The following is a 144179-nucleotide window of genomic DNA, read 5'->3' as shown; positions in this document are numbered from 1 at the left end:
CAGGTCTTCAAATAAGAAGGAGAGTAATAAAGTGAGCAGAACGTGCTGGAGGCAGATATAAAGGGAAACTATTCCTTTCATGCCCTGCTTGTAAGTTTCCAGAGACATCTGATTTACTACTTTTGGAAATAAAATGGTGGACCAGTTGGGTCTCTTTCTAATTCAGCAAGTCTTGTGGGCATAAACATTTTAAAGAAGTCTCAGTGTCAACTCCAGCCCACTTTCAGGGGCCCCTGAGCAAGTACTGATCAGTCATTCTCCTCTTTCAGTGTCAGCTGCCTGTCACTGGGAGCCTTCCTCATGCCCACCACTTTGAGCTCTTGTCAGATAAAAAGGAATCAGTGAGCAGTTAGGTGGTAGCAGCTGCTTCTTTTCCAACTACTGCTGTCGTTCACCTGCTGCTCACCTCTTCTGGACCAGAGGAAAGGGGAAAGTGAGCAAGCAGGTGGCAGTGGTGAGGATGGTAAGGAGTGGGAATGCAGTTGCAGGGCACTCTTCATGGTGGCCCCTCTGCTGGGACATAGGCAGGTGCTGACCCCCAACGCCAGTCCTCTGTAATGTAACAGGGGAAAGCAAAGGCATTTGAAAACTTCTGGACAGAAAAATACTGCATCTGCAATGCCACCTGCTACTTATGCAGTCAAATAATACACCGGAGTAGCTAAGGAAAAATGACTGTGGAGATCAAGAAAGCAGTAGCTGAGAAACAAAGACTAGCTCAGATTATAGTGAGCTGATGGAGATCACATGATAATGTGAGGGGGAAAGTTCATGCACCTACCTCCACATGATAAATTGAACCTGAGCAGAGGGTTCACTCTGAGCAAGATCAAGGTTCAATAGGAATATTTTCCCCAGTCCTACTAGCACTATAGATCTTCAAAGAACACAGCATCAATATTGATGAGTTCCCACCACAGCGCTTCAAAACTTTTCTCCTTTCTATTTTATTTCAGAGACTAAAAAGAAAGGCAAACCTAACTATAATATCAACACGCCAAGAACTACTCCACCTACTAAGAAAAAGGTGTGATTGCCATGGGGAGGGATGTTATTGCTCAATTGCACTAAGGTTTACAAGGTGGCTTTTGAAGGGCACGAGTGATAATGTATTACATTTCTATCCTGCCTTTCTTCCAAAGAGCACAAAGCAGTGTGCATGGTTTTCCTCAATTTTATTCTTGCAACAACCCTATGAGCTGGGTTAGACATAAAGATAACTAGCCCAAGGTCTCCAGGTAAGCTTTGCCGGGAAACTAATGTAGGGGTTTGAGCCTATGCCTTCCCAATCCTAGTCCAACACTCTTAACCACTTCTTCTTGCTGGCTCTTGCATTAGACATACCTTAGGGTGCTTTCATAGAATCTTGAAGAATAGGATCCTGTTGACTCTGCCCACTAGCCAATAATGAAAACACTGGAATCACCACTTAAAGCATTCTTCCCTGGCACATCGAACCTCAAAGCCTTATGCTACTTGTATCTCAAGCACAGTACCTGAACTATTTCCAAGGTGACCTAAAATCTGGAAATTCAGATGTATCGAACTATATGCCAGGTTAGCACTATTTTGGGTGGAGTTCAGTCATATAATGGTTCTGAAAGTGCAACTGATTTGGTTTTCTTGTGTTACATTCTACTCATATAAAAACACGCTGATTCCCGGACCGTCCACGGGCCAGATTTAAAAGACGATTGGGCCAGATCCAGCTCCCGGGCCTTAGTTTGCCTACCCATGGTTCAATCATCTACCTCCCCATATAAAAAACCTGAACAAATGATCAGTAAGTAGACATCATCACCTAACCCCCTTGCCCACAATTGAGTCAAGCATTCAATTTAAGATGGAAACCAGATAATGCAACCCTAAACCCAAGAGTATATATATTTTAATGAAGACATCACTCATTATCTGTTAAGCCTTCCCCTTATATATAGATCCAGGAGATTGCTTTCTGAAACCTTTGTTTGCACAAGCAAGCAGGTACAACTTGGCAGAAATTGTTGTTTCTTTTGAGAGACAATAATAGCTTTGTAAAACACAGAGTGACCCTCTAGGCACTGGCTGAAAAAAAACAAACCACACAGGAAAAATGAGTTAAATAAATTCACTGCAAATTGTTTTGGTGATTCAGAGGTTTAATCTGAAATCAAGCTGGATTTGAGCTTATTTGTGTATCTGGGGTATGACTGGTGCCTAGCAGGTATTATCTGTCACTATTTATATCGATGATAAAGTTTTAAATAGGTTTATGATTAACGTGTTGTTTTATTTTGTTAGTCACCATGTGCTCCTTTTTGAGAGGGAGAGAAGGAAAGATATAAACAATGACAAATAAGTAAACATAAATAATCTTTTGCTTGAAGTCAACCTTGCCCACACACTTTTTCTTCACTTTTCCTTGCTGTGAGCCGATGTTCATGCTTGTGCACACTGTAAGACCATATTTTCAACCCTGGCTTGAAAAGATGCCTAAATCAGCAGTGCTTCATTGATACCAGTTAAGAGCTTTAGGATACTAACCAGCAGAGTCCAGATCTGCTGAATGGAAAAGGTTAGAATGAGGTGGAAATGTCACCCCACTGGGAAGAGTGCCACATCCACCATGGATCTTATAATTTATATACATTTTGTTACTTGTAAATGTTTACTCGAAACCTGCTAATGTGTTCATTTCTTTGCATTGCTTCTGTAGATAAGCCGAAAATGGTTTCCAATCTTCTTTAAAGGACTTTTTGTCCTTATTTCATAGTCTATCAGATAGTTTTGCCATGTTGGCATATTCTGTAAGTTTTTCTTGTCATTCTTCTTTAGCTGGTATTTTATTGCTTTTCTGTCTTTGTGCCAATAACATCCTTCCCACAGTTGTATCGTACATAAAGAGTCTATGTTTTTCCTTTGGCAAATCTTGCCCTAAATTTCCTAACGAAAAAGCTTCTGGGGTTTTAACAAAAGTTATCTTAAACATTTTTTTTCATTTCATTATATATCATTTCCCAATAATTTTTAACTATTTTACAATTCCACCATAGATGATAAAAAGTGCTTTCCTTCTCTTTACACTTCCAACACTTCTTGGAGCTTAATCTATAGATTTTGGCCATTTTCATTGGTGTGATGTACCAACAAAAAAAAGACAAAAAAGAGGAACGTATTGACCCTCCACACCTCTTGCTCTGGCTGGTGCAAGAAGACAAGGGCTTCAGAAGTTGTGGCACAGGCTCCTTATGCAATGGCTGGGTGTGATGTGATTGGCTACATAATATTAAGTGCAGGGGGTAGACTTCGGTCTTTCAAATTTCAGCCGCGCTCTGTGAAGGGCTAAAATTCGGTGTGCACCCACCTCTCACCTTCCATTGTGCTGAATTTACTCTTTCATAGCAGTGATGCCCTGTGATACCCCCTAGGCTCGGCACCCAGTGCAGAGGAACCAATCATACCGCCCTAAATCTGCCTCTGCTAAGTGCTTCAATGTGTGACTGTCCCTGGCCACACATGATCTGTCATTATTCCTATCATTTCCCCCTTGGTGGGGCTCAAACCTGCCCTGCTTGTTTCCCAGTCCACTAGTGTGGCTGGTGAACAACATTTAAGAGTCATTCTAAGAGTGCAATTGTTGCTCATCCCTTTCCCTCCCTGGCAAAGACTTATCCCACCCATATGGGTATTGTTCTCCCAGAAAGATATTAAACCCTTTCCCCAGCAAACCTCCAGTGTGGTGTAGTGGTTAAGAGCAGTAGACTCATAATCTGGTGAACTGGGTTCACATCTCCGCTCCTCCACATGCAGCTGCTGGGTGACCTTGGGCTACTCACACTTCTTTGAAGTCTCTCAGACCCACTCAACTCACAGAGTGTTTGTTGTGGGGGAGGGAGGGAAAGGAGATTGTTAGCCACTTTGAGACTCCTTCGGGTAGTGATAAAGCGGGATATCAAATCCAAATCCAAACTCCTCTTCTTTCTTGGTATGTCCTGGTGATGGCAGCTCTTTACTCCAGAGAGCTCTACCAGTTAATGGATGCAATTACACACCACACACCACACACACACACCCCAACATTGTCTTCCCTCTCCTTAGCTGCAAAATGACTCCACATGTTGACGAAGCCACTTGTACAGTGAGGGCTACAAAAAGGACCTCTGTAGAAGATAGAGAAATCAGTGGTCATCAGCATTCTGGACTTCTGGAAGTGCTGTTGCTGCCACCTTCACTTCCTTTTTGCTCCCCCCCCCCAAGTCACCAAAATGACTGCTCAGTTTTAGCCTAAAAACGGTGGGTGTGGTGTTGAAATCGGGAGATTTTCTTTTTCTTTTTCTCAGCCCTGTTACAGGCACCACAATCAGCTGCTCGTAGGGGGGAAAGTGCCACTCTTTCCAGTGGACCACTCTTAAGCTGAAATACCTCTTTGGATCCCAGCTACCATTTGTAATTAAAAGGAACATTTCCCCCTTCTTTGCAGAGATGTAGCCCCAGCGATGAGACATCTTGAAATATCTTCATTTGAATGTAAGAGGAGGAGGCTTCATCATTCAACTATAAGAGACTTTTGTCTCCATCTGATCAGGAGCATTAATAATCCAGAGCCTCTAATCAAAGTCAGTGTGAGAAGAAACTGTTTCTTTTCATTTAACAGCATGCCTATTCCTGCAGATTTGTCACATTCATGCCTTTTCATTACAGCTGCATAAAGACCTAGCATCAAGCTATAATAATGGGCACTGCCTATGACAGAGGAATAAAGCAAAAGGAAGATCTATGTGATTTCTCTGAAACCTGAAGTGTCTGTTCGGTTAGAATGTCAAGAAATGTGGCCCAAACGATCTGAGAGCCATTTCATCTCGCACTCTGTTGTCTTCCATCCTGCTACAAGCCATGGTTTCCATAGAAGCACCAGCCCTTATTTGACATGGTTATTCAGAGTCAATTAAAGGAGAAGCACTGGAATATTTATACCTTGGATTCCAAGCCATATAGGTTAGCTAAAGGTGCAGGAGCCCCACTTTGAGAGCAGATTCCCCTGCAGCTCTTGTGATGCTAATCTGAAAACAAGAATAATCTGGTTGGCTGGCTCTGCTTTTCCCTGGATGCCATCACTTTCACGGTCAAGCTAGGTGTGCCGTTTGCTCTGCATGGATACACAGGAACATAGAAAGCTGCCTTATACTAAGTCTGACCATTGCCAATGTAGCTCAGTTTGATTGGCAGCTACACCCCAGGGCTTCAGGCAAGAGTCTCTCTCAACCTTACCTGGGACCTTCTGCAAGCAAAGAAAATTATCTCCCACTGAGCTATGGCCCCATTCTCAGTCCTTACTAAATTTGGAGTTATGAAGGTGGGGTAAGAGTCATAGAGTCATAGGATCATAGAGTTGGAAGAGACCAAAAGGGCCATCCAGTCCAACCCCCTGCCAAGCAGGAAACACCATCAAAGCATTCCTGACAGATGGCTGTCAAGCCTCTGCTTAAAGACCTCCAAAGAAGGAGACTCCACCACACTCCTTAGCAGCAAATTCCACTGTCAAACAGCTCTTACTGTCAGGAAGTTCTTCCTAATGTTTAGGTGGAATCTTCTTTCTTGTAGTTTGAGTAGAGTACTTGAGTAGTCCATGCCCACAGCCATAGCACATTCAAATTGACTGAGAGGCAACAGAAAGACAGTGGGACCACCACAGAAGATAGCCTGTACATAACCCTGGATAAAAAGTTTTTCCTAGAAAAAGAAGGCCACTTTGCAGGTGTTTTCTCCTTTAATACTCTCAAACTTTTTTGTGGAGGCCACCATTATTCACCCTCCCACACCCAATGCCCAGGAAGGTCTGGGGCATTCTGGAGGATGGAAAACAGTGTTTGGACTGCCAACATAGAAAAAATAGGGGGGGGGCAGAAGGCTGTGCAAGTGGTAAGCCTCTTATGCACTGCTCTAGTGGGGATACAATACCTTGTTACAGGTCTAATTTTATGTATCATCATTTAAGTATTTCACACAAGGTGCAAAAATGCCTTGGGCAACCTTGGCATAAATCTCCCCAAAGAACCAGCCAGTATTTCATTTAAAGCCCCTTGTTCTTCATCCAGTGCTTATTTATAACTTGGGGGGTGGCTGTTATCATAATGCCCAGAGCCTGTGCACAGACAATTTCCACAGAGAACTGTTATCCACTGAACCAATCTGTGTGTTGTCTCGCAACTGCTTCATCTATTTAAAAGCATCAAACTACATTTTATCAGCCTTATTAGATGTGCTCCTGGCATCACTTATGTTTGGACACTGAGGCATTTGAATTCTTGAGCACAGTTGTTTCAGAGGGTGCCTTTTAACATTTTCAGTTTTATGGATGAATGGTCACTGTATATTAAGGTTTTGAGCCTGTTATTCATCCATGATTAGATTGGCACAAACTCCCCACAAGTAAAATGGAATCACTTGAAAATGAGAATTCCCTTCAGGGCAGACAAGGATGCAGTGAAACGGCAGGATATCCAGGCATTGCATTATTTCCCTGCAGGGTTTTTGATGTTGTTGTTCATACCGCAAGGTGCCCACACTGCTTTCTAAAACAACATGCTCAGCTGTGGCCAGTGCAATTAACTTAGCAATAGCTTCCATAAGGATTTCTGCTCTTTCATTTACAACCAGAAAAGAATGGTGTGCTTTCATTGAATCTTTGTTGTTTTTACTATTATTATTCCATACCAATGAAGCAGTAGAATATAAGGTGCTACATGAAAATATTTCTTAACTACTTAAGAAGATTAAATTTGAGTTTCGCTGTGGGTAGATTGTATGACTGATTGGAATGTTTTGATTTCAATTAATAGGAGTTCTCACACAAATCATTATTGTGCCTTAAGGCTGTTTGTATCTGTGTATGTCTCTATTTGCAGGAAAAAAACTTAATTATGCTATGGAATCCCAAGCAATTCAGTATGAATGTGCATGTAACCACCCCTACTGCTTTAGAACTGTAAGTTACTTATCAGAGCTGTCTGGCATCTAATTGTGGATTCCCACATCCATGTTGCTTTTACAGTTCATCTTCCTAGTGAATATTTCATGTGTTAAATTTAAAGCAAAACAATTTATTCAATATATATCACACAGTGTCTGGAATGATTGCTCAGTCCTGACCCTACATTAAGCAAGAGGCATCTCTTTTCAGACCCCACAGTATCAGGTCTGGACACAAGCACTTTGCTATTTGACACAGGCAGGCAAAATAATTAACAAGGACTGATAGCATTAATTAGTGTGATTAATGTTTAGGAGCTTTCTTCTGAAAAGGAGAGCCGTGAGGAAAATCTGGCTATGTAAAGAAAAAGGCCACCAACCCGAGAAGAGGCAGAGAACATACCATCAGAGGGATCAGATCACAATACATTTAGAGGCCTCAGGGTTGATGGGATACATGGACTGTATTTGACACCAAGCAAGAGATCCTTCCCTGAGGCTATACCCTTGACCCCTGATGATTCACCCTACTCTGGGAACACATTTCAGTACAGTCATACCTTGATTGTCAAATGCCCTGAAACTCATACGTTTTGGCTCCCGAATGCCGCAAACATGGAAGTTTGCGAACGTTCTTTGGGAACCCGAATGTCCAACAGGGCTTCTGTTGCTTCTGATTGGCTGCAGGAGCTTCCTGCAGCCAATCAGAAGCCACAGCTTGGTTTTTGAATGTTCTGGAAGTCGAACAGACTTCCGGAACGGATTCCATTTGACTTCCAAGGTATGACTGTATAGTGCCCCCAACTCATTCTCCACTATCCTAGATAACAATCTACTGCATGCCTGGCATGCCTACCTCAGATAAGGCCAAAACAAAGCCCTACTACAGCAAAGTTCAAACATGTTTTTATTACATTTATGTAATAAAATGTATCTATCCCATTATATAACCTCTTTTATATAATAGGGACATAACCATTTTAAAATCCAGCTTAAACCTTCAATCAGGATTTAAGTAACCTCTGATCAGTTGATTAAGTTTTAGATAGTGTGATACCTTTAAGAAGACCTATAAATATGAAGCTTTTGGTAGTATTATTCTCAGAAATAGTCACCAATCCCATATTATCGCTCCAAGAAAGTTTATGTGAGGGTAAGGCTCCTGGAAGAAACGGGATGGAAGAAACAAGGAGAAATAGATTAGGAACAAAAGGTTTCTTTCAGAAAGAAAGTCGGACAGAAGAGGCTGGAAGGCTAACCAAGATGGAAGAGTTTTGTACTAAAGTTTAATAAAGTGTTGCTTCTTACACCAACAATTGCTTGCAATCCTAAACACATTTAGGGAGCAATCCTGTGCACAAGAAGATAGTATAAGGCACACTGATGTAAGTTAAACTGGCGTAAAGTTATACCAGATCCAAACCCCATTCAGCAGTGGGACAGCAGCTACTCTGCCTAACCCTGGCAGAGGAAAAACAGGCCTTTAAAATAGTGTTCTATGCCCGGTTGCCAGGTCACATGACCAAGCTGAATGAATGGAAAATTCAGCCCAAGTCCTTGCTTTCTGGTCCCAGCCCTACCATGCCCAGTACACAGGATGAGCCCATTTTGGCACCTGAGGCAAACCACAGAATGCCCCTACCTATCACAAAAGAAGAGGGGAGTGAAGAGCTACATCAGAAAAAGGGGGGAAATGAAGATCAATATCAGGTACAGGGGTTAGGAGGAGGCAACATCGGGGGGGGGGGGTGTCTGCCGAGGAGGACGCAGACCCAGCCTCCAAAGAGGAGGCAGAAACTGCTGTGGGCACCACACAGCAGGCGATACATTCCTTGGAGGCTGGATCAGCCGCACCTGTGTATCCTGCCAACCGAGGCAGTCGTCTCACCTTGTCTCTTCTTGAGTGTGCTGGCCCCGCCTGAACACCCAGATCAGCATGGATTGAACCTGGCTGAGTCAGGAATCAGCTACTTATCCTGGTGGATCTTGGCATAGGATTTCCCTCTTAGAAAGAAATAAACACCTTTGAACACAGGAGGAAGGACTTTCAGAGGACATTTGAGGGATTCCTCTTCTTGAAAGTCCAAGTCCAATTTTAAGATAAAAGAACCATAAAAAAGGGAGAGCAAAGGACTTGAAATTTCCCATCAATGGCACCAAGAAAAGTACACTGAGAAAGCAGTGCCACACAGCTCACCTGATCACAATCTTCCCCACTAAAGTGAGATGCACTGTATTTCTATCTATTAACATATACATTTATTTATTTTTGCATATCTATGCTCTTTTGTCGAGGGGGGGACACAAGAGCCATCCTAACTTGCTTTCAAACCTAGGATTGCATTGCCTAGCATGCTTTTTCAAATTAGTAGAAATAATGGTGGTTCAAAACATGAAAGCCCAACCTTCATCACCCTTCTATTTTAATGGACATATAAGAAAAATAATTATGAATTCAGCTTTGTGATTTGTTTTGTTTTTTGTTTTGTTTTATTTTGGGGTGTGCGTGTGTGTTAAACAATCTTGGAATCAATCCAGGTATATCCCTTCTCCGGTCCCCCAAACTGCTCATTTCTTTATAAATGGGAGTGCCATTTTATGACACGTTACATTGCAATGGACAGAGTCATTGTGAACATCTCAAAACAAGGTCACTGTGCTACTGGCTTCGCAATGCTATTTAGATAATGGATGAGACACATGTCAAAACAGCTTCTGGTTCATTTAATATTATCTGAATTCTTGCTCTGAGCTAGCACCGGCGAACGATGTTTAGAAGTCTTTACCAACACTCCAAAGCAAACAGGAGGACATATTGTTTATCTGGTTGGTTAGCACTTGTTCTGCATATATGCCATCAATTATATTATGTCATAAAGAAGGCAGAGCATTAGAACCATGCCAGGCAGCACATTGCTGCGAGCTTGGTGCTAAAGTGTCCATTCAGCAAAGAAGGAAAGAATCAGTTGCCTGCTGTCTAATTTCAAGCTACTGATGGGAGCAGCGAATCCAGATTTTGAAGTGAGGAGGAAAATCCATTTCGGTGTTCATGTCATATTCTCTAAATTTCCTTTTTATAAGCTGCTGAGTAATTCTCTTGATTCATCTTGATTTCAGTTATGGGGCCTTGAAGCTTTTGGCAAAAACTAGCCATTAGCAATGAGGCAGAGGCTGGAATTGCATTACTTCCCCAAAGCTAGTTGTGCTCTGAACTTTCCCAATGTGTCCATTATTGTCCAGAAGCTTTTATAAGCATCATTACCCAGGGCCCTTTTAAAACTGTCTAATGCAAGGTTAAATTCAGTCTCGCTGCTGTATTCAATCTCATTTAAGCAGCCTTATTGTTATTACACTTGCCTCACTGCTATACTAGCCCCATTTGTCCAACTACAATTAAACCTGAGCTGCAGTTGCCTTGGCAGATCCTACAGTGAATATATTTATAACGGGCCAGAAGGGTGTTTGTTTTTCTGTTCTCCCCTCCCCTGAAATTAATATCTGATGAATTATGTCAGACTTAATTAGTCTGTGCAAAGAAAAGAAGAAGAAACAGGGTTTTTTTTCTTGTGTGAATGTGATAAACTATCTCTTACACATACATACACAAACTTCTCTGTCTCTTCATCTTCCTTGTTATGTGTGCAACTCAGCTGTGTCTACAACCATGAGATGTAAATGAGATATAGTCAAACAAATCAATGATGGGGGCACATCCAGAACAGGGAGAGTTCAAGAGCATAAATTCCTGTCTGGGAATGGGAAGTATCATTTCCTCTGTTTCCCCATTAAATTTGAGCAGCAGAGGAAACTACAAATCCCATGGTCCTCCTTCCTGTTTCAGCACTACAGTTCCCCAGTTGAGAAGTTAGCAAGCTTTCTCCTGTCTTTAATACACTGTTCTCACTGCTAGATTAGCAACTTACCCAGGCTCATGGCTCTGCCAACCCATATTTCATATTTTGGCTTGGGAAGTGAGGACTGCAGGCATGAAAGGCATGCTTTGGCCATCTGTGATCACTCAACTTTCTGAGCAAAAATAGATAGGAAGTACGTTTCAGTGTTGGGGCTTTTCCCGTTTTGTTTTCCAGGAAATCATGGGCTCTTGAATAAATTCTGAGATGTGAGACAGGGAGTTTGTATGCACCAAGAAAAAGACAAAACACTTTGAAAATCAGGTTGGGGCTGTGAAAATTAGATTTCAGGGTAGGAAATGTCTTCAATTTGGAAAAAAGACTGCAATATAGTCGGGTTTTAGAGCATACCATTTAGTTTCAGGAAGTGAAATACCCCCATCTCCCCTTGTAAATTGTGTATGCGCTAGCTATTTATTTATTTATTTAAGATTGTGTTTGGAAACGCCAGTGCTTCAATGCAAAGGAGAAATGTGCATGCTAACAGAGGGCTGTAAATGTGTTCTCCTAGGCCTGATTGCAGAGCTGTGGAATTAAGCACATTCATCACTCCATTGATGTGAGACAACCATTAAACATTACATGTTTACATGCCATCTGAAATACAATGGTTGCAAATGTACAGAGTCTGTACGTTCTGTAGATATTCAGAGCAATCAGCCATGACTGGTATGTTACTGAGTGGCACGCAGTGGTATAGAGAAGGAAGGAAATGACGAGGGGGGAAGGTTTGAGGGCTCCTGCACCCAGCTTGTAACCACATTCCTTCAAACTAGTAAAACCATTCACCTAAGGCTAAGCTGATTATGATGAAAGATACATCCACACCATATATTTAAAACATTCTTATACCACTTTAACAGTCATTGAGAATCCTGGGAACTGTAATTGATTAAGGGTGCTGGAAACTAGCTATGTGATGTCAGCACTCTTACTCAACTACAGTTCCTAGGATTATTTAAGGGAAGCCAGGATCCTTTGGGGGAAATTGTGAGTGTTTCAAATGTATAGCATAGATGTGACCAATACTTAAAAAAAAAAAATACTGAAAGATGAGTGGAAGTAATCTCTCCATCTGCCTATAATACATTCACTCAAAATATTATCTAATATTCGGAGGGTCTCTTGTGCAGTTAAGGAAGCAGTACGCGCCTAGTATGCTAACTGAAAAATCTAGCCAATTGATACAAAATACTGACAGAAATCCTGTTTCAGACTAATCAGTTCAGACAGCCCAACTAAACGGGAATGCCTAGTCACCCGACAGTTACATGATTCATTTACCAGGCAATTGCTATGACCACTTTCCCTTCATTAACTTTTCTCCGCCTGATGGTCCAGTGCACAGCCAACTGATGAAAGAGCATTGGGCTGGAAATTGGGCTCAACCATTAGCAGCAAAGGGCCATGTTGAAAAGCACACATCATAGGTACTGCAAGCTTGTAAAACAGAAGTGTGTGTTTAACTTAAGCCATAGGTCTAATCTGAGAATGACTAAGTCACATAGAGAAAGAGTGATGTTAAACACAAGTGACAAAACCTTTTGAGGTGGAAGTTGCACTCTTGCCTTCTTCACATGATCCATGTGTGTGTGGTGTGAACATGCATAGGGGCCCCAAATGTATGCAGAAAGCTTGACATGCACAATATGGTTTCTTATTTTTACAGGGTCTCTGACCACATGGACATTTTGTACACATGGACATACTGCAGGTATATAAATAATAAGCACCATTTGCATAGAATATGGTTCATAGAATCATAAGAGTTGGAAGGGACCACGGGGGTCATCTAGTCGAACCCCCTGCAATGCAGTAATCTTTTGCCCAACATGGGACTCGAACCCATGACACTGAGATTAAGAGTCTCATGCTCTACCGACTGAGCTACATAACTATTTTTTCTTTATGCCCACCTTGTTTTCCAGGGATACTACTATCACTAACTAGTAGTCGTAGCTGCAATAATAGTGGTAGTGATTATTTATGACGGTGATGGTACAGCAATGAATAATGAACTGGAGGAAAGTACATCTGAAAGTATCAGAGAAGAATCCTATTTCTTTTCCTTAAGCAGTTAGTATTGCTTTAGTACATCACTTTTGCAATTGTGACTATTTTGTATTGTATTTTTTAACGTATCTGCTAGGATTTTTTGTGTGTTCTTAACTGTCTCAGCTGTTTTTTTATTGCACATCACATTGAGATGCTTGTGTAGAAAGTTTTAATAAATGAATAATAACCACCACAATGAAAGCAACCTTCACTGTGTAATTTGTAGTCTTGAACCTGAATTGTTCTGAAACTATGAAATGCAGGCAGCATTGGGAATATACTCACAGCTGAATAAATTGAAAACATCCTTGAAAATTACCTCAGCTACTGTGACAGACACATTGAAGGAGTTTCAAGTCAAGGTGATAACCCCTCGGCACAGAGATTTGAGACAATGGAGTTGTCATCATTCTGACTTGATACAGATAGAGAACAAAGCTGCCAAATCAGGTCAAATTCTAGAAAGACAAACTGGATTCCAAAAAGACAGGTTTTTTAAAAAAGTGACCAACAGAAAATAGCAAGTCAAACTTTGGCATCCTCCTATAACACTAGATAAGATTTGGTGGACTGTGGAAGTGTGTAGTACCTCAGCTAACATCATTTAGCTTGTGACAGTATAGAAATCATGAATATGCAGTGTGACAAGTCAATGTCCTGGCTCACTATGGGAGAGAGGCACCTCAGAGCACACAGTTATGGTCTGACAACAAGGCTTGACCTCTCCAAATCTCAACACTTTTCCATTAAGTGACATGGAAGGGGCCCATCTCATTACCACTGCTTGTGGTATGACTCTCAAAGTCTTTTTCATGTCTTGGGCTTCATTCAAACGGCAGTTTATTCCATTTTTCTGGTGTTTCCTTGCCTGATAATTTGCTTTGCCTTAAACTGAAGTGTAAATGCCACTTCTGGAGGTCTAGGAGAATACAATAGAATTTTAGCACTCGTTTCTGTGTTAATTGCTTCCAGGAAAGAAACCCATTTGCAACTCTTATTAACCCATGAGATCACTGGGGGTGAAATTTGGGGCAGGATACAGGCATACAGTTCTTACCCACTGTTTTCATGGGTGAATCCTGGGGGCCACAAAAGTGTGCATGCATGGAAATGGTGGGCGAGTAGTGACAAGTCCAACAATGTGGTGTCACACCACACCTACTGGTGTGAATGAAATTTAGCATGACTAGCTAAAGTCACAGTTCCATAATGCTCCTACCAACCACAGTACCTCCTCTTTGCACAAGATTGCATCGTGAAAGGTCAGGCTGATTACAAAAGGCTGTTTACTTTTGTGTCACAGACCTGAGTCAGGCCACAGACCATTCAGATATGGTGCTTTTATCCGTCTGGGGAAAGTGTGAAGGGTAGGTTGTCTCTTGAACCAGTCAGGGCCATTCACCGAACACAGCGATGTCTCTCCATTGCAATATTACTATATCAAATCTAATATGCACCTCAGTTTTCAGAACCTTGAAACCAAAAAAAGTATTTGCTGGCAAATGTAAATGTGCCATCAGATCTAAGGTGCACCTTAATTTCTGCAGCATAATTTGGCCAAAAAAGGTTAGCATTGGATTCAAGTAAATATGGTATTAGACCAACCACATTAGTAAAAGTGATCATGATTAAGACTTTAATTTCTGCTGTGCCCTATTCATTCTCTACCCATCGCTATAACTTCACACATGAAGAAAACACCTCCTGCATATTGAATTCTTTTTTAGTCAGTCCCCATCCTTTGCCTTAAAGTCTTACTGCATGTTCACTCTTATTAATCATCTCACAGGTTTGGCTTGAAGTTGGCTCCCAGAGCTACACAGAGGTTGCCCTAATGTTCAGAAGGAGTTTCTCTGCTGGCTTGGCCAATGCCTGGCTGATCTCTGAGCTGTCATTAAAGTGTTCTGGTTGCGAAGCTCTGTCAAGGGCAGACATCCAGCTCTCTCAGCAAAGGTCATTCTGCTGTAGGGATTGTGAAGTATTAAAGAGCTTAAAAGGAGGAAAAGATAATGACAAAATCCAGTGTTTTAACCCCCACCTTCACCCTCCACATCCCCACAAATCCGAGTAATGAACTTTACATGTTCTCATGCTGTTATTTTTTTAAAGCAATAAAGCACTGTAAGCACACTGTGAAAATGAACAATAATATCACCACCTATTTATGTAATTGTCAGGGTATGCCAGATTTTTGAACATATATTGATCTTCAAAACAAAATAGCAGGTATGGTCTTGGTAATAGAGGAGGCTATCTTATATTCAGGGCTTTTTTCATCCAGAACTCAGTTCCAGCTCCTCTCAGGTGGGCACCATTGCCATTTTAAGAGAATGAGGGAGTAGCTCACAGTGAGTTCTGGCACCTCTTTTTCTAGAAAAACAGCACCGCTTATGCTGAGTCAGCCCACTTGTCTATCTCACTCAGTATTATCTACACTGACTGGCAGCATTTCTCCAGGGGTTACAGACAGGAGACATTCCCAGCCCCAGGAAAAACATGCAGAGGAATGAACCTGGGATCTTCTGCCTGCAAAGCAGATGCTCGACCACTCCGCTACAACCCTTCCCCATCAAAATAATCAGCCAGACATCCAGTTCACAGAAAGCTTCTTGATATCCTTAGCAACATTTCTGTCAGCTCACCCCCTGTCCTTGAGCACTTGCAACATGAACAAACACTGTAGAATATGAGCCAACTCTTAGGGGCAGAGGTTCCTTCAGCCGCCCCAATAAAATATTTGAGGGGGGGGCAAAGTTGATGGGCATTGGCATTCAAATGGTGTTCATGTCATGTGATCAGTTATGCAGGGTAGGGCTTACTCCCCCCCCCCCAATATTTTATACAAGATGGCACCCCTGCACTGTAGCAATACCAACTGACCTGTGCTAGGCACACAGGTGGACACATCCAATATGCAAACTGGGTCACAGCATTTTCCAACATTGCATTTGTCATGGAACTGCTGATTATATCTGCAAATTCCAGGTTTGTACATTTGCCCACATGAGCAATAGTCCAGGAACAGTCAGAATCGCTCATGTGGACACACACAAAATATTCTACAAACCAACCCATAAAACTATGTCACCATTACTAACAAGGCTTAACTCGTTTGCTCTGGACAAGACTTAATGATACGAGTTGCCATGCACTGTCACAAAGGAGAATTTGCATCACAAAAAGATAAAAGACAACATCAATTTACATAACATTTGCCTATGATATTGTATATGTATAGGTGCAAATTTAGAAATTATTATTGTAGTTTTGATAGAAATACACATCTTGCTATATAGGGGGGGAATACACCAGGCAACTTGGGTGCCTGCTCAGTCCACAGACCAGGTGCTGCTAACCATCAACAGGCAATTTCAAGGCTCCTTTTTATGGTTCCTTATCGTTAAACCAGACTTGCATTGGACAGCCCTCAAACAGAGGACACCTTCAAATAGAGGGCAGTCCTCTGTAAAGGAGGACACATGGCCACCCTGCTTAATGGCATTTCTTGGAATGATCAGGAATACAGACGTTGTTGATAGCAGCATATATACTGAAGGGCAAGTGTGAGCATAACTGAAGTGGATCATTCAGATTCCAGATGGAATACTTTGGAGCCGAAAGCCACAATCTTCAAAGCGCCCTGGCTGGGGGAATGCCCTAATGAGGTCAAACCATCTGAGATTCACTGCAGCTGTAGCGGGTAACTGATAAAATGCTTGCATCGCTAGCAAATCAAACACTGTTTGCCAACTGCCACGATCACTTGCAAATTGCAGGGCATGTTTCCAAGCTCCATAAGGAATTAGTCCCAGGGTATTAAAAACATGACTTTCAGTGTCACTGACAATTAATTGCTGTATATGGCAGACTAGATACCAGGGGGTTGTATAGAGCTGTAGCTGGAAAATTGCGTTGTGGGGATTCTCCGTTGTACCTCCCACTTCCCAAAGAACAAGTTACTGGACGAATTGAGTTAAGATAAGAATAATAAGGGTCAAATGAAGAGGGTGTGAAGTTGAGGCCTTGGCCTTCGCAGTTCCAGATGGTAAGCAGTACTGCCAGCTCAGCTTTTAATAATAATATTTTTTTAAACAAACAAAAAAAGCCCTACCATCCTGACAATTCAGAACTGCAGATATCAAGGCTTTAACCTCCATTACCAGTCTGCCTGCCCTCCCCTGCTGATTTAGCAAGCAAAAAAGAAGATTGATACATTTTTGAGCAAGGCAGATTCAGCAAAAACTAGATTACATGACAGCTCCGTAGCTCATTCAAATGCCCAAATACCTGTACACTTTTTTTCGCAGAAATTTGCCTGCTGTTGAGCATTTGGGGTTCATATTTTCTTCTGCGTATTCAGTAAGCTGGTTAGGCTAGAAATCCCCTCTTGATTTGAGAGTTTGCTCTGATCTTTTCAGCTCATAAAACTAAAACTTTGGTTTAGCTTGCAAGGTTGAAGGTTTACATTTCATAGAATCATAGAGTTGGAAGAGACCACAAGGGCCATCCAGTCCAACCCCCTGCCAAGCAGGAAACACCATCAAAGCATTCCTGACAGATGGCTGTCAAGTCTCTGCTTAAAGACCTCCAAAGAAGGAGACTCCACCACATTCCTTGACAGCAAATTCCACTGCCAAACAGCTCTTACTGTCAGGAAGTTCTTCCTAATGTTTAGGTGGAATCTTCTTTCTTGTAGTTTGAATCCATTGCCCCGTGGATTTCTGCTGGAGCAGCAGAAAACCACCTTTCTCAATTAACCTATTTTATTCAGAAAATATCTTCCCCTACTATTTGTTTTGTTAATATTTTGGACCCCCCCCACACACACACACAATAGAGCATTTTCTAAAATCAACACAATACAAAAATGCTCTTGTGAGGTATAATATGGAATTGTGGAATTATTTACCCTTTGGAGGCTCAGCAAAGCTTGAACAAATCTGGAAAGAAGTGGATAAAAAGTGTCTGCACTTAGGACACAACCAAAGCATGGGGGGGTGAGGTGAGGAACAGAATAGTTCACCTGGCATTTAGCCCTCACCTATTTCCCACTGTTGAAGGAGAGAAAAGGGGTTTGCTTGCCCACCCACCCACTCTATCAAATTCCTGACAGACCTGTGAATTGGAGCTGAACATCTCAGCTGACCCTACTCACAGAAGCCCCCCATACGAACCCTATTCACATGAGGAGCCTCTAGAAGCAGAGGTAGCTCACCACATCCTATTTTCATCCACAATGCATAGAGGGTGCTGAAACGAGGCCATTGGGAATGAGACTTGAGGGGAGAGGAGTTGGCAACACACCTCTTATTTCAAAATTGGATTTGTTTACTATCTTACAATCTTACTGTCTTCTGTTTAGTACAATAGCTATTTTTATATTAGCGAGTCACCAAAGTGAGTGCGCGCGCACGCACACACACACACACCGATTTTCCTCTCTCCCTCTTTACCTTTTGTTTTTGCAAGATTAAATTTGTGCACATCACCCATTCCGTCAAACCAAGAAGACATCTGTTGTTCCCAGGATCAGCTCTGTGTTGAAATATTTTCTGGTGGCAAACAGAGAAAGGGAAAAACTACTCCCACAAACATCTAATCATTGAAAAGAAGGTGATGAACTGCTATGTAGTTTGCTCCGCTTCTTCCTGGCCCTTGCACACTGCGGTCAGGCCTAGCACTAGCAGCTCCAAGTTTATGTCAGTCTTTGGACAATAGTTCTTTAGCAGGCCACTATGGTCCTAGACATGTGGGAAAAGTATATACCAGGCAATCTCAAAACACCTGAAATGAAGACAATAAGCTTCTAGGGCCACTACTTCCACTCCTTTCTAAAAAGGCCTTCCTCCTCATCCATTCGCGACAGCCAAACCATTCCAGATCCTGACAGGGTCCAAGACGCCATGGCACCCACCTCCCCTTTCTCCTCACAGCAAAGCGAGACAAGGTAGGATAAGAGTGAATCACTAGCTCCAGCTCACCTCAGTCACCTACATGGCTGAGCAGAAATCTGAACTTTTCTGGTCTTAGTCAGACATCCTACTAACCAGTACCCCATACTGTCTATTCTTAGCTTAGGTGTGTTACATCATAACCTAAACTTCAGTTTTCTGCTTTATTGGACTGTTGATCTTTACCAGCTTTGCAGTCCAGAACCAACCTACAGTACATAATCAGTGACACTTTTCTGGTGACTGCTTGCCATATACAGAAGACTGTAAGCTGGGGACGTCCTATAAATATTAATTTTAAGTGCATAAGCAAACTACCCTGCACACATTGCTGATCATTCACATTCATGAAAAATTAAGAGGTTTGCCTTAGTGTGGATTTTTTAAGAACAGCAGGAGGCTTTTGCTTCAATATTTGCCTAAACGTAGGTGTGTGTATATGTGTTTGTGTTAATTAAAAAGAATTGGGATGTACAGTGGGCAGGCTGCAAGGGAATTGTGCTAAAAAGTGCAAAGATTTGAAGAAGGAGAATGGGAAGCAAAGGGAAGAAAAAAACCTGAAGTACACTCAAGGTTATATTTTTTAAAAAAAATCTATAAGGGGGCACTTTAATGGTTTTGTAGAAACCTTAACTATTTTCAGTATGTTTGTTGGCACTAAGCTTTTCTCTTGTCCACACCCAAACTAGTTCATTTTGTCATTCTTGATGCGTGTGTTTTTTAAATACTTTTTAAAAAGTATTTTAAAAGGGGTTTTTTTGGGGGGGACCCTTCACATTGCTAGACAGAAATTACTAAACCTAGTAAGGTATGGAATTCATGTGATGTTACATCTTACTTGTGATTGGATCCAGTGTTCAAGAACACAGAGTTTGGCTTTTCTTTCAACTAAGGACTAAACTAGACATGACAGGAGAGATCTGCCTTTGAATTTTTCCTATAATTTCTTCCATTGTTTAAAAAACAGTTAAACTTTGGGAACAAGCTATTTGTTCCCAAACTGAAGGATGGAGCTTTAGCCCTTTCCTCGCATAGAGAAAAGGAAAAACAGAAAATTCATATGATTATTTTAACTGTCACTACATGCCATGTGTCTTTTTATCAGTGTTTTTGTGGGAAGCCATCAAATTACCACCATATTCTGGAAAATTATTAAATAATGCTACCATTCTGAGAGGAGCTAACCATCTGTGATCCAGTTGCTCCATTTAATTAATTAATCTGATGGAAGGACTCTGTGTATTAAATTAGAAGACATACAATTTAATGTTATGAAAGACTTCCTTTTGTGTCACGTTTCTAGGCACGGGTCTGAAATGCAAAGCTACATATCCAAGTGCCTTTCACACACACACACACACACACACACACACACACACACAAAATCTGCTCTTTACCACTAAAAACAATTCCACAGAAAACCTGAATTGTTGTTTGTTCTGCTTCAGTATTAAAGAGTAAGTTTTCCTGGGTAAAGCAGCAGGGCAAGCGTGGACCTGTGCCTGGAAACGTTGGGGCCAAAGGTATGTCTGAATGAGCCCTAAACTATTTCACTGGATTATCAATGGGACTCAGTCACAAGTAACAAGCTAGATCAGAACCTTAAAATGGACAGCTAACATGCACAGAAGAAGGGTTAGCTTTGTGTTTTCTGATCTCCATGGAAATGAATGTGTTGAAAGTACAGTGGTACCTCGCTAGATGAATGCCTCGCTAGACGAAAAACTCACTAGACGAAAGGCATTCGCTAGTGAAAGGCTGTCTCGCAAGACGAATTTTCCTATGGGCTTGCCTCGCAAGACGAAAAATTCCCGCGATTTTTTTTTTTGGTCAAACCGCTCTTCCCCCGTTGGTGCTTCGCAAGACGAAATTTTCGCTAGACAGCAGCACTCGCAGAACGAATTAATTTCGTCTTGCGAGGCACCACTGTAATTACATACTGAATTCATCCTCTGCACTTTAAACCAGGTAAGCAACTGCATCTTTTCTTATCCTTGTTTTTTATAAAATCAATTGCTTTTCACACTGCAGCTTGGTCATCATCCCCTTATTCAGCCCACAAAGGACTCTTGCAATTGCCTATTCACTCCGCTATATAAGAAAACCAATAAATTCAAGCAAACAAACATTCCTTCTGGTAAACCATCTCAATCTCACAGCTGCCAAGCTTTAGGCAGGTCATTTTTGGCTCAAAATAAATTATGCAGACATTTTAAACTGGGATTTAATGGAAGGACAGGAGTTTATATTGACTGTCTGATTGCATTCTCCACACAACTGCCGAACAGCAACACAGCCCAATCCCCATACGAATCTACCGCTATTTAAATATATCAATGCCATTTGCTAAACAGGCAAGCAGGCATCGGAAAAAAGGAAGATTACAGGGATCAAAATGGCTTCAGTAGGACTTACACATGGTGGCATAGAATATTTAGTTTAATCCTGCTGATAGGTTACCCATGGGAATAATTTTATAAAGAAAAGCAATCTAAATTGGAATTATCAGCAGAAAACAAAACAAGAATCACAGTTCCATTGGCTGGCTCCATTGCTAATACTACTGAAACGTTATGTATATTTATATCTTATGTAAGGCTATACACTTTTGAGCTACAAATCATATGAAATTGTAGGCACCTAAGGCCATAGGCGTGCCAAGCTGCTTGGCTGCCAGGGGCGGCAAGCCAAGCGGCACCCCCTGGGGGCGGGGCCTCACTCCGTAGCGTATGCGTCATGACGCATGCACTACAGAGCGCAGCCCGGGCGGACTGCACATGTCTGCAGCAGCCTGGGCAGACTGCGCATGTCCGCACATGCGCAGTCCACCCGGACTTCCATACCACCGCCCGGCACCCCTTCTGTGCGGCAGCTGCTCGTGCGGAAGTACTTGGCTTGGGAGTCGCACTCGCGGGGGTGGTGGTGCAGAGTGTCACCCTCCCTAAGCTGGAACCTGGGGCGCACCAATGCCCTGCCCTCACTACGCCTAAGGCAAGTATCCAATGACGCACACCCATCAGCACAATGGAAAACTGCTTGTACAATGGGACTCTCTTCTCCCTCCTGCAACCCCCCATGTTTTCCCATAATCTGCCCCAAAAAGTCCCCCAACCCTCCAGAGCAGATTTAGGGGGGCAGGAAAAGGAGGAGGAGCCCTACTGCATGAGCTGAGGACATTGACACTATGATTAATCTCACCCAATGAAGGGGATTTAAAGCATCTGACTAATCAAGTTTCCCTGCCAAAGTTGCCAACCCAAGTTCCACTCCCAGCACCACTTCAAAAGTAGCCTGTAGTTCACATAGTTGTGACTGACCTGAAAATGCAAAATCCAGATACAATCATAGCCTCCATATATGGCATAACATTTTTTTGGCACAGCATGGTGTTTTTTGACACAGCACCAGTGCTTTTTTCCAGGGTACTCAAGAGTACATTTTTTCCCAATGTTAAAAGTGTGGCACTTAGTGTAACAACTTCTTAGTGAATACCAGCACCATTTTTTCTTTTTTTTAAAAGCATTGCACAGCACACATTTATTTAGTTTCTGCAGCTTCCAAAAACTTTATCTTTTTCAACTGTCTATTGGAGAAAGAGTCCCAAAGGCAGTGATTGCAAACAATGCATGACTTTTAAAAGACAGTTCCAAGGAGCATGCTACAATTTATGAACACTGATTATATCAAATAATACTCATGCTAACCCCTGCCCAGGGCCTTCCTAAATTATAAACCACAGCCAGCTAACCCACTACCTTAATCACATGAAAATCTTTCCACCTTTATATCAATACTCAGGATCTCTCCTCACCAAAAGAATTTCTTAAAAGTACAGGAATTATCTGGATGTTTCCCTTTTACAGTGCTCTAATTTATTCCTGACATCAGAAAAACACTTGTAAAAAGATTGTGTGTAGGCATTTTGCAGTGTTAATTTGGACCAAAAATAACTCAGAGGCATATGCACAAAAGAAGACTTTTCATTTCCATTTGAAATAGAAAATTAGCTGAAGCCAGGAAAGGGGAGGAAAAGGGAGAGATATGTTTATGTGTCTGATCAATTATAACCTCTTGAGTTTTGAGGAGGGGGTGGGAACCTCAAGAAATTAAAGCAGCAGACAGGTTCTTCTGCAGACAAATGTATTCTGTAATTATACAGGGTGTGCTTTTCAATTTGACCGACAGCCAGAACCCTCAGTATATATCTCTCTTTTATTTATGAACCTTTAGCAACTATACAAGCATTTAAGTTGCCTTGCATCAGCACCGCAGTGAAAGTCAACTCTGCTGGCTTCTGAAAAATATCCTTTATAACCTTGAAAAGGATTGATGTCTTCATGCAATGATGTATGGGGATAAGCATTCAGTAGTTATGAGCAATCGCTGCCGCTTGCGAGTGGTGGGAATTGCAGGAGATCTATGTGGCTTGTGTGAGAGAACCAGCTAATCACTGCAGAGCATGGGTAGGTTAACAGAAGTTATATAGGGAAAGCCAAGTCCTCTTTTATTGTTCGGAGAAACTGTATCGCAACTGTGCCAAATTTCATATTTCAAAAGATTCCCAGAAGAAGCTCAAACTAGGGTGTAGTTATGGAGGTTTTTTATAAAAAAGAAAGAAAAAACATGATCTCCAGCAGGCAGACTGCCAGCACCTCACCTCCTGCGTCGTTGGCACTTTGATTCCTTAGCAAACCAGGCTGACTGACCTTCAGGCTTCTGTTCCGAATTCTGTCAGCTGACCTGTGCAGGCCAATCCAGTTCCACAAGGGCCTATGAAACCTTGACATCAGCCAGGTTCTGCATCTGAGCAGCCCATCATTGGGAAATGCACCTCATGTCTTGCATCTATGTGCTCCGAAACATGACCACCAATCCAATTTAGACCACAACATCTGATTGTTGCTTTGCAAGTGGGAATCAGTTGCACTAGGGAATTGTCCTATAGGTAATGTGAATCCAACACTTTTCCTTTTGTTGATGTGAGTTTTGGGGGTGGGGGGGAACGTGATTGGGTTCACTCTTAATGGTGGACCCACTCAATTTGCACTTTCTGTAACATGCAAACTGAAACACAGCCATCCTTTGACATTCACTCTTCTCCAAATTTTGCAACACAATCCTCCCTTTGGAAACATCATTTCCCAAGTTTCCTGCAGGGAGAGAATAGCTATGGTTGCTGTTTAGTTGTGTACAGAAGGTGTGCTTGAAATGTCCAACTAGCTGCTAAAACCCCTGAAAAGTTGCTCAAGTTAATCCCCATCTGTAGTGCCAATATGGTATAGTGGTTATAATGCTGAACTAGGAGTTGGGAGACCAGGGTTCAAATCCCCATTTGGCCATGAAGCTCACCAAGTGCCTTGAGACCAATCACCAAAGCTACAGTTTTTGTGTGTGTGAATTTTTTGCGGGGGAGAACCATGTATATTCTGCCTTGGAAGAAGGGCAGGATATACACAAAATAAAGAAATACTAATAAATATTAGGGCTGAGAAATGCATTTGATTGCCACTGAAATGTGAGGCCTTATCGCACAAAGCCCAGAGGTTAAGAAATATGAAGGGAACTTGCTGAAAAATCGATCTGCTCCTCTGTTTAAATATTTCAGACTAAATCTAGATCTACAATAAACAGAAATCAACAGTTTAGGACAGGAATGTGGCGTATAACCTCAGGGAACTGATTAATAAATTTTCAATCAATTTATTAATTTTCTCAATTAAGGTTCATGTTTTTTCCCTACTGTGCAAGGGGCTCCATGGATTTTAGGACAAGTTTATACTTACAGCCCTTCAACTAATTTTTATTATGAAATCTCTGTAGGATGCTTGACACCACACACATAATATTTAGAGATGAATGGCCTAATAGATCTTTCTCCAGTTCATCTGCCCTTCTAATGTAAATGCTCTCTCTCCAGTCCAATTTGCCCACAGAAATTTGTGTGTCAGGTTTATTTTTTATAGCATTTTTCATCTTGTTTTATGTGGATTTTTCAAAAGCAGCCTATCAAGCTCTATCCTTGACTGGTGTCACCTTTGTGCAATACATTTAAATCACTCACAAATAAACAAATGAGAAAGAAATGTGTCCTGTTTTTCTCTCATTGAAAAATGCCCTTGTGTTATAAGGAAGCAAAATGTAGATCAATGTCTATGCTGCACATGGAGATCTCTTAGTCTTCTTCAATGTTGGCTCTAGGGCCTTGGGCATTGCATCCTCACTGAGGCCCCCTGAACTGAAACAGACAAGACATGCAAACAGAGATTGCTCTACAGCAGAATTTGATCTTCATTGAGATTCTATGCAATGTGGAAATGACAGCACTGGCCCTCTACTGGTCTTGATCCCCCTGGCAAACACCTAAACTTGCCACACTCTGACCCCAGTCTTCTTATCCAGGTCTAACAGCCTATGCAAAGGATTATGAAGTACCGTAGTCTCTCTGCAGGTGCATATTTGTTTACCATTTTTATACCACTTAATAAAAATATCTAAGCTATTTATTTTACAAAATTTACAATAGTATTCAATAAAGATTCTAGAAAAAAACAGATCAAAGCTAACTGTATCATAAATAATACTAAGCACTCTGAGGCCAGAGCTTGGGAAAGCACAAGTTTAAAGGCCATTTACTGTCTCTGCCTCATTAATCACCAGATGAAAGACATGATGAGTTATCCAAAGGCTGGGGCTATCACTGAGAAGGCTGCTTCCACATTGTCACCAAGTGACAATCTGCTGGCTGCTGAATGACCAGCAGGGTTTCCTCAGAAGATTGTCAAAGATTGGCTTGGTCTGTACTCGGAGAGGCAGCCTGCCAGGTATTTTGGTCCCAAATTGTTTGGGGCAGGGGTTCCCAATTAGCTAAGTACTGTGGACCTTGTTTTTCAAAAGCCAAGCCATTATTTATGAAAATTTTGGTATCTCACATCCCTGCACAGTCCCAAGGCAATGCTAGAGAGTAGTCAGTCAGTCAAATACCAGTCTAGGCCTAATACCACAAGGAAATTCCAAAGTCAAACCAAAAGGCCAAGTTCCTATCTCTGCAGATCCTGGGGTCAGTCCCAAAGTCACAGTGGAGCTCCTGGAGCAGCCAAGCCATGATCCATCTTTTATCCCCCCCATTCTTGATGGACACATCTGGGCAGCTGTGTTTCTCCACTTGATGAGGCATATGACCCTCACCTGCCCTGAGCCTAATCCAGCTGAGGCACCAGAACATCCTCCTGGAGCTAACAAGCCCCATCATCTCCACCTGGTCAGTTAGTAAGCTGGGCTGTGTTCTCTTGTTTGCCTCAGTCTCCTAGAGTGCATCTCCTACTATTCCCAAATGCCTCAGAGCCTGCCATGTCCATGGAGATGGGAGCACCCCTTGTTCTAGTGACGTGTCCACTTCACCTGGCTCCCATGAACCGTCAGCTGCCCCTTTGGCATCTTCTGGTGTCCCATGAGTACCTCCTAAGTCTCAATCACTGCCTCCCCCTTTTTCAGCTTGCCCCAGTGTGTACCAGTTGTGACTACACCCCTCGCCGGTATGCTCTTTCCCCTTCCTTGGTGTCCTACCAGTTTATGGCACCCATTTTCATTGGATGGCAGGATTGGAACCCACCCACCCTCCTGTTCTGAACAGAGGAGAGGTGAAAAGAGTTTCTCTGTGATTTTGTGGCTATTGTGGGTGCCTTTCCCCCAATGATTAGAGTGGCTGGTGGGTAGGCATGCCCACTCCATCTCGTGGTTCTATCTCCTCTGCTCTTTCAGATATGGCAGCTATTCCGTGTTATGCCACACACCCAACAGCAGCCATTTGTTACTGGCATTCCAAATGTGTTCACAGGACCAAAAAGCATGGCAGCCCCCATTCCAACAACGTTGGAAGCTTACCTTGAGAATGCTATTTTGGGAGCACCCAAAAGAGAAATGAAAAGTTATGTTCTCAGTCAGTACTCACCATGGAGAAAATATTGCTGAGAATCACGGGCTATTTTACCCTGTCTCCTTCAAGGATGCCTAAACAATTCAGGTACTTACATCTGTATTACTATTTCAGCAGTGCTTTTTTAATAATAAAATTCAGGGCCCTTTCAGTATGAATGGATGTATTATCAGTGAATTTGTTGGGGAATGGAAGCATACTAAAGAACTCAGCAGAACAGATAGCACCAATTTAATTTATATTTCAGGAACAATCTTCTAAAACCAGGGGGACACATACAATTTGTTCTACCTACACTGAAGGCTTTATTATAATATACATGTTTCATTTTATGGCCTCTATATATTCACTCTGTGAGAAGATAAAGCTCCTGGTGAAACAGCAGAGAAGTATCACAAGAGTTGTTCACACACACACAAAATCTATTTTTGCCTTACTTACGGATGGTAGAAAAATATTGCCTTTGAAATTGCTGTAAGCCACAAAAATATTAGTACCTAAAACTTCAATCCATCCTAAGTAAATAAATAAACATTGCCTAACTGGAAATTTGTTGTGCATACAAAAAAGACTATTGATTGTGTGGTCCATGGGCTGGGTTGAAAATCAATGTAAAAAAAAAAAAAAAAAAGTTGGCTACTTGAGTCCGAACAGGCAAAACTGGTTAAAGACAAATGTCCACTTTTTAGCAGCAAGGAAGAACTACCATCAATCTTTTAAACAACTCCCCTTATTGGCCAGTAAAAATTAGACTAATGTCTATAGTTGTCATGCTGCATGTAAGTTCATAAAGCAATCTCTCGTCACAATTTCTTATCTAAATAGATGGTTCCAATAAATGATGAGGATCACCCAGTATCTTTATGGCATGATGGTTTCCAGAAAGAACAAAGTATTGCTCTGTTATGAAAGCTATGGAGCTTTAGTCTTGGATGTGGGATACAGATGTATGGCTTGAACTGGCCTGAAATATATGGGCAGGGTTGAGTATAAAAAAGCAAGAAGCATTTTCAAAACTATCATCCACATTGGTGTCTGCATACTGAAAAAAAGAATGCCAGAGACAGAAACAAACATAGTACAAAATATTCATGGAGGATAAGCCTATCAAAGCTCCCTAGCCATGATGTGGCTCCGACAGACTCACAGTCCATGAGACACTACAGCTTATCTGATCTGACACTATGTGCAATTATGCAGTAACACAGGTCCAGGTTTTACTATTGAAGGCTTGCAGTGCATACGAACAGACATGGGGGTTTCAACCATGGCCGTTTCACCCATTAAGTCTCCAGTCCACTGGTAGGCATGGAACGTTCTTGGCAAGAGAGTGTAAGTCTGACAGGCCCCTGGAGGACACCCCCCCCCCCCAAGACAGCTTAGTCCTCCAAGGCCCGGGCAAGTGTACCTGGCTACCCCCTCCCCTCTACACAGGCCTGTCTGCACCACAGGAATGGCACCGACTGTACAGTGGTCCATGCTTCACATTCATTGCTCCAACTTGGCCTTCCAGCTGAAAAGGGGTTTCCCAGCCCTGGCCTAAAAGACGGATTTAATCAGCACAGCAGCACTCAAATCTGCCCCACACTATTGCGAATCAAATAGCCGCATTATATGAGAAGTGCATCAGACAATATTTCCTTTGTACTAAGATTACAAAGAAAGAAGACGTTTCAAGTAAATGAGAGAGGGTGGGGGAGGAAGGCGGCTAGAGAGAAAACTACTGAATTGTCTTTCAGTTGTGGTCAAGATTTTGCCTTTTAATTCTTATTCGTGAATATTGGTCTTCCTCTTCCCACCGCCTCCTCTTCTCTTTGTGAGCTTTCGGGCTTTGAAACCGCGTGGTTGTCATGATGGAGGAATGACTCATTCGCTGCAGTGCAGCTGAGTCACAGATCACACTGAATATGCTTGCTTACCTTGATGAACCATCATGTTCAATAGGTCTTATTTTTGTCATTCCCCCCCTTCCTGTCTATTTAGCTAGTCACAGACACAGTACACAGATCTGCTTCGATTGTGAGCCTAAACTCCTCTCCTTCCTATTGCCAGGAAACACTAATACAAATACATCACATGTAAGTCCTATAAAAAAAGCATAAAGAACACTGAAGAATGAATCTCTTAGCAGATTCACATAGAAAAGGGGGGCGTTGAGGGAAGAGAAGATTTGAAACACAAACTGTACTTCATTGCATATTCTAGTTCATGTAGGAGCATCGAAGGTACTTATCCTTGCTTCCCTGCTCACAGTTTGATCATCCTTGACACAGATGCCCAACTGGAAATGCTGCTTGCTCACAATAATTCAGTGGAGTCAGGTCTACAGTCTATATCCTTCTTCCCCATTTGCAACCCTGACAAATGGTTGCCTTATTGGCTGGTGACTTGAGTGATTTTCCCCAATACAATGTCACTGAAGGTATGAAGGTCAAAAATAGAGACACGGAGGTCATATGTAAAATAACGAGGGGCTTCCTCCCAACAATCTGAGGTGTTTCACCATGTGGACCAGGGTCGGGAATCTCCAGCCCATAAACTTAATTACTTTGGCCTGCTAATGCCTGTGGCGACCACCCAAACTTAGGAATGGCATAGAAGGAGTTAAAAGGATTAACCAGTAAGAACCTTAAGGGGGCGGAGTTAAGTGGGCTATATAAACCCCTCCCCGTGAAGGAAGAGGGTCTTGGTCTTTGTCTTTTGTCTTTGAGGGGGACTTGGGGCTTGTTGTGGGTATTGAGAGGTTGGAAGGAGGGCGGCAAGGGAAGGAGTAGGTACAAGGGCAGGAGAAATCGTTAGGCACTGTTGTTAACAAGAACACAACCAAGAAAGAACTGTTTATTCAGAAACCACATGCTTATGTACTAAACTTCAATAAAAACAGTTTGTTCCAATATTCTCCTTGACTGAACTGAGTGAAGTAAATACCAGACAAACTGGTTGGTGGCAGTGGTTAATTAACACAGTGGTGAGCGCAGGTATCAACGGACCGTTAAATGTCTGGGGGACCTGTGCAGGTTGAGCGAACCGCCACAATGCCATTTCAGCCAAGCCACATCCACTTGTTCTTGTGGGTTAATTGTCAGATTTGTAGAAACCTTTCAAAACACTAGGGACTTTGAAAGGGACTTCTGAATACATCTGCAGGGGAAAAGGTCATCTGACATCATTATGACATCAGGTGATTGACACCATGGGCGTAGCCAGGATTTATTTTAGGGGGTAGGCTTTACGTTGAGGGCCAGAACTGAGATTTCTGTGATGTAAATTGGTCAGTTAAATAGAAACTATTTACTTGAATTGGGGGGCAGCTGCACCCCTGCACCCCCTGGCTACACTCATGATTGACACCCACCTGTTAAATTTGGTCCACAAGGGACAGGAGAGATAACAATCTGACTCTCTCAGCTGAAAAGGTTTCCCACCCCTGATGTAGACTGACAAGGCTGGCACAAAACATTTATACCTGAAGGAGTGTCTCCACCCCCATCGTTCTACCCGGACACTGAGGTCTAGCGCTGAGGGCCTTCTGGCGGTTCCCTCACTGCGAGAAGCCAAGTTACAGGGAACCAGGCAGAGGGCCTTATTAGTAGTGGCACCCGCCCTGTGGAACACCCTCCCACCAGATGTCAAAGAGAACAACAACTACCAGACTTTTAGAAGACATATGAAGGCAGCCCTGTTTAGGGAAGCTTTTAATGTTTGATTGATTATTGTATTTTAATATTTTGTTGGAAGCCACCCAGAGTGGCTGGGGAAGCCCAGCCAGATGGGTGGGGTATAAATAATAAATTTATTATTATTATTGCCTCAGACAGGAGAACAAATTTCTCCCCACTGTCAGATCAAAGTGCATAGTGTTGTCATGACCCTGGAGTCCAACAATGATGAGGAAACCAAGTCCACTGGTTAAGGAGTTAGATCAGGTTCTTTGCTTTGGGCCAGTTGCTGATTACTAAACCCAAGACCGGACAGCAGGAGCCCACTGAATTAGATGCCACAGCACCAGGATCTGTAGAAGCAAAGACACTCATGGACACCTTCTTCAATGCCTGAGGAAATGAGTGCTTCCTACAGTACCTTACTAGTCCAACAGCATAGGGAGCATACCTGGCAGGAAGTCATGGAATAAAGAAGTGCCCATCTTCAGGCCAGAGAGTTGGAGCTTTAAGACACTCTAGTTCTCCCAAAGGGAACAGAACCTAAGTAAACTTGATTAGAGAGTTGGAGACTCAAAGGGCCTGGATTCACTTCCAAAGTTTGTCAAAGAAAGGTGCTTACTAGGAGCTCTCCATGGTGCTGCAAGAACTGGCTTGCCATGTCCCGTGGGGTTCTCCATAGGAAAAGAATGGGAGAAGTACCCGATGGCCAAGTGTTTCCTTTCCAAGAGTAGAAAGACAACAATAAATCAAATGACAATTTGCTAACTCACTGTACCTAAGGGTAGGGCTGGCCCTGTCAAATTACTACTGTGGCAGTCTCAATGAAATATAATTAATCCCACCAGACAGCATCAGTCTGCAATGGGGAGAAGCTAGCTGACTGATGGACTTTAAAGTTTAAACTATAATTATTATGTGTATGCTTCCTTTCTCAGTAATTCACAGTAAATGCCACAGTGTCAGAATCAACCACTTGTGTTTATTACAAGTGGTGAGACACAACATAACCAGACACCGAAAAGACCTTTCTGCACAATGATAGATAATTTGTACAAAACAGTTTGGGAAACAGGCCTCCTTGAGAGATTAACAAATAAACTACAGCTGGCACATGGATGAATCAAGAAAGATGGCTTCACCCTGGTGTGGTTTAATTTCATAACATATGCCAGTATTTCAGACAATGAACAATACCCCGCACCCATCAGTATTTGGCTAAATCTGTTTGATCTAAATTTAAATTTAAACATAAATTATTATCTTCACTTTGAACACCCCTCCAACATTCATCAATAGACCAACACTTTATATCGTTTCACTGGTAACATAAGAGGAAAAATGACTATTACTCATACTTAATCACAAACAGAACCACAAGGCTCATGATCAAGCATTTAGCTACGTGATGTTCAATGTTATCATTTAACTCTATTCTAGCCTATTTCCCCTTTGTTTTTGTTTAAACCAAGAACATATACATTGACCACTAATAATGAACCATATGTTGTAGGTATTACTACAAATTTATTATGCTATTTTTGTAATATACAAATGACAAGAGAAGAAAAGGGGGGAAGAATGTGTGTGAATGTGTTAAAAGAGTCATCTGCTCAAACAGAAGTTAATAAATAGAATGGACAATAGATTTCCACTTCTTTATTTCACCATGCTTACTTTTTGCCCTCCAGAGAACTAGTAGATAAACATTTGGCTAAATTAATTTGGCTTTATCAAATTATTTATATATAGAAAGAGGATGCTAAGCCTGGCTGGAAAACAACCAAGGTAATTAAGAAAAGATATATTCCTTTTGGCTGGATTTTGCAACACCATTTTGTCCAATTATCCTCGACATTTCACCTATCATCCTGAGAATATTTTTAACAGGGGGGAAAAACAGCATCTCTCACCGACACAATAAAAATGGAAAATGCATACAATAAATTTGTGGGCAACTCCTACTAGGCAACTCCTGTAGGAGGTAATTACCATTCTGATATTTTTTGCTTCTTCTCAGACATATTTGACTTTACTTCTTTACTATTCATTTCCTCAGCACGTATTTGTAGTTGGAAGTTTGGACAATTGTGTGAGACCTGATGTACATGGATGCAGATTGATTGCTGGCAACTTGATATTTTGGGAGCTCACTTTATGGGTTCTTTGGGCAGTAGTTCTCCAGCCCTATGAGTGAGCTGGGCTGGGCTAGAGATGTTAAAGTCACCAGGGACAATCGATTCTCTCAGAGTCCTAACTTTATTCAATACCTTGCAAGCCTGATTAGCTAGGGACCTTTATATAGATAAGGAGTGTGTGTCTAGTAAGGATGTTTGAGGAATTCGATTTCTGTGGATTCCTGTGTGAACTCACCTATCTGTACCTCCCAAAGAAATGCACAGAGCAGAGCAGGAATGATTCTCCTGATTTTGCTCTTCTCTGAATTTTGCAATACAGTCCTTGGCTCAAAAAAGGACTAAGATGCCTCTTTTTGGATGAAATACATTTATAAATGAGCACATGTGAAATAGACATGGAGACAGACTAATCCACCTAGCCCTAGTATCCAGCTGGTATCAGACCTTCCTCGTACTTCTTGCATCAATTCTGATTATTCATTCCTCTTCCCAATTTTCTCCATTTCTTCACTGAGACAAACTTCTGTTGCTACTGAAGTTTTGCTCCGTAAGGAGAAGCATCTACACAATCAGAATCTTCTCACCCAACTGTAGCTTTTAACTAAGTGCACCCAGCAGATTCAGTATCAGTATCAAACTTTATTTCGGTCACAGACCAGCATAAGATGTGAAGGAGCACAGGTCATGCATTTTGGGCCTTAAGTTTAGGCCTAGTTTGTGGCGCAAACCATCCTTCGACAAATAATCCATCATGGCGGCGCAAATTGAACCAAGCGCAGATTGAACCAAGAATACAAACACCAAGACATGCAGTTGCCATTGCCACTTTTGAAAACTCTGGCCTTGTGACTGGCTTTTGAATTGAATTTGAAGTGCTACAAGAGCCAGGAAGAAGTTTTCTCTAACTGTCTGGCTCCTATTAAATCATACTGACACCTATGTTTTATTTACTGATTCCTTGGTGGAGCTATACTGCTTTAGCCATCATCAGGCAGGCAGGCAGGCAAAAAAGAGTGGGTTTTGTGGTAACTAGACGTGGGTACAAGGTATCATTACATCAGATCTTTGACTCTGTGTTTATATCATTTGTCTTCTCCAAATTCTTTTTATAAATTTATTTGAGGAGTTTTTTTCAGTTAAGTACAATAGCATAAACATAACAAAAAATATAAACATTCATTTTTTAGGTGGTGGTGAGAAAACAAAGGAGAAAGATGCCATCAGGAGAAGGGTTACATCATAAAAAGGTAGGTGCAAAATATATGTATTAGTTAGACAAGCCATAGATTTTGAAATACCATAGGTACAGATTGACCTATTTCTTCTTGATTTGTAAAGGTTATAAAGCTCCACCAATCTGCAGCAAAGGAGTCTTTTTGCTTCCTGCCTCTTGCTAGACAGAAGTGTTCCGTTAGCTTTTCAAGTAAAACTATTTCCCAGACTTTACTGTACCAGCGATCCAAAGCTGGTCCTTTTTGACAGCTTTCCAATGCTGAGCTAGTAATGTCTGGGCTGCCACTAGAAGGTAGCTAATTAGTTTTTTGTTAGTAATATATTAGCTCATCCCCACATAGAAATTCAACAGCACTAATTCAGATGCTGTTACTATTGTTGAACCTGCTATTTTTTAATTTCTGTGAAAATGGTGTCCTAGAAAGGTTTTGCTTTTTTACAGTTTTACATGTAAGAAAAAGATGCCACTTCTTCAATACTTAAATATGTGTGACCTTAGCGGGTGTCAAATACAATTTTCAAATTATTTTCGGGGCTGTTTCCCTATCTTTAGTGGGAGCTGACTTGCATGGGAATTTATCCCACCTTGTGGTCCATTGCTCTTCATCTATGACTCGTTCCCAGTTTATTTCCCATATGCATTCAGATTGTTTTGGGGGACCATATTTTACTAGCAAGTTATATAATTTGGATACTAGATCTTTTTTCTGAATTGAGGCTGTTAAGCATTAATTTTCTGATAGATTATTAATTTTCTCAGTCGGTACCAGTCCAAGTATCCAATCCTTGTATTTTTAATTTTGTCCCCCATGAATTCTAAATTTTGGTTGGACCATAGTTTTGTTGTACAATTGGTTTTCAATGAAACTTAAAATTGGAGGGAGGTCTGTCAAAATAAATCCCCAACATTTGGGAAGCGGGGGGAGGACTTCTTTGTGAGATGGAAGCAAAATTAGCCATGCATATATGCTTTTACTACATACTATGATTGCCTAATTGGAAGATTCTATCCAAGGAAACAAGCAAAAGCTCTCAAAAACCCAGAGTATCAGAGAAAGACCCACTCGCAATAAATAGTCCTTTCACTGTGGTAGATGACTGCATGAAACCATCCTAAGATTAATGATATTAATACCGTTTGCACAGTATTGTGTAGCTCAAACTAAAGGTTAGGGGGCTACTGGACCATTGCCCCTCTCCGTGGCTTTCTGTAATATACAGGTCAAAGATTTCTCTGCCTGCATTTCTCCACCCACCCAAACCTATAAGCAGAGTGGGAGCAGGGAATCTAGTAAAGCAAGGATCTCTCATTATTTGCCACCTACATGTTATCAAGGAGAAGCAGCTCAGGACATCCATGTGTTACTCTGTAACATGCAGTCTGAGCCTTAAATAGGATGGTAACAAAGTCATCTGACACTCTCCACCCAAAACCACAGTTGGACTCAAGACCAAGGGTGGAGATCTTCAAGTCCAGGAGCCAGATAATACACCCTCTCCTCAGGTTGCACCCCTCACTGGTCTTACTTCACACCCCCATTAAATATTTTTGCCTGGCTGGAACGGGTCATTGAACTCCAATCATGTATTCTGTTTGCCTTGATGGGGGATAGAAATGGGTATCTGAGAGATTGTAGAAACTAACCTGCTGCATAAAGGTAAAAATTACATTATTATTCTGCAGCTTTTTGCCCCTGGCCCCACCCACCACTTCCATGTGGCCCTCAGAAGGGAATGATTAAGAAGTCAGATTAAGGATGTTATCAACAGTTGACCACTGAGGTGATCCCTCCCCCACACCCAATGATGCTGGTTCTCAGAAGCTCAAAATTTCATTTGTGCCTTTTGTTGTGACTTCACCAGCTCCACTGGACATTGAAAGCACAAGGTATATTTTTGCTATTCATGAAAACTTTCAGATTATAAGGTGGGGGGGGGGGTTTCCCCAGCCCCACTATATAAATGCAACACTCTCAGTTGTTTAGATAAGCATCCCAAATGTTGGCTGTTTTAATGGAATTTCTGTGGTTCATTGCTCCCAGGACAAAGCCACTATAAGTCGCAGTCATGGCTATTTCGCAGGCTTACAAAGAAAATGAACGCAAGCATGACAAGATTCTTCATGTGGCACGAGAATCAGTACTGCTACATTCTTTTCAAAGCTCTTCAACATTAAGAGAGTCCCGTGGACTCATCAGTATGTGAGCACTGAAACCAATACTCAATCTATTTGACTCTGAACTTCTTGGTTATTGGAATGAAAACACAGTGGTAAAATGTCTGCTGCATGTAAGATCAGGAGTATGGGTCATATTATTGTATTTTTTTAAAGCATTTTTACTCCGCTCTTCAGCCAAAAAGGCCCCCAGATCGGCTAACTTCAGATCAATAACAAAAAACAGAGTCCCTGCATGCAGGCTTACACTCCAAAAGACGCAGCACAAATTTAAAAAAAGGGGGAGGGATATGGGAGAGAATATGAATAATAGCAAATGTAGGCACCAGTTCTTAAAGTTACCAAGTTCTTTTAAGGACCACTTTGAATGAAAAGTTTAGGGAAAGGAGGAATCACATGGAGCTGAAATATACATATGGCTTTTCTAGCGTACCAATGGCACCCAAGGGCAGCAAACTAGCTTAGAGGATCTGGGGAGGCGTGTGGTACACAACGCTCTGATTTCTGAAAGAAGTCCAAGAGACATGGCTGTCATTACTACCTGTATGTGCCCACACACAGCATCTGTCACCAGAGGTTGCCTCATTCTGCCTACTGGTAGGGCCAGCACTGGCAGCAGGCAGGCAGGCAGGCGCACACGCACACGCACACAAGGAGAGAGAGATCTTTTTGATTAAAAAATGAAGTGCAGGTACTCATAAATTGATAAAAATGCCATGGGTGAATCCAAGCATAAAATAGCTGCTATGAGAAGCAAATAAAAAAGAGGTGCTGGTATGTATATTTACACACACACACACACACCTTTTTATTATGTTTAAGGAATTCAAGGCATATTTTGGGAATCATTTATCTTTGTTTCTATTCCTGTTCTACGGCGATTTTGTAGATCACATGTGAACTCACAGAGAAAAAAATAAAATAAACACAAAGAATAACTTGCCATCCACGGGGTGAATTTCCCTGGCAGTAATCATTTTGTAATGTCAGGGGAAGTCACACCACTGTCATGAAAACAGTAACAATATGTTCTTTGTGAGCTAACCTACAACAGTAGGGTGTGATTTAAAACATATATACAATATACCCTAGGACACGTACTGCATAATAGAGGACTGCCTGCTGAAATAATTGTGGATGCTTAATCAAACGGGAGACGATTGCACAGAGATCCCAAGGCTGTGACAAAACAAAATTACACCCAGGGGCCAGTTAACACTGAGTGATTTAATAAAGGCCCAGAGGCAGAGAATCCTACCAATTCCTCCATGCTTTACATGGCATTCCAAAATAATAATTATTGCAAAGGCTTTCTCTTAAGAATTCTCATATCCCTGTGAGGCAAGTTCAATATGCGAACCAAATGTAAATAAAGCAAGAATGAAGCTTTGCAATGGTTATGTAACAAAATCTGCATCAGTGTTGCATAGACAATCATATGGCCAATTTCAACAGAATGTAAGCTTGGGTTTAACAGGCTGCAGGGTAATAAATAGCCTAACACTACATTTTACTTCTCATATTTGTGTACCATTACCACTTTTCCTTCAGGAACTCAGATCAGCATACATGCCAACTATTCTGTGTGTTTTTTATTATTATTCTCAGTCCATTGAACTAGGTTGGCCTAAGACATAGTGACTGGCCTGAGTGCGCTCAGTGGACTTCATACTTTAGTGGAGATTTGAATTCGGGTCTCATTGAATTACACTCTATCCCCTATACTAAAGTGGCTCTTACTGTGACCTGTTCCTCACCACTGGCTGCTGGTGTCCATTGAGACTGTTGGAACAAAAAGCCCAATAGTAGGTGGAGCCAGAGCCAATGACAGACAGAGTCAGTTACCTCTAGTTTTTTACCCCATCCTTCTCCCTGTTGCATTCTACAAAGGCAACACTGAGACTAAGGAGAAGGAAGGTCATAGCCTGGATTGGCACCCACTGGACTGGGTATAAGTAGAAATGCAGGCAGGTAGGGTCTGCCTAGGGGTTAGTTATTTACCAAGTTACTCACTGCATTTATATGCCACCTTTTCTTCTGAGGAGCTCAAGGTGGCATGTCCTCCTCCCCATTTCATCCTCACAACTACCCTGTGAGGTAGGTTAGGCTGAGTGATTGTAATTGGTCGAAGGTCACCCTCTGAGCTTGAAGACTGAGTGGAAATTCAAACCCTGGTCTCCCATGTCATAGACCAGCACTCTAACCATTATACCACACAGTGCCATTTTTGCCTTAATGGAGAAACCATCACTGTTTCTCACTGAGATGGCACAACAGTGTCTGAGCTGTTTCATTAATTGAATGTTTTACACACAAACAAACTTGATGTTTGGGAGAACAGTTGTCACCTAGCCATCTCTGACATGCCCATTTTCTATTTAGAGATATAATGTATTCATGACTTGGGGATCTTGCAGAGCACAGCAGAGTACATTGATGAGAACAAGGATCAGGCTACTTCCTCAGGCAGAGAACTGCATGTACCTTATTCGGGATCCACCTTGTGAGAGAACATAGCCCCTGCCACTAGAGAGACTCAGAGAAAGAGTGATCCAAACTATCACTTTGCCCTCAGCCATGCAGAAGCTGCAAAATGAAGCCAGCTTCTCCAGTGAAGACACTCCAGGTCTGGTGAGCCTACATACTGAGACAACTTCTGTATGTAGCTGCAGCAGAAGATGAATACAGTACTGTACTTTAAACTAGCAGGGCTCCCTTGGGAACTGTCCAGGGTCCTGATCTTGTCAACTTTCTGCTTTGACTGGACACTGCCTGCTTCCCATCAAGCTCCCATAGCACTGGATGTATAGCGGAAAACATTTAGTTATGTGAGCTTCTACCTGCCTTCTAAAGTGGTACATCCCAGGTATAACAACATTATGAGAACTAGGCCTATAGCACAGAACCAAATACCTCCTCAAACCCAAAGCTAAGGCAAAAGGTGCTCTGGAATCTTGGACCAATATAGATCCTGTCTTCAGTTGGTCCTGTAGTATACTACAGCTTTATAGGTATGTATATTCAATGACAATCATTGCGTTATCTGGTGTCACCTGGATATGCAAAAAAAGGTTGATACTTCCTGAACCCTTTTAATTACTTAGATACTTTAAAAAACCTATCACTTACAGTGCAATCATGTCCTCAAGTTGCATAAGGATAATATTGCTACTAAGTTTCCTTATGGAACCACAGCTGGAACTTGGTTCTCATAACTTTTACAGTTTAATACGCTGAACAGATGTATAAACAGAATTTTCAGAACTGTAGCTGTATCTGGAGGTACAAGTCACCCCACACATAGGTGAAGAAAAAAGGGGGGACCCATCAGAAGGAGCCTCACATAATTCAACATAAAATTGTATTTTTTATAGGAGTGGGGACACAAGTCAGAAAACAATCTGAGTTGTTTTAAAGATCTATGTTAGCGGATGCTAGAATGACAAATCTCACATGTTCCATCTGCTTTTGTTGCATTATTATTATTATTATTATTATTATTATTATTATCATCATCATTATTATTATTAGAATTTATATACTGCCCTATACCCAGAGGTCTCACGGTGGTTCACATAAAAAGATCACAGTATATAAGATAAAAATAAAAGCAATAACCCAATAATACCCCCACAAAAAGAGCCACATTTTAAAAGGGTATGGGATGCATGACATTTTAAAATCCCCAAACGCACAAAATTGCAAACCAGAGCATGGATGAGAGGAAGATTTCACCCTTCTTTCCCATCGAGTTTCATCGGAAACAATGGCAACTCTGAAAAAGTGGAAATACTATCTCTAAACCTGAGCAATTAATCATTTTAATAGCTCAGCCTGCTGTGCAATTCTGATAGAATGCTGTACACAAAGGCAAGAAGGACTGTGGTTTCCCTGGCTTGGTATCCTTCTCACTTTAAAAGGGAGTGAGTTTAGAAGCAAGTTTGGAAGCAATACATCATCAAAGTCTCTACAAATCCATGGCATAAACTCTAATGTATGATGGATAATCTGCTCCTTAGGAGGAAGAAGCTAGGAAGTGGCAGTCCTATAGGGTTGTAGGCTAATCTATCATCAAACAATCATTTCCTCACCACACATATACAATTTTTGTTCTCTCCCTCTCACTCCTGATGTTAGCCAAATGGTCAGTAAATAGGACATATTAAAGAAAATCAGGAAGATATGACCACAGGATAGCATTGCATGCTAAATGGGAGCTGCCCATTCCATATGAAGACAGACATTGTAGAAGTGCCCACTGACTTAAAGCAACTGCTGAGTAGACATTACAAGCCACAAATAATAAAATTGCTTGCCTGGAACAGAATTGCTATTCTGAGTAGAGTTACTGATAGATCAGTGTTGCTGTAGTTATGATGGGAATAAATAATTGTTCGTGGACCCTTCATTCCATGCAGACATTTTTTTATTTCAGACTGAATGACCACCATCACATACAATGTTAACAGCACTTAAAATCCGAAGGGGGAGGGCCACAGCTCAGTGGCAGATCACATGTTCTGCATGCAGAAGGTCCCAGGTTCAATCCCTGGCATGTCAAGGAAGGGCTTCTACCTGGCACCCTGGAGAGACACTGCCAGTTAGTGTATACCAAGGCTTGCCAATGAGCCCCCTGGCACAAGAGAGTCCTGTCCCTTTGCTAGTATCCCTGAAATGAGGCCTGAAAGAAGCATTCTACTGTAGCCAACAGAATAGGCTGCGGGATGGGCTTGGTTGTGGTGGGGGCAGGAGTGCTGGCCACTGTCAGAAACATTACTCTGAATCACAGTGACAGAACTCATGGCCATATGAGTGCCTGCCAGCCAAAGATCCTGACTGACAGCTGGTGAAAACTCTGCATCAAACACAACTAATAATTCTCACATTGCCTCCAGTTTGTAAATGTATCCACAGACCCAAAAGGTCCGGCAATCCCTGGTACAGTATAGACAATGCTGAGCAATAGCTGATGGATGTGGAGCTAGAGGAAATGGTGGTCAGATTCAACAGACCATCATACCTTATTGACTTGTACTTGAAGGTAGCCAGTGGGTACCAGTGGGTGTACCTGCTGTGACAATCCTTCACCACAAACACGAGACCACCAGTGTGTGCAATGCATTGTTTTCACACAGCTCACTGCAGATGCCCCAACAATATGTGTGCGTTCACAGATGATTTCATGATTGATGTTCATTGGTGTCTGGGGGGCTACAGAAGTGAAACCAAGATTTGAGTGATATGATTTGGCTGCCTAAAATGCAAGGTACCACAAGAGGTTTTCATTTTTACTTTTTAAGGGCTACTGTAATAAGTGATGGCATGCCAAGGACTGCTGAGGAAGTGATTATTTCACTCTTATTACTTACTTAGCACCAGCTATTATTCCACTGCTAATTACCTAATTAGAAGAGCTGTACAGTGCATTGACCTCTTGTGGAGAGCTCAGGAGGGTCTCAAATTTGAGGACAGGCTCCATGCTGTTGGCTCCCTTTGAAGCAGCCAAGAGGAGTACAGTTGTTGCTTTATAGAATATCATTTACATATATAATTTCATTTTCACATGTGCTACTGAAGTAGACCATGCCACTACTAAATTTAACATTTTAAAATGACCCATACTTTTAGTTAGCCTGTAAAAGGTAGGAGGGTGCAGTAATGAGGGAGGGGGTTCATTTTCATTAAAAGGGGGGAATAGAATCATTTAAAATACCTGGAGGCAAAAGTACTACAAGATCTCTTGCTCATGCAGTGAGGTTTGCTTTGCTCGTTTATTTTAGGCATATCAACAATGAAAAACTCATCTGGAAAACTCATTTTCTCTAATTTGACCCATTCCAAATGATGTGGGTAAGGGCTAGCAATATTTTGGCCCTACAATGTTGTTGGACTCCAACTCCCATCAGCTGCAGCCAGCATGGCTAATGGTCAAGGATGGTGGATTACTATCTGATTGAAGTGAAGTAATTTTGCACTGCACAGAATAGGGTTAATGGTGGACCCAATAATGGGATTTCCCAATAAAAGGAAATAGTTATTGCCCAATAAATAGTGGTTGATCCAATAAAAGGAACTGTCCAGAAATGCACTATGGAGCAGGGTGTTATGAGCCAATGTATTTTATTCCACATGGACATGGGACTTTATCCTCTAAGGGGAAATTCCTTCCTACAGTGCTAGGTAAAGCCGTCAAATTTGGCTCCTTTGATTGTATTAAAACTGCCTAGTTTCTGTTTATTTCTGTGCGTTTTGCCTTAGGATAGAGTCATACTTAAGGAACAGCTGTCTTTCCTGGTTGCAAAAATGTGGAATTGACCACTGGGAAATAGACAAATAATTATATTCAAACCTGGAAATGGTGGGAGAGGGCTAGAGAGTCCTCATGGTTCACAAGGAGACCTCCCCAGAAGCCAAAGAAGATGTAAGTGAGAGCGGAGGATGTCCCAAAGAGACCAGAGGTGCAACAGGGATTTGTTTAGGCTGCTCCGCCTCCCCACCTAACAGCTGATGCACTTGGTAGCGCAGCAGCAGCAGCATTTTCCACATATCCGCCAGCTTCCAGCTAGCCCCAGAGCTTCAATTCCAGTTGTGGATATTTTTGGATATAGTATTTTTGGTCTGGGTTGGAGAGGGAGTGGCAAAGGGGGCATATAAAGGGTGTTTAGAGGGTGTTCCCCACTTACCCAATTTTTGCTTATGCATGCAGGGATCCGGAACATAATCCCCATATAGGTGGGGGGGCACACCTGTATGTCACATACATTGTAGGAAAATACACTTGGGTCATTTCCGTAAGTTATGTTTGCAAATGTATGTGTCAAAAACATAGTGTATGGTTCATCCTTTAGCCCGACTGCTATGTACCCTGAACCCAAGTATTCAAATGCAGGCATGCAGATGCCTACCAAAACAGGCAACAAACAGTAGGTAATGCATCATTCCAGCATTGCCTATTCCAGTGTTTTTCAACCTTTTTTGGGCAAAGGCACACTTGTTTCATGAAAAAAATCACGAGGCACACCACCATTAGAAAATGTTAAAAAATTTAACTCTGTGCCTATATTGACTATATATAAAGTAATTCTCTTGAATAGGAATCAAATAAACACAAAGAAAGTATTTTATAATTCTTGGACTTAAGAGCAGGGGTCCCCAAACTAAGACCCGGGGGCCGGATGTGGCCCAATCACCTTCTAACTGCTGCCTGCGGATGGTCCAGGAATCAGCGTGTTTTTACAGAATTGGAACCTGTCCTTTTATTTAAAATGCATCTCTGGGTTATTTGTGGGGCATAGGAATTTGTTCATATTTTTTTCAAAATATAGTCCAGCCCCAAGTAAGGTCTGAGGGACTCTAGTCTTGTACCTGAGTGACTTTTTGTGACAAAGACATGAGTGGAGAAGCTCCTGAGACATCCTGACATGATATAATTAACTGCCATGCCACACTTGAGAGCCCAGCCAATGTGGTGTTTCCCTTTTTTGTGATGATCTTGTGCTTTGGGAAGTTCAAAGAGGTTGAACCAGCAAGTGCGAAAAAAATGCAAAAGGAAACCTACACATCCTAATTATTCATCATTTATTAGCAAAGTGCTCTCACCCAGCTGAAAGGAGCCAGGCTTCTTATTTCCTCCAAACAGCAAAAGAATTCTTAATTAATTTATGTAGGTTGGAGATTACTGCACTTTGGGAAACATTTCCCTTGAGAGGTTATAGATGCGGTTTTGCATCCGATTTGGTACTGAATCCTCTCTCTCTCCCCCCCCCCTCCCCGGCCTCCGCCTCGCGCGCGCTATTTCCAAGCCCCCACCCACGTCCACCGCCGGCTCCCTCCTCCTCATCTCCAGCCCGCTCTTTCCACCCCCCCTCCCGCTTCTAAGATGCGCGCGCCTACATTGGCCTCGGAACCCCACTCGCGACAAAGCGCGCACGGCGCGCAGGATCCCTTCAGGGCCACGGCGACGGCCGAGGAGGCGGGGAACTCCGGCAGGCCGGAGGGCGCTGACGATTGGCCGGCAGGAGGGCAAAGGAGGGAGGGAGGCGCTTTTGAGGCGGCTGGCCCGGCTGCCGCATCCAGGGCCGTGCAATGCAGTGCAGTGTAGCCTCGGCGCTGCTGGGGCAAGGCGGGTGTCTCTTTTCGGCTCTGTGTACAAACGCGCGGGCTGACCCTGATTGGCTGAAGGAAGGCAACAACAACGGCCGGGACGTTTTGCCCACGGCACACCAGGCAACATCTCGCGGCACACTAGTGTGCCGCGGAACAGTGGTTGAAAAACACTGGCCTATTCCATGTAGTGCTGGCCACCGTCAGAAACACAGCAGTGTGGACAGAACGGTCCATTGCTCTGAATCACAGTGACAGATCTTATGGCCATATGAGTGCCTGCCAACAAAAGATAGGTGGAGATGGTTGCAGCTCTGCATAAAACACAACAAATGACTCTTATGTTGCCTCCAGTTGCTCTGCACAGTGAGAGAAAGAGAAAACTCTGGAACCAAAAACATCTGAGCTTGGGTAGGGGAGAAACTATTTATTAGCTCTCAAACAAAAGTTTGGAAAAGCTACTCAATAAAGCTCTGGAGGATTCAGCTACCAGTAATAGAGTGGTGCATCCACTATACTAAAAGGGGAGGATTTTCCTGTGTTCTGCTTCAGAAAAGGAAACCACAATCAGTTCAAATGAGATGGTGTTTGCAGGCAAAGAGGGTTCTCAGCTAATTAAGCATAAGGCATCTGAAGGAAACAAGAGTTCATCCATATATTGCTAGCATAGGTGCCAACTCCCTGGGGCCTTGGGTGCCCGAGCACCCACAAAATTCCCCATGATGGGGCCAGGCACCCACAAATTTTGGTGCCAGGACCATGCATGCTGCATGGCAGCCACAACCCCAGGCACCCACAGTCACGGGGTCAAGCTGGCACTCCTGATTGCTTGAAAATCTTACCAATCTGCATAAAGGTTTATTCGGTCAGACACTGAGGCATATTCAAAAGTATATTAGAGCAAAATCATGACCAGTAGAGGAGTTGGTGTTAGAATCAGCCTTGGCTATCTAATTCAAACCATTATGCTTTTTCTCCAGCATTTAATAGCTGTCATTTCAAAAGCATCCATAAGAATGGTATTAAACTATCTCACTTGCGAAAGCATTCAGTGGCATGAAAGAAAACAGAAAGAACGACAGATAACATCAGAAAAGAGACGGATGACACTGAGACTACGGAAGGCAATGGAATTAAGAGGATGATCAAGATCCTGATTGTCTGAAGCAAGGGAAGTCTTAAAAAAACTCAATAATTCGGCAATTTATTTGGATTTATTTGGACTAATTGGGTTATATGGATTAATTGATATTTATAAATATATGATGTGGGAGGGGGAAAGAATGGTATTAAACAATAGTTACTGTGATCATGTCAAAAGGAAGTGGTGGTTTTGTACTGCCTACATAGGTTTTACAGTATTCAATGTTTGTTCAAAATGAGGGTTCAAACTTGTGCATTAATTAGTTTCAAACTTGTTCATTAATTAGTTTACGATTTAGCTTATTAATTAGTTCAGGGCAATTTGAATCTGTAAGAGCAAATTTTACTTGGTGGGGCTAATGATTAAAAAGGTAGAGACTTCTTTGGTTCTAGTGTGTTATTAAAATAGGAAATTTTGGGTCTAACTAGACTTGCAAAGCAACTTGGGATGGGGAGAGAAGGCTTAGATTCCCTTGTCTGGTGCCATAACCCTGATCCAAATCCCTTCCCTTCCATAGCTGCTTTTAGTTTAATTCATGAGAATTAGCTACCCATTTCCTGTATCACTTCTTTGCTCATGTTTGCCAAATGCAACCTGAATTTACTAGTACTGTATTTTATATTCCAGATGAAATACCGGTGAAAATAGCAGGCCTGTCTTTCCAAAATTGAGGATTGGATTTGTTTATTAAATTGTTATGTTTTCATGCTTAAAAGAATTACATCCTTCCTCAAAGGGGCTTCTGCATTGCAACTTTGGGGAACAAGCAAATTTATGTTTAGTTGATTAAGCAGCTAACAGCCCTTAATCAGTATACAGCCCTGCTAATTAGAGCTTCCTTTGACTGAATTGAATAATTTGTTTTGCACATCCCAAAGCCTATCACAACAGAGAACTTCAAAGGAAAATGTCATGTGTGGAATTCCTTCACATCTAACAGCGCTGAATGCATCTTCAGCATTGTGGAGTTGCAGTTATAGGTCTTTTCTTCTTTAATTTTTGACAGTCTTCAAATTAATCAACACACTATGATAGATATTCCCACATATGTAAACATAATTTATATTTCAACTTGGGGGGGGGGGGGACTGATTACTCAGATTTAAAATCCACAAGAAATCCCAAACTGAATCCCATGTCCCTTGTATCAGAACTGAGATCCATAATCCATTGGGCAGTGACAAAGGGTTTTTTTAATTTTAATTTTCCACTTGCAACAGAAAGTGAGTGGTTATAAACCTAGCATTTTCCATAGGCTCACATATTAGTGAAATGCAGTCAGTTGCCTAATTTATGGGTTTATCTGATATCGTTCTGACCCAGACAGACATGCAGCTGAAGTGATATTTCACTTAAATCCTCTGTCTGATCAAGACATTTGCCTCAACAGTGAAAAGTAATTTCCTCAGCCACAAACACACACACAGTCCTAAATTGATTTGATCGTTCATTTCAAAGTCCCTATCAAGTGCTGGAATAATTTTACAAATTCCACCATCTACTGGCAAGTCTTTGTAATTGCTTCAGTGGATTCAGCACAAAGCCCCTTGACAATCTGCCACGAGCATCACAATATTGCTTATAGCTGATAAGTTAACCTGTAGAGCTCATACTTCTGCGGGTCACAGAAGCGCAAAGTGGCAGAGGAACTGCCCTGAGCAACAAAGGTATGGAAAGCTGCAAATCAATCCAAAAGGAAGCACACATCAATAGCTGTTGCCATGGTAACAGGGATGCACAAGCAGAATATTATTTCTATTCATTTACAACCCGGCTCATCATTCCTAGAAAGAGATAGCAACAAGCATGAAACATGCCAATTTGCTAATGCCACTCCAGACATTGTTTATTCAATGCCTAAGATAAATCATTATAGTTATGCAAAGGAAGACAGTAAGAATACTGCCCTGGCAATATCATTGATGCTCAGGATACCTAGTGCAGCAAGTTGTCATTGTACCTCTAATTTGGGGGAGCTTTTTGAAAAGCCAACCAGAGTGGTCGGGTGTTTGGGCTTGGGTTCAAATCATGACTCAAGCCTCAACTTACAGGTTTATTCTGGGCAAGCTTCTGTGAAATGGTAATGAGTGATTTATCCTCATGGTCATCATGCAAAGGTTAACTGGAGGAGAACTGAGATGCATTTTTCTTCACAAAAGAGCTGGCAGTGGTTGAAACTCAAAGAGCTATGAGAGGCATGCTGAAAGGGGTTGATTAAACCCAAGGGTGTTTTTTAATGTCCCTTTGAACAGCAAACTCATCACCTAGTCACACCATCACCTCAAGTTTCAACAGTGACTCGCCACATAGCCCAGGGCAGGGGGTTGCTGTTTCAGAAACATAAATCCCCTTGGACACAGGAAATTAAGCTCATGATTCTTTGGATCAAGGTCAGATTGTTGTTTTCCCCCCCTGCTTGATATGAAAATGGAGGGGTGCGGAAGGCAGCGGTCCCAAGGGATGATGCAGGATATTCTCAAAAAGATGCGAGCTTCATAGATGCTGTGCAGGCACTATAAAATTTCAATCTTTTCTAAATATTTGGGGTGTTTCTTACTATCCAAAACTTTATAGTCAACTCTCATGGAGCTGGTTGTCATTTCTCCCAAAAAGTTCTGCTTAACCAGGTAGCTATCCTACCTAGATAAATGCTACATAAACATTTACATATTCACACTTAAGAAATGCTCAAGTATCACTCTAGCAATGTTGACATTCTTCGCTTTTCCGGGTCAACAGAGCACCTTGTTGTGCACACATACACAAAGGTAACCTTCCAACAACCCTTAATGTAGCTTGCTTTAGTGATTTAGTGGTGGGAATCCATTTTGGCACTAGTTACAATACTGGATATGTGGAAGCATCAAGGCTACTCCTCCCATTAGCAAGCATGCCCTGCCATCTGCTTTTGAAAACACACTTTGTAGAGAAGACTTCCTGACAGTGCCGAGTGAGGCAAGCAATCAGGGTGGAGAAACATGCAGCTTCCAAACCTTAAGGCTGAGGTGGAAGAACTTGAGCAACCTTCCAAGGGCTGCCTGCCAGATGTGGGTGGAGCAACAGATGCGATTCCTAACCTTCATACAGTAGGCAACTTTCCAGCCATACAAAAGACAGAAGTTCTAGGCACATACCTCTATCCAGGCAAACAAGAGACACCAGCACAGCACACTCCAAGGACCCCACCAGGCAAAGCACTTGAGGAAGCTTTGGAGCCGGAGTGGAGCTTTCTTTCTAGAAAAATAGGTGCCGGAGCTCACCATGAAGTTGTTACAGTAAGTGCCACACTTTTTAACAACAACAAAAAGAGGTGCCAGTACTATGTACCCTTGCTATGTACCCTGAAAAAGCACTGATTCTCAGGATGTCTTCCACCTCTGATTCTATGATTCTACAACCTCTGTCTTAAAGGCAAGATTATAAGAGAGAACAACATAGAGAAATGTTATGAAGATGGGGGCAATGAAAGCAGGAGAAACAAGAGCAGCAGTAAGGGAAGCCAGCAGCAGACAAGTGTAGAAAATCCACATCCACTTGTTTATCAATGAGTGGGAAGAATAATTTCCCTTAGGACTTGAACCTGTCGGAAACCAGCATAGCTATCAATTACAAGCCAATGCTTCAAAGCTCAGAAGTACTTTTTAAAAAACTTAAGCATTTTTCCTTGTGCTCCCCCTCCTGTACCAAAATGGCACAAGTCTAGCTTGATTGTCATCTCTTGTGAGAGAAATGTTTGAACAGGCCTGTGAGGAGTTCCGCCTGTTTCTCTCAATAGCTCTGAATGGGCCTCCTCTTCCCGGTACCCTTACACTGACACAACAAATAGTGGGTGAGTAAGTCATGAGGGACACGCACTGGTCTTCCACGAGGACCATATTCCTAGGCTGCACATCAGAGCAAAGCCAATGTACCGACCAAGCTTCATCAATCGCATGGGGAGATTTCACTTCCGCGAAAAAGCAATGCATGGGCAACTCCCACAAAAGCACTGGAGGAAGCACATCCTCATTTATATTCAAGAGTAGCAGTGTACATTTGTTATACTTATGTAAAGAGAACAGCTTATGTTCTGCAAAGATTCATTAAAAATAGATCACTGCAGACAATTAAAAACAACACTTCATGTGGCCTTTTCTTTGCCTCCAGCAAGGCTTTGCAATCTATTTATAGGACAGGAAATGTTAATTAGGTATCATTTAGTGAAGTCCCATGGATGCAGCAGTCATTTTTTATGGAGATGAACTGCATGCTTCCCCTTCCCCCTTCCTCTTTTAAAAAACATTTCCTTGATATCAATACAAAGCAGTTCAACCTAACAAACGCACAAGCAAGATAGAAAGCATTTTCATGTACAACAGAAGCAGAAGCCTCCAGCCCAGGTGAAGTTTTGGTAGTGCAGCATTGGGGAACTTCCAGCCCACCGCTTTCATGTGCTCCCTGCCCAGGCTTTTCTATCTATCCATTGGAACTCTTCCCAGGCTATGTACTTCAGTTTTCCCTGGCTTGAAAGCGTCACTGACTTGTGATCATCCTTCTGGATTGGCAAGCTGTAGGGTGGAGAGCAGTAGGCAGGTAGGCAAACGTAGAAGCTGCCGTGTGGCTGGAAAGTCACCATTGCTTCTGGCCCTGCCCACCATTGACATGCAGGCCCAGGATGTGGCACACAAATGAATGCAGCACAGGCGGAAAAAGGTTCCCCATCCCTGTGATAGAGAAGGGGGAATAGAAATCAAGCCATTCACAATTACTTCACACGGCAGGTAAGTAAGAGAGTCTCTTCAAAAGGACAAGTGTGGCAGCGACGAGCGGATTAAAACCTGCAACCTGCATGTGTTGCGCTTTCTATGAGCAGTTACTTGCACTAGCTTAAAAAAACAACAGCTGGTGAGTGCAATCCCCAGTCCTCCCCTTCATGTTTTGCCTGTCTGGAATGTATCCATGGACTATAAGGAAGCCTCTTCTTTGTCTGACTGGAGGGTGGAGAAAGGTATGGATGAGAGAGGGGGGCAGCCTCTGGTTTGTGCATGGCTGAAATGAAGCCTGCTATACAAAGGTAAAAATCACATCCACTGTTCACTCACTTTTGTCTCTGGTCTCACCACAGGCATGTGTTTCCCTATGCAAGAGTGTGGCCCTCAGATTGAAAGCGCCCCCCCCTGCAATGTAAAAACTGAAATGCAACTGTCCTCCCAAACTGCCACTGTCCTTATCCAGATTTTGTGATCCAGTTTCCCAACAACAAAACTCATCTAAAAAGTTATTTCAGGGAGAAACATTTGTTTTTTTGTTTTTTTTAACCCATATGCTAGAGAATAATAGCATACAACAATGCGTTAGATTCTGTAAAATTGCTTGCAAAGATGTGCACATCTCCAAAAAAAATTGCATGTATGCAAGCAAAAATGGGAAGAAAATTTGCTGAGGCAAAAAAAAAAAAAAAGAATTTGCAAGTCAGTATGAAAATACAGCAAACTAAACTGAAGATCTGAGAAATGAGAAAGTGAAACTTTGCAGATTCAACCATCCCTGTCCTCAACCTGTTTTCTCATAAACAACTTCCTTTTTTATTCTGTGGGACTTTGTCACTAGTAATTGGCTTTGGGAGGTTGAACCTAAGTTTGTAAAGCTTATGAAGATACAAATAACTTTTAACTGTAATGATCCCTGACATGAAAGTGCTGTTCCATTAAATGAGACAATCCCCTCTAACCCTTTTTAATTAACTCTCTTTTTTCTGAAGTGCAACAAAGAAATTAGGGGAGGGGGGGATGCAGTCTTCCTGGTCCTGTTTAAATGGAAACACCATTTTGAAATGTTAATCTCCAAGTGGCATTAATGCTTGCATGATCTCATTTGCTCTCTCCAGTGGTCTAAGGAAACAGGTGCTCAGTCTTTCTTCTGCTTGGTTGGCTAGATTAAAATACATAAAATGCAATGAAGAGATTAAAACTACTGCATTTCATTCAAAGCCATATCTAGCTAAAATGTCCAGTTCAGCAGGCACTTGCCATTCCCCACAGATCAATCAGGCATTGCCGTGTGGCAAGCATTTTTCCAAGCACATCTGAAAAATACCAAGCAGTGTAAAAGTGAGATTAGGTGGAAGCCTCCATTGGTAACCATTTCTTTAAATTAATGTACTGCAGTGCCCAAGCAGTAATAATAGAGAGGTGCTAATGCTTTAAAAAAAAAAAAAGACTCCACTTTAGTCAACTGTGGTCTATTTAAGGCTATATAGAGAGAAAGAGGTGCATAAAACAAATGTTCCCTTTTATGGTCCAATAAGTGGTGCTGTGTTCTTAACACATGGTGATTATGAAGGCATTAGAACAGTTTCTTCCAAATCACCCCTCAGTCTCTTCAGATGCATTGAAACTGGGCTAAATGTGAGCTTAACTGTGTGAATACAATCATGGTGCACATTTGTTATGTAAAGAGCAGCACTACTGAAGCCTCTCCAGTGCTGCAATTTGCATTTCAAGGAAAGTGTAAGGTCCGCTGGGTGGTTGCTCGCGAGTAAACAGCCAAAACTCAATCCTGTCTTTTAGCAGTTTTATTGTGCATACTATTTACAGTGCAGAGCTACAAGTTCATGTCTGTATCAGTCGCTCGCAGAATCCGGGAGTGGCCCCTTCCGGCTGTGACCCCAACATAAGAGTTTCAGTATACAAAATCTCCGCCTCCCCTCCTTACGTTTCACCCCTCCGCGCACTTGGGGCGACGGAAATGGCGTGTGAGGGGAGTGCAGGGTCTCTCCAACGTCCCCAGAGCCTCTGCTCTCCAGCCTCTGAGCTGCCTGCCCCTCCCCACTGGAAACATCGCTGCTTCCTCTGCTGGAGGAGGTGGTGCTGCTGGTCAGGTGGGGTCGGGGCTCTCTAACATCCCGAAGGCCCTTCCACCACTCTGAGCTGAGCCGGGGACAGGTCCCTGACAGAAAGCTTCCCTAAGTTGGCGCCAATGGGAGCTTCCCCAGAAATGCAAAAAAGCAGCCATGGAGAGGCAATGTTTGCAGGATGAGAAAACTTTCCTTTACCCCCCATCGTCCTGAAGTTGCTCTGGCTTTCCCTTGGGTTCCATTCACGTAACAAAATACTTGCATGTTTGGTTGCATCTATCTCGCCCATCTCGCTTCTACATTTCTGGCATATCCCCTCACCTTCCTCCAGTTTAACCTGGAGCAAATTTTGTACTTTGTAAAGCACAAGGAGAAAAATGAAAAATAATTTTAGCTATTCTGACTATTGACACAACTTTTCTGGGGGGGGAGGGGTTAAACTTATGAAGTGTGTCCCACTGTGTTTCAAGGTTTCTCAGTGAAAAAAGGCTCTCTAGGCCAGAAGGGAAAGGATTCCTGCCTCATTGTATACATTTCCTCTGCCTGAGGGGAAAAAATGTAAGTGTCAAAGGGTCCAAGAAGCAAACAGTAATACTAGTCATGCCTTCTGTAGATATTTGGAGACTTGCAATATTGGTGCCTCTTATTTCGATTGAGAAGATTTGATGGGGCTAAAGAATTGCAGGAGACAAGATGGATGAAACGCACAACTCAAGGTCACTTGACTCTTGGCGTAACAGATAATAGCTGATTCTTTGGGGAATGATAACTCACCTGGACACGAAGGAACATATTTCAGCTCAAATTTCTCTCTTCCCCCCCTCCCCCTCTCTCCATCTGACGATGTAATCGTATTATTTTTTAAAAAATCCGAAAAACAGCAGAGTTATCTCTAAAAAGGGGGAAATCATAGCTCTATAGCAATATTAAAGAACTCACATTTGCTCCAAGATAGTTTGTAGGGGGAATGACTTAAACACAAGGAACAGCGATGCAGAAGCTTTTCAGGAAAATGGAAATTGGCATATTTAGTGAATAAGATTAAAAGTCTGCAGGAAGAATGAACGGAAAATAGATTGCTTCCATTAGTTTACCTTAAGATCCCATGAGCTTCTCTGGAAGTGCTGCCAACCTCTCTTAAAAGTCCCACGGCTCCCAGAGTGTATGCAGCTATAGCATCTCTCATCCCACTGCTCCCTTCACTTAACACATCCCCCCATTTCCCAGAGCAAAATAGGATTCTAATAGTGCCTTAGTGTCAAGAGACATGGGGGGAATAGGTTGGTTGTGATGCCGTAAGTCTCTGTCCTAGTATTCAGTGAATCATTTCACTTCAGTTTAAAATTGAGTTTGTAAATTCTTGCTGCCTTAAAACAGTCTGCCTGGTATTATTTGCTTCATTGTTGGACTGTTGCCTATGATCTTAGAGAAAGTGTAAGAGAGAGAAAATGAGAATATGAACTGAAATTGAAATCATATCAATTATGGAAGATTCATTCCACTCTGTAACTTCTCACTTAGAAACCCACAGCACTTTGAACTCTTAGCCCACCTCTGTTAAATGCTTAAAATATGATTAGGCCTGCTTCTCACTTTTGCATTCCTATTAATGTATGACAAGTATAGTAAACCTTCAGCTCTCCTGATGCTGTTAAATTGCAACTCCCATCAGGTCCAGCAAGCATGGCCAATGGCCAGGGATGATGGGAACTGTAGTTCAGCAACATCTGGAGGGCCACAGATTTTCCATACCTGATGGACAGTTCCTTCAAATAGTAGAAATCTGGTGGAAGCGATAGCGATTCCCAGGAAAAGCTTTGCCACTTGATTCTGAAAACTGTATAAAATGAAGGAGACATAGACTGCAGCTGTAAGGTGCAATACAACAGAGACCTGTTCCTCTAAGTGAAATATGACCCTCAAAAAAAAAAATACCAGCCACTAGCCACTAGGACAGATCCTGAAGTTGAGGCTCCAGTACTTTGGCCACCTCATGAGAAGAGAAGACTCCCTGGAAAAGACCCTGATGTTGGGAAAGATGGAGGGCACAAGGAGAAGGGGACGACAGAGGATGAGATGGTTGGAAAGTGTTCTCGAAGCTACTAACATGAGTTTGGCCAAACTGCGAGAGGCAGTGAAGGATAGGCGTGCCTGGCATGCTCTGGTCCATGGGGTCATGAAGAGTCGGACACGACTGAACAACAACAACAGCCATGTACTGTGTGTTATGGGCTTGAGGAAGATTGAAGATGCATCTACAGGGCTTGTTTCTGCCACCAGGCACAAATGATCCACTGGATCCTTTCACTTTCATGCTTCTATGACCTGAAGTAGCCTCTTCTGTTTCGCTTTCATAAACACTGGTAAAGAAATGGAATCATTGGCTTGGATCCTGCATAAAAAATAGTAATAATTTTTGGCTTGGATTTCTGCTTATGCAATGCACCTTTCTCATTTCCGCCACTACACACAGCACATTCCACATGGTTCTAGTTGTTCTGCAGAGCTGGCTCACCCATAAGGTGGAATGCAGCAGCCACCTCAGGCAGTGGAAGCACAAGAAGAAGCATCCCACACGCCCAACCACTTCCATGACCAGTGGAACACTTGCCAAGTTTTGATGAAAGAGGGCATTCTGCCACTGGTGGAAGTGGTGGGGAAGGCAGGGGGCAGCACAGGTAGCAAAATGGGATGGGTCACCCCTGAGAGTGTCCCAATCCACACGTGGTTGCGGGGAGGGGAGGGAGTACTGGGGAGGAGGGGCAGGAAAGAGCCACACACACACTCTACATCAGCAGAGTGTTGCTCATACCTCTCTAGATCCAGCCCAACCTTATTTCCATTTTTATATAAAAATACAAAAGCATTCTAAAGCAGAAGCGAAATGGATGGTTTTAAAGCCCCGCAAAGGAGATTACAACTATGCATCTGGAGCTGCATAGAAAGGAATTATTATCAAATTATAATATTCCCTTCCATTCTTCTCCAAACATTCATGCATCACAGTACTCTCCTACTCTGTGGCACAAATTTAATCAAAGAACATTTTAATCCATTTTATACAATGCAGAGAGATATGTGCCTGCCTTATTGATCAAAGACGCTGTGGATTTCTTATTTTTATTTTATTTTTAATTTTTTAGATTAAAAGAGTTGAGTTGCACAAAGAAATAAATGTGAGCGGATTTAGACAGGCAGTGCTCTTCAGTAATACAGCATATGCTTATCATTGTCAGTAAATCATGAACTCCAGCCAGATCCTCATACATTGCCAGGGTGGGGGTGCAGGTGCAGGTTCTATGCAGATGCTGCTTAAAAGTTTTCAGGGCAATGTATACAACTCAATGGGGAGGGAGACTTATTTAGCCTTCTGCTGTGTGCTGGTCCCGAGGGTAGGCCTAATGCAAGAGGCGAGGTCCAAGTCCGGTCCAAAGTCCAAGGAATCAACGAGGGGTCAGTCCAATTAAGCTGAGGCAGGGTGCAGGGCAGGAATCCAGGCCGAGTCAGGAACAGAAACACAAACAGGATCTGGCAAGCAGCAATGTTGCTCCCGCAACCTGGGATGGGGTCTGACTGCCCTTTTATCTCTGGCGAGGTAATGGCCGGTCCCGATCCCCCGATGACTCACCACCCTGTCTCGCCTGAAGGCGAGCACTCTTCCTGCGAGTACGCAGGTCCCTCCTTCTCTCAACCCTGAGTCTCCGAAGCTAGGGAGACGCTGGAGGGTTACTAGACCCAGGGGCCACCTCAGCCTCTGATGGCCCAGCTGCCGGCAATGAGGTATCCTCAGCCCCTGGAGCCAGGCCAGGCTCAGGCCCCTGACTCAGCCCAGCTGGTGCTTGTTGCAGGGGAACCTGAGCAGACTGACGCTCTTCAGGAACAGGCCCCAGACTAGGTTCAGCTGGTGCCTGCGTCAGAGGATCCAGTGCGGACTGAGACTCCTCTGGTTCTGAGTCCGAGCCCGAGTCCCAGGCCATCACATGCTATATCAACCCCTGAGTTACTCCAGCCTGATTTGCAACTGCAAGAAACTACAGAGAAATTATTTTATACTGCGCTTCATTGTGCACTGACATACTGATGGTCACCCCACTACGTAAGAGGTTGGCAACCTGTGGCTGAATTTCACACGGTCTTCCATGAAATTTGCAAGGAAAGTACAGGGGATGGCACAGAGAGGGAGGGGAAGGGGGAAGGGGTGCCCCACCCCCTTCCACTTCTGGTTCCACCCTAACATAATGACCCATGCTATTGTCCACATTCAGAAGAACGTTCTATCACAGCATCCAGGCTTAGAGTTGCAGATGGACAACCTGGATGTAATTTATTGCTTACGAAAAGAACCAGAATGCCTCTCTTGGAGTAATGGCTAGACTCTGCTTGTTCAGCAAGATACCAATAGCAGTTAAAGGCTCCAGTCCTTTAATTAGTCACTAGCTATGCAGTCACAGTTCACAGAATACAAAAACATTCATCGGTGGCCATTCTTTCTGATGTCAATCTGCCAGCAAGCTAGGATAGGAATAAATTTCTGATGTAGCAGTTAAGGTTTTAATTAAAAGCACTGTAATGGCATCTGTTCGCACAGTGAGCTCAAGGCAATGAAAAGTATCATTGAAGTTTGAAATGCAAAGGGGAAAAATTGTTTTGGAGTAATGTAAGTGGAATTCAAAGCAATAGGAAGGAAGAAGGCACTACAGCTATTGCAAGAGGAAGACACCCTCTCCTGAGGCCTACGTCTTCAATCAACTTCCCTGGAAAAAGCAGCTCTTTAAGGGCATAGCTGTCAACTTTCCCCTTTTTTGCGGGAAATTCCCTTATTCCAGTGCCGTTTCCCACTGCAAAAAAAAAGGGAAAGTTGACAGCTATGTTTAAGGGTCAAGTCCTACATTATGAAAACAGAATGGATCTGTACTCCCCCTGTGGTCACTTCCTTCCACATTACATTAGCAGCGGTAAAAGATAGCCAAAAAAAAAAAAAATCATCTACAAGGAGTCCAGCAACATTGTTATTTCACACTAGATTCCCACTACTGAGTTTCCCACTTTTTACTTTATGAATTATGAAGGTGTCCCAAGTAAAAAGCATGAGCCATGTTTTAAGCAAGGATTAATGTCCTGTTAAACAGGGCGATCTCAAGATATTTTGCTGCCTGGAAAAAAAAAAAGACAGTCCCAATACATTCCCCCAAGTTGGTGTGGCTCACTGTTATTGGCCCATTCCTGTGAAATTTTCTTCCAACGGAGATTTAGCAGCCTCCTTCTATAGCAACCTTAAAACGTTTGAAGAAGACTTTTGGTTGCCACCAGGCTTACGAAGACGGTTAAGAAAAACATGTGCCATAGTAGCCAGCTGGTGATCTCTTTTAATTTTTGTATTTGCTCATATTGTATTTTAATTACTGTAAACCACTTTGGTGTGTTTTTTTTAATGAAATCACAATATGTGATTTTTATATGAATAAATAAAAGCAAACCAGACTGGGAGTTGGATCTTCCTGGTGATGGGGCAACATCTGAAGCAACAGGGTAGTTTAGGGGCCCGTGGTAGAGACCAGGTGGCATACACCGAACTCTGTACCACATCAAAGAGGGATGGCCAGGGAGCTCTAGAGGAGAAGTCACTGAGGCTGCTGTTGCTGCATTCCCGTCCTCCCCAGATCTGCCACCTGAGGTGGTTGACTCACTCTGCCTATGTTAATATGACATCTGGATTCATGCCCAAACGATCTTGGTTTAGGTTAACTACCGTTGTGGCGTTCGTACAGAGCCCCCGGTCGTTTCACGGACTATTGACCTGTACACCACTGCTTTATTCTTCCGCTGCCACTAACCAAGTTTCTTCTGGTGAAATACTGAGTCTCAATCAGGTTGCAAAGTCAACAACAAAGATTAATGTTTATTGAAGAACAAACAAGTTTTAAAAACGTTCAGAACGGTTTCTCAAATGCACGCCCTTAACTAGATGTGGCACTATCTCACACTGTCACACTCTCTCAGTTCTATCCCCGTCTCTCACTCTAACTGTCACAACCACTATGTTCGACTTTTTCTGCCTCTGTCTGACCCTCACTCCTCTATCTCCCCATGGAAAACCCCTGGGCTGAGCCTCAAAACCAGGTAGGCTCTGCCTCTGAGTTTTCTCATTGGTCAATCTACATTAACCGTTTCCATCCCCCTGTATAAACATAATTACAAGGAACATGGGCGTACCCAAGGGGGGGCAGGAGGGGGCACCTGCCCCCCCAGAAGCAAATAATAATAATAATTAAATGGTTATCGGCAGCCTAAAAGGGAAAAAAGCTCTCCTAAAAAGCTCAACTACCGGTCTTTCTCCCCCTCACAAAATCTAAATAACAATTGAGCTCTGCTGACCAGCAGCCGGCCACTGCGTGTGTGTGTGTGTGTGTGTGTGTGTTTGTGTGTGTGTGTGTGTGTGTGTGTGTGTGTGTTGCGCCGGCTGATCATTGCAAAGGAGCTTTGGAAACAGTGCCCTTGCATGGTGAGTTGCGATGGCTGAGGATCCTAGGAAACTGAGTTTTTCAGCCATTTGGGGGCTTTCTGTTTGGGGGGGAAGATTTTTCTCTTGTTTGAAGCTGTTTTTGTTTGCTGTTTACATAATATGGTCAGCAATCTAAAAACGAACTGAACCCCTAAAAAACGGGGCATTCATCATCCCCCAAAAAGGTCAACAATTTTGAGCTGAACCCCAAAAAACGAGGGTAGATCACTGCTGAAAGTAGATCACAGTCTCTTGGGAGTTGGCCACCCCGGTATAAGACATGTAACTAGAATAAAAATTAAAAAAAAATCAAGCAAATAATTGTAATAACTACCGTAATAAAGCACTGCTATAATTATATATAATTTTCCTAAAATTTTGGTTTCATTCACCTTTCCGTGCTGAAATGTCACAACCTGAACGACTATGACTTGCCCCCCCCCCTAGTTTTGATCCTTGGTACACCCCTGACAAGGAATGGGCAAACGCTACAACCGTGTTGGTCTGAATATAAGCCTCACTTTCCCCCCAAATTCTGACCGCGAAAAGTTAAAGTGCGGCTTATATTCGCAACCTTGTGGTATGCAGCCAGGAGAGCGGGGCAAAGAGTGCCAGGAATGTGGCAAAGTGGTGGCCGCCCTGTGCATAGTCCCCCGTCCTCTCCCCCAAGGCCAGGAAGGGAGTGAGCGAGGAAGGAGAAAGGCCACCGGCAACGCAGCACGGTCCCGTCCCCCCAGCAGCCAGGAGCAGCGAGGAATGGAGAGGCTTATATTTGGTTATTTTTTCTTTTTTTCTTTCCTCCCCCTCCAATTTTAAAGATGCAGCTTATATTCGGGTGCAGCTTATGTTCGGGCCAATACAGTATATAAAACACTGATATTGTTCTCCCATTTATGTCAACAGCAATGACACGCTGAAATGAAATGCAAACATAAAAAAAATAAAGAGCCACCTTGCCAAATATGTAAAGCCAGATAACAACAAACACATTTCCATTTACATCTGTGTTATACGGGTACATTTGCCTGATTAACTGCACTTCTTAGTTTAAAGTACACTTAGCCACAAACACAGGGTTACATCTGCATGATGTGGGAAAGAAGGCCCTGAATGATACGAGATTGTGAGCAAGGATGTGTGACTAACACTTACTTTGCACACTGATATGCCTTTTCCAGCATGAATACTAATCCTATTGGGGGAGGGGGGGGGGACAGAGCAGTTCCCTTTAGCCAGGCACAAAGACTTGTAAGCCATACACCCTGCAGAATTTCCCTTTCCCTTCTCCTTTTTTCTAAACTAAAAAGACCCAAATGTGGTAACCTTTCTTTACAGCACAGTTTATCCGACCCCCTTAATCAATCCAATTGACAGTATCCTTTTCGAGATAAGGCAACCAGAACACTACACAGTCACCCAAGCATGGTCTATCCATATGTTTGTATAATGGCATTATGATAATGACAGCATCATTTCCTGTTCCTTTCCTAATCATACTTGACGAGATTTGCCTTTTTCACAGCAACTGCACACTACTCAACATGGAGCTACAGTATCTAGAAGTCCTTTTGGCTAAATAGTTGCAGCTGAAACATCATCTTTGCTCAGACAAGTGTATTTGTGGAAGAGGAACCTTAATCTAATGAACAGAATTCAAGTATTGCCACCTCCAAACTTAGCTAATTTGTGCCTGCCACCCACACCCACCCAAATTTCATTGTATTATCACTATTGTTATGTACAGGTAGGATTTATTAACTTCCTCAGTAATTTGTCCATCAAAACAGCTAGGAATAGGACAGATAAATCCAAGCTGTCAATTAATAAACCTGATATTCTTTTCCCTTTTTTAGAGACGGAACAGTGTACTTTTTTTTTTTAGAAGTGTGAAGATAAAAGGCCCTGCCATCATTAACGGTTCATTGCTGCTGATTATGTTAATAGCAGAAAATAACCCCAAGCTCTTGGTAGTGCATTAAAAATCATAATTAAATTTTGGAATCAGGGAGGAGGGTGTTAAACATTAATCTGCTGCAATTTTTCACCACCAAAAATGAGCTTTGAAGGAACGCACATGAAAAAACTGCAGACTGCATTCAACAGAATGCTATGTGAGCGTTCCATCCGTGCAATAATTTCTACTTGCTCTCCTCTCCAGCACAACCACAAATGTGTTCTAGGGGCTACCCATTATTATGACAAACTGCTGCAAGTAAAGGTCTACACTTACACTCTGCAACTTTCTTGTCCTGGCCTGGGCACCTAAGCTTTTGTTTCACATGCTTCGTTGGGCATCCTGGAGATTTGGGAGAGGGAGCCATGGGCAAGAATAAAACAACAGTGAGGCTGAGGTTCTCAGTTACAACCATCCCAGGTGATTTAAACTAAAGCGGGGAGAGCAATTGGGAGATCGGGCCCCAAGCTAGGCTACCTTCTGTACCACAGATCCAGACAGACAGCTTTCACTGAATAAGGTAGTGCAGCAGGAACGCAGAACCCCTTACATGCTGCGCTGCAGAAATGTCTGAATGACACCTGGAGAGGTTTTCAAAGAGGACACAGCACCAAGGGAGATTTTTATGTTCTTGCTTTAGCATGCCGCCATTGGTTCTGCTGTTGCCTGGCTGCAGGTGTAAAGAAATAAAGAAGCCATAATCACCCAATGATGCTCCCAGGGCAGAGAAAGAAAAATCAATACAAACATCCTCAGTACCGTACTTAGTTGTGTGGAGAATCATGTGCTGGGAGCCATCAGAAGCTGTAATGCCAGGATCGCTTATTACCAAGTAATAAGGTGGCCAACGACTGAATGCGGCTATTCTGACAGCTATTCATTGTTTACTCTTTCTGTTCGCCCCATAATCAATCACACACACACACACACACACACACACACAGTGAGCCTATAGGCTTCATTGTGAGAGACTAACATTGCTGGTGGTTCTTTTCACTTAACACACAATACTACTGGACAGCAAATCCTTTCAGAGGAAAGCCAGGCTAGTCAGCTTCCCTTGGAAAACACTTATTCTTTTATCTCACAGTGCCAGAGCAATTTCCCAGGGTTTCTGTTTAGCACAAAGCATTATTATTTTCGTCTTCCAACAGCTCTTACCCAAGCAATAGGGCAAGTAAGATTTCTTATCACAATTGTTTACACAAACAGGAAAAAACCTCAGGTTGTGGCAAAATCATGAGCTTGCTATTGCTATGCTGAATATGCAGCCTTCTAACGTATACAGCTTCCAGAAGTAAGTCGGCTGGAAAAGCACAGCAGAAGGATGAAGAAGAGTGGGGAAAGGGCTAGGGCAAGGAAAGTTGGCACATCTTTTGGTTCCATTTTTTGGTCCTGCACTCTGGTATGATCCAGCTGGCTTGTGCCACAGCACAGGGCCAAAAAATGCATGTCTTTTGGTCCCATGATCCAGTGCAGCCAGAGCACAGGAGCCAAAATCCAGGATTGGGATCAGAAGATGGGGCAGTTTCTGTAATTCTGGGGTGTCCTGCTTAAAACGGGACAGATGTGCAGTATGGAAGTCATAGAACCAAACCAAATGCTTTGGAAAATACATATAGAACATGCTATTGATTAGAAATATATCCACAATCTCTAGCATATTTGATTGGAGAGAGGAAAATGTGTCCAAACTGCAACAGGCCAGTCAAGGCCCAGGTATGAATAAAACCCACCTAAAATCTTCTTGATATATCACCAAGGTCATCCATGAAGCCTGAATAGGTGGAGGAAAAAGTACAGTGGTACCTCAGGTTATGAACTTAATTCATTCCGGAGGTCCGTTCTTAATCCGAAACCATTCTTAACCTGAGGCACACTTTCACTAATGGGGGCTCCTGCTGCCGCCGCGCCGCCAGCACGCAATTTCCGTTCCCAAACCAGTGGGATGCAGAGTAGATGGGAGTGTTTGGGTAGCCCAGAAAAAGCCAACACAGAAATCTGTTTCATGTCAATAAAAGACAGAAATACTTCTGCAATGCACATGAGTGGCATGACGAAATCTAGGATTATGCTTCTAGTTTGAGTAAATGTTCTAGTTAGGTGCATAACACTATGTTTGAATTGTTAGAGCCACCAGTTAGTATTGCATTCTTGTTCAGGAGATATATTAATTTCAAAATGGGAAATTTGATGTGCATCGGTGATTTAAATTGGTCTCTTTTTTCCCCCCTTGGTGATTTAAACAGCATTGATTTAAATCAAGTCACTCAAGCAAGCAGGCTTAGGCCACAGGAAAAGCATACATATAGCCAGGAGACTTCCTGAAGCATATCACAAGAGTCAAAAGTGAATTATGGAAGAGAATAAAAGCCATAAAGCAACGCAGCGTAAAACCATAATTCTGCATCCAGAAGTAACTTCAGCCAGTTGCAAAATATTTTATTTCCCTTATGCCTCAGCCCCAGATGGTCACAACTGCCTATCAATCAATGGGGACACTCTTTTAGTACTTCACAAACAGCATTTTTTGAGCCAAGCGCATTAGATTGCATGCAGCTGAATCGCTTAGCAGAAGTTTCAGCCTCCATCTCAGGAAAACACCACATTTGAAGAAAAGGACAAGAGAATAAAATGCAATATATAAGTTGTAGTCCAAAGTAGGGATGTGGAGCATCTACCTTTGGATGCTGAGTCGATAGAGCATGATTTCCTGCCCTCTGGCAGGAACTGCTGCCATCCCACCCCAGCTGTGACCAAGTTTCAGCCTCCAAGTTTCATGCTGGTTCCTGCACTGGAGGCTAAAGCTGGTCACCTACTTAGCTTTACAAAGGCAACTGCACAGTTCCACTGGCCATCTGTTGAAGCGAGTGCTTTAATGTAAAGGACAACTGCAGCTACAGAACACAAATGGACCTGACACCCACAGCAGTTCTTTTAAATTATTTTTCTGGCACAGCATGTCCTGGATCAAGACCAACCAATGCCCATGCTCTGACTGAGTTGAACTATACATGAAGTTGAAGCCACTATAAATTACATGAAATCTAAGCTTCAAAAGTACTTCGGTACTCTGAATTTTTTATATCTGATCAGAGCAGTTAACCAAAGCAGCAGGAAGTGTTCTGGTACAAAACTCCTTGAGCAAATTGCTCTGTTCTCCATGACCAGTCGTGCTGCCCTAAAGCAAATCACGTTAAGGACAAACACAGTGCATTTATTACCACATCGCAATATCAGTCCCGGGCCTTGACCCACTTGAGAATGCAAGAAAGTTGGTAAAAGTTAGTGGAGAAATTGCAGGTTGCAGGGGTTCTTGTAGCACCACCAACTTGGAAATGTGGCTGGAAAGGGTTTGAGAAAAGTGCAGGAGTTTGGTGCTGGGTTTCCCCAGATAGGGGAAATAAATGTGAGATAACACAGTAAGCTGCCTTAGACTGAGTCAGACCATTGGTCCATCAAGGTCCATCAAGGTCAGTAACGTCTAAAGCCAGCAGGAGTTACCAAGCTCTTTGGGGCCTGTGGGCACAATTGCAAACATGGGAAACGTTTGTGCGCACCAGACACATACTGCAACCTATTATATTGACTACAATACAATGCTTCTTACAAGCCCAATTTCAGCAGGGGACGTAATGGACAAAAAGGACCTGCAGGGGCTATGATGGTGACCCTGGTCTACTCAGCAGCTCTCCAGTTTTAGACAGGAGTCTTCCACATTCCTACCAGGAAATGCCAAAGTTTGAACCTGGGGTCTTTTGCATGCAACACAAGTGTTCTTCCATGTTGTCATGGACTGGCTGGGTGCAAAGGAGTGATGGGAGGCACCAGCTGAAGAACCCCCAGGAAGAAGGCTCCAAGCCTGAGGATTGGTGGTGGGATGATGATGAGTGGTCAGAGGAGAAGAGGGAGCAGACGGGGAGGAGGAGGTGTCAGAAGCTGGAGAGGTAACAGGGTTGAGTGCGCAGGAAGAGGATCACCACAATCCATGTCATAAAACCAAAGCAGGAGATATAATGATTCCATATTATCAGAGTGTTCTTAAAACCAGCCACATCTATAACATCTCTGAGAGATGGGGGACACACACACTTGTTGTTGTTTTTAAACCAAACAGACTTATTTCTTTAAAAAGATCAGCGCCCACAAGCGCAACTAAAATTGTTACATCCACCGATTTGATACATAAAGACACCTGCATTTAAGTTATTTTAGAAAAATAATAACCTTATATCAACTTATATGCCAAATGATCTTACGCCATCACAACAATCAGGTTTGGATGGTCTTTCAGAATTAAGGGCAGAATCTTAATATTTAAGGGCATCAGAAGACAGTGTCCAGAGGTCCAACGTTTTTGAAACGATGACCATTTTTTTTCACGGTTTCAGCCAACCCTCAGTGGAGGAGCTACAAGTACAACTCCATCTCCTTGGGCAAACAGCATCGGAATATTCCTTTTGGTAGATTTATAAACCTCTTCATAGGTTTCTTCATCAATTTCTATTGTTGTCACAGTCTCCTCAACATCACCGCAGGTCATAAGCATGTAATCTGCCTCGAAGTTCTCGGTCATTTCTCATTTTTACATAAATTTGTTCATCAAGACCGAGTCTGATGAGATCCAAGGACTCTTCTACAGTATTTGTGGTTTGTTGCGAGTCTACCTCGTCCACCATTTCCCCCCACACTTGTTTATAAAACCACACTTGTTTTAATACCTTGCTTTGGGACAGGGAATTCACATTGTATATACTTCATTATTTATACCTAAAAAGAGAAAATGACATTTATTTCAGGGTTATTCTTTTAAATGCAAAACATATTTTACACTAAAATCTAATTATACTACTGGTCCCTAGTCAGTCCCTTTCAAATCTCTGATTCTTTGGAGTGGATATTCTACATGAGCAGGAACTGGATGAGGTGACCTCTGAGTTCTCTTCCAACTGATTCTACTCTGTAACTACCAGAAGTTTTCAAACAATTTGTGCAGCATGAACCCACGTAACTCAAGGGCAGATGTATTTTCATCTCTGGCCCATTTGCAAACCTCAAGGAGGCATTTAGGGGAAACTCAGGTGTGTCGTCTGCTATATAAACTGAGTGGATCATTTGTTGTGTGTAAAAATGACTTACTCCCCTGTCACCTCCTCAGAGTCATACAGCATCTCTGGGACTGGGCTATTTCACAGAGGCCAACAAGCTAAAAAATAATCAGACAAGACCTGATAGACTGCCAAAGTTGAATGCAGATCAAGCCATTTCTTCGGGGGGCTGTATTGGACAGCCGAGCGCCAACTCTTTCCAAAAGGGGGGAACACACAATTGCAAACCTATCTGACGATGAAGAGTCCTTTTAATAAAAAATGTAAACTGCCTGCTGGAATATAATGCAGGAATTCACAGTTAGCAAGATGGTGTTTTGAAAATAAAACCACTAAGGGGAGACAAATGAATCATGCTGATAGCTTATTGCGCTTTTATCACACTAACCTTGTCAGGAAAAAAAGAAAAAAGAGGTCTCATTTTTATACTATCCATATATGAAGGCTAATACAGCTGGACTAGTTAAGGCTTCCTATGTACAGAACTAGACTTGAATTGACTCCCTTCATTCTAATGGAATGAAAATGAAACTTATTTTAATTACCGGTATGTGGGATTTGTAGAGCATTAATATGATAGGGGGTGTGAAGCTTGTCTCACCTGGTCTCCTCTTTCCTTTTTGACTAGTTTGGAAGGAAAAGGAAATGAAGAGGTTTTTTAAAAAAATTGATGGAGTGGAGAATTTATCATGAATCGGAAGGCTGTTACTTAGAAATGTAACTGACATCAATCTATTAAAGGCTGTGCCACAGATCATTATACACATGCCTTAGTTCAGCGTCATCTTAAACATGACTCCATATAGTTTGAATGAGAACTGACTGAAAATGAAAAGCGGGGGGGGGGGGCAGCAAAGTGAAAGCTAGTCAAAAAAAATTGATCCCCACTTATCTCTATTGTGGCTTTTGGGTATACCTGTACAACAGGTTTCTTTATTATCAATTTAGTATTTTACCAGTGAAGGAACTCTGAAGAATAACCCTCCCTCCCCATATTCATTTTTCAACATTTGAAAGTCAAAAGCCTACTGCATGATTCACACCGTGGGTTAAAGAAAAGAAAGCCCTCGTGAATTCATCATTTTGCGGCAAATTTCTCCTAATATATACATTCTTGAGTGCAATTCTGCCCACTTTTTGCAAAGTAGACCATAATGCATTTTGATATGTTATTTTCACTAAATTATGCATTTAAGGCACATTTTACCCCAGCGTATGCATTTCTTGTACTTGCTTGGCTGGAGAGCAATGTTGAAAAGTTTGGAGAAGTGCAAATTTTGGAGGTTGGTTGTGTTTCAGTTTGCATTGGGTTGCTGGCACCCAGGGCAGGGCAAGTGTTGCACCCCCTGGTGGACTGGGCAGTGGTCAGTCCCTTCCAGTGCTGGATTTATGTATACGCTAAACAAACTATGGCTTAGGGCCCCACTCTCTTGGGGCCCCCAAAAAAATTTAAAGGGGGGAAAATGATATACATTTTCAAAATATAAGATTAAGAAACAACAGTTCAACAATTACTTTGATAAAATACATATTTTGTTATGTTTAAATGGCTTTAGATACCTATTAGGTCCATAAATTACCATATAGCATATATTCAACACAAAAAAACAGCGACAATTTGTTGTTGACAAAGGAGAGATGGACATATAAAGAGCCCCATTACCTTCAGTAGCTTAGGGCCTCATCGAACCTAAATCTGGCCCTGGTCCCTTCATTGGCTAGCATCTAATCAAGGGAGACTGTGCTTGCAAACTAGCCCCAACCTGGGAGCAGAGACGTAAGGCAGAGAAACGTGAAGCCAAGAGCGCCCTCTTGTCCGTGCAGTGAGCCGCTCTGGGCAACAAATGTGACTCCAGCAGCGCTTTCCTGCCTTCCTTTTCCTCCCTCCTTCTTTAGTGGGCAACAGCAACGGTGCCCTCCTTCTCGCCCGGCCTAGGGAAGGGGTGCATGTGGGTATCCCTTTGTTGGCCATGAGGAGGAGGAGGTGCCGCCCCTCCCAGGCCCAAAGTCCCAGCATGGCCATGGCTTGCCTTCCCGTAGCTCTGGCCTGAGTGAGGAAGCCTGTCGGGGGGGGGCACCTGGTTGTGCCCCCTCAGAAATTTGCTTCCGGGGCCACGGTCCCCCTGCCCCCCATGCTATGCCACTGACTTAGGTAGGTTCACCTATGAATGCAAACTGAATCCAGATTCGCCCCATTCCTACATTTGAGTAGACATGTTTAGAACTGCACTGTAGATATGCTGGGTTATATATAAAGTTATACAAAGATTAAATATGAAGTTATAAGAACCTTGCAAGCTGTCTTAGAATAACTCAGGCCATTGGGTTCATCTAATGAAGCATTGTCTAACCAGCAACAATCCTCCAGGGTTTCTGGTAGAGGTATTTCCTACTCTTACCTGAAGATGCCAAGAACTGAACCTGGGACTCCCTGCATATTACTACTTCTTCTGGGCAATGCCCCTCTGTATCAACTATTTTTAAACTAGAAATCAACAGACTACCTGAAGTTCAGCATTTACCTTACTGACTTCTGGCCCACTTCATTACAATTATATATCTGGGTTTTTGAACTGAAAGCATTACATGCCCCAATTCAAACATCAAAAGGCAGCTAAACAAGCCATGCCAATGTTAATTTTGAATATTGAATCAAATAGATGAACAGCATTGCAGTGAGCATTATCCTGCCTAAGTTTTCTCTCAAACCTTGTTCACTGTAAGCTTTTGAACTTCCAAATTGCAGCACGGCAGATTATTTTAAATACCCGAAGCTTTAAAGTGTTTTAAATATATATTTGAAAAACATCAGCTCCAGTGGTGGCTTATTCAGTATAAGCAAAATATCCCATGAGTGTCAGCATTTTCACAGCACCAGCCCTGGCCCCCCCCCCCCCCCGAGACACTATGTCAACCTTCCTGAATATGGTACCCTCCAGAAATTTGGGGCTACAACTTCCAAAATAGCTGTGAACAGGGACGATGGGAAGTGTAGTTCAAAACATCGGAGGGCACCATATTGAGGAAGGATGCACTGTTTTATGCTGTCATGTGGATGGAGTTTCTTTGGAAAATGAGGGAGCTTATATGAAACACATTGTCCAGGAAGCCCTTCCAGCTCTCCTGTAACATTGTTGTCATGCTTTACATGGGTGCTTCCATAGCTCAGAGCACCTCCCCCAGTATGAACCTACCAGACCTTTCGGTCTTCATCTGAAGCCCTTCTCCACCTGCCTCTCTGAAGGAGGTTCAGAGAGTAGTGACAAGGGAGATGGCCTTTTTAGCAGTGGCTCCCTGCTTGTGGAATGCTCTCCCTAGAGAGGTCTGCCTGGCACCATCATTAACCACCTTTCAGTGCCAAGTTAAAACGTATTTCTTCTCCCCTGGGCATTTGACAGATGATAAATGTTCTGCTGTTTTGTGCTGATAAAAACTTGCTGTTTTGCCGAGTCTGTTCATGGGCCACTGTAATGACTGTGTTGCACTATTTTTTGTTTTTGTGCTTTACCTTTGACTCTTACATTTTTTTGCTCAGTCAAATAAATTGAAGCATCATTATCAGTGGTCTCTAGACCAGTGGTGGCGAACCTTTTAGAGACCGAGTGCCTGAACTGCAATGCAAAACCCACTTATTTATTGCAAAGTGCCAACACCGCAATTTACTGTATTTTTCTGGGTATAACACACTTCCTGTTTGGGGGGACTCCTGATTAAGATAATGGGGGGAGATTGCCACGCATGTGCACAGGGAGTAGCTGACAGGCAGGCACACAGCAGCAGCAGCAGCGACAACACAATCATTTTAAGAAAGGGACTTAGGGACGTGGGTAGCGGTGGGTCCCCCCGTTGTTGAACTCCGACGCCATGCCTGGTGATGTACGGATGCCCTCTCGGGAAGAGGCTCTGCTAGGCAGATCTGAGGCAATTGTAGTGTCAGGTACGGGAAGAGAGAGACCCACGTGTATCCCTGTATTTTCACGGGGTGGGTGCCGCCGAGGTGGGAGTGGGCTTAAGAAATCCCCACCCACCATGATCAGTTATGCTTTCTTTCTGTCCTTTACCCGGCCGTATCTATCTCACAAGGCACAAGCGCCTCCCGGCTAGAAAAAAAGGGAATACCAGTCATTTAAGGCAGGGAAGCTCCCCGTGGGGTTTTCTCCCGAGTAGACCTGCACGGGACCGGGCTGTTCCTGATCGTTGGCAGAGAAGAGCAAGGAGGATCCAACGCCGTGTAGCTCAAGGGTCTTTAGATCTCAGGTCCTTAGAGCAGAGATTGCAGGAGGGATCCTGCGCGCGCACTCTCCCGTGGCGCTCCGGAGGAAGTTTTGAGCCTCCAGGAGCGCTTGGAATGTGCGTTGTTTTGTGGTTTGCAAACTGGCTCTGACGCATGACGCTCCCGCGGCAGGGAAATCGGGAGCTGGGATTTGCACCCCAAAATAAGTTACGGGTGTGCAAGCTTCCGTTCGTTATCCAAGCTGCTCAAATAAAGGGCTGGCTGCATGGGCGTAGCCAAGGGAGGGCAGGGAGGGGCAGCTGCCCCCCCCAGTCCAATAAAAATCTATAAAAATAAAAATAAAATAAGAAAGGGACTTGGGAACTCCGGCACCCTCCTCCATACCGCCACTTTGAACACATGGGCTCGCACACTCCCTTCTTCCCTCTCACACGCACACATACAGAGAGCCACCCTCTCGCGTTCCCTCATGTTATGCGCAGCACAAAATCTCAACTGCCCGTCCTTGTCAGACGCTTCTCTTCCGGCTGACGGTCCCCTGCACACAAACACACACACACTTTTGCAGTGTGCACGGGCGCAAGTGCTCCTCCAGCAGCCTCCTCCAGCTCCGTTTCAAGATAGCGCAGGGGCTGGGATCGCCATTTCACTCAGTGCTGGGGCGACAGCACGCGTGCCCACAGAGAGGGCTCCGAGTGCCGCCTCTGGCACGCGTGCCATAGGTTCGCCACCACTGCTCTAGACAATATGGCCAGAAAAACCTGCCTCACGTTCTTTAGCCTATTTCCCTATTTCCAGGACTCCCTATTAATTAAAACAAATATTTTTAATTTATCATTTTAATTTATCAATACTAGTTTGCATGAGGATGAAAAATGCTTGATCCAAAGTAACATAGCCCGATTAGCACAACAGCAATTTAAATAAAAGTGGTCACCCAGAACCCTCTGAAATAAAACAGATTTTTATAGACAGCTTAAATCCCACTTGCTAAATATATTGAACTGTTCACCCTACTGAACATATTCACTGCTTTGTTAGAAAAAGAATTGGAATGCATAGAGCCAGTTGGACAGAATTATGCAAATCACTATAAAATTCAAATTGGTCTTTTTATGGAAATGGATACAAAACCCCTTTCGTATTATATTTTTTCGAGCTGTTTATGGCACACCTGGGGACATGTTTTCATTATCTGACTGCCCTGGTCAGAAACTTACTAAACTGCCCATAAATCTGTGCCCGATATTTATAATAACTGCTCATCTAATTCATATCTCAGATGGCAGGGTGCAGGCATTTTCAACACAAAACAACAACAAATAGAATTAGTTCATTCCAAAGTCCATAAACCATGTTGGTTGAAGCAAAATTCATTTTTAATCAGGTGTATCCAACAGAGAAACATAAATGAGAAATGTGTGTTCTTAACAAGCCTTCTGTTTTACTGGTAAAATCAGCCTGCCTGCCTGGCTGTGAAGAACAGGCTATATTAGAGAGGAGAAAGTAAGGTAAGGTGGTTTTTTTAATTAAAAAAAAATGCTTGCAATAGCAGCTACCTGTGGCATCGTTGGCACAATCTAAGGTACTAGTTCAACCAGAATAGGTCTAATTGGCTTGCAGCCCACATATCTCATGACATCTCCTTTGAGCTGCCATTTATTTACTTATTACTTGTAAATCCCACCTTTCCTCCAAGGAGCTCAGTGTTGAACACCCAACAGGGAGTGTATCTCAACAGGGGTGGGCAACCTGTGGCCCTCATGCTAAATGTAGCACTTGGCCGTTGGCCTATATTATGCAGCCCTTAGCATACAACCAGTTGAGATGAGAAAGAGTGGTCTGTCCCTCTGCTGGGAGCTTGGCTGTCAGGGTGAAAGAGGGAGAGGGAGAAAGATGGATGTGCTGGAGAGAGGGAAGGAGACGGAGACACTGAGACAGAGAAAGGGGGAGAAAGGGGGTAAGGGACCACCCTACCCACTTGCAGCTTTGGCCCTACAAAAAAATCAGTCGTCCAGAGCTAGAAAACCATAGACTTGCTTCCTGTGTTGAGTCCAAAGCTATGGCTTTGGAGATCTCCCTGGCAGTGCTATTTTTTCTAGAAAAAGAGGTGCTGGAATTCACCGTGAATGCCAACCCTTGTTCTCTTATAATGGCAATGGCGCCAACCTGAGAGGTGTCAGAACTGAGTTCCGGCTGGGGAAAAAAAGCCCTGCTCCCTGGGAACCTAATAGGGAAGCAAAAACTGTTGGAGTGTTAAAGCTGTGAGGCCTTCCACCTGATGTTCAGCCTGTGTTTGTTTGCATGTATATAAAATTATATATCACAAAGACAACACAGTCTCCAGTTAACTTCATTCCATGGAAATCAAACCCAAGGCTTATGCTGGAACCCCTCAGTGTCTCGTTGCTTGGAGACTGGGGTGCACATAGCAATATAATATGTGGAGTGCCACCCAAAACACAGCAAACTGTTCTACATGTCACTCTGTACGTTTGAATTGACTCCACATGTTGGTGGAGGTGAGAGAAGCACACTCTTTTCTCTAGCTGCAGTATCTCCTTTCTATGTGCACAGGCAAATCTCGATTAAGTTTTTTAATGCTTTCCTTGAATCACTCATACCGGCTGGTCTCCAAAAGCAGCATTTCAGGCCAACACTATCCGAGAGTGGAAAGCAATCTGAATAATGATAAATGAATGGGTGACAGCAATAAGCTAGGCAAATTCATTTATAGCCTCATAAGTGAGAATAATTTAATTTTTTCTGGAAAATTAGCATGTGGTGTTGGAGAAGAAATCAAATTGAATTTCTCCTCAGCTGTAGAGCATATTTAGGAGTGCATGCATTTGGGTAAATTATTATGTAATCACGAAAGTATCTATTTTCTTTACTGTTCAGGGTAGGCATTTAATTTCATCTTAGATATTAAACTCTTCAGTGGCAAAGAAGTCTTCGTTCCAGTTAAAGATGTCATTACATGCACTGTAAAGTGAGAACAAAAAGCCGATTTATTCCACCAGATGAAATAGCTTCCTTTCCTAACCTTGAGAAAGTCTTTAGCAGGAATCAGCTTCCTAACTTGATAATATTGCCTAGAAGACTCGATTTTTAACCCTCCCTTCCTTTGTTAAGTCCATAGGTTCTGCATCATTTCTATGATGGTCTTTTAAATTTTTTGTATGAGGCCTCTTAGGTGGTTTTGCATTTAATCAGGAACATGGGATATAGTTAAAGCTATGGTTTTCCCAGTAGTAATGTATGGAAGTGAGAGCTGGACCATAAAGAAGACTGATCGCCGAAGAATTGACGCTTTCGAATTATGGTGCTGGAGGAGACTCTTGAGAGTCCCATGGACTGCAAGAAGATCAAACTTATCCATCCTTAAAGAAATCAGCCCTGAGTGCTCACTGGAAGGGCAGATCCTGAAGTTGAGGCTCCAGTACTTTGGCCACCTCATGAGAAGAGAAGACTCCCTGGAAAAGACCCTGATGTTGGGAAAGATGGAGGGCACAAGGAGAAGGGGACGACAGAGGATGAGGTGGTTGGACAGTGTTCTCGAAGTGACTGGTATGAGTTTGGCCAAACTGCGGGAGGCAGTGGAGGATAGACGTGCCTGGCGTGCTCTGGTCCATGGAGTCACGAAGAGTCGGACACGACTGAAGGACTGAACAACAACAATGGGATATAAGTACTTTAAAGAGCTCAATCTCACACTGAGGAAACACCAACTGGGGGGACCTACAGAATTTGGTGGAAGCCGGAATATGCCAACAGAATGTCAGATATTTGATTTGATTTAATATTTATATCCCGCTTTTCCAACAACACATGTCAAGCTCAAAGTGACTCACTATAATTGCAATAACATAAAAAACCAACAATAAGATATACCACTGCCATGTTAGATCCACCAGCAGAACACTATGGATACCCCAATGTTTCAGCCACCAAAAGCTTCAATGAGGCGGGCAAAGAACTGAGGGGAAAGCTGTTCCCATGTCAACTACTGCCTCTCCCACAATGACAGCAAAGGATGTGGTGTAGCCCAGCACCCAATTACAGCACACCAGCACCAGCATATTAGCCCCAAACTGGGAGATGATAACGCAGATGATTGGATAAGCTGCATGAGCCTATTATCTGTCCCTATGCTGCGCGTGCTTAGAACTCACAAGGTAAAACATTGATGATGGAAATGATGGATAAATAATTTTCTATTAAATAAATAAATTAAGCAAGGGAAGGTGGAAAACACATACTGCAATGCAAAGTAGAGTGGCTATGGCCGTCTCCCATCCATGTCTGCCCTCAATCTGGGTCTTTTCTGAAACGTACGGCTCTAGCAGTATTGTACCCATTGCACTGGTTGCTTGATAGCATCTTGGCTGAATGTGAAGTCTTGGTCTTGACCCTCAGTGAGGAACCTCAAGTCTGGGAGCCAAATGTTGTCTCTCTGTCTGGCCCTTGAGACTCTTCCCAGGCTGCGCACACCCCTGCTTTGCACCCTTGGCTGGTATTTTTGCTTATCTTGAGTGTGTCCTTGAACTCTGATAATTCCTTGTGCTTGCCTGGGTGGAAGGAGGTTGCAAGTGTGTGCAGAAAGAAAGCCTCCTGTAGAAAGATAAAATGCACAATTGTTGATCTGCCTGCTCTTCCCTTTGGCCCCACCCACCAGTGGCATGTGAACTACCTAGAAGGTTTTCTAGAAGGTTCCCTTTCCCTGGTCTTGACCTCCAAAGCCCTGAATGGGTCATGGCCAGGTTGCTTTAAGGGCCAGATTCACACATACAAATCTACCCAGGTGCTGACATCAGCTAGGAAGGCTCTGCTCATAGACCAACCTGTAAGATAAATTAGATTGGCAGGCACAGGTAACAGGGCTTTTTTTTAGGTGGCCCACACTTGTGTGAACTCCCAGCCATTGAGCATATTGCCCCCCAAATGCAGACCTTCCAACAGGCCTTGAAGACTCAATTATTTCAAGTTGCTTGCTCTTAAAGGTTTTACAGCACTGCTTGAGATTCTTTTCAAGCGTTTCAGCTGATTTTAATAGTATACTGTACTGCTGTTTTTAAAGGGTTGCTTTATGGTAATTGTGATACTGTTATTTCATGAATTTGTTTTACATCAGCCAGTTTTGTGAGGTCTTGGTCACAAAAGCAGCCTAAAATTATTTAAGGGGCGGGGGAGGAAGCACCCACCGATCCCAACAGTGAGGAGCACTATGCTTCCACAGAGAAGATGCTCCTCACCAGCTTGCAGGTCAGTAGTCTATTGGCAAAGGTCAGGCACTCTGCTCCAGCCATTGCTCTCAAGCCCTTTTGCTTTGCAAATCTGTGGAGCAGAACAAGCTGCCAGCATGCATAGAACCAAAGGAGAAGGGATATATTTACTCACAGTCACCGCCATCAAACAAGTCAATAGATAAAGGTCTTCTCAGCATAGAACTGCAGCATTTAGGCATATTTCTCTTGCTCTTTTGCTGCAAGGGCTCAGTCCAGTCACCCAAGTGGGGATCTTGCAACCAGCCCACTAGCAGGCCAGACTTCCTGGAGGTGGTTGCACAGAGCTGGTTTCCCAAGCATTTTATAACCAACAGCTAATCCATTCCGTTCTTCTGTGGTAAGGTTCCACGAATTCTGCAGATGCGCGCACACACAAACACACAAACAAACGCACATTTTCAGCACAGTTATTTATGCTACAAGGGTCCTGTCCTCTTGCTTTTCTGGCCACCATGGCTGACCATGTGTGGGAAACTGCCATGGCAATAAAGGCCATGGATCATTTTTGCCATGGTGCACATGTAATCTAAAACCCACCACTGGATTGCATATTTTACACTTTCCCTGTTCTAGTCCCAGAAGAACAAAATGCCAAGTGGCATAATATACATTTGTCTTACTAATTTGAAGCAAAGCAACAGAGGTGGAAAAGGAGAGAGAAGGCAGGATTTTCTGATCACACAGAGTTGGGGGGGATGTTACACATACAGAAAACTGTGTGTGTGTGTGTGTGTGTGTGTGTGTGTGTAGTTATCGATGCTACTCTTGACTGGAAGATGTCTCAGAGACTTTAATTGAATTGCATATTTGCTTATGCATGCATTTGCTTGATCACTATATTAGTCACAGTTGCTTTAGGGTTCATGCTCACAAGAAGAAGCCAGAAAATCAATGTGCACTATTAAAATAAACTAAAGGTACCTTCCCTCACAGAGCAATCATGTCAAATTTCACTCAATTAATGCTCCCCATATTGAATTTAACGTATTGCCAAGCCCCTTGGTTAACTACCTCTGTAATGAAAGTCTCCATGGAAAAATGGCTTAAGTGCTCAAAAGTAATGAGAGGAGAGAATGGCCAGTGTGAGAGATGTGCAATATTTCCTTTCCCAGCAAATCTCTGTTGAATAATTCAGCATAAGATTCATGCTCTCCCTCTTTCTCATATAATTTACTGCATATAACCTGCATATATTTCACTACTTCCTTATACATATGCATACATTTACAAGCTACACCTGGAATGAGGAGATTAGTATGACCTAGTCAAAGTGCTTTATCATACCTGCACAATTATTCACTGCCATATAGTTAATTGATCAGTAAACTTGTTTTACAAGCTCCGCTCCCCTACTATTATATTAGAAGTTGCAGTAAAACAAAGGTGGCCAACCTCCAGCCCACCAGATTCTGTTGAACTTCAACCCACCAGCCCCACTCAGCCTGGCCCAATGGCCAGCAACAAGGGAGTTTTTAATGTTTAACATTTTATTATGTTTTTATATGTCTTAGAAGCTGCCCACTGTGGCTGGGGCAACCCAGCCAGATGGGCAGGGTATAAATAATGAAATTATTATTATTATTATTAGTTGTTTGTTTGTTAAATTTGTATACAGCTCTTTGTCCGAAGATCTCAGAGCAGTTCACAGCATAAAAATACAAAATAGAAACGCAAACTACATGAAAAAAACAAGAACATAACAGAACAATAACACACACACCCTCCAACAAACACATATAAAAGGACATAGAATGTTAATTAGTCAAAGGCCTGGTTGAATAACGTTTTTGTCTGGTGCCTATAGATGTATAATGAAGGTGCCAGGCAAACCTCCTTGGGGAGAGCATTCTACAAATGGGAGGGGGCACCGCAGAAAAGGCCCCTTCTCGTGATGCTGCCCTCTGGACCTCTTGTGGAGGAGGCACACAAAGAAGGGCCTCAGATGATGATCTCAGGGTCCTGGTTGGATCATATGGGGAGTGGTGGTCCTTGAGCTATTGCATTCCTGAGCTGTTTGAGGCTTTAAATGGCAAAACCAGCACTTTGAGTTACAGTCCAGCAACATATGGACAGTCACAGTTTCTTCAGCCATCCAGTAAAAGGTACATGTCTTCCAGTGATACAGGAAATAATTTCATTGGGTGGTGCCCAAGTAGGCCAGGTGATGGGTGCTAAAATGTATATACTAGGCAAAAGTGTGCGCATAAATACATGTCTTAGTTAAAATTACATACAAAAATTGCTTTGCAAACATGTGCATAGTAGGAAACATTTTCACAAAAAAAGCTTCCCGAATGTTGATGTGGGAGAAGCTAAGAACTGAATTTAAGATGGGGAAAATGAGCAACTGAGTGAAGTAAAAATTGACATCCCTACTTTTAAGTTATAAACATTCTGGAATTAGTGGCAAGATTCAAGAAGTATAGCCTGACTATCACATGTTGGGGATAGCACTGCATTCGGAGAAGCAACTACTTTTCCAAATATAAACCTAGGAGCCGTCATGATTATTATTCAAGCTGTGAAGGCCTTGTCATTTTTCACATGAATTTGAAGCTGCAAGTTATCATTAGAACGGCAAGGTTTGCCATTGGTGGCAGGAAGTGCAGAGAGCGTAATGACAAGCATGGTGCGTAATTCTTGGGTTCCTACCAGGATGGTCTAAAAAGAAGGTCAAGATAGGTAATATTTCTTCCTCCTCTTGCCTCTTCTCTTGAGGCGAAAGCCTTGCTGTCTGCTTTTCATCAGCCGTATCTGAAAAGTCCTGTGAGAACAATCGTAAAATTTGTAACATCCCAACTGTGACTGGACAGCATTGCTCACAGCATTTAATTCTCTGGATAAACTGTGACTTTGTCATGACACTGCAGTAACTTGGTTTCCACACAGCCTGCTAAAACCCTGCACAAGCATTATGCTTTGAGAGACATCACACTCCAGACAAATCTGCAGATCTATCGCATTTAGCTAGATAAAATAAGTTGTCCGGACAGTCAACAAGATTTCGGGAATGAAAAATAGATTGCAGACACTGCTGGGCCCAGGCAACAACATACATCTTAAAATAAGCTTATGATGCTGAGATTCCAAAGGTCACCTGGGAAGTTTCAAAGAAGCTACAAACCAAGGAGATTCAGGCCAAACTAGAGAGAACTGCTTAGAGGGGAGTGGGACTGCGGCTTATTTCCCCCATTCTTCTTCATCCCCAATGGCTTCAATTCAGAAAATTGGGAAGGAGAGCCTACTCACATATACGTTCCATGCCGATGCACCACATATGGACAGTGCAGATGGAGGAGGCATAGATACCAGGGGGCAAGTCTGTCAGTCAGTATTTCTCAAACTTGGGTCCCCAGATGTTGTTGGACTACAACTCCCATCATTCCTAGGGACCCAAGTTTGAGAAAGGTTGATCTAGCCTCTATGTAGTATTATCTATTAAATTTGTATGCTGCCCTTCATCCATGGATCTCAGGGCAGTTCAGAACATAAAATGCATACGGTGGATGTGTTGAAGGATTAGTTGTGAACTGCTGTAGAACATGGTAGGTCGCCAAATGAATTGTATGGGCCTCAGCATGAAAACTGAGGCACATTTTCAGGAAGTGCAAGGGACAGCAACCAGCATATAAGGGGGTATACTCAAGATGTACATAACTTGAGTGGTGACCTGTGATAGATCCATCTACACACATACCAGGTTTTGGTCAGCCAATTTAATAAATAATAATAAATAAATATTAACCAACACCACCCCTCCCAATCGCAGCAAAATAATGCATGTATGTACATATTTGCTTTTTTATAAAAAAAACAACAAAAAGATGCAGAACAAAAAATTAAACCAAATAAACATGCCTAAAACATCATCTGAACAGGGGAGGTGGCAAGGGGGCAGAAAGAGATAGAAAATTGACACCATACTGGCTTTGGAGGAGGAAAAGTGGCAAAATGCCTACACTGGACTATGTCGCTTGGGTACAACTGTCAAGAGGCATTGCAGGCAGATGATGATCATGTTAGAAGGCAAGCAAATGAATGCAATCTTGACACTGTGGAGGATATTGTTTGATCCCGTAATGGTGCTCTCTAAGTAACTATGGGAACGGAGTTGGGAAATGGGTTTGTTTGTTGCAAGGTCTGGTCCCTAAGGAACAGGAGAAAGTCAATAGGTGAAGCTTTCTATCTCCATGCTAAGAATTGCATGTTTTGAATTTCTGTCTGCCATGAAGCTGCTAAATATACAATGGGTCTCTCTCTCTCTCTCTCTCAAGGGGGAAAAGGCAGAGAGAGAGGTAAGGGGTTGGGGAGAATGCTATTTGAACTTTAAAAAGTAATTCAGAGCTAGCCCTGGCAGCAAATACAAGCTGAAAAGAAGCCTAATCATGACATGCTTCACAGTTAAGAAGCATTTTCCAGTTCTATTGTACTGTTCTGCTAAGGCAGAAACATCGGAGAAGGCCAAGGAGTTCATGCAGTCGCCAGACCTCCAAGGTGGAAAAATATAATGTATGGATGGCTTGAAACAGGAGCGGGGGAATACCACACACAACTATAATGAGGCACTCTGCAAAGTCAGAGTCAATCCTTTGAACTTCAGGGATTCATAATCCATCAATCTGGCTTCCGAAAGATGGATCATCACCATTTGTTTGGCGAACATGCAGGATCAGTTACAGGAGTGTTCTGGGAATTGTAGTTCAAATGACCTTTCATGTTAGTCAAAACAATAGCTCAAAGTGACTTTCCCACTTACAAATGGCTTGTACTTTTCACTCAATGCTCCTGGTGCACAGTTCTTGTTAAAATAAAGTGAGGCAATGACCACATGAAGCCTTTAGCAACTTAGATACAAAGTTCCCTTTATTGTTTTGCTTTTTTAAAAAAAGCAAAACCCAACTGGCTAAAGGCAAACGTAAGATATTGCCATAACAGCTAAGCAGCTACAGCAGATGTTGCAGAGACCAGTGAAAAGTTACACAAAACCTGGCCTGATAGCCTAGAATGTCAGTCTGTATAACAAGTTTGCCCCCCAGCTCAAAGAATTGCAAAATGCACATAGAAGAATTGGGATCATAGTGTGGGTAGTAAACCCTTCATCCAAGCCCACCCACCCCCCCAATAACTGGGGGTGCCTGCTATTCACAATGAGAGGAGACTTTTATGGGTGCCAATGTGATTTTTCCTCCCACTGCAAATAGCAGACATGGAGAGAAGATTCTGATCAGGATCATGAGGTCTAAGGGTTAATCACCCCCACTTCTCCTGTGTCATAGACCTGATCTAGCTCAGGGACTCTTGCACTGTGTATTTGGCCTTTTGCTAGTGGACACCTTGGGAGTAAGCAATTCAATAATGTCGTTTGGAGAACTACAATGTCTATCCTACAGCTTTTGCCAATCTGTTTTGTGTGTGTTAAAACCACAGCCTTTCCCACCAGAATGGAAACACAAACCTTTCCTTACCTTGGCACTGCTGCCATGCAATTTTGTATAGAAGACTGGCAAAATTAACAGCATCTGGCACTGATCACAGTTAATGCAAGGTGCATGAATTATAGGTGAGGTGAACAAATTTCAAACAGTTCTTGGTTCACTGGTAGCATCTAAAAAACTATTTCATTCATCTCCCAAGTTTTGGTCAGTAGGCAAGATAAAGCGCATGCACATGCAAGCTTTTATTTGCATGTTTGAGGTTTTTTATTTTCTATTTTAACAACAAATGGACAGGGTTTAGATACAGGATTTCAAGGGTGAATCTGAATATGAATATGAACATTATGAGGTTAGTAAAAGCAACATAGCAATAGAGACCTACCATTAAGTGTCTGATGATCATAGGTCCTCAAATGCCTGTTCTTGCAAGCCTTCCTGGTAGCATGTATAAGAGAACAGTAGGATATGATGCTGGTAGATGATGTGTTCTCATTCTCTCTTTCTGACAGAGGAAGCACAGCCAAAGTACTCTGCTCTATTCATAGTAGAAGAAACTGCACAGCACTATGGTGGCTTCAGGTAAGAGCTAGCAAGCAATTATGCAGCTCTGGGCAAGATATGTATTTACTGAAAGAGCTACCGTATATACCCGAGTATAAGCCGACCCGAATATAAACCGAGGCACCTAATTTTCCTACAAAAACCTGGGAAAGCTTATTGACTCGAGTATAAGCCGGTTCACCTTTGCCACTGTGGAGGAGGAGGAGGAATGAGCAGCCCGAAAGCAACCCTTTGGGCTGCTCCTTCCTCTTCTTCCTTTGCCAAGTTTGCATTTATGCGAGCAGTTCAGGAAGGGAACAAGCTGCCTGGGGAGAGTAAAGAACCGCCGTTCTTGTATACTTCTTAAGGAATGGTTGACTGGGGAGAGCGGGTGGCGGCACGAGCAGAGAGAAAGGGCTTCTTTCTCACCACCCCCACCGCCTGTCTCACTTGAGTATAAACCGAGGGCAGCTTTTTCAGCACAAAAAATGTGCTGAAAAACTAGGCTTATACTCAAGTATATATGGTAAGTTTCCAGAAGCTGCTTTTAAAAAGCTCAGACCAGGGAGTGAATGCCATCAGCTCCTGAAGAGCCCACCAATGTCCTGAAACAGCTCTGCTGTCTTGTAACTTTACTATTATCATTTAAAATAGCAAACTGCTTTGAATGCTTTAGCAGAAAAGCTGCACCAAATTCAAGTAATAATTTGTCATTCAGCTACTCTTGTGGAGGCTGAAAGTACAAAATTCATTTATGCAGCGAGTAGTGTAGGAGTTTCTAGCTGCTTTTCACACCTGACACCAGTGCTATTTTTCTAGAAAAAGAGGCACTGGAACTCACTATGAATGCTTCCCTTGTTCTCTTATAATAGCAATAGAGCCCAACTTAGAGGTGCCGTAACTGAGTTCTGGCGAGTTCCGGATGAAAAAAAGCCCTGCCTGACACTATTGGTATGAGCTTTCAGGTTCAAGGGATATATTACCTCATGTCAGTTTTACATGGCCCATTTCTCTGTGTTTCTTGGGAAAGGTGCCCTCTCCTTTCCCAATAGCAACTTCTGTGAAAAAAGGGTGGGAGGAGGCTAACTGTAGCAGCTCGGAAGTAAGGAAAAGGTTTTCTAACATGCACAAAGCATGTTATTATTACTTCAAAACCTTAAGAGATGTGTTTCAGCAACACAAATAAGTTCTAGGATTAATCAAGCTTAAATTAAGCCATACCTGCTTTGCAATTCTGCAGAACTATAGCTGGAGCATTTCCACCTCTAGGACTAGGCTAACTTGTAAACACTCTGTCCACTATTGTTTTGAATTCTTTGCCATCTTATGAAATATTCAGTTCCAGAATGAGATCAAATAGGAACTGAAGCATTCTGTAGGGTCTGCCTATTTCCCTCCCGCTGACAAAATGACAGAGAAAAATGCACCAAGACAGAGGCAAAGATTCTGGTCTGTTTGTTAAGTGTTCTGCAGATGAAAAACCAGCTGAAATCTCATTGCCTTTTTGAATTCAAATGCACTCACCCACTACTGAAACTAATCCTCAGGACAGTAATCAATGTCATCATCAGTAAGTTTATTGTGCTAGCCAAAGGCTATGACAAAAGCATAGAAACACAAACAATTTCAGATACAAAATATAAAGGAAAATACATGAATATTTTCCCATATGAATTTTTGTCTCAGAATGCTTTTAACATTCCAAAATGGTTTCTGAGTGGCTTACACACCTTTCCATTGAACTGGGGGGAAATTCTCACTAGTCCTTAGATTTAAGTTCAATGACAGAATGTACATGCATAAGAACTATTGCATATGTACGGATTATATCTGACTTATATGATTCCAAGTAGAGGTTAGATATAGGTTCTATGAAATTATTGACCTATGGCTATTAGTCATGTTGATTAAATGCAAACCTTCATGTGCAGAGGCAAAAATCCACTGAATACCAGTTACTGAGTGGCCTTCGAGTCCTGCTGGTGGTCTACTGGCAGCATATAATGGTCACTGTTAAAAACACAGGATGGTATTCAATGCAAGTCATATTCAGAGGAGGCCCCCTGGAGTTAATTAACTTAGGCTCATTAATTTCAATAGGCTTACTCCAAGGAGGACTTAGCTGAATACATCCCACAATGTTGGACTAGATGGAATCATTTTGGAATTACAATGATTCAATGCTTTGAAACATGCCTAGATTTGTATTCCAAGAAACAAAGAGAAAAGTATGTAAACAGTACATCAGAAGTCATCCTGATTTACTAATGTAATCAAGGCCCCACAAGTCTTTGTAACATCTTCCACTAATATCTCTGTTAAACAAATATATTCTTACATTATGAGATAGTTTCATGTTCATTTGTGGCTCTCCAGAAGTTTTTGGACTACAACTTCCATTAGCCATGCTCGCTGGGGCTGCTGGGAGTTTGGGTTGAACAGCAGCAGGAGGGCTTCAGGTTAGTCACTCCTGTTATCAGGAGCATTATCTAACAAGAATGCTTAATTTCTGCAGGAAACACATAGTCTATTCAAAGACAAAGTAATTTATTTTACATGTTTACAGAAAATAAACTATCCTTTTTAATTCAGACAGCTAACATAACAGATTTTGTTACATGTATATTATGGTACATATTTTTAGAGACAGGAAAAATTCAAAATAATCATCTTCATGTAAAGCAACTCTGTTTAAAAAACTAAATTCAGTAATTTGTACCAAACCAGCTATTAACTTTCTCAGTGCTCAAATAAAGGACTAGATTGATTATACAGTATTCATTTGTTTCTTCCATCCACACCAGCTCCATATGTACTTTTCCAGTCAAATCCATGTAATTCAAATAATAACTGGGTCCCAAATATTGATAGAGACTGGATGGCTTGGGAGATAGCACCATATTGACTGGAGCACTAAAACACCAATATGGTTTTTGTGAATCATCCAGAAGGGTCACATCCATAATGAAACAATTCTAAAGCATGCAACAGAAGACGAGAAGGGAAAAAGTAGAAAGAAAATCAGTCTCCATACTATGCACATGATACCAATAACACAATGATTATTCATGCAAAGGTGCATCTACAAAATCCTTATTCCCACAGAGCTGTAGCCGTTTTCTGTTGCTACACAGAATATAGCAGAAAAGATTAGCTGTAAAATAGTCCTTCTAACACAAAATCCTAATAACCCAGATACACTTCAATTAATTAAGTGTGACAAAATTAAGGTAGGTCATCTTTATCTCCTTTGATTGTATAACAGCCAAGGTCAAAGACATATTTTTAAAACAGCAATATTTTAAAGGTGTGGCTATGGCAAACATGTTATTAGCCTATTGTTTTTGTTTATAGTTATCAGCAAAATAGCACAGAAGAAATTTACATCTTCCTTCTGAATCACATCATAAATCAACAGCAGCAAATTCAATAAGGCCTAATTTCCCATCAAACAGACATGTAGAGGCTACACAAAGTTGTCACCAAAAAGAAAACTACCAGTGTTTGTTAGAGCAGTGGCAGGACCAATGATTAACTTCTAACAATATCCCTCAACCCCAATCTACCATATTAAAGGTAAAGGTAAAGGGACCCCTGACCATTAGGTCCAGTCATATCCGACTCTGGGGTTGTGGCGCTCATCTCGCTTTACTGGCCGAGGGAGCAGGCGTACAGCTTCCGGGTCATGTGGCCAGCATGACAAAGCCGCTTCTGGCGAACCAGAAAAGTGCACGGAAACGCCGTTTACCTTCCCGCCGGAGTGGTACTTATTTATCTACTTGCACTTTTGATGTGCTTTCGAACTGCTAGGTGGGCAGGAGCTGGGACCGAGCAACGGGAGCTCACCCCATTGCAGGGATTCGAACCGCCAACCTTCTGATCAGCAAGCCCTAGGCTCTGTGGTTTAACCCACAGCGCCACCCGTGTCCCCTTTAATCTACCATATTACGGATCCCTAAATTCCTTTACCAGCTTTCCCTTTTCTCTCTCTCTCTCTCCCCCCTCCCCCCGCATTTTACCTGAACATTGCCTTCGAAAACTCCTGTGCTCCAAGATAAGCCAATGTTTCCAACAAGAGGTAGATGTTGGGCCATTTTTTTGTAACTTATCACAGTAAACCTCAGGTATCCATTTCTAATGCAATCTGTAACAATCAGCAAAACATAAAAAGATACCTCATATCAGATTAACAGTAAGTGGAACATTCTTCACTCTCCTCTAAATAAGATTTATGTCATCTATGAATACAAGATCCACAATGAGTCACAGCTAGTCCACCAGACAGCTCTCTGATTGTGGACACAGAGGTTAAAAGTGTATAATTTAAGACAACGCTAGCAGTATACTCATGATCACAATACCTCAAGAACCACCTTTCCCAAAATAAACCGACCAGGACCCTCTGATCATCATCTGAGGCCCTTCTTTGTGTACACCTCCACAAGAAGTCCGGAGGGTGGCAACATGAGAACAGGCCTTTTCTGCCCGCCCCAATTTTTGGAATGCTCTCCTCAGGGAGGCTCTCCTGGCACCATCATTAAATATTTCCTCTATAACCTAGATGCATGCAGCAAACAATTAATGGATTTTCAACTGTTAATGTGCAATGGTCAAGAAGGTTTCCTGCAAGGCCAATCGAAAGTTCCAATAAAATCAATCAAGGGGTAGAGGTCAGCTAAGAAGCCATTGTGTAAAACAAAAATAGTTAACTGCTGCTATCAAATGAGCAGTACCTGGCCAAAGTCACATCTATCATAAACTTCCATGTCCCATCCTGTTCTCCCCCAGGGAACAGCCAGAGAAATCTACAACTCCTGCTTTGGGTGGGGATCCCCTCGGCTTCCCCAGGCAGCTGCAATCTTGCTCCACTCAGACCAAAAAGAGACAATGTGTCCAGGTTGGATGGGGGATAATTACAGACAAGGCTCATTTTTGTGGTTAGGAACACAACTATTCTCCACTTAGTGTCCCTACAAATTATGTGGGAGCTACCCATGAAACTAGCATGTTTTATTTACTACCCTTTTATATAGTTACAAAATCCATATTAATTATAATATATACTTAGTTCCCTGGGAAAGGAATACTAAAATTATATCAACAGAAACCATCTTAAGGATGCCATCAAAGTACCTTTTTTACAAAACAAACTACGAAATGTGCCACACATGTAAGTATTTCCTCTACTGTGTAAGTCAATGTGCAGCTGATAGCCATGCATGCCATATTCTGGGTCAATATCATCCAAGATAGCCTTATCTGGGGCTGCAGCATATCTCCTGAAACAAAGAATAGGAAAGAAATAAGGATGCTTGTTGTGAATTTCTTCCCATTTTTCATAGCTACTTTCAGCTTCAAATATTCCTACTCAGGCTGTGTTGTCATCTGAGTAGCCTTTAGAAATTAGCACATTCAAACAGCCTTGATTTGAACATATTTGTAAGTGAATTTCTCTGGCAGTTTTCAATCATGTTTGAACTGGATAACAAGATCCCAATTACACAGATTTATTTCTAAAATACTTTTCCTTGTGAAATCAGCTTCAAAATGCATATGGTGTTATCCCGTGGTTTTGCTTGAATGTCTGTTATAGTAGTTTGGTAGTTCTTGTATTCAATTCCAGTACACACTAAACAGTAAAGCAGCAGGAAGAGAAAACAACATATTCTTTGTGGAGGGTCACTTGTCCATATATATGGATAGCAGCTTCTATTTACCCCTGCTGATTTATATGTGGAAGGGTTCCTGTTTTACTCCCACTCCCAGCATAGTATGTACATTTCAAAACCTTCTAATAGCTGCCACCATATATCTATACTTAAACCATAACCCAGTGGTCGTTGTACTTTATACATTGTACAAAACCAGCCAGATATGCTTTTAAGTACATAAAAACAAGATGTTCTTTATATATAAACTATAAAGGGAAAATAAGGTTTTATAAATGACAATTGCTTGCAAATACAGAAACTTACATAAGACTGACTTGAAAAGCATAGGTCCCATCCCTGTCAAACTTAATACCCTTAGTTCCTTTCCCACAGTCGCTCAGTTCTCACCACTGCCAGGTACAGAGGACTTATGCTGGTTTCCTATGAGCCTGGCATGCAGGAAGTCCTCTCTCTGGTCAGCTCCAGAAGCTCCTTGATGAATTCGCTCTCACTGTTAACAACCAAGCCTCTCTGCCAATCTTCAGCTTAAGGCATTGATTCAGCTCTATTGCGGGAGACTATACTTCCAGGCTTTCTTTCGCCTCAATAGCCTCCTGTCCATCTTCCACTTGTCTCAACTCTAGACTTCAGATTTCTCTCCCAGCTGCTTCTTCTGGTTCACAGTCTCAGCCAGTTTCACTATTTCTGAACAGTGATAGGACTGGCCTTTGTATGTTGCAGCCAGTCTACTTGTCAGGATCGTGTAAAAGCCTCCCACGAGTAAATGCACTGGCCAGGCTGGTTGTGTCTGAGCAGTCTTTATTACCGGTATGTACATATATACAAGCTGGAGCTCATTTCTCATGCATCTGACCCATCACTCTCAGTTGCCGGCAGTGCGGACTTACAGGACCGCCTCCAGCAAAGCAGTCTGGGTAAGGCGACACGCCTACGTTGCTTCTTTTCCACTCCCTCCGTTCCGTTGCAGAGGGTACGGTGACCGCCTCTCCAGTGGCATCAGGGACTCCCTCCTCCACCTGACTGTCTTCCCTTAACCCTTTCTCTTCCCTCTCCTCGTTCCAGCCTACTGTTTTCCACAGTCCCTACGTCGCTCCACTCTGCTCCCTCCCTCTGCTCCAGGCCTCTTTGACAGCCCCGTGGCACTTGTCAATCAATCAGATTTGAGTGACATAGAATTCTGTGTCTTCAGACCACTTTTCAAGTCCAATGAGTGACCTAGAATTTCTACCCAGTAAGCCAACCAGAAGTGAAATTTTACAATCCTCTCAGTATAAAAAGAACCCAGCTTTTCCCAGACTGGTCTTACGCAATTAACTGCCAGCCACCAACAGACAATCATTATTTCAAACTTAGCCTTTCACATAGCCCCAAATAATACATTATATATTAAACAAACACATTCTAAAGGGTGATTTCTTCAAATCCTCTGCCAAAATAAAAGGGAAAATGCTTCTAGAAAATGGGAAAACCTGTTATGAATGCTTCAGGATGTGCACAACACGGGTTACGAACGCGCGGAACCCGGAAATAACAGAACGCGTTACTTCCGGGTTTGGCGGTTTGCGCATGCGCAGACGCATCAAATGATGTCACGCACATGCGGCGCTTCAGGTTACGCACCATCACGGGCTACGAACGGGGCTCTGGAACAGATCCCGTTCGTAACCAGAGGTACCACTGTATATAAAACTCAACTCTATATAATCATTTGTATTTAAAGGTATCAGGCAAATGTTTAATGGAACCTCAAAAATTTAAGTAATTTAATTAAACATTTTGTATGCACCATTAAAGCCACAGATTGTTGTACTTTGTAAACCAATGATTACAAACACTGCCCAGCATTGCCCAACGTAATTCACATTCTTGTTGAAAAGGAATCACATTTAAGGGAAGTTATGTTTCAAGAGAACTTAAGTCATGGGGTAGAGCTACACTCAGCAGCCATAAAACAACTAAAATCAGTACTTACACTGTGGCAGAGCCAAGGGTGCTTCTTTCAATGAGCTGATGATAATGAAGACATGCCATAATGAAAGCAATTTCACTTTTCTAAAAAGTTAATTATAGAGAACATATATTTTCAGCATGAAGTATTTAATTTTCCAAAAGGACTTTTGAAGAGTAAAATCCATTTAATCTCATAGAAAGATTTGTCCTACTCCAGATTATAACAATGTATCACTGACATTTTAATATACTATTTTTATAACTTAAAAGCAACAGACTAAAATTCATGTCTATTGCGGTATACAGTTCCCATCTACAGTGGTACCCCGCTAGACGAAAATAATTCGTCCCGCGAAAATTTTCGTCTAGCGGGGTTTTCGTCTTGCGGAGCGGCAATGGGAGCCGCGCTCCGCAAAAGGAAAAAAAAAAAAAAACGAAATTTTTTCGTCTTGCGAGGCAGCCCCATAGACTTTTTCGTCTAGCGGGGCTGCCTCCCGCTAGACGAATGCTTTCGTCTAGCGAGTTTTTCGTCTAGCGAGGCATTCGTCTAGCGGGGTACCACTGTATTATTTAAACACCCAAACAGGCTACAAAAGGAGCCTATGAAGGAGGGAAAGTGTCGTAATAACATAATAACCTGGCTGGATTAGGTAAAGGCCCATCTAGTGCAGCATCCTGTTCTCACAGTGGTTAACCAGAGGCGAAGCCCACAAATAGGAATTGAGTGCAACAGCACTGTTGTGATAGTCCTTTTACTGGTACTCAAAAATAAATTAGAATTAAAAATGGGAAAATACTAGAGTTCTTTGTGTTAATAAACTGAAAATCTGATACAAATTCTACTGTCTTAATAAATAGTACCAAACTATGAAATCCTGATTAAGAAAGTTAAAAATATACCTTTTCAGAATTATTCTACAATGGCAAAGCAAAACTAGGAAGGGCAAGCAGCTTTGTTCAACCCCAGTATAAGGAATCATGTCCCTGAATTCCTTGTACTTCTAGAAGTAATTCCATCTACCATAATGAGCGTTCCCCACATCAAATGGGGTGTGCATGTTGCGAGGTCGCGAGTAGACCCATTGGATCACAGTGGCAGCTCCTGGCAGTTGGTCTGGCTTCACCTTCCCAGGTTGGGATACCTGTGGACTCCACCTACTCTAGCAGATGCCCAATCCTGGCTGGGGAGGTGTTGCCAGGGGGATTGGCCAGGTAGAAGGAGGGATTATACAGTACACACAATAGAGCTTGAGTCATACCTGGGAAGGTTGGATTCAGAGCTTCCACACCCTCCACTCCCTCAATTGACACTTACTTTGCAGGTTTAACCACCTTTTTTCCACAGCCACACAGGCGCTGCTATGACAAGGTTGCTGTTAAAGGGCCGGAAAGGAATTTCCCTGCATTGGCAGGTTTCGCCTTTCCTGTAGCAATTCGTCACAACTTTGGCGGTTGCAGGCCTTGGGCGGAATCCTTTAGTCATTTACAGGATTGGGGGGGCATGGGGCGGTGACCCCCGCCCCCATTGCGGTGGCGATAACAGGGTTCCCGTTAAAGGGGTCTCAGGGGGAGGCATTGACTATACGCCCAGGGTCGTCACTGCCCTCCCCTTCCAGCAGCAGTGAACATAGGGGGGAGGGCTATCTGCTTGAACAGACTAGCCCACTTCCCAATCATGCTGGATAACCCTGAAGTTACCCAGAACCCCGGCTGGGGGGCTGGGAAGGATAAACGGCCAGTGCCTGAGCCAAGGTCTTCCTACATCTGAATATTAATAAAGTTGTGGCCAATTTAATCCCATAGAACATTGTCATGAGTCGTTATTTCCCTCAGGGGCTGCCCGAGGGTACGGGGGACTTCGCCTGGCCGTGCAACACAATCTTCATACACCTTTCAGCAGCAGCCACATTGTATCATTTATCAGTACATTTTGGAGTAGCCATACTATTAACAAAAAAACAGATGAAGAAGGCAGAAAATAAAGAAATGAATAATCTTAAAACAAAGCATTAACAGCCAATTAGCATATGGAATAAGAAACTTGAAACTAGTTTAGGCTTTATGACCTGCAGTATTGTTTTCATCTTGTAAAAGGGGATATGTAAGTTTACATATAAGGAAACAAAATAAGAGCCACCAGTGAACGCATCTTATTGGGGGAGTAATCTTACCTTCCAAAGTCCCACCAAGAGTCCTTGATCAAAACAGTAAAGTTCAACAAGGGCATCACAGCCAATCATCTTTGCATTGGCAGTCAGGTTACCCAGATCATATTCAGAAATTAAAGAACGCTGCAAAGGCCTTTCAAGAGACATCAAGTTAGTTAAGAAAAGAACAGGTATTGTTAATATGGAAGTTTGATTACTTTTTGTCTTCTCCAAAACCTGACATAAGCAACTAAAAACTATTGCACATAACTTGTTCTTGAAACAAATTATAAGCACAATACTGCAACTATTACAGAAGGGGTTTCCAACTTCCCCTTTGTTGGATGTCAACTCTTGTCCCCACCACCTTCAAAATCTAAGGCAGAGTTGTCCAACCTATGGCCTCCCAATGTTGTTGTACTACATCTTTTCTCATCCCCAGACAGCATTGCCAATAGTCAAGGGAGATATAATCCAACAACTTCTGAAGGGTGACAGTTAGCCATTTTCTGTGCTTGTTTTCTTATTGCACAAGCAATGTGTACATGGAGGACATGAGGAACACTGGAATCAATCACCATCCGATGCCAAATCCATGGATCCAGAAATCTCCCAAGGAAGCAATAATAAGCAATCACCATACTGCTATGATAAATAGCTGTATGCATACAGCTCTTTGCCTTCCTTCTGTGTTAGGTATGTTAGTCCAGAACACACTGCATATGGAGCTTAACATGGCCCTGGACTGTATTACTGTCTGCTACTACATCACAATTGACTGTCACTGGTGGGTAAGTGATTTGCAAAGTACAGTGCTGTGGTAAATGTCCTTCTACTACAAGCAGTGAAAATTAAGAATTCTGAAAAAATGTGTCAACAAATTATTCATCATCAAGCTTCAGCAAACAACCACTCCTCGATATGCTAAGAACACAAGTTAGGCAGCAATCCTAACCCCCATTATCCAGAAGTAAGATCCACTGAATTCAACAGGACTTACTTCTGAGTAGGTGTGAGGATTGCACAATTAAAGAATTAACTTACCTATTCTTAGGATGAACTTTGCTGTCACTCAGAAGTATAGGTGTCACTCCAAATATCTGCAAACCTGACAAAGTGTCTAAACAAGGCCACTTTAAATAATTCCAGTACACAGTAACAGATGTCTCATTATAAGAAATATCTGTCTGCTCCAGCACATGTTGCTTTCCATTTCTGTCCTTTAGTATGACCATCCATTTTAAACCAGAAATCCTGTTAATGGGAAAGTAAAAGGCAGATTACAAATTTTAAGGTAACAATCCTATGCACAAGCCGGCCAGCATCAGTTAAACTGGTGTAAAGTACAACAGATCCAAACTGTGTTCCACAGCAAGGCTACTGCTGGCTGAGCCAGTCTTTAAAATACTGTTTGAGTTACACTCCCGTTTGCCAGTTTAATTTACACTGGGCTGTCAGGTCACATGACCAAGGTGAGCAAGCTTAAGATCAAGCCTAAATCCTCTGTTTAGTCCAGCCACTCAGCTGGCTGGGTCCTAGCTAAGCCAGGATAGGAGAGAAATGTCAGTGTATCTCTGGCTGCGCCGAGGATGAGGGAGCTAAGCAAGTGTAGCCTGGCTGTACTGGGAACCTCCTGACTCATCCAGAGAGCTTCTGGATCCGCTCATCACAGTTGACCTTGCTGTAGGATTGCTCCCTTAGACTGTCACTTCTACATACAGATAAAGCACATTAAAATTAACTATCATCAAAATGCTTGCAATTTCATAGAAGAAAGCCACATTTCCCCCTTTGTTTCTAAAACAGAACTTACTTGTTTTCTCCAAAACATGCTCTACAAACAAAATCCAAAGCTAACAAAATATCTATATTCTTTCAATTTTATTAACTTCCTACCTGGTAACTAAATAATAATCATAGTATCAGTTTTACTTATATTTATCAAATGATCCATTTTTTCTTCCTTTACTCACAAAGAAAATAGATAGTATTAAAATATTAAAAATGTCCATGTATTACAAATTTTATAAAACTGCTCACTTGATAGCTTCTTTGGTTTTCAGTGGAAGGCCAGTACAGGTATTTATTGGCTTCAGAAGCTGAATCAGATCAGCTTTGCCAGCAGCTATTTTTTTCATGATGTACTCTTTCTTCCAATATCCTGACTCCCTATCTTGCAACTCTGGAAGATTCAGAGAGACAGCTGATTTCTGGGCAGATTCAGTCCTCCATTTTTTTCTTTTAGGCAGAAAAGACTTAGAATATATTTTGAACCAGATTGTACTGGAGAAAAATACAACATAAAATAACATAAGAATAGCTGAAATATTTAAAGAGCATGCTGTTCTGAGATAATGCTTAAGCCATCATTAAGTATCAGGAGGTAGATTCTATCTTCTACCAAAAAAATGTCAACACTTTGAATGATCTTAATGTAGCTGAACTGCTACAAATTTTGTTAATTAGCACTCATGATCCAGCTTTATGTCATTATCTATTAATGTTAGACTAAAATTAACACTAAAATTGACTATTGGATTATAAATGCACAACATTACTTATTCACAGACTCAATTTTTATCCCACCATCCTTCAAAACAAGTTTCAGGGCAGTCATCAACAATTTAAAAGCTAACAAACACAAACAATATAATCAATATTAAAAGAGCATAAATGACTACAAATTATTCATGATTGTTCTGGATTCATTAGAATAAGATATTAAGTGACCACCTAAGAAACTAAATTAAAAACCCAAACAGTTTAACAAATTATACCAAAGGGAATCCCCTGTGTCTTCTGCCAGCCAATCCAACATAAAACAACACTACTTTCATAGCAGCACCTGTAAAAGGGCCCAAGTGCATAAGGAGGTTTGTATTTTGAATTGTACCCAGAACAACTTGGGAGCCAGTCAGTTCCAAATGGCACATACATAATCACTGTTAAATATAACCTCCCTGCACACCCAGTGACCAAGAATTACTCAGGCAATTTTTTCTGATGCACTGAGGGGAAATAGGTGCCTAAAAAGCAGTTAAACATCTGATATTTATAGACCTAACAAAAGTTTATTGGCATACACATGTGTCCTTGTTTAATATTATACGTTTATTCACTTATTACCCTTAATCCTTTTTCAAACCAGATCCTCAAGGCCAATGATGGGAAAGGGGAGTACTACAATATACAGAAACTACAAAATATTATGAGCATATAAATGTGTAGTATTTATTTACAATATTTATATACCATATTTCTACCATAACAGTTCTCAAATCAGTAGATGAAGCAGAGGTGTTTCTGATGGAGGGCAGCACTTGCTTTATTCCCCAAACTGGGGCAAGTCACATTCAGACTGATTCCAACTGCCGCATAGCTTAACACTATAATTTATTTCGTGTAAACTGCTGTAACGATGAGGAAATTTTTTTAGTAAGTTGTACTTGCTTGCTTGCTCCCAATGATCAAACATAAAGGGATAATATAAATTAGATTATAATGACTACTGTCATGTTAAAAACCTCTGGCTATATTGTACTGTCCCTTACTTGTCATTGGACAGATGATAAAAACTTTTATTCACACAGCCAATAAACAGCAGTGACTCTGCATTCAGGTAGGATAATATCTTCAGTAGTATCTCTGATGGCATTCTAGAGGATGAAGATGAAAAAGTGATGCAGTTATTTGAGTGGAAGAAACATGCAGTAGCATATATCAGAATGAAATTGATCCCTGCTTCATAAATCGAAAACAAAAATCTGTCTACGTGAAAACAAAAGCAGAAATAACCTGTAGAATTCCATCATCACACGCAAACATAATATGACGAAGGTAAATGTAATTTAAGGCACAATGGGCATCTCTCACTCATTTAAAGGAACTTAAGTGGTAAAGCTTTTCATTCTAGTGCTAGAATTAGTGCCACTCCTGCTTGCACACAGAAGTCCACAAGAGGTGGAAATATATACCAGCAGTTCACAACATGGATCAGCACTGTTCCATGGAAGGTGTCTATGTCAGTGCAGAAAAGGTCCTTATTGTGTGAGGGGAAATATGACAAGCCCACTAGCTCTAACTCTATGGTGTCTATCCCTGTCAACCTCCCCAAGTTGGAGGCAAATATTTGTAACACAGTCTGTTCTATTAATATAGGCTTCCTCACATGAACTCAGGGTTATAAATTACACAGGGGACCTACGTAGAAAAGGCTCCTCACCCCAGAAGTTATCCCTCCAATTCATGTAGGGTGATAGGGATGATCATTCCCACTGTCCCACATCATGTGATAAATTAAAACACTTGAATAAGTCTCAGCTGTCTGCATCATGTAGTACTGGTCCACACTGTACATAGGATGACCAATTTCATTTCATACATTATGCATAGCTGTCAACTTTTCCCTGTTTTAAGTGAAATTCCCTTATTCCGAATAGGATTCCTCGCAAGAAAAGGGAAAAGTTGACAGCTATGCATTATGACTACTACACTGAGCCTCAACCACACATATAGGTTTCTCAGCAGCTTCCACATTTCTACCCTCATTTATGAAGTGGTACAAGCCTCATTGTTAATATGAACATAAGCGATCATTATTAGGGATGACGCTGCCATGAGCTGTTCATACACACAAAATTAATTTAGCATTTTCAATGTACAATCACCAAAAGTATTCAATTTACCTTCAGGGTCATGTGAAAGAATCTGTGGTTACACACCAAGACATCTTTACAATTAAACCAGTTCTTGAAATCATAAATGTCCAGCCAAGTATTTAAAAGATAAATACTTGCTTAGAGAATAAGTACAACTGAATTCAGTGAGATTTACATACAAGGTAAGCATGCATCTGTAAAGCATCAAGAGTATTACCTGTCAAAATCAATTGCAGAATTTGACTTGATACTAGTAGACCTCGTACACACCCTGCGAGTGTGTGTCTTTTTGAGTTGCATGGCTGCTGGGTAATCAGACATAGCACTATAAAAAACAACACATATTATTATTATTATTATCATCATCATCAGGGGTGGGAACCTTAGGCCCAAGGTCAAATGTGATCCTCCAAACCCCTCTCTCATGTCTTTAGTCCCAGGCCACAGTTCTCACCAGCCCTATTTCATGCCCTCCTTGAGTGATTTTGGCCAGGCTGGAATGCATCCTTGAACTGTACTGTGATGATGCCTCTTGCCTGCCTGGATGAAAAGATTCCATGGGTGTATATAGAAATCTAACTTTTGCATGGGTAGAAATTAACATACTGTCCAAAGGTTAAAAAAAAAAAAAAAACACCTGTTGCTCCACTCACTTTTACCTCTGACCACTCCCACCACTGGGTCCCCAGAGGATTGCCTGCAAGGGGAATACAGCCCAATAATCTTGCAAAATTATTTGTTTGCTGTTGGGTTTTTCATGTTCTTGCCCTCTTATAAACTCAGTCCTATGCGTGGAAGCAAATCCCACCAAGTTAAATGAGTCTTCCTCCCAAGCGAGTACAGGATTACGGCCCAAGGTTTGCGACACTTGAAAAAGTGTTAAGCATAGGCTGTTTAATGATTTCTCTGCCATCTTTCTTTTTTATTGTAATTATGTTGTCGTGCTGGTGTTGCTGTACAGCATGGTTTTGGTCTGAAAACCACCCCAGGAGTATTTATGGATGAACCACTACATCATATTACAGTGGTACCTTGGTTTACAACCATAATCCGTTCCAGAGGTCCGTTTGTAAACCAAAACAGGTTGTAACCCAAGATTCACTTTTGCCAATGGGCCCTCCCCCCAAAAAAAAATTTCCATAAAAAATGGGTTGTAATCCAAAAAAAAAAAAATGGGTTGTAATCCAAAAAAAGGTTGCAAACCAGGACACGCACTTCCGGGTTTGACGTGTTTGTAACCCAAAACATGCAAACCAAGATGTATGCAAACCAAGGTGCCACTGTACAATTCCTCCTTAAAAAACGACCCAAATTCAAGAATGAAACAGCAACACTACCAAACAGCTTCAAAGGGACACATAACAAACAGAAAATAGGTAAGGGCCTCCTCAACCCCCCCCCCAAAAAAAACCCACCACTTTTCCATTGACATAAAGACTTGGGCTGTATATTCTGTGAAAGAAAGCAAATTTCACTGAACAGACCGGGACTTCCCTCCGAGTAAACCTGCCTAAAACTGTGAGACTCAAGAAAGGCACCGGGGGATCTGGGTTTAGGGCGTTCAAACGAGACGCCCCGTGATCCCCCACCCACCCAGCAGTAGCGGGAGGTCGTTACCTGTCCCTGAAAGGACAGCCAGCCGCACTCCAGCTCCCCCCGCCTGGAGGAGCGACTAAGAATGGCGACCGCAAGCCGACGCCGGGAGGACGGATCGCGGCGGCCAACGGGCGCGAAACCCCTAAACTGTGCTGCCTCAGAATCCAACCGCGTCCTGTCGCCATGGCGACGGCCCTCGAAACGGGACGGAGGGGGTGGAATGGTACTTCGCTACCGCCCAGTCAAGGCCGCGAGCGCGTCTGCAAAGAACGCGACGAAGCCGAACAAAAAGTAGCCCCGGGCAGAATTCTTCCGCCGGCGCTCCTGAATTTATTCCCCGCAAGCAGCTTCCTTCCCGCACTTGGTTCAATGTAGCTTATCTAAGGGGCGGGTGCTGGAGAGACCGACGCGCGTAGGGCGGGGTCGCCTGTTGCCAAAATAAAGCGGAAGGCCGAAGACTCGTTCTTTGCTGCTTTTGTCCTGGGGCGAGGGGCGGGGGGGGGGAGAGGTGCGGGGAGCGTTTGCCGTTGGAGCTGATCCTGATCTATCCCAATTCCCAATGTACGTTTCCTCAGAAGTTTAATGGGCCTCACTCCCAGGTAAACGTGCACATGTAGCCTTTTTGCAGACAAACAAATGTACTGGTAACCTCAATCTTTAGGAAATCCCATGCATGTTTTATCAGAAGCAAGTCCCACACTGTGCCCTCATGAGGCTTTGCTTGCAGGAAAGGGTGTTGATAAACCATGCAAAGGATGACAAATCTTTACAGCGCAATCCCGTAAAACCCAGCTAGATTATTCCCTGTTGCCTGGGAGTTAAGCCCTTTTGAATTCAGTAGAACTGATTTATTAGATAAATGTATAGGATTGCTAGCTTTCCTTGTGCGGGGCAGAGTTTTGTGGGAGGGAGGGAGGGGCATTCTACCACGTGAGTGAGCTCCATCCGCAGCCCAGATACCGGTTTGCTTCTTGCACACGAAAGCTGCGCCATTCTGAGTTGACGGTAGTGCACGCGTCTTCCTTGCAGACGTCTGCACAAATAATACTTGCACACCATGAGTCTGACCTCCTCAGATGGCGGGCTAGTGCCTATTTGAAGATAGCCCTCTTAAGTTTTACAGAACCTGCTTAAAGGGCAAATAAATATTTCTGAGCTGTGCATACAGCACGAACCTAACGTTTTATTTATTATGCAAACGATAGATAAAGGGTGGACTTGTCCCAGAGCACGTACGCTTCAATACAGAGACATACGCTTTCGGGAAGGAGGAGGCTTCTGGCAATGTAGTTTTGAGCAGCAAGGAAACGCTTTGCATTGTGGTAGTTGTAGTATTTTACCGGAGTAGTCGGGCAGCTCTGCTACCCTGCAAACTACAGTTCCCAGAGGGCTTTGCAAACGTAATGGCGGGGCAAATTTCTGCCATCAGCGAGTGAAAGGGTCGTGTCCCCCTTCGGCTTGTTAAAACTGCACCAACAGGTGAAAGCCCGACGGAAAGATTTGAGTAAGAATAAGATGTATCTTTCTAACGGTATGGCTATTTTGCATCGAGAGGAAACTGCGGGACGATGAATCCGATCCTTTGCACAGGACGGGAAAATATTTAGTGTATAATAGACCTTGTATTTGGGGTTATAGAGTGAAGCCCTGCTTCGCCTCGCTATGCTTTCTTTCATGCGAGGAATCCCCTGCAGTGGCAAGCTCCTGGGGTCCTGCGCGAAGTGGGGGCCCCTTGCACAGCATAGGAAGGCGCTTCTAAGGACTTGCGTGTGCATCAGGCTCGGGCAAGGGTCGAGAGCCGAGCGATCCGCCCCGCGCCCTGATGTAGCCTTTGCGAGCGCAAAGCGACACATCTGGACTCCCGAAGGGGCCCGGAGAGCTGGGAGAACTGAAAACAGCGGCAGGCAAGTGTCTGTGCAAAGAGGCCATAAAGAAGAAGTATCGCTGTCAACTGCTCAGAAAGGTAAGGAACGGGAGGCTCCAGCAACTGCCAAGCTTACTTGGCAAGTAAAATTCGTTTCCCAAACTACTGCAGTTCTCAACTTTTTAGGTGTATCTGCATATATTTATACACACATACATACACATGTTTCTGTTGAGCCTAGTGATGTTTTTTCAGTCCATAATCTGAAATATCCTACAAAATTTGCACTGCTGTCCTAACCCTACTTACCTGGGAGTCAGCCGCCATTGAATTCACCTGAGTAGACGTAGCTAGGATTGTACTGCTCATATAATTGTAGAGTTGGAAGGGACCACAAGGGTCATCTAGACAACTCCCTGCAAAGCAGGAGTCTTTTGCCGAATGTGGTGCTTGAACCCACAACCCTGAGATTAAGAGTCTCATGTTCTACTGGGATCTCAGTGAGATTATTTGGGGATTTGTTTCTGAGACAATGTTCAACTGTTGTTTGACTGGAGGCCCGTTGAGGAATGCAACGGGCAGAGTGAGACTGCCTTGGGCAACTGATTTTGGCTATCATGGAAGGGCAGCAAAGTGTTATTTTATTATTATTGTGTTTTTACATTTAAGGGAGTGATGTTTGTAAGAGTTCTGTCTCATATGATCCAATAACTTGATTAGCCTTGGATACCATGCACAGTGTCTGATTTACATACTGTATAAGCTAAACAAGCTATAGTTTAGGACCCCACTCTCTTGGGCCCCCCAAAAAAATTTAAAGGGAATAAAAAACCCAGGATGTACATTTCCAAAATATAAGATAAAAAACAAATAAAATAAAACCTACATACAGCAACAGTGTTTTGTGTTGTGTAGGCCTCCATGACTGCAGGAGCTTCCTCAGTTCCATAGTGTCACTCCTGGTGAGCAAATGGAATGGCAGCAGGGGCAAGCAGTGTTAGCACACTCATCCCTACAAACAGACTGTTGCATGCTGGATGTTAAATTAGCACCTAATTAGAATGTGTGGCAGGACTATGGCTTGGGCCTCATGAGTTCCTCAGGCAGCAATCTTATGCAGAGTTTCCTGTGCAAAGCCCTTGATTTCAAAGGACTCTCCATGCCTAATTCTTTACAGGACCTTTCTGTAAATATCAGTGTACTTGTTCTACCATTTAAATACGTTGTGCTCACTGCATTATTTATATGTTTGGAGTTTTTAATGTTATGCATAAAGCACTTCATTGATCATTTTTACATTTTTATGGGTTTCCCATTCAACCATAAGAACAATAATCTATTTTGTAAGGCATTTCAAAAAAAATTAAAAGCCTGGCTGGATTTAATGAACGAAGGCATAAAATTGGCTGCTATATATGCAATTGGCTATAGCATTTTTAAGAAACTGTTTTGGAAGATTGCTCCACAATATTTATTCAACTTTAGCTTGGCGTGTGAAAGGTTGAGTGGTGGGAGACAATTGAAGCTGGAGATAGGCTAGAATTTGGCCCTTGACTAATCCAAAAGGATTTGGTCCAATATTGATTAAAGTATGGCTGAAGCATTTTTAATGACTTTACAGCATGAACAAAATTGAAAATTCTTTCTAGTAGCACCTTAGAGACCAACTGAGTTTGTTCCTGGTATGAGCTTTCGTGTGCATGCACACTTCTTCAGATACACTGAAACAGAAGTCACCAGATCCTTAAATATAGTGGGGGAGTGGGGAGGGGTATTACTCAGAGGGGTGGTGGGAATGGGTGATAGGCTGATAAGTGTGGAAAACCTGTTGACGACTCTAAACGGCTGCAATTAGTCTTGCAGGGAAAGGCAAGGGGTGAGATGGCTAAAGATAGCTTTGTTTTGTATAATGAGATAAGAATCTCATTATACATAACAAAGCATGAGTACAACAGTCATCAACATGTTTGTTACTAATAACAAAAAGGAATAGATCATTGGTGTTTGAAACCAGCAGAGCATCGGTGGTGAGAGAACAAGTTGGCCCAATGCGCCTGCACATGAAGGCAACGCAAATTGGATCAGAAACAAGTGCCGTAAGCACTGTATCCACTCTAGTAATTCTCAGGTTCTGCACTGGGGCTCTGCTGTAAGAGTACTGCTCAAGAATGAGAAAGGAAATAATTTGTTGCTTATTTTATTAAAATATGTATGTATCACTTGTCCATTGTTAAAAGCTGTTTAAATAATAATAATAAATTAAATACGTGTGGCATAAATAGTAACTCTCAATCAATAGTAAAAAGCCACAGGAAGTCTTGTAAAATCTAGCCTAAATAGACCTTGTGCAAGCAAAACCTGTTCAGCTAACTTGTGGCCCTTGAAGATGTTGTGGAGCTACAGTTCCCATCATCTCTTGGTATTGGCTATGCGGGCTGGTGCTGAGGGGAGTTGGAGTCACACAACGTATTGGGGGGGGGGGTGGGCACACCCTGGCTCTTTCTTGACAGCAGCAAACCATCACTAGAGTTCCCATGGAAAGAGCGGGAATGAGGACTCTAGGGGTTAGAACAGATGTAAAATCCTTTTAATGTTCCATTATTCTGAAAACCAAAGCTGTTTTGACTCAGTCTTTTATCTTTCTCAGTTTTAGAGGAAGCATTTAGGAGCTTTTGGATATATGTGTATAAGACAACAATGTACTTTGTGGTCATAGAATTGTAGAGTTGGAAGGGACCCTGAGGATCATCTCATCCCTTGGGGTCCCTTCCGGCTCTATGATTCTATATTTTTTCTGCCTCAACAATATTTCATTCTGTTCCTATCATTTTATGTCATTGTATTTTGTGTAAATTGTTAAAAAAATTAAATAAAACATGTTCTATTTACAAAAAAAAAAATAGCTACCTTTCTACTGGGAGGGTGGCATGGGCATAGCCAATATTTTTGTTAGGGGGCAGAACCTCAGATTTGTATTGATTTTGATGCCCATGAGGGGGGCACAGGAAGGCAACAAGGTTGGAAGGGGGCCACAGTCAAGAAAAGGTTGAGAAACCCTGTTCTAACCTACAGAGCTATAGGAGACTGATAATGTATAACTACCATTTCGTAATTTTTATTTTTATTTGCCTTGTTTTCTCTTTCAGTGAAAGAAGCTGGGCGAGATTTCACCTACTTGATAGTGGTGGTGATCGGCATCGGTGTCACAGGTAGTTGAGACAGGGGGTAACATATTCCTCACTGTTTTAATTGTTGACCACTTCAGCAGAAAGGTTCTTACTTCACCTACATTTTATTTTTCCTCCCCATTTCAGGTGGTTTATTCTATGTGATTTTTAAGGAGCTGTTCTCTTCCTCCAGCCCCAGTAAAATCTATGGAGATGCCCTGGAGAAATGCAGAGCCCACCCTGAGGTTTGTTTTCAAGTCTTGAATGTTCTGCTTACCACAGAGCCCTAGCATATTACAGAGAATTCTGAGGCATCTTTTGAAGGAGAGTCACTCACTTTGCATTGGGTGCTGACTAGCCCGTGCACCGCTGCCCTGTATTAACTGGAAATGTATCCTAGAACATTTGTAACATTTCCTGCTGCTGCATGCTTCAGGGAAAGATCAGTGGTGGTAGGTGAGCTTTATCATAAGAGTTGGATGGGGTCTTGTAGGCCACCCACACCTAGCTGAGCCCAGGAAATCTGGCGCTAGACCATGCCCAGCAGATGGCTGTGCAGCTTCTGCTTGAAGATTTCCAGAGAGAGAGAGACTACCACCTCTCTGTGTTGAAGAAAGTCGTATAATATTACTGATTGAACTGAGGGAACTGTGCACCTAGTGTTTGATAGAAGACGAACTACTAAGCACCCTATCCTGTCCTTACTGATTAGGTAATAGGTGTTTTTGGTGAACCCATAAAAGGTTACGGTGAAGCAACACGCCGCGGGAGAAGACAACTGGTCAGGTACCCGTGAATGCATCACTTACAGAAGCACCGGTTCTTTTCTGCTAACATTCTCCGTGGATTTGTTACTTACTCTGTTCATCTCAATTGACAAGTGTCATATTCACTTCTCTTGCCAAGAAGGTAAAAGGGAAAATACCTTGGGGCCTAGGCTAGCAGCCTGAATTTAAGCCCTACAATAACCCTTGCAAATGCACCTGATAGCCAGGAAACCTTCTTAGTCACATTGATTGCCAGCATACATTTATGCTGAATAACAAGGATGCTGAAGAGACACTGGTCCATCTTACCCCCCGCGTGGAGCTTCGTTTACCTATTGCACATGACTTTGACACAGATGTGCCACAGCAACACTCAGAACACTATATCCGCAATCGTTACTCTTGAGGTGGGACATGATTCCTCCACAAGTGCAGAAGAACTTCATTTAGGTACCAGCTGATCATGGGAGAAGACAACTGTGCTCATCCAACACAGTGGCTTCATTCACATGGTTTCACACGATGCGCATGAACCTCAGGCTCATGCCTCTCCTTTTCCTCCTCTTGCATGGCTGAAAAGAGGGACTTTATCTCCTGTTTTCAGTTAACCACGGTTGCTTGCAGATGTCTGGATCTGGAATTGGAGGTAATGGTTAGTTATGAAATGATGGCTAGCTTCAACAACCCAGCTTCATAACACATGGTTTGAAGTTAGCTTTTTAAAAATTTACCATAGTCTGTGTTAGCCAGGATTTGCCCCTTCAGGTAACATGACAAACCAGGATTAACCAAAAGCAAAATCAAGTGCTTCCTAATTACAGTAGTACCTCTAGTTACGAACTTAATTTGTTCCGGAGGTGCGTTCTTAACCTTAAACTGTTCTTAACTAGAGGTGTGCTTTCGCTAATGGGGCCTCTTGCTGCTGCTGTGCCGCTGGCACACGATTTCCGTTCTCATCCTGGGGCAAAGTTCTCAACTCGGGGTAACTCTTCCAGGTTAGCGGAGTTTGTAACCTGAGGCATTTGTAACTCGAGGTGCCACTGTACTCCTCTTGGCTCTGTGGGAGGATTAGTGGGTAGCATGCAAGCGTAAGGTCACTACAGCTCATTATTATCCATGCACATTATGCTAAAACATGGTTTAACACAGGAATAGCTGACATGGTGCCCTCCTGATGTTGCTGGACTCCCAACTACTACCAGCCCTAGCTAGAATGGCCATTGGTCAGGGATGATGGGAGTTGTAGTCCAGTGGCATCTGGATTGCATCATGTTGGCTGCCCCTTGTTAGTATGTTCTCAAAGTTGCTTCACACCTAGGATTAATCTCATTGGGTTGTATCTAGCATTAGACGTACTCAGAGTAGATCCATTGAAATTAATGGACATGACTCATGATGTTGTTTGGTTCCGTATTTATGGCTACTATCCTGTGCATGCATCCTTGGACTTCCTTCTGAGCAAACACTCTCAGGATCAGATGTAAATTGAGTTTTAGACCCAATTCACTTGTTTGTGGGTTAGGAAGCTTTCAGACAGGGTGGTCCAAGTGTAACCATAACCAGACAAGTTTAATTGAATTCTGGAACTAAGACAAGATTGTCCATGTAAAGTTTTTGTTTCTTAGAATTATAGTGTATAACTATTAATTTTTCTGGCATTAACTTTCAGGGCATGTGAAACCTTTCCTCTCTTTTTTTTCTTAGCCACATTGAGTATGTAAAAGATGGACTGAAATACATGCGCCTAAAGTTTTACATTGAGGGCTCAGAAAAAGGAAAGCAGGGAACAGTTCATCTGGAAGTGAAAGAGGTATGACATGCTCTGTGACCTACATCAACCATAATCTTAATGCTTAGGTTAGTGTGTGCAAGGAAATTAATTCCCACTTCTCTCTTTGCAGAATCCAGAAAGTGGAAAATACGAGTATCGTTATATATTTGTGGATATTGAGGTCTACCCTAGAAGAACCATAATAATTGAAGACAACAGATAGTGAAACAACTGAAGTGACCTTTCATTGCAGTTTGTGGTACTGTAGTTTACAAAAATGGGAGTAATGAAGTAAAAGTCGGCTGAAAGGTCATTTTGCATCCTCACGACATACCCGTGTGAAGGCAGTGGAGCCGCTGAGCTTATGTGTAATTCTGCTGGGTAAATACTGGAAGTAGGGAATCTTTGTTGTTAATAGAAAATGAAAACTGGGTTGACACAGTTAATATAAACCGGCATCCAGCTGTGGCAGCGGCAAATATGATTTAGCAAAGATTGTTTGTGGTGAATCACAGTTTTATACAAGCAGCCTTCTCAGGATGAATTTCCTTTGTTTGGATTTGGATTTCATGCAAGTGCTACAATAAAGAAGACATACAAAACGTACAGAATATCTTTCTCCTTTTGTGCACAGAGTTCATGTACATATAAAGGTGTGTGGCTTCTGTTTTTGTATTGTTTACAGACTGTAAGGCAGAATGTCACAGATTATAAATTGTTTCCTAGTAGGATCTAGGGCTCTTAATGTTCTACTTTGAATCTTGGGGTTGAAAGGAATACCCCTCCGCTGTGAAAAAAATTTGCCTTTTTTCAGGCATGGACGCTGCTGTAGTTTGGTTTCTTTGCCGTCGCATTGCTGCCAGTCCCACCCCCCTTTTTATTGCTGCATCATCTTCAATCACATCAGCAATACCATTAGGTCAGGTATCATTTAATAGTCAGGTTGACATCAGAACTATCCGTAGCCAACTAGATTTCATTGGCTCTTGGATTGGTTGTGATCACAGTCAGTCAAGGAACACACAGTGCACAGAATGACATCACAGCTCGATGAAGTCAGTTGGACTTGGCTTACATGCTGATGTCACTGAGAGGAAGAGCCAGAACACTTTCACCCATTCTTAATGCAGCCACCAAATATACCTACATGTTTTGATGTGGCTGAAAATGTTAGCAAAAACCATTCCAAACTTCCAACTCAGCCCTAGCAGGGTCTGTTCTGTTCTCCTTTCCTTTGAAAGTTGGGGAACACTTTGCAGTATCCAACAAATACTTGGTATGTTTCACTGTTTGGCTAAAGGTAAATAATATTGCCATCTAGTGGGCTTTTTGACAGATTGCATCACGTAAGCCTTTTCTAACTCATCGTTCATTTAACATAAAATGCATAGTATTACAAGTATTCATCAAATCTTGATAGTGAATGGGTTGAGTTACTGACCAACTAGGGTGATATCCGTCTCAGTCATTAGGTATCACCCTTTGATTTTTATAATAGCATTCAAATCACATGCCATTCAGGTTTATGCTTTGGAGTATGTAATGCTGTATAATTCCATAAGGTTATATGGATTAAATTCCCCATTTTGTTAATTGAATGAAGTCAGTAGGCATGACTTATGCCTATTGACCATGCTGAGAAGACTCGGATGCATACAATAAAATGTCAACAATTTAGAATACTAGATCTTCTTTATGGTACTACAAACGCCATTGAATTATGCCTGCACATATCCCTTGTTGTGTTTTCCAAATTTAAGCACCACATTAACTAATATAATTGCTCTTTGTTCTACCTTGCCTGATGTCCCATTTGCAAAGGTGGTGAGACCCTGTGGATGATAGAAATGGATATCAGTGTTGGTGGTAGAAGATTGCCCATGACTCTCATGTAAACTGTTCTTCCTTTTTCTGCTATGTTGAAATGAGCTTGCAGAGCAGTCTTCTGTTTGGACACTGGCCAGTCTTGGACACACCTAGTGTTACCAATATGACACTATTTCTACCAACTCTGCTCAGTAAACACGCAGTTCAGCCCAGTTCCTATAGGGAAATAAAATGGGCTTGCACTATAAGACATCATTCAACAAGCCAGGCTCGCAGAATACTTACTTGCAAGCATGGCACACAGAAATAAGAACCAATATACAGTGGAACCTTGGGTTATGTACTGTCCTTACGAACGCTTCAGGTAACGAGCTCCGCTAACCTGGAAGTAGATGCTCCTGGTTGCGAGTTTTGCCCCGGGATGCGAGTGGAAGTTGCTTGCCGGTGGCCCCATTAGCAAAAGCGTGCCTCATATTAAGAATGGTTTCAGGTTAAGAATGGACCTCTGGAACGAATTAAGTTCATAACCGGAAGTACCACTGTATAGCTTCTAGGACTGGAAGTAAACTGTACTGAACAGAGGTCAGACACCTGGGAAGATAACTCAGTTGGTAGAACATGAGCCTCTTAATCCCAGGGTCATGGGTTTGAGCCCCACATTGGGCAAAAGATCCCTGCATTGCAGGGGGTTGGACTAGATTACTCTTGTGGTCCCTTAATTCTACAGTTCTTTGATTCTGTACTTACTGTAAACATGCATAGGGTTGCAATGTTGAGTACAGAGCCAGCCACTGGGTTAGATCCAGATAACCAGCAGGCGTGTCTGGCGTGCTCTGGTCCATGGGGTCACGAAGAGTCAGGACACAACTGAACAACAACAACAAACCAGCAGGTGGAACTCTGCTCATGGGGTGCTGTTCAGGGGGAAAGGAGAGGTGGGTTTTTGTTTTGTTTTTTGCCAATTCCCTCTCTGTCCCCAAAAACCTGTAGCAAGTCAGCGGATCCTCTGGTACAAGATGGGAGGTGGAATTAGAAGCCGAAGGGGGAAGCCAACATCATCTCTCTCCCTTTCTTCCCCTAGCAGGAACCTCCATTGAATCTGAGTGCCTTCCTTGAACAGAAGAGCAAATATGAATCCAATTCTTCTTCCTGTCTCTTTGCTATTAAGACCAACAGTCTCTATGGGTTCTCCAAAAGCATGGATAAATTGGATATTTTATGTTGTCACAGGTTTTTTTTTAATTAAATACTTGCACTGAATACATGGGGGCGAGGCAGTGCCTTTCCAGAAGTTAACTCCCAGTATTTTAAAGACTAGTTAGTCCAATAAAAGGCATGACCCGATCTTTCCTTGCTCTGTAGCTTCCATTCCATAGGGACCAGCCCAGGGCTGAGATGCTGATCTACTTTCATTATAGTGATAAATGGCCAGTTCTGCAGCTGACATCAATTAGCTGCTAAAACTTGCTGCGAGCCTGGTTTAAAGTAAGTATAATTTATATACCTGCAAGATGAATTTGAGGCACCGCCTAGAAAAGTTGGGTGTCTAAAGATATTGTTGAACGCCAACCCAATTTCTGAGCGGTGCAAGGTTCCAGGCGTTTACCTAGGGTTTGTGTTTCCTTCAGAATGAAGCACAGCGGAGACTGTGGTGTCCTTATGATATACGGATTATTTACACATATATACAACTGAGTCTACAATGGGGGGTTCACAGCATTAAGACCCCCAAGAGGGTCTTGTTTCTCTAAGCCACAGCCTTGGATTCAAACAGAGATCAGGCATGGCTCTCCCTCTGCCTTAGCCTGCTGCCTTGCTGCCAACTTCTACCTCTAACTCATATAACTCAACTCTCAACTCTAGCATTTATCTTTTTAACTACCAGCGAGTTGAGGGACAGTGGGGCCCACCTATTACTTATCTGGCACAGAGCCACTTTCTTTGTTCCTTAATGAATCATTTAGAGCAGGGGTGGCCAACTTCCAAGAGACTGTGATCTACTCACAGAGTTAAAAACTGGCAGTGATCTACCCCCTTTTGGGGGGTTCAGGTCAAAGTTGTTGAGCATTTTTTAGGAAGGAATGCCCTGTTTTGGGGGGTTCACGTAAAAGTTGTTGAGCTTCTTTAGGGAAGAGAAAAGCGACGTTGAGCTTTTTTTTTAGGAAGGAAAGTCCTATTTTTGGTGGTTCAGGTCATTTTAGGGGTGCAGGGCAAAGATGTTGAGCTTTTTTTAGGGGAGCCAAAGTTTTTAGCTTCTTTGGAGGAAGCCACTAATCTACTGGTGATCTACCACAGACATCCAGTGATCTACCGGTAGATCACGATCTACCTGTTGGACATGCCTGATTTAGAGGACCAAGAAGCTAGCCTGGATGTTCCAGGAAACTGAATCCTTGCTTAGATTTTAACATTTGCTGGACCCAGGAATTAGAAGGGTCTTGACACATAGCCTACTCCCCCTGCGTCCCAACTCATAACAATATAGTGCTGTGTATTATATATATTTTACAGCCTGATGGCTGCCTTGTCCCTTTGCGTGAGAAAGTGAGCTAGAAATCACAGCAGCTGTAATTCTTTCCTGCTTTGTGTGCCATCTTTCTGTAATATGCCTGCGCTAGCACATTGGGGAACTTTTGCTTTCCCCCCACTTTGACAGGGCAGGTTGCTGGTTGCAGAGTTAATTTATCAGAATAAAGCACAGGCGAGCTGGCTTCAGCGCAGGATTCTGAGATTGATTTTTAGGCTGAATTAAGCTTTCCCCTTCATTGCCTATTGACTTGATGTCCAGCAATACATTATATGTCCTGATCAAGCATGCGGGATCAGGACGGACAATGGCTTGCTAATTTGCAGACAATCTATGGCAGTATAAATGGAACTGAAGGGCACATGAAAATGAAATCGGTTTGCTAAATGTAAAATACCATGCTCGGTGAAGAACCTAAGTTTATCACCTGACAATTTGTGTCCAAATACTCAAGGACCTGCTGCTTTGGCTAGCGAGTTCAGAAGAGCGGGCAGAGATTCCTAGTCTTAAGCCTTTGCCATGATTGTACAATATAGATGTTTTGGACTACAACTCCCATCAACCCTAGCCAGCACAATTTAAAATACAACATTGGAAACAATGGTAAGCAACTTAAAATCACAGAATAGGGTGGCTCCTAAAAATACATATCTCAAGTGTGAAAGACCAGGGTAAAGAGGTGTGTCTTCAGCATTTTCCAAAAATTGTAAACTTGCTAGATGCACCTCTGTCTGTGGGAAGGGAATTCCAAAGCTTAGGGTCTGCCACAGAGCATGCTTTCCTGGCTTGCTGCTTCCTACTTTTCTGAGGACAGCAGAATTACCAAGAGGAAGAGTCATATACTTGGAAGGAACCCAAAGTGTCATCTAGTATAACCCCATGCGCCCAAAAGAACCTGTAGGGACAGAACCTTTCTTTCAGAGATTTGGTTTTTTTGTTTGTTTGTTTGTTTTTTGGTCATTTAGGGATTGGAACACTAACATGAGCACTCACTTTGATTAGTTTGGTCGTTCCCACAGAGTTTATCTCATCCCTATGCTTCCACCATTCACACACAACCTTCACCTTCATTGATAGAGACTGGAAACACCCTCAGTGTCGCACCAGCATATGAATTCTGTCTCAGCGCTGATGTAGTCTGGTCTGGATTGTTTGAATCTGCCATTTCAAATAGACATTCATTCTAAAGTGCTTTCATTCCGCAGTAGACTGTATAAAAATTGGCAGTCAAACAATGTTTCTGAGATTGGTTTGAAGGATGCAAATCATCCTCCCTCATATTCATTTGTGGTGCCAGATGGATGCCATTTTGGACAGAAGTTGTGCTGTAATGCCAAGCTGTGACAATCAAACTCGGTTCCAGGGGACAGTTTCCAATGTGGTTTTATCCATTCATAAACTGAGAAAAGCTGCCATCCTGCCAATCCCAGCATGTATTACTAACTCTACTAATGTGTGATGTGATCTAATAAGTATAATAAACTATTTAATTGCCAAACCAGCTTCCAGACAACCCTTCATGGTATGTCCCTCTAGCACAAGAGTTAACTAGTTTCATTTTGTGGGCATCTGTTTTACATAAACTTTATGTGCCTGATTAAAAGAAGAAGAAGAACACAAACAGCAGCATTTTGTTGTAATAGAACAGAATAGATGAAGTTGCAAAAAATTGTGGTTGGGTTAGTAACAGATGGTTCCACTTCATATGCTCCATAATGCAAGATCACTGCGTTTTACATCAGTTGAGCAACAGTTTTTTCAGAGGCTCAAATTACGACAACAATGATGCAATTTACCTAGCCTGAGCACACACACATACACACACGGGGGATCCTCCAATCCCCTATGCCACCGAGGTCATCTGAGAATGGCTGGTATCATATAACATCGCACAGTGTGTTGTACTGGCCGGCCCAGTAAATAACATACAGCAGATAATACGTAACTGCTTTAAAACTGTTAATAAATTCACATTGCAGATAATGGCTTGGATCCTAAGGTTTGGGTCTGTGAATGGGAAGTGTGCCTGTTAATTGAATAAGAGTTCTATACACGGAAGGGGTCATTCTATCAGCATAACTCGCCTTCTGTGAATGGAAACTCCTGTTCACAGAGTAAAATCTTTGGATCTAAGCCAGTGTGTTTCTGCTCTCACGTCACTTTATCTTTTGCTTAAATATTATTCCCAGACAGTCAGAATGGTGAGAAATGCAGAACAAGGTGGATCATTAAAATTTAGTTGTGGCATAGTAACTATATCTTAAGGGGCGCGGGTGGCACTGTGGGTTAAACCACAGAGCCTAGGCCTAGGGCTTGCTGATCAGAAGGTCGGCGGTTCGAATCCCCGCGACGGGGTGAGCTCCCATTGCTCGGTCCCAGCTCCTGCCCACCTAGCAGTTCAAAAGCATGTCAAAGTGCAAGTAGATAAATAGGTACTGCCCCAGCGGGAAGGTAAACAGCGTTTCCGTGCGCTGCTCTAGTTCACCAGAAGTGGCTTTGTCATGCTGGCCACAGGACCCGGAAGCTGTACGCTGGCTCCCTCGGCCAGTAACGCGAGATGAGCGCCGCAACCCCAGAGTCAGACAGAACTGGACCTAATGGTCAGGAGTCCCTTTACCTTTACCTTTACCTTTAACTATATCTTATGCTACAAGAATGGAAATATATACCACCCACCTCTGTCATTCACCCATCAAATGACCAAAAGCCTCCTCTTACATCTGCAACTTCTAAAGTATCCCTTTCTTGGGAGGGAGACGTCTCCCGTTTGGTTCTTGCCTTTCTCCCTCTCCCATCCTCTTGTAAGGGGAAGGTATGAGGTTGTGCTCCCCCCCTTCCTTATCAAAATACCAACAGCTCACCTGTCTTAACACCCTCAAAAATCTCATAACCTGAAAAGCAACCATCTTTTAACTAAATGCAAGGTCTCTAGGAAGTAAATCCATGTGACAGTGTCATATATGATGTAGAACAGGGGTGGCCAACTCCCAAGAGACTGTGATCTACTTACAGAATTAAAAACTGGCAGTGATCTACCCCCTTTTGGGGGGTTCAGGTCAAAGTTGTTGAGCTTTTTGGGGGAGGAAGAAAGCCCCATTTTTTTAGGCATTCAGGTCAAAGTTGTTGTTGAGAGTTTTTTTAGGTAGAAGGAAAGCCCTGTTGGGGGGGTATGCAGGGCAAAAAAATGAGCTTTTTTAGGGGAGCCAAAGTTGTTGAGCTTCTTTGGGGGAGCCAGTGATCTACCCACAGACATCCAGTGATCTACTGGTAGATCATGATCTACCTGTTGGACATGCCTGATGTAGAACCATGATTTTCCAGGGTTCTACAGCACATAGAAGACTCCATACAGGACGAAACTAGCATGCTTGTGCACACTCCCTAACACATAGTTTTATTTAACCAGGGTTCTGAATGCCTGAATAGGGCTATCTAGTGATGGGCATATCTAGTTTTTATTAGCAACAGATTGAGGAACAGGTAAATCCATTCACAAATCCTTCCCCTCTGTAATCTACTGTGCTTGCAGCATCCTTTTTCACCAATGCGTTAAGAGCTACTTTGGCGCAAGTGAGGGGGGCTTTGCACAAGCCTCTTCTTCCACTTAATACCCCTTCTTGGTGCATGATGTTCAGCCAAGTCAAACCATTCAGCTTAGTAAGGAGACTGCTGTAGCACTCTAGCGTATGATAAAGTATATACAGTCAGTCCCATCATCTATTATTTAGGCTTTACTAAATTCTCATACTAAATCTTTTGTTGTTTTAGAATTTATAGCCTGCCTGAAGAAGCTCAGGCAATCTCAAACAGCAAGCTACAAGAGGAATAAAGAGCAATATTTTGCTTCTGTGTGTTTTCATAGCCCCTCTGTTGTGTAAATGTGGATTACTTCTGCACTTGAATGGTATCCAGAACTACAGAATTCCTTCCCAGCACCACCAAAAAACTCCTCACTCTCAGCATCATTTCGTTTTTTATTTTCTTTGCCAACTTGGAGCAATCTTCTCAACCTTTATCAAGATTTAGGATGGCTGCTAGCAAGCCAAGGGAGGGGGGCGGAATGGAATAAATCTCAACCAGTAACAAACAAAGCTATGTGCTAGCCACCATTTTTTCTCCATTTGATTGATAGGAGTCATTTAGGCTAGGAAACATATTTCACTGTTCTGAGCACAGAGTTTATAGCACGTTTCTTTTACCAGAAGGGCAATGCTGATGGACTGTCAGAACTCCTGCTAAGGGAAGTCCATCATATATCTCAAGCATCCCATCTAAGGTGAATTTCAACAGTTCCATCTGGAGTTTCTTCCGCAAGAGGATTAATCATAACAGATCCTTTCAGGACACTGTGTGCCCTAGTTAATTTTATTTCCCATTTGGACCAGCATGTTGTGAAGAGACCTATTGATAGAGTCATTAATCTCTGAAGTGGTTTAGTTTAGACTCAAATTCTTAATGTGCTGTGGTTCTATTTTCACTCAACAATCCTTCAACTGATTCTTGTAACCAAACGCCGCTTCTTTATTCTAGAATAATTACTTTTCTCTCTCATACTATGCAAGGCAAAGCAAATAGACATTTGTGCCAAATATAAATGTTAAAGTTGACCATACAAAGTACCTTCTGGCCACAGAAATCTGTGTCACAAACAATTTCATTAAAACATTGTGGTAAACTCCTGGTGTCCTTGATCAGCACTCTGCCATAGAGTTTACAAAAGTTTGTTAATCCAAAAAGCTGCTTAAGGCAAGTCTCTCTATCTTCACTGCAGCATTGAATTTAAATTATATATATATAATTTATAGGAATTAAATATAGGAATTAAAAAGTGTCTAAGTGTGCCCTTTCTCTTCACTGAGTCAGGTTGCTATTACCATTCCAGAATTCTAGAATTCTTGTCACATTTTCATTTTATCCCTCAATGTCTGAAACAGCTCAGTGTGTATGCATTGTGCATGCATGTATATTTCCTCCTTGAATGGTATGCCGTGTGTGTGTACACATATATAATTTGAGCAACTGTGTGACTGAGGTGCACCCATATTCTTCCCAATGTTTAATGTCATGTGCCAAAAGGGGGCCGGTAATAGAGGGAGGAAGACACTGATATGGAATGATGAAATTGCCATGAAATCACTGTGTTGTGAGCTTTGGTTGGCCAAGTTCATAGGCATTTATAGATGCAATAACACAAATTCAGTGTGTGTGTGTGTGAGAGAGAGAGAGAGAGAGAGAGAGAGAGAGAGAGAGAGAGAGAGAGAGAGAGAGAGAGGGGTGTGGAGTGGGACGGGAGTACCTGTAATGAAAGACGAAAAACAGAACATTGGTCTGGAAAGGAAACTGCAGGCCTTTGGTCCAAACAAGTAAGAAGCTTTCAAGAGGTACCTTGGGGTGTATAAGAAGACGGAGAGCTGGAATGCATACAATAGGAAGCTGTCTTGGTCCATTTAGCTCTGTATTATCAGCACTGACTTTCACAGCAGCTTTCACAGGTATCTAGTCCTACCTGAAGATGATTAGGACCAGTGGCGAAGCTGCATGCTCCGGCACCGGGGACGGAGAGCAGGCGGGGGCGTGGCTGGCGCGTATCACGGGGGACATGGCATGCCTCCAGGGGGCGTGGCACATCACCTGGGGGCGTGGCATGCATCCTGAGGGGCGTGGCATGCATCCTGAGGGGCATGCACCACCCCGGAGGCGTGGCACCCGGCACGGTGGGGGGTGCGCGGCACGTGTCAGGAAGGCCGTGATGGTACCCCCCTCCCCGGTGGTGCCGGGGTCGATAAGCTCCCCCTGCCCCCCGTTCCTCTGCCAGTGCCTAGGACTGAACCTGGGAACCTGCTGAAAGTTGCTACACTTGACCCTGTTTCATAGATGAAAGTCTTACTGTCAGCTTTGTGACACTCTTGGATACAACACATGCATACACAGATATATTATGACTGAGTGAGATCCAGCTGCTCAGCCTTCCTCTCTTGCCTTGAAGGACAAAACCAGCCCTGTGGGCAGGAAACTCCACCTGAACAATCCTGAAGGACATTTTTGTTCCTAAAAGCAGATACTACATTTATTATGAGAACTTTTTGTTAGTCACTTCAGAGCCTCTCGTGCCAAATGAGAGAGAGTATAAATATCATAAAAAATATGTATGTACGTGTTTGTTTTACACACACTCTCCCACAATGAGAGGACACTGAATCTTTCCCCTGAAATGTGTTGAAATTCAAAAGAAGTTTCTGATGGAACACAGGTACAGAAAATCCCAGTTGTGCAGGTGGCTCTGGGTCTTTGGTCCTAGATTTCCAGACCCGAATAATATTAATTGTTAAGAGGGAAGATGCCACTCTTATAGCTTCATTTAAAAGTCAAGCATGATTTTAATTAACGCTGACATTTAGACAAGAAAATTGTTTAAATATTTAATGATGGAATGAGGCATTCAAATAACTTTCATTATTTGCAGATTAAAAATTCACAAGGATCCTCAGCACTTTTATCTTTATTGAATGTATTTGGTGTAAACATTATGTATTTTCATAAACATTTAATGAGGACTAACTGTTAGAAATGCAAAACTATTTCTCCCCTTCATTTTTCATGTGCAGTGACTCCAACACAGCATATGCTCATGCAAATGTTTGCATAACAAATTAATTGGAAAGGATTGGGGGGGGGGGAGATGTTGAATGCAAGCCTGATGAAGAGGCCAGTGAAACACAGCAGTTTGCATTCTCTTGGACCAACACTTGGACTGACAGAATAGCTGGTCCAGCTAAAGCAGTGATGTGGAACCTGTAGCCCTCAATTACTTTTTTCTCTAATGATCAGAAAAACAGACCATTCTAAAATAAGGAACACAATATTTATGCTTATGTATGATCCTAATAGACAGTTGACTACATAATCCACAACAGATATAAACAACAGAATAATGCACATACTGTATATTCTGGCGTATAAGACTACTTTTTAATCCAGGAAAATCTTCTCAAAGGTCGGGGGTCGTCTTATACGCCGGGTGGAGAATCTGCGGTCGAGTATATCTCAAACTCTATATTTTAACTGGAAAAGTTGGGGGTCGTCTTATACACCCAGTCGTCTTAAACGCCGGAAAATACGGTAATAGGAAATGGCCTTGTACTATCAGACCATTGTTCCATCTGCCTAGAACAGGGATGGATGGACATGTTCAGGCCTTGGTCCAGAAGTTGCATCCTGGACAAGAAGCATGTTTATCTGACCCCACTAATCCTACCAGATCTCAGCTATATTGTGCTAAAACATTTTGCCCTGTTTCAGTTGTAAGGATAAAAAGCAAGGCATCTCTGTGGATATTTCATACAGATGTTATTGGATTGCTTACTCGTGTATGTGGCAGAAAGCTAGAAGATCACTGCCGGTCTGTGTCAGGCGTGCAGAGTCTTCTCCCCCTCTGGTAGCACCAAAGGCAAGAATAAAATGCAGTTTGTATTTTATAGTCCTTTTTATTCAGTCATCTGGTTGCACAACAAGAATCCATGTCTCCACACAAAGAGAGACGTTGGCTACTCTGAGCCTTGCCTCTTCGTCCCCAACAACATCCTAAGTGCCAGCAGGAAGTCCCAGGAGTCCCACCCCTCTGCCTCCTCTGCTCTAGGATGTGGAGAGACCTACGGACCCATACAGATAGAGGATCTCCCATACTCTCCAGGGAGGTCTCTGCTGCCTGCGCTCTCACCTCCCCCTTCCTCTCTACTATCTTGTAATTAGGCAATTCCTCCTTGAATGGTATAGCATCTCTCTCACACTTTCTCCTCCTAAAACTGCTCTAGACAAGGGGGGGGTGAAACTTCCCCCCTCCTCTTCTTCAGATAGAAGCTGATCAGACTGAGTATGCACTTCCCAGTCTTCCTGTTCCGACCATTCGCTGACAGTCTGCCTATTTTAAGGAAGTACATTTGTTCCTTCTGTCTTCCCGATCAATTGATTTGTACTACCAAGGCTTCGTTTTCATTGCTAGGTGATGGCCAACTTTATTATGGAACCACACCACACATGAGCAAGCTGAATAATCCCAGCATTTAGGACAGAAGATGTAGTAAGCCCCTGAGGACACAGAAATTGGCTGTCTCTATACTGCAGCAATTAATCTAGACCATTTCCCAATCTTCATATTAAATAAGAGGCTACCATCCTGGCACTACTGTCTGAAAACCCTGGCTACTAAGAACTATTGTGCAATCACAATTTCTTTGCCAAAAAAGCTGAAGGAAATCTTGGTTGCCATTTGTTGTGGTTTCTTTCCCTTCATTTTCTATTTCTCCATAAACATAATCTGGAATAGTACTTTGGGACCAATCTGGTTTGTAAAGAGAAATCTTTCTTTCACACTTTTAAGGGAGAATGTTGCCATTTTACAACCAAGCCATGAGAATATAACAGATTTTAGTGAATGAGCATTTTAACAGGGTCCATTTTTAAGTATTATGCTCTGAGTTTTATGAATGCAAAGAATGGAGAGGAGGAAAATGGCTCTGGGTTTCTCAGAACGGGAGATCAGCAACAAATTAAACCATCCCAACACATCGCAAGACAACTGATCTGTAGCACAGCCCTATATTTCTCTGTTATTATGAAATATAATGTGATGAACTCTGCTCTTATTTTTTTAAAATTGTGTAGAGGGGAAATGAGCTTTTCCCTCTACACAACATTTTTCTGTCTTAGATGTAAGTCTTTGCACTTCCAAAATAAATACTACTGTCACACATTAATTTATAATCTTCAGTTAAATATTTAGTCAGGAGAGGGCGCTCATTATCATGTTAAAATGTGAGCTGTAATCATAACAAAGGGGGGTGGAATTGGCTGCATTCATGTGTTTCTGTTTGTTGTTGTTTTTAAGCAAGAGGGAGAGGATGGTTTGTTTTATTTCTCAGAACAAAACCTATAGAAACTGGAGTCATATACAGTAATGTCTGCTGTAATACTAATAATCACTACAATAAAGCTTTTCTAGGATAATTCCTATTACAAGAAGGGTGAAGCCAGGGTGTCTTCTTCTTCTTCTTCTTCTTCTTCTTCTTCTTCTTCTTCTTCTTCTTCTTCTTCTTCTTCTTCATCAATTTGTATGTTAAGCAAGAGGGAGAGGATGGTTTGTTTTATTTCTCAGAACAAAACCTATAGAAACTGGAGTCATATACAGTAATGTCTGCTGTAATACTAATATCTTCTTCTTCTTCTTAATCAATTTGTATGTTAATGGTTTTTTTCCCCCTCAGGACTGCAAAGTAATATATATTTTCCTGTGTCAATCGAGTCCTCTAAAGTAAACTTATTGTGTTATGCGAATGATATGGTGCTGCTGTCCTTGGCTGAGACAGGATTGAGATAGCTTTTGGAAATACTAGCAAAATATTGTTGTGTAACACCCCCGTCTCTGAGCAGTAGAAGATTCCAGGGGTTCCAGATGCTGACCAAGGGTTCCTTTTCCTCGGAATGAGGACAGTGGAGACTGTCCTTATGATATGTGGTATATTTACATATAAATACAACCTGAACCTATAATGGAAGGGCTAACAGCATTAACACCCCAAGTGGGTTTTGCTTCTCCCATAGCCACAGTCTTGGAATCAGGCAGAAATCAAGCATGGCGCTAATCCTCTGCTTTTCCAGCCTGCTACCTTGCTTCCAGCTTTTACCTTATACACAAAGAGCTCTGGCTTTTGTCTTTCTAACTACCAGCAAGTTGATGGAGGGGCAGCATCCATTCGCTGTATGGCATAGAGCCACTTCCTTTGTTACCTTTGCCGTTGTTCAGTCATTCAGTCGTGTCCGACTCTTCGTGACCCCATGGACCAGAGCATGCCAGGAACCCCTATCCTCCACAGCCTCCCGCAGTTTGGCCAAACTCATGCCAGTCACTTCGAGAACACTGTCCAACCATCTCATCCTCTGTCGTCCCCTTCTCTTTGTGCCCTCCATCTTTCCCAATATCAGGGTCTTTACCAGGGAGTCTTCTCTTCTCATGAGGTGGCCAAAGTATTGGAGCCTCAACTTCAGGATCTGCCCTTCCAGTGAGCACTCAGGGCTGATTTGTTACCTTAATGGCCCCCCAAAAGCACTTTTTCAGGGCCGCGATGTCTCACAGGCAACGTGACTTGCAGGGAGCATCCCCCCCCCCACTGGAAGACGGTATCCTGGTTTTTTGTCTCGACATAACTGGCCCGTTTGCTATTTCAGCTGAGGGGGCGACAGAGGTTGTTTGGCAATGACTGAGAAACATCATGTACTTGAAAATATCGTGGGGGGAATCAAGCCAACTGTGCACGTTATTTAAATATTTGATTTATTAATCAGCATCTACAAAAGTAAATAAACCTCCAGGCAACTTACAATGGAGGCCAAAACAAAAGCCAAGAATGCAAGAAGCAAGCATGGGGACAGAGCCATCTGGCTGGAAGAGAGGGAGTGGAGAGAGGTTCTGATACTGGTTAGCATGAAGACTCCTGCAACCTCCAAAAGGCTGTAGTTTCTGGGAGGCATTTTCCTCTGAACTAGGCTCCATTGAGTATGTAGAGACCATCAAGCTGCATGGTTGCAGCTGTCAGAGAACCCCCCAAACCAGCCCACTTTGCCTTGGTGCTAGAGGAGGGAGGATATAAAGTTCAGCCTGGTGGGGATGCTGCCAGTGGTGGTGATCCCAGTATTTATTGGGTTGTTTCTTTGGGGTGCAACAAGGGCAAGGGCTTGCCTTATTTTAATGTTTTGTTCGGCATGGTTTTCTGTGGGGTGGGCATTATTTGTCTGTCTCTTTCTCTTGGAGCTGGGGAGGGGGGGAGGGGATGTGTTATATTTTACTTCAGGCCATTTCTGGGGTTTGACATATTTTCATACCCAAAAAAAATTATGTACATATTACCTCGGCCGAGGAAATTTAGGTGCATGGAAGTTTTAAGTCACGGATAGGCAAACTAAGGTCTGGGGGCCAGATCCAGCCCAATCACCTTCTAAATCCGGCCCGCAGGTGGTCCGGGAATCAGCATGTTTTTACTTGAGTAGAATGTGTCCTTTTATTTAAAATGCATCTCTGGGTTATTTGTAGGGCATAGGAATTCGTTCATTCCCAACCCAAAAAAATATAGTCTGGCCCCCCACAAGGTCTGAGGGGCAGTGGACCGGCCTCCTGCCAAAAAAGTTTGCTAACCCGTTTTAAGTCCTAGGAGAGACCACAATCTTCTCAGTGCCTTTGGACCACCACAGTTCAAAAAAGATGCTAAAAGTACCTCATGGGTTAGCATTTCCATACCTCTCTTGAAATCTTATCAAGATTTAGGATTATATGGCTATTCAATCATCATCATTTTCATTTTATTACTCTGTTGTAAGGTACCCTGGAAGCATGGCACATGCAAATTTTAAAATTAACAAATTCCATATTGACCTAAAGGAGATCGCCCCATTTCAGAGATACGGTATCTGTGAGGTGATATCTGCCCCTGTACTATGGAATGCCCTTCAGTGAAGCAGCAACCATCAGTTGCTTCAGATGTCTTGTAGAGACATATCATGATCCAGAAGACTGAACTCTGTTTTTATTTATTTGAATTCTCTGGATTCCTGTTTTTATATGCTTTTATACTAGTTTTGGGACGCAGGTGGCGCTGTGGGTTAAACCACAGAGCCTAGGGCTTGCTGATCCGAAGGTCAGCAGTTTGAATCCCCGTTACGGTGTGAGCTCCCGTTGCTAAGTCCCTGCTCCTGCCAATCTAGCAGTTTGAAAGCACGTCAAAGTGCAAGTAGATAAATAGGTACGGCGGGAAGGTAAACGGCGTTTCCGTGTGCTGTTCTGGTTCGCCAGAAGCGGCTTAGTCATGCTGGACACATGACCCAGAAGATGTATGCCAGCTCCTTCAGCCAATAAAGTGAGATGAGCGCCGCAACCCCAGAGTCGTCCACGACTGGACCTAATGGTCAGGGGTCCCTTTACCTTTATACTAGTTTTACTGGTTTTGTGTTTTATGTTTGTTTTAATGACATTGTATATTGTATTCATGTTGGACACCACTTAAGAGATTTTTAAAATATTAAGCAGTATATAAATGCTCTAAAATAAACCTATTTATTTGAGAAGTATTCAAGGACTATAGGGCAGCTCATTCATACTTCCCAGAAATACTATGCAGAAACATTACTGGTTTAAAAAGTAGCTAGATTCCCCCCGCCCTTCAGTTTCGATCAAAGCTAGTTTGCGGAAAACACAGTATTTCATAAGAAAGAATAGAATAGGGATAGGGATAGGGATTATGAGTAACTTTGTGTGTACACTGCTTCCCTAACCAGTGGAAACGCACCAGACACAGAATAAATGTGTGAACACAGCTAAAATCAAGATGTTTGGTTTTGCTGTCAATGCAAATACAATGTAGTAACAATGATGATGATGATGATGATGATAATAATGTTTATTTATGCCCCAGCCACTCTGACTGCCTTCCATACACATAAAAACATAATAAAACATCAAAAACTTCCCAGTACAGGGCTGCCTTCAGATGTCTTCTGAAAGCATACTTTCAGCTCCAAAAAAACCTGTTCTGTGTCCTGTGTTTTGTATTCTGAGCTGTGGAAAATAATGCAGTACAAGGAGAAAACGCTGGCTTTGTTGCTATCAAGTTGTTGGAACCAGACAGATTGCAAACAGGTTTGACTGGTGATTGCATTCAAAGACATAATCCAACACTAAAGTTTTCCAGTAAGAAGTGGGTGGAAACGCTCTTAATGAAAGCAAGTGGGTTGGGTGCGTACCAAGTACACATAAAAGGCCGAAGTATGTTATTAAACAAGGGGACAGGAGAAACATGAGTGTGTCATTGATAGTAGTGGAGAACTACCACCTTAAGTGTTCCCACAATTCTCTGAGCTTTTATATTAAAAATGTTTTCAGACGAAGGGCCATTTCCCCCAACATTATCAGCAATTGTAATGATAACTGTAGGCTGGAAGATTCTGGATTATTAATATGAAAGACTGTAAACATATGAGATGGTATTCAACTAAGCTTTACTCAGAGTAGACCCATTGAAATGAATAAACCTAACTTAGTCATGTTCCATAATTTAAATGAGAGTTGAATACCAGGTCACCCAGGGATAATATCTTGAAATGGTTGAACTTAAAAGTAGAAGCACTAGTTTGTACAAGGGGAAAGTTCAGGTGCCTATGGGTATGCTCAGAAAGGCCTTCACTCGGCAAGACTATGAATGGTGTTCCTACTACATGATTGACTTAGAAACATTAATCGCCTGAGATCGCTATTAAATAGAAATTTTCTAGATTTTGGTAGAGAAAGCACTTCCGTAAAACATTTGTTAGTATAGATCTAGATATGCATTGTTAGGCCAATTCAATATTATTTTGGAGTTGTACCAGTTGCTTTAGCTACAGTTCATATTTCTTTATCACCCATTCAACTACTACGTTACTATCAGCTGAGCTTGAGGCTGGATGGATGGTACAACTTGGTGATAAAGGAAAACAACAAAAATAAAGTAAACATTTGAGTTTATTCCAGAGTATCTTCCATGTGACCAATGCAAATGTTGTTAGCAAGTGACATACACACAGGTAAGAAAAACAAAAATGGGCACATGATGCAAACTACCGATTTTCACTCCCTTATTTCATCAAAATAAACAGGCACAGGAAGGTCACATATGTTTTCACTTGTATTCCGCAGGACATAGAAATCACACAGAAATCAGAGACAGGTATCAAGTTAATTAAGGATAATTAAGCAAGAGTGATTAAGAGTGGATTAATCCACAATTATGTGGATCCTGATTAAAATAGCTCTACTATTTCACTTAGACTTAAGAAATTTACACAGGCAGTGGAAAATCAAGGACAGGGCCCACATTCAACTAACTAATCTAACCAGTGGAAACCCAAGCAAGGACTTCTGCAAGCACAACAGGGCTCCCCCCCCCCCCAATTTGCATTGCCCCTCCAAAACAGTGCGAGGTGGGGAGAGGAGAGAGATCATCATTCCTTCAGGCAAGCTATGTGGAAATCCTCCCTGGATATTTTCTCCCTCTCTTGGTCCTTAACAAAATTTCAGGTAGGCCAGGCAATGGGTTGTCTCCAATGCTGAATGTGGAGTTTCACTCCTACAACAGGATTTCCCTTTTGTGAATCCTTAAAATTTGCTCTGCAGGGTCCGCCAACCCCATGGAGCAAATTTTGATGGTGCACAGGGGGCTGCAAGGGACAGTAGAAGGGAAAGCTCCATTGTGTGAGTGGAAATCTGTTGCCGATCAGCAGCATTTAGTACAGCCCAATATATTTTATCACCAAGTCATCAAAGGACAGGAGCTTTGATCCACAGATCCACTTTGCAAGCAAAAGACACTTCCACACAGGGTTTTTTGGGGGGGTGGGGTGGGGTGAGAACTGGTCTGAATTGTTCTATTAACCTTTTGAATTGAGTTTGAAGCCCTGCTGATTGGTGGGCTGGAACTGGCCATGCTACCTAGTGGAATCTTTGGAGCCATGGAAATACCATATTTTTCCGGGTATAACACGCCCCCGTGTATAAGACAACCCCTCTTTTTGGGGACTCCACGTTGAGGGAATGGGTGGAGACTGCCCAGAGTTGTTGAGCTTTTCTTTTGGGCCTGACCCGCCTGACCACCGCTGACAATCACACGCATCGACAAAGCCAACAATCGTCTGCTCGCCAGTCGCACGCCCAATTGCCGCAGCAGCCAATTGCCAGCAGACCTTGCCACAGTCACCAACTGCCCATACAACATCTGAACTATTCATGTAGAAGACAACCCCCAATTTTAAGCATTTTTAAAAAATAAAAACAACTCGTCATATACACGGAAAAATACGGTGTTCTAAATTGAAAAAAATATACATATGCCTTAAGTCTCATTTCCTTACCAAAAGCTTACTATGACTTTTTTGGGGGGGGGAGAAAATATACAAATTATACCTATGAAACTGATGGAAAGCGGGTCCTTACATTAGAAAATTCTAAATGAAGGCAAAAAATGGAAGGAATTTGCATAGACACAACCTCCTGCTAATTGTTTTAGCAAAAGAAGTCCAAACAACTCAGAAAAGCCAGACAAGCCTTAAGCATTAGTGTCCTTGTCTCATACTGATAACATAGATAAAATCAGTGGTCTTATTCTTAAGAAACGTTGTGATAATATTAGATAGTTAATTGATGAACATTATGATATAAAAGAGACCTCTGAATTTTTAGCACTTAAAAACAGTTACGTAAAAGGCAGAGTTAAAAAGTGCATTGCTGAAGCAACCTATTTTGGCTTTCTGGGAAAGAGTAGGATGGAATTTTAAAGTTGTTCTCAGATACTGTCTTGATATGAAGGTTCGGATGCATTTTTTTGTTCTCTTTCCCAAAACAGTCTGTTCCATTATAGCTTCTCAATATGTTGATTACTCCATCATGTAGAAACGGTACATAAGGGCCACAATAATTGCTGCTATAGCTGGAATCACCCAGTTGGACCATGTGCTAGAAGAAACAAAAAGTTACTTTGATACATTCTGATATATCAGAATGCAGACAAACCAAAAACTTAAGACTAGAATGGCAATACTTTGAAGAATACATGGACAAATATTGTTCCATAAAGAGTATGTTGATATGTTTAGATTAAAGGAGTAAAGTGGAAAGAACAACATTATCTAGGAATGTTATAAAGAGATAAAAATCCAAAATCTAAAGAGTGCAGTGATTATATCGAACTTAAACAATAAGGAAGTTGTGGTGTGGTGGAGGGAAGTCAAGGGGTGTGGTGGTGGGAAGGGATTGGGGGCAGGAAGGATTTATGTTTGTGTAAATAATAGTGTATTTTTTACATAGTACCGGCACCTCTTTGTTTTGTTTTGTTAATAAGTGTGACACCTACTATAACAATTTCATGGTGAGTACCGGCATGTATTTTCCTAGGAAAAAAGCACTGTGAATACCTTTTTTTTTTTTTTTTTAAAGAAAAACAATATTGGCTTGTTAAATGAAGGCCATACAATACCTGGAATTAGAATCAAGAGTGGTAATGTAAGGTTCCTGAAAAACAAAGCAATACATTAGTTAGACTTAACTGGTCTCTCCTGCCCATCCTTCTTGTCACAAAGCTAACTCATGCCAATTACTGACATGGAGTGTTCACCTATTGTTTCCTCAAGATTTCCTCTGATATGGTGTAACCTTTCACATCTAACCATTCATCATTATCATTAGCCCTCTGTGCTCACTTGCTGCTACAGCAGTATATGCTACATTCCCTGAATTTAGGAAATGACTTCTTGTTGTCATGCAAAAAAACACCATGTTCTGGTTTAAAAGTCAACACCTAAAATACAGCAGCTAGACAATAAATGTCTGGGCTCATTGCAACATCTTACAACCCACAAGGACCCTTTTCAGCCTTGGGAATATATCAGTGTGTATATCACTTGCCACACAATTTATTCACAATTAAACTTCATACGATTAACCTTCTAGATGCTTTCTGTTATTCTTGCAGCATTTGTGGAAGATAAGCTAACTGCAAGCTCCATGTTCAGAGACATAAATGCCTATGGAAAACACATGCTATAGACAAACAGGGGAGGGAATTCATTGTCACCATCACCCCCAGCTTCTTAGCTTCTCTGGGGTATCTGACTGCCCACCACTCAGGGGGGAAATGATGGACTTGGTGGATCTTCAAGCCTGATCCAGGAGGGCAGTTCTTGCATCCTCTTAACAGTTTCTGCTATGCAGAAAGATTGAGTCACTTTCCACTCAGCTCACATTTGAACTGCTTATCTGTCAAGGCCTGACAAAGTACCCTGATAGCAGAACAGAGCTGCTGAAAAATCTTCAAACGTAAACCATATCAGCATTCTCTGGATCATCACCTTTCATGGACCATAGGAAGCTCCTTTATTATATACAGTCAAAATCATGGTCCACCTAACTCAATTTTAATCACACTGACTAGCAGGGTTTCTCCACGATTTCAGATTATATAATAGTGGGATACGAGACTGCCGTGTACCACATCAGACTAGTTCAGGGTTTCAAGGCAGGCAACATTCCTGGAGAGCCACTGCCATTCAATGTGGACAATACTGAATTAGATGGCATCTACTTTTTTTGTTTTGTTTTTTGCAGTGTGCACAACACAGCACTTGAGTCTCATGGGTCAGACCTCTACTTTTGATGTATGTCAGCCATTGTTGTATTGGTAAGCATTAGAACACTTTGCAATATTGAACAGTATTATTTTCATATCTGAAAAAGCTTTCAAGTAAGAATTCCTGACTCAAACTCCTTTTTCGGAACTAAAAGCTGGATCAGATGTGCCTTTCTGTGCACAGAAGGGTTTGTATTAAAAGCATCGCTAAGGGGAGGGTGTTCCATCAGCACAATTGTTTATCCTTGTGCAGCAAAAAAAGTTCTTCCCCTCTCCTTCCCCCACATGCTCCCTAAATCTGTCCTGAGGGTTTGCCCAACCCTTCGAAGCAGAATTGGGGGTGGCAGGGGTAGGGAGGAGGGAAAGCCCTGAATTATTTAATTGAATACCACCCAAGGTGCCTTCTTGTTCATGGAAGGACTGCTGTATGCCTCATGCTAGAATGTTGCTTGAGGAGAGTGAAATCAGATGTTCTTCCACTTCCACTTGTGCAAAAACTTCTACTAGTGCATAGCCTTTTGCACAATCAAAAACATGAGAACGGCTGCAGAACCTTCTTAGCACACACTGTGTGGAGCCTGGTTCTAAGCCACTTAACATGCTTAAGATTTTATAGAACTGTTCCCCATAAACATAAGACCACCCTTGCATAAAGTCCAGTCTCATATTTCCCACTATGGCACAGTAGATGATGCTGGGAAGCCCACAAGCAGGACACAAGAGCAACAGCACCCTGCTTGCTGTTCTTCCCCAGCTGATACAGGAAGGAGAAACAGATGTTTATCGTTAGTTAAAGTCCCTGCCAGCACTGCATGTAACACAGATCACTGCTGCCAAACATTAACATGGTGGGATGGATTTAAAGTAGAATGCTTACCGTTGGTTTCTGAATTTTTTTCCAGTCATCCTGCAACACAAAAAAGTGGTAAGCAACACAATGTAGAATGCCCCAAAATACCAAGAGTTATTTATACATGTAAATTTCACCCTATCAGTTAGTGAATATATGAACACACATACATTCTAAAAGCATTTCGCAACCTATCTTCTTTGTAGGGTTTGCTGATAATTTTCAACATGCTTTTTTATCCAATTCTATTCTACCAAACGTATTTTCAGTTTGCTTCCAGAAAAGTTGCTCCACATTATCTCCACAAGAGATAAACATTACCTTGATTAAATGATCCCTGGTAGCACATGAGCTACTTTCAAGTCCTCCAGCATAACAGATCTTTTATAGCAACAGAGCAGTTAAGTGTGGGTGGAAGACTTTTAAAAAAGCAAAGGAAACAAAATTATTAAAAATAAATCTTGCAGCAATGTTTTGATGCCAAGATCAGTTTTCTACAAAGCTTCTAAATGACTTTTAGACACAGGGGTTTTATGAAACAGGAGGAACTGTTTGTCTCTTCTGAAAAAATGGACTTTGTAACTGCATCTTGATTCCAGTACTAAAGTCATGAAGTTACTTTTGCATGGAACACAGCAAGTATCAGTGCACTTTGTACACCCATTACAGTAGTTTATCAAATGCTAAACAAAAACAAATTTCTTCATGTACCAGCACCAGAAATATCAAATGCACCAGTCTAAACTTTAGTCTGGTAACTGAATGAAGGGGCTCAATTCATAACGACACACTCCTGGATGCAAGCTTTAGAGAAGTAACATCAAAACCCCATACCGCTGTGTATCCTACTAAGTACGATGCAAGGGAAGAATGCAGGAAGTGCCATGCAGAAATAGCTTGGCAACATTACCTAATTCTCTGCACAAAACACATAAATGATCCCGATCATTCCCTAGGTCCTCTGTTAAGTGTCAGAGGACTTGGGTAGTGTTTGTCCTTTACCCAACCAAGACACAGCACCTTTGTGCATGCATGCATGCATGCATGCATGCACATACACACACACACACACACACACACACACACACACTGGCAAGTTCTCTGATGTGAAGAGAATTTAGGAAACTGAAGACTGTTTCATTTAGTGCTAGAATTTAATAAACAGCCACCAGGATAAGTCCCGTGGTTAGCTACGGGAACTGCATTGGTGGGATCTTAGCAAAGAGTTATCGGTTCAGATATAACATTAAGTGTTCCTGAAGGGCATACATTCGTTGCCCTGGACACAAATGTCTTGCAGTGCAGCAAATGTGTGTTCAGATCAGCCTCTTCCAAATCACAAGCTTGGTTTTAAACTTCTGCTGGCACTGTGCCAATTTATTGCTATGTTTTATTTATTTATTTTGCTTCTTAACTGTTATTTATTTCTCACTTTCCCAAGCCATCCTGAACATAGGAACCAACTATTTTACAACAAAAAACCTAAAACCTAAAAAAAATAGCTTAAAACTTGCAGAAAAGCACTAATAAACTGTATGCTGAAAAAAGTCATCAACTGATGGGAGGAGGTACTGATAACCTGCTTCACTGCACAAACATTTTTAATCGCAAATTACAAAGTTACAACTTGACACAGAACACTGCACAGCAGCATCCAATTTGATATGTTCATTAAGGTTTTAAAAATATGGAGAAATATACAGGTAAAAGAAACACACGTTCTGTACATTGAAAGTGCACTTACTGGATGAAGTTCTCCTATAATGAATGTATCCGACAATGCTCTGGCATCTGTGGAATGGCCAACATCTTCAAAACTTTCTGTAGCATCTCCTCCTGCTTGTTCCCTTAGAACCTCTTCACCACCTGGGTGCTGTAAGAAAACAATACATGAATAAGTATCCATGAACTTTACAAATAGTTTTTTAAAGCTTTCCAGTACATCTTAAAGCTGTCAATTTCACAAATGGAACTGCAGCAGATTGCACGCTCAACAAGAAATCTTGCAGTACCTTAAAAACTAACAAATGTATTATGGCAGGAGTTTTCGTGCACTGTCCACTTCATTAGATGCACAAAATGTTGACCTGAGCCGTTTAAAGTACACTTCTAAGCCAGACTGGCTGCCAATCACTATCAATGAATGACCCCTAAATTCTAATATTAGATGCATAACAAGTGTGCATATGGTTCTTGTTTTTTGGAAATGTTGAGCACACACAAGAACACTATTTTGCCCAGCAACTACCATCAGTATTGTAGATATTGTGTGTGTCTGTTTTCACACCCACCCCCACACAAGGAAAATACCACTAGAATATATTTGTGCCTGTGATTAAAACAAAGAAGTTCAATCATTCAGCTTTATACTGTCCTTCATAAAAATGTGTTTTTAATTGTTGGCTGGTTTACGCAAACATGTCTTACAACTGCAATATTTGCAGCAGCTTCTCATCAAGTCCCCCAAAGATGTGGCTTGTTCCTTTGAAACACAGGTTGGGACTGGCTTCCTTGAAGCCTCACTTTCGCCCATATCAGCCTAATGGCACTTTAAGAAGAGGTTCCACAGCCCTACTTGTCAGTAAAACCATACCAATTAGGCTGGCAAGCCACCATATTTGTGTAACTCCATTCCAGTTGGGAACAGGCAGGCCCCAACTGTACAGGTGCTAATTTGGGCATTAAAACTGATTTACAACTGCATTTTCATAATCTGAAGAAAATCAAGCTGCAATTTCTGTAGTGCTACTCTGTCATTTTATGGTTTTATCAGTTTTAAATGTCTTAAAATTAACATACCTAGTGATGACTGTTGTTGATTGATTGTGCTGTGGTTGTGTAGGTTCTGTGTTGTGTGTGTGTGTGTACAGACACACACACACACACACACACACACACATATATATAGCCATTGTGCATGGGAAAGCTTTCCTAAAAGGCAGGGTTTAAAGCACACACCATTAAATAAATATGCACTCTCTTTCTCTCTGGCACTCCCACTGTGAAGTTTGACCCAGCCTCCCCCACTGGCAGTGGGCCCTCTGCCAGTGCAGAAGTCCAATCTGCCTGTGTTTTACTCGATTCTTATTGGATAAACGGGGATGAGTGAAGTTCTTAATCCACGTTATATGATCCTGTAAATGCTGCTCCACCTAAGTACTATAACAATCATTATGTAAAAATAAAAATAAAAATGTTTTTAACCCTGAGAGCACCTCATACGAGTCAGGCTTTTGAAGCACTTGTTTAGCCAAGAGCTTGTTCCAGAATTAATTTCACACATAACCGACACTGCAGCTCTTAAATCAAACAGCAGTTGAAAACACCAACAAAACAAAACCGCATTTCCTAGTCTTGTCATTTCAGGACTGGGAAGGAAATGGGAAGGAAAGCAGATACGCAAAGCAGTGAACATGTAGGCAACTTTCTCAATTATGCAGTATTCACAAATATGTGCCCTTCTTGGCATCATGTTAATGCTAAACAGAGCATACCCCAGACCCTGTAGGATCAAGGTCCATCATTCAGTTTCCAGCAGAAACTACATGAATGTGACTATTTCCCCTTATCAAACCATTCAAAAGAAACCACTCCTGTCTAGAGATGGCAACATTCTAAAAAGACACACGTAGGTATTATTTGTTGCCTAAAAGTGATAACTTGTAAAAGTTTCAAAGTTTATTTGCATAAAAAATAATAATTGGGTGAAGAAAGTGCACAGTGCTTATGCACAGTGACTAAGCAAAATGGGGCAAGAAGTTACATAAGTTTGTAGAGCAAAGATTACATGTGGCCATCAATCCCAAAAAGGTTAAGGAAGTGCATGCTGGAGAGAGATTATGCAAGTAAAAGAGAACGTGCAACTATGACGGACAAAATCCTGCCCTTGAATCAGTACTGATAACTATTCAAGCAAAGGAGTAGAGCAAAGGTCTTGAGCGACGCTGAAGCTGATTGCTGTGAGATTCACAGAGCATTCAGCAAACTGAATCCAGAAAACAGGTTGGACAACAAAGCGTAACTTACACAACTCTTCAGAGAGGATGAGCCCAAACTCCTATTAGCACATCTATACTGAAAAAAGGGTGAATAGCTGCAATGAAATGTCATTTCATGAAATGACCCATTTTTAATGGAACATGAACTGGAGAGAGAAAGCTTCCTGTTCTGAATTGTAAGGCACAGAGCAATATTAAAAATACTGAAAAGGAGAAATGTGGTCAGATTTAAAACAGTTTTCCCTTTGACAGCACAAGATGCAATCACCTGGGTAATCTTTAGGTCAGCCCACAAGTAAAGATGCAAAAATATACTGTGCTGTCAAATGCAACTGGCTGGCCACTGTGAGAACAGAATGCTGGAATACTGTATGTGGCCCGTGGGCCTGATCCAACGGCCTCTTTGTATGCTCTTCTGAACTAAGAGAAGATCTCAAAGTCACAAACCAAGAGCCCATCATTCCTTAGTACTGTACAAAGAACTGTACTAAGGTTTGGACCTGTGCCCAGGGGCGTAGCAAGGGGGGGGGGTGTAGGGGTGCCGCCCCATGTTCCATAATGGAGGGGGTGACAAATTATCAAGGAACAATTACTGCCCTACTAGGGTGGTTCATAAAAAACTTTTTTTAAAAAAATGCCTGCTCCAAAGGTCTTATCTTACTATACTAGGGATTATATAGCTATATTTGAAATTTCATGCATATCGGTTAATATCTTGACCCTCCTCCACCAATATAGCTGTTTACTTGGCTCTTTTGCTATGTCGTGAAGGCTGAAATTTCAGTTCAGTGGAGCACTTTCTGTTCCCAACCCTGTGGAAAGCCATCTAATTAGACTTTAATTTGATTTTGAGATGTTTTTAGGAGGTAATTTAATTATTGTTTGATTTTATACCAATGTTATGTATCTGATGTTAGCCACCCTGAGCCCAACTTCGGCCAGGATATAAATTAGTTTATTATTATTATTATTACTTGTTATTATTCCTTTGTAAGAAAATATGAAATAACGTAAAACCATTTTTGCAGGGGGGAAATCAATGGGGGGGGTTGAAAAGAAATCTTCCGCACCGGGGGCACCTGACCTTCCTATGCCTCTGGAGGGGGGGTGACAAAAAATTTTTTGCCCCCGGGTACCAATTTACCTTGCTACGCCCCTGCCTGTGCCTCCTCAGATGATTTGTACTGATAAAGATTATATATATTGTAGACAACCTGCAGAATAGCTACATATTTTCCATGGAGAAAAAGCAGTGAAGTACTGTAAAAGCAAAACAATATCAAAAACATCCCATTACTCTTGTATGTGTAAATCTTTCCAGATGTAGAAACGATGTTTCAGTTTCTTATCTCTTCAAAATATTCACATACCTGCTACACCTTGGAATTCAAAGTATTCACTAGGTGTACATGGAAAGATAAGAAACTTATTTCTGTTTGGATGATAAATGGCTTCTTTCAGCAATTAACACAAATGTGAGCTCTGTTCACTTCATTCCACACTAGACAACCAAGGTATCCCTCTACTGAAGACATTTTACAATCTTTTATTTGTGAATTGGCCCACATACACAGCTGCTTGTTGAATGATCTATATTAGGAAACCACAAGAATTAGGATGGCTAACCTGTGGCCTTCAATATGTTGCCTACAACCCCCTTCATCCCTGATGATTGACTATGCTGGCTGGACCCAAAGGGAGTTGTAGTCCACAACTGCTGGAGGGCACCAGGTTGGCTACCCCTGCCCTGGAGGCTGGCTTCTGCTTGGTTTTAAAGTGTGTAGAATGGTGGTATTTTTGAGAACATGGTATTTGTGTGTCAAGGGAGTGTCTTTGTGCTTCTATTTCCTTCACCTGCTTTTTCACTGTTGCTTCCAGTGGTGCTGTTCTCGAACAGCTTAGTTGTCAAACAAATAGGCTCCCGAACACCGCAAACCAGGAAGTAAGTGTTCCAGTTTGCGAACATTTTTCGGAAGCAGAGCGCCCGACGTTGTCTCTGCTTGAGTGCAAGCTCCTGCAGCCAATCGGAAGCTGTGCCTTGGTTTGCGAACAGTTTTGGGAATCAAACCGACTCCTGAAACAGATTAAGTTCTAGAACCAAGGTACCACTGTATACAACTAAAATCTCAAGGGTGTTAAGTGTAACAAATAAACGAGTGGCTTTGGCAAAGTCATATTACTACACAAACAGTTTTCCTTTTCTTTCTTTTTTCAAAGCATACTAGATACTCTTCTCCCAAAACATACAAGCTACCTTTTAACGCATTAAACTTGTGAGGAGAGGGGAAAGACTGATACATAGCTCTTAAAATCCTGGCTGCAAAAAAATGCAATGAAGGTGCACAAGTCTGCAAGCCAGCACTCATGCTTTACAACACTGTTGTAGCAGTTGTTTTTAAATGTTAGATCTTAGCCTATAAGTCGATAGGTCAGAGCAGTGAGAGATCACAGCTCCCTGCTCCTGTTACCCAAAAGCAGAATAGTTACCCAAAAGCTGGAGTTTTTCCATCAGCATCATAGACACCAGTTGACTTTCACATGCTTTAATGACAACCTAATTTCTTTTTATTTGCTTTCTGTGTAAAATTTTCTGGGTTTATCCAAGAGTGCTAATGTACATCCAATGGGTTTACACTTCTCACAAGACTTGGGAGTGGTCTTGTAAGTCATACCCAGGTCAAAGAAAAAGACCAAATTTGTAAAGTGGGACTGCTGTAAAGTGGGTACCTTAAATAAGTAAGACACATTAATAGGAGGAACCATGAAGCACTTGCACAGTTTGCAAGTCTTGTCTGCAGCCTGCACAGACTTCTAGTGTTGTTTGAGTATGAACTGAGAGCTGCCTTTTAAATTGAAATGTAGCAACCAGCCGTGTGACATCAGGATAATTTCAGTTTCATATAACCTTTGCTCAAGTTGAACCTGCCTGTCTCAGCTTGTTCACTTTCTTTGAGAAATATAAATATGTGTATTCCTTATATCACAAATGAAGATCTTATGTTGCTGAAATACAGTGTAATGGGCTGTCTGAATCAGGTGCAGGATTGGCCAAGGACCCAGGGAAGGGCTCCAGCGGGATGTAGAAGCCTCTGCCAGATGCCGAAGAATCTGCTAGCAAGGATTGGGGGTGGGGGTGGCAGCTTCCTAAATCTTCTCACTTGTCTTCTCCGTCCCCAAGACAGAAGCTGTGAGTTCTGCCTCCCTCTCTGTTCCTGCCTCCTTTTCCTAGCTTGACAAAGCCTCTCTGTGGCACACTCACTCCAGAGCTGTCAGATACTGGGAGTGGCTCTATCTGCCCTGAGGGGGAAATTTCAGGAGTCCTGGCCACCTCTCAGGGGGCAGAGGCACCTTCCCCATCACCTAAGTAAAGGAACAATCAAAAGAGAAGGGAACAATGGGTTCCACCTACCAGGCATAGATAAAGACTGCAGAAACACTTACTGGAGCCTTCAGATACAGGTGGGTAGCCGTGTTGGTCTGCCATAGTCGAAACAAAATAGAAAATTCTATCCAGTAGCACCTTAGAGACCAACGAAAGCTCATACCAAGAACAAACTCAGTTGGTCTCTAAGGTGCTACTGGATAGAATTTTCTATTTTGGAGCCTTCAGAGGCATCCACCCCATTCCTATATACAGGATAGCAACGGGATGCAACAGTGACAGTGGTGGATCAACTTCCAAAGCTTTGCCAGTACCAGCACCTACCTTTCTTGTAGCTCTATTTAGAATTAACCATGTGTATTGCCTGAAGTACCTAAGGCGGCAATTTGCATATGTATTGCAGTAATCTAAGCATTAAAGCCTTTCAAAATAACTCGTCCTCCTGTCTTTTTTATTGTGCAATGGGGAAACAAGAACACACAGATCCAGGGGCGGAGGAAGGGGGATGTGGTGGATGCGGTCCGCCCCGGGTGTCACCACTGAGGGGGGTGACAAAATGCTGGGTGGCGCTCATCACGTGCCCAAGCCATGTGTCTGGGAGAGACACATTCACAGGGGTTTGGGCGCATGCAGGCTCCGTGCTGCCCAAACAGTCTGCCCGCTGCCTCCCCCCCCCCAGCTGTAGGGCGGCTGAGTGGGAGGAGGCAGGCAGACTCCTGAGGCCCCGCAGTGCACCCCACCCCTATGGGTGGCTCGCCCCGCCTCTGGGCACACCTCCTCAGGCACCAGAGTGGCTTCCTCCGCAGCTGGACAGATCTAAAGCATTCTGTTAGATGCCATCATTAAAAATGAATTCTGCATGCAAGCTGAAATAAAAATGCTTTCTCCAATGGTTTTCAAAGTTCATACTATCAAGAAGCTTTGTGTTCCATATTGATTAGTCTGGAAGTCTACTTTAGCGTGGGAAACTCTATACAGTCTCAGTTTACATAGGTTTGAAGCCTTTGCTTACCAGGCCTAGTTGCTGTCCCATGCAAACTAGATGCACCCTAAAACAAGGCATTCATCTGTGGTTACACAATAATGCAGACCAAGATTAGTCATTTGGAACTGCTCTTTCTGAAGCAAGTTATCTTCCAATAACTATTTTCTCAATGAAAAACCTCAAGTAAGCTTCTGGGAGAACCCAATATTTGTAGGAACTGTTTGAGAGTGGCGTATCAGTTAAATCCAACAAAAGAAATCCAATCCCATGACTGAATATTGGGGAATGGCAGAAGCTCAGTGGTAGAGCATCTGCTTTGCACAAAGAAGCTCCCAAATTAAATCACTGCCACTCAGTGAAGACAATCAAGACTTCAATGGACTAATGCTCAGTATAAGGCAGCTTCCTATGTTCCCCAACCTGTAAAGGCAAAATGTAATATTTATTTTTAAGCAACTGTACAGATACAGTGTCATCAAACTCTCTATAATAGAGTTATGGGATCCTAGCTCTGGGAACACTTTCGGAGCCATCTAGGCCAAACCTTGCTCAAAAGGAGGGCAACCCATCCAGTATCACCCCCACCCAAGTTTGCATGTAAATCAGACCACAGTGCATAAAAAGCACAAAGAACCTGAACATAACCACATGCGACAGTTAGTTCAAACTCAGAAGAGAGCACTATGAGTTCCTGCAACACATGTAGAATTGAAGGGGGAAAGGCAGATTAAGACAATACCTAATAAATGCAGATTATCTGTGCCCAGCACACCCTAAATCCTGTTCATTCCCAAAAATGAGCTGGGAGGCTTGTTCTGGATGTTGCCAGTTATCAGTGACCAATTAACAATGTTACATCTGCAGGTGCCTAGTGTTGGTGCTGAAGTTATGCAACAGGCTAACCAGGGGACATCCTTGGAAAAGATTTATTAATATCACTACCTTTTAAATATAGCTAATTTGAGATGGGTGAGGGGATTGGTCTGACCATTTCAGTTTGTGTTTTAAGACACTTGCTCTCCTATTATTTTATGTGTTTAGTTATGATAGAGGAAAAAAGTTTATCCACATATTTAACTATAAGTTTTAATGGCGGTATTACCCCCCACTAAAAGAGGAGCTCTCACATGCCTAACACATGCCTTGGGACAACTAACCAACTAGGCTATCATTCCACAGCAAATTTCAGTGGTGAACACTGACAGGAATGGACTCAAAAGGGCCCCAATGAGAAACAAGAAGGGGGTGCCAGAGTGCTTAGGGGGCAGAAGCACACCAAACAGTTTTCACCCTTCACTTTTAAAAACTATGTTTAAAAAACTAAGAATGCTAAATGGAGAATAAGCTCAGTCAGTAGACACACAATGTTGACTGCCAGCTGTAAAATAAAATTGATAATGGAAGGTACGAAGGCATGAATGGGGATCTTGCATTGAAGAGGACATTTTGAGCATTGGGACACATTTTCAAATGTAAGAAACTGTTGTGGGCACCACAAAATACTCATTTCACTGAAGAAAAGGGGGTATTGGAATCCCTTCTACAGGACAAAATACCTACGTACCCCAAAACGTAAAATACAGCCCCAAACAAGGAAGCAACCCCACATTATGTAACAAAAGAGAAGGCAAAACTCCTTGTTTTGCTTAACAATTAAAAAACTGGAAGGGGTAGTGGGCCCTGGCAGGTCCATCTGTGGTGCCCATGGGTGCCATGTTGGGGACCTTTGGCCTATAATACTCTGTAGAAGGGTACATCTGGAACAGGCTGAGACCCTGAACAGGAGCACGCCAGTCAGAAGGTGAAGAAACAATGAAGTATTTTGTTACAGGTCCCAATAGTTTACCTACTACTGTAAACAATTTATAAACTATAGAGGAAGTTCACTACAGTTTGCCCAAACTTGAAAAGCTTCCTCATGTTTAGCACAAGTTATCTGCACACAATGCCTGAGGGATGCAATTATGTTTATCTGTGGCAAAAAAATTCTTGAAACAATTTCCCCCTTTTGTGATTGCAGTAAGTTTTGTGAGACTATATCTAAAAAGAAGAAAGTTCTTCATAGCATACTATCTTCAATCGGTTTCTCTGAATAAGCTGATGAAATAAATGGCTACATAAAATCAATTTCACAGGCGAAAGAGCCATCAGTGACTTTCATGCAATACTGAAACCAAGATATGCTGTCAGAGAACAAGATCGGAAATTAGCAAAAGGTTTGCTAGAAGGTTTAAACCATATTCTTAACAGTGCACATAGGTGTACCAAGAAATACAGTCAGCAGATGACACACAGCAGCTCAGTTATTTCTAGAATTAAATTTAAATTGCTCCCCAGTCCTCTCACTCACAGTCATTTTTTGGGCTGTAATACGGTAGTTGTATGGCATGAACCTTAACATCTTCCCTAGCTACAACTAGCAAGCAGAACTCTTGTCAACGGTGGCTAACTTGTGGCCCTTCACATGGTAGTGGGCTCCAATTCCCAGCAGCTCCAACCAGCCTGGACAACAGCAAAGGATGATCAGAGCTGCTGTTCAGCTACATCTGAAGGCCCAAAAGTCGGTGACCCCAGGTCTATATCAATACAATGGTTCTGTATGTTTGATGAATGGACCAAGGTACATAGCTGTACCTCCTTGCTATTTAAAACCCACCCAAACCCCATTATTTCCAAGAGGTGCAGGACTGCAGTGCTGCAGATACTCTTGACACAATCCTTCACTGCAGCCCCCAACATGAATCCTTTGCTTAACATAAGCATGCTAGGAAAGTGATAAAGCGGAGACAGCACTAGCAAAGGGATTCCAATTCAACTCCCAAGTTGGTGCAATATGATCTTTTATTCCTTTGGAGAAATAACCCCCCTGTGATGTGTTAACATTCCACAAGTGACAACTTCCAACCATACTTCTTTCTAAGAAGGCAATGCAAACCACTGGACAGCTGCAGCAGGGCTTAATGGGATGGCAGACACATCTGCAGCCCTGGCGATTGCACCAGTCAGAGCAGATGTCGGGCCCCTTGTTGTGCCAGTTCTCAAGACTGATGTAGTGAAGAGGCCCAGATTGGGCCCACTGCTGTCATGTGATGGAAAGAGAGGCTCAAGATACAGCAGAACTTGTGCCCACCTCTCCCTGCCCCCACAATACCCTGAAGGGTTCTACTGGCTAAAAGATCCAAAACCATTGGGGTTCCTCCAAATGTGTGCAAAATCTATATGTGCTCAGGAGTGTAGCTCATTTTCTCTCTCCCATTATTTCTAGTGGGAAGGAAAATATAGGAAAAGTTGGGGGGGGGATGTTAACAGCCTGGAAACAGAAGAACAAATGCATTGTCTGCATTTGGATTCTCCCCATCTTAGGGCAGCAGGAGCATTATGAATTTCAAAAATAGCACTGTACAGATATACACAAGTTCCAAATACAGCATCTTAGAATATACACTAGTTCAGTTCCTTGATGAATAAGGGAGAAAGTGAAGTGAACGTGGGTTGTTTCTAATCAGCTAATCAGTACAAAGACATTACTCAACCCTTTATACTTGAACAACTGATGGATGAAAAGTGTCATGTTGCTTGCTGTAAGCATTTGGTTACAACAGTTTCACTGCAAAGCTTGCCATAAATTTGGCAACCTTGCTTTTCCTAGCTATTCCAGTTCAATCTAGCTCGTCCCTCAATGATAGTGTCTCTTACAAAATCGCGTTGCTATACAATAAAATATTACTTTGCAACAAACGATACAGCTGGAATATGTGTTATGTGTACTGAACTTTCTCATCTTCAAAAGCACTACAGGATCAAAAAGTCACTTCGACGAACAGCAAAAATAACAAAACGTCTACGAGGGAGCACTTTAACGAAAGCAGCTCCTTGCTCTCCGAACGGTCCCCATCTATCTATCTTTCTATCTATCCTATCTCTCGTCTCAAAACACCCAGAGGAGGAGCTTTTCGCTGAGACCAAGTTGCCAGCGTGCATGATCGTGCAGAACTACTCGAGCCCCCTTCATCTCTTCCACGGGACTGAAATCGCCCGCAAGCTCAGCAGCCACACCTTTCCAGCCCCTTATACATGTACTTGCCTCCTCCAGAAACTTTGTGAGGTCATACACACGGTGGTGCAGGATGATCCAGGTGCTCTGGCTGTGATTGTGCTTCTGGATCTCTTCGAGGGTATAATAGCAACCCCGCCACGGCTCCTTTCCAGGCTTGCTGTCGCCGCTAGCATTCGCCTTCGCCATCGTCCCAACTCTTAGCTTGGCTTCTCAACCTGGCAGATATTGACCCTTGGGCGCAGCAGCGGTGGCAGCAGATCTCCAACTGGGAACTCTGACCCAGGACCGCCTCGCCTCCTCGCGCACGCGCAGATCGAACTTTCACGCGGCCAGCTCCGTAATCACGAAGCACCGCCCACTTCTCGGCAGAAAGGCGGGGAAAGCTGTCCTAGCCGGCTGCCCATTGGGTAGGATGTGGGAATTGAGAAGCTCGTAGGTTTGTTTGTTTATGTGTTTGTCCTTTCCGCAGATTCCAAGAACCCAAGGCAGCGGCTTTCTTTTCTGATAGAAAAAAAGAGCCCCTTGGCACCTTACAAAACGTGTTTCTTATTACTGTATTGCTTTTTTATTTATTTTATTTCATAAAAATTATCATAGAATTTTAGAGTAAGAAGGGACAAAGAGGGTCATCTAGTTCAACCCCCTGCAATGCAGGCATCTTTTGCCCAGTAAATTGTTACAAGGCTTGATTGTAAAAGCAACCTCAAAGTGGTTTATAAAAAAGATAAAACATAATAATAATAATAATAATAATAATAATAATAATAATATCAATAAGAAACATTAACATTAAAAGAATAAAACATAATGAAAATAAATAGATTCAAACTCTCATCAAAATCAGGGCAGGCTTGCTGAAACTGAAATGCTTTTAAAGGTAAAGGTAAAGGTACCCCTGACTTTTGGGTCCAGAAGGCACCTGCCAGATGTCAGCTGCTGCAACAATAAAAGATCAAGTTCTTAGAAATGCAGAACCGGTATTTATGTGGCACCTGTAAGAAGCGGTTGAGTGGGTATAACTGTTGTTATCTGTTTTGGACACCTTATGGAGTTGCAAGATATGAATTTTCTACATCACTGTTTCTCAAACAGTGAGCCAGCCAGGAACCCACCTTGGGCCACTTTCAAGTGGGCCTCAGTGCCACAGCCTGCCTTGCCCCAACCGTGGCATAGCCTTTTGGTTGGACTGATGCCAGTACCAGCAACACTTTACATGCTGAGTAGAGGGAGTCAAAGAAGGCAGGGGAAGAAGGGAAGGAAGTGCTTCCTCTGAGGTGAAAGGGCTGGAAGAGATGTTGAAGGAAATTAGAAAGTGAGATAAGTTCATATTTATTATGAACAAACCAAGTGGGAATAGAAAGGAAAGGGATAAAAGAGGAAAGCTGTTATAGGAGAAAGAAGTGAAAAGGACCAGGGAGGAGGGAAACTTGCTGAGTGGGGTTTGGGGGGCAGGGAGAATAGAATACAAATTGGAGAATGGGATAATAAATTACCAGAGATTTGTTTAAAAAAAAAAATACATTGAGAGATATGTGGAGGTAGGATCAGCAAATTCTGCCTAAATTGGAGATTCACAATACCTCACAGCAAATGTTTGCACTTAGTCTGGAAAAAGCTAGGCTATGGAACTCCTTGCTACAAAGAAAAGACTACTATGGCAAAGAATTTACCAATTTCCAAAAATGGATTAGGTATCAGTTGAAAGCAATGTAAGTAATTGCCAGCATATAATGCCAAATTTTATCTCCAACTGCCACCATATTTTGACTGGCTTAGTCCCAGTACCACATTTTGCAACTAGTGGGTCTCATTAATATTCAACCATCTGAAGTGGTCCCTAGGGTATTAAGCTTGCGAATCTATGTTCTCGATAGATACAATGATGTAACTCAAACACTATTTTAAAGACTTGTTTTCCCTCAGCCAGACTTAGGTTGGCTTTAGACAGTAGCACCCCTGCTGCTGAAGAGTTTGGATCTCGTCAGCTTAATTTACACCAGGTTGCTTTACGCCAGCTTCTTGTACATAAGATTGCTCACTAGTACTGTTTCAGCAGTTGCAATTGAATTAAATAGGCTCTGGTTTATAACTTTATATCATTTGTTTTTAATGTGCTGCAAGGTTCTTGGCAGTTTTTCTATTCTAGAGCCTTATTTACCTATTCAAGACTATGTCACTTCAAAACTGTTAAATATAAATATTTCACAATTGAGCAGGTATGAAATATGATGTGAACTCCATTAGTCTCCAACAAAGTTCCTTTGGATTAAAAACTGCTTCAGTAACAGTATAATGCTATATAGGTCTACTGTTTTCAATGAGGCTTATTCCCAGTTGAGTGGATATATGATTGCTGTCTAAAACATTCAGGTGTTTAGTTTCAAAACCAAAAGCAAGTTTAGCTGAAAAACAAAAAGGAATATGATTTTCTAAAATACGCAGAGATCTGTATGATTACTATAGTGTTCACACATTACAAAATGCTAGTTGTTCCTAAAATTTGGGTGGCCGTAATGCTGAGTCCCCATCCCCTTGAGACAGAAAAATATATTATCCATAATACTTTAGGAGTAAAATGCCATCTTGTACACTTCTACATGGATGCTTTAGATTGGATTCTTACATTGCAGGAGGTTGAACTAGATTGACCCTTGCAATTCCTTCCAACTCTACAAATTCTAGGATTCTATACATACACAGTAGTTTTCTGGGATCCAAACAAGAATTCTTGTTACAATTCCCCGCCATGGTCATTAAGGAAATCACCTCCTGGAGCTAGCAGAAATAAGCTAATGTGACTTCGTTCAAAATAAACCCTCTCAAAATTGCACCACAATATAGCAGGGAACACAGGGAACTTTGAAAGTCCAGCACTGTATGTGATCTGAGGCCCAGTAAAAAGTATTATTTTTATTTTTATTTTTTAACCAAATGCGAAGACCTTCACACACACACACACACACACACGATGAAAGGGTCCTCGATTCAAGAAGAACTCTTGTGATTCCTGCCAGGCAGGCCCGGGAACACAGCATAGGTTATCTGCAGATAATAAATCGCATTGCTGCTGGGCTGCTTTGTTCCTCATTCCGACGGTGCCTCCTTGCAGAACTAAAGGTTGCCCCTTGCGGATCAGGGCGCCTCTCCTGAACTGGACGCAGGGAATGTCGCCACATCCAAGGCTGCCTTGCATGAAGCGGGGGCTTGTTCCGCATACCGTCCCGTCCCCCGTCCCCCAAAAAAGTGCTTAGTCATTTCCCCCTCACACTATCTCCCGTCATTTCCCCCTCACACTATCTCCCCTCGGGAGAGTTGCGAGGGGAATGTTGAGAAGCTTGTGAAGAGGAGGCGGGGAGCCGGTTTCCTTCTCTTCTCCGCAGAAAAGTGGAAAAGGCGACTGACCCCCCCCCCCCAATATATATAGTGTTCCTTCGCCAAACCGCGCCCTTTTCTCCCTCATGACTCCATTTTCCTCCAATTTTTTGTCATCGTGATTGCTGCCCCTCACAGAGGGCGCTTCCAATTCTAGGGGACTCTGCCTCACGTTTCCCGCGCTTTTCTTGCTAGGTGGTTCTACGCTCGGCTTCTCACTGGGGCTCTTCCCCTCACGATTGCTTCCTCGCTGCCTTTCGAGGTAGCCCTCCCAGTAAGAGGAGAGATCCACCTCAGGACGCTCAGATCTTTGGAACAGATTCAAAGGCTGCCCTGCAAAACTCTTCGCAACTCGACCATCAGAGCCAAACTAGACTTTCTGGGCAAATGGTGGCTGGCAACAGGAATGTGGCATACATAGCCTACAGCAACAGGCATCCATAAGCCACAGGGGCTTGCTTCACACACGCACCTGAATCCCTCGATTTCTCTCTCAGCATTTTGTGACGGGCAGCTGAATGTGTAAATGGACACAACTGAGTATCTCTGAATATATTATTATTACCATTTTATTTATATGCCACCCTTCCTCTTGATGGGGCAGGGAACCATGTGATAATAAGCACACCAGCTGTAAGCAATATTTACAAGCAGCGCCGCTTTAAACATAACATTATACAGCAGTGCAATAGCAACATTGTTAAAAACCGAGGGGAAAGAATCATTCCTAAAGCTCTCAATTGAGCAAAAGTGTTGACATCTGAAACTTAACAGCCTCAGTGCCCATTGTATTTCCTCAGTCAAGGTGCTGCCACCAAGAAAGCTATGTCTTCAGTCACCACCCCATGGGTCATGCCCATTGGTAGGATTACAGAATATCTGTGATTGTCCATTCACATATAAGAACCACCACTGGATATTGTGAACAAGTAATATAGGAATAAACAGACTGGCCAAAAATCAACTTCTCTAAGAGAAAGGTTGCGTGATTTAGTTACCGTTTTTCAAGTTTTTCTTCTTTCTGTCAGCGTTAGGCCTGGAGGGGGAAAAGTAAGGGAAGAACTGCAAGAAAAGTAGGACTACTAGTGTTGTCATGTTGTAATAGCATAACTGTCAACAGTAAAATAAGGATGAGGGATTTTCAACAGTCTTCCCTACCCCAGCCTCAAGAGAAAGCTTTCCTTCAGACTTCTCATGTGCTCCCACATTAGTTTTTTAGGTGGAAATATGTAGGCAGTTGTTTT

General features: G+C 42.4%; 4 protein-coding genes across 5 annotated transcripts; 1 reads left to right on the top strand and 3 right to left on the bottom strand.

The window, feature by feature from the left end:
• Positions 1 to 64673: 64673 nt before the first annotated feature.
• Positions 64674 to 65221, bottom strand: LOC117049375 (U6 snRNA-associated Sm-like protein LSm3). Its single transcript, XM_033154044.1, is given in 2 exon segments — positions 64674 to 65080; positions 65082 to 65221. Coding segments are annotated over 2 exon segments (291 nt in total). The 3' UTR covers positions 64674 to 64929.
• An 18521-nt stretch (positions 65222 to 83742) lies between these two features.
• On the bottom strand, positions 83743 to 97528 carry FBXO15 (F-box protein 15). 2 transcript variants are annotated; one of them, XM_033154807.1, is made up of 10 exons: positions 97192 to 97528; positions 95792 to 95899; positions 94468 to 94572; positions 92957 to 93199; positions 91961 to 92170; positions 90941 to 91070; positions 88792 to 88871; positions 86281 to 86426; positions 85167 to 85291; positions 83743 to 84122 (listed from the first exon to the last, which is right to left on the bottom strand). In XM_033154807.1, exons 1-10 carry the CDS (start codon positions 97353 to 97355, stop codon positions 83853 to 83855), a joined length of 1581 nt encoding a protein of 526 aa, XP_033010698.1. In that variant the 5' UTR covers positions 97356 to 97528; the 3' UTR covers positions 83743 to 83852. The 2 variants fall into 2 exon arrangements, with proteins under 2 accessions (XP_033010698.1, XP_033010699.1); XM_033154808.1 differs by lacking the exon at positions 97192 to 97528 and adding an exon at positions 96212 to 96230.
• Positions 97529 to 98662: 1134 nt separating this feature from the next.
• Positions 98663 to 105342, top strand: TIMM21 (translocase of inner mitochondrial membrane 21). The gene is made up of 6 exons (XM_033154806.1): positions 98663 to 99133; positions 102181 to 102243; positions 102349 to 102446; positions 102914 to 102987; positions 104673 to 104778; positions 104870 to 105342. Exons 1-6 carry the CDS (start codon positions 98833 to 98835, stop codon positions 104960 to 104962), a joined length of 735 nt encoding a protein of 244 aa, XP_033010697.1. The 5' UTR covers positions 98663 to 98832; the 3' UTR covers positions 104963 to 105342.
• An 18704-nt stretch (positions 105343 to 124046) lies between these two features.
• On the bottom strand, positions 124047 to 139838 carry LOC117049826 (cytochrome b5). The gene is made up of 5 exons (XM_033154805.1): positions 139591 to 139838; positions 128886 to 129014; positions 127169 to 127198; positions 125143 to 125177; positions 124047 to 124622 (listed from the first exon to the last, which is right to left on the bottom strand). The coding sequence occupies exons 1-5, from the start codon at positions 139747 to 139749 to the stop codon at positions 124544 to 124546; spliced, it is 432 nt and encodes a 143-aa protein (XP_033010696.1). The 5' UTR covers positions 139750 to 139838; the 3' UTR covers positions 124047 to 124543.
• Between the last annotated feature and the right edge of the window lie 4341 nt (positions 139839 to 144179).

The sequence above is a fragment of the Lacerta agilis genome, chromosome 7, assembly GCF_009819535.1.
Source record: "Lacerta agilis isolate rLacAgi1 chromosome 7, rLacAgi1.pri, whole genome shotgun sequence".
Classification (NCBI taxonomy): domain Eukaryota; kingdom Metazoa; phylum Chordata; class Lepidosauria; order Squamata; family Lacertidae; genus Lacerta; species Lacerta agilis.
The sequence above is the reverse complement of the archived record's forward strand: the minus strand, read 5'-3'. Positions and strand labels throughout refer to the sequence as shown.

What these genes read in the sequence shown, in the direction of transcription:
- FBXO15 (XM_033154807.1), bottom strand. Translation starts at nt 97,355, where the DNA reads ATGGCGACAGGACGCGGTTGGATTCTGAGGCAGCACAGTTTAGGGGTT. An exon ending in GGCTGTCCTTTCAGGGACAG is followed by an intron (nt 95,900 to 97,191) that starts GTAACGACCTCC and finishes TGTTTTTTATAG; the next exon opens with TGCTATGTCTGATTACCCAG. An exon ending in AAAACCAAAGAAGCTATCAA is followed by an intron (nt 92,171 to 92,956) that starts GTGAGCAGTTTT and finishes TCCCATTAACAG; the next exon opens with GATTTCTGGTTTAAAATGGA.
- TIMM21 (XM_033154806.1), top strand. Translation starts at nt 98,833, where the DNA reads ATGCTTTCTTTCATGCGAGGAATCCCCTGCAGTGGCAAGCTCCTGGGG. An exon ending in GATCGGCATCGGTGTCACAG is followed by an intron (nt 102,244 to 102,348) that starts GTAGTTGAGACA and finishes TCCCCATTTCAG; the next exon opens with GTGGTTTATTCTATGTGATT. An exon ending in TTCATCTGGAAGTGAAAGAG is followed by an intron (nt 104,779 to 104,869) that starts GTATGACATGCT and finishes CTCTCTTTGCAG; the next exon opens with AATCCAGAAAGTGGAAAATA.
- LOC117049826 (XM_033154805.1), bottom strand. Translation starts at nt 139,749, where the DNA reads ATGGCGAAGGCGAATGCTAGCGGCGACAGCAAGCCTGGAAAGGAGCCG. An exon ending in TCACAAAGTTTCTGGAGGAG is followed by an intron (nt 129,015 to 139,590) that starts GCAAGTACATGT and finishes GTTTTCTTACAG; the next exon opens with CACCCAGGTGGTGAAGAGGT. An exon ending in TTATAGGAGAACTTCATCCA is followed by an intron (nt 127,199 to 128,885) that starts GTAAGTGCACTT and finishes TTTGTGTTGCAG; the next exon opens with GATGACTGGAAAAAAATTCA.